We start from the raw sequence: 140,132 nt of genomic DNA on the forward strand, positions 1-140,132 counted from the left end.
TTAAAGCTTTAGTTTGAGTTTACTGTTTGCTGTCGTCTTTGTCAGCTACTGGAACCAGAATATTTGGTCAAATGGGAGGACACTTGAGAGGAACTGAGGAAGGATGATCAAGTTTCAAAAATCACAGCTGAGTTTGATAGGCTCCTGTCAATCAAACACATGAATAAACCTTAATATTCTTAATAATAAACAAACAGGGATTGACATAACTGCTACAGACACACACAGTAGAGGATGTGATAGAATTTATGAGTTTTTCAAGGGATCTCTGTGGAGTCTGAGACTTTTTAGAGCACCTAGTGACAATTGGTGGTACTGCAGCTTAAAGCATTTGGACTTCGGTTTCACTACTCAGCCACAGGGTTTGCCTTTTTTGGGTATAATTTTTTCCCCACACTGTAATGCTGCTCTCATGCCCTGTTGGAGTTACTTTAATTGCAAGTTTCATTCTTATAAATACTGTTCAAGTCAACATCCACATCATAATTACAACTGGGAAACTCAGATCTTCCTGAGAGCACTGAATATGTCTATGTTGGCGCTTAATGATACGGAAGACAAAGTTTGTCAGTCAAGGTAATTAAACCCAGACTTGGATGGATATAGGGCTATATTGTCAATACACAGTATCTTTACTCCTCACACAACCAAATCTGCAATCATACAACTATCCTGAGTTGTCTAATGATGTGAACCTGACTTGGTCTTTACGACTACTGTTTGGTGTATTGATTAAAGAAATAATCCATCAAAAACCTGTGTTGAAAGTATCAAGAATTCACCACTGATGATTTGAAAAGTGGCTATGAAAAATTTGTTACAGGGAGTACAGCAGTTGTCGTCTATGTGTAATGTAACATTAGCATTCAAAATAAACATCGGAAAGTCACATTAGCATAATCCCAACCTCTGTGTGTCCCACTGATCCAATTTTAAAAAACTGTAGGGAAATAATGAATGCTTAAGTCTCAAACTGAGCCAATTTTCAATCCCACTTCATGGTTTCACTTAGCATTCAGCACTCAGTGTAATTTCACAGAAGGCTTCTTTCACTTTTCTCTCAGAAAGCCTGAAACTGAAAATTCATCAATCACAGTTAGCATGAGGCTTTTACTGGGATAATGTATGTAGTTGTATGCTAACTCAAGAACTGACGAGGTGTTTAAATTTGACTTCCCAGTACAGGACTAGATACTCTTAAAAATAGGGATAGAAACACCCAGTATCATGTTTTGGGTTTGTAGAAAGAAAAATAAAAGAAACCTTCAACAAGAAAATACATTATCTAGATGAAGTTAGCTTAAAAAGGTAGCAGAATGTTACCTGGAATGTTAAAAAGAGTGTTTGTAACCAAATGAACTTTTCAAATGTATTTATTTTATCTAAGACCATGTAATTCTGAAAATCACATTTAAATGTATTTTGACAATTGTGAATGTGCTAGTTTAGCAGCATTTACATTATGTGCCACCATTTTGATTCATGGTCATTCCACTGCAGTCAAGTTACCCATGGGTGTCAAACACAGCTTTAATGTGTGACTCCTCCATCACTTTTAATAATTCAACTTCAAATAGGCTAAATGTACATTTATTTACATGGGGTGCCATATAACCTGAATGAAAACTATTGTACTTATGCTTGTTTGAAAAACAAATGTAAATTCCACTACATTAGTTTTATGTGTAATTATATTTATGTTATTTATGGAAAGGAAACTGTATAAGTAACACTCACCTTTCTCTGCAAGATACTTGAAAGGCATAATATGCATATGGGTTTTTCTTTTTAAAGATGTTTTTACTGTATAACTGTGTATAAAATTATCTATACAACAATACAGTATGCTTTTACAGTATGGAGGGATTGTAATATGCAAAATAAAGATTTTAATATCCTTTAAAGCTAAAGCAGATTTAGATGCGGTAGCTTCAGAAAGTATTCAGACCCCTTCACTTTATTGTGTTGTAGATTTAGTTTTAAATTGATAAAATTGCCATTTTGCCCATCAATCTACGCTCAATAACCTATAATGACAAAGTAAAAACATGTTTTCAGAAATCTTTGCAAATGTATTAAAAATCTGAAACTGAAATGTCATTTACAAAAGTATCCAGAGCCTTAATTCAGTGCTTTGTCGAAGACCCTTTTGCAGCAATTACAGCTTCTTCTTGGGTAAGTCTCTACAAGCTTTGCACATCTGGTTTGGGCAGTTCATCCCATTCTTCCTGGCAGATTCCTCTCAAGCTCCATAAGATTGGATAGGAAGTGTCTGTGAACTGCCATCTTCAGGTCTCTCCACAGATGTTCTACAGAGTTTAAGTCTGGACTTTGGCTGGGCCACTCAAGGACAGTCAGAGACCTGTCCCAAAGCCACTCCAGTGTTGTCTTAGCTGTATGCTTTGGGTCACTGTCATGCTTAAAGGTGAGCCATCGCCTTAGTCTCAAGTCGCGTGCACTCTGGAGCAGGTTTACTTCAAGAACCTCTCTGTTCATCCTTCTCTCAATTCAAACCAGTCTACCTGACCCTGCTACTGAGAAGCCCCCCTCATAGCCAGATGCTGCCACCACCATGCTTCACTGTAGGGATGGTATTAGCCAAGTGATGACCAGTGCCTGGTGTTCACCAGTCATAGTGTTTGGAGTTCTGCCCAAATGGTTTGGCTTTTGTCTCATTACACCAGAGAATCTTTTTCCTCATGCTCTCAGAGTTCTTTAAATGCCCTTTAACAAACTCCAAGCAGGCTGTCATATGCCTTTTACTCAAAGTGGCTTCAGTCTTGCGACTCCACCATAAAGGCCTGGTTGATGAGTGCTGCATGCAATATGCATGGTCTCCCTCTCTGCCCCCCAGTCACATTCAGCCAGACTTCTCACAACATTTAACACCTCACATTTTTCAACTATTTTGCTAAATGAACTGTCCGGGTGATTCCTTCATCAAACCAAAAATCCAGAAATTTGAAGTCTTTCACCCTCTCTACTGGGGGTCAGTAATATCCAAGATAATGTAACTTTCTTTTTTTAATTTATCTGCACATTCCTCTACAAGAACAAAAGCCTTTGAACTTGTTTCAGTCTAAACTGAGCATTTCATCCTCTTCTCCAAATGGCGCTGTCACTGTAAGTAATGTCCAAACCCTCTCCAAGCATTTCCAAATGTATCATTTATCACATTCAATAGTACTGGACTAATAATGCTCTCTTGTGGAGTTCCATTTTCTATTTCAACAATTTTTAAGCTTTTCCCACCAACCTTTGCTTGTCTTGTCCTTTTCATTAGAAAATCTTAAATCCAATCGAACATTCTGCCCCTGATTCCTGATTTATACATTTTTAATGATTAGTCCTTCCTTCCACAAAGAATCATAAGCTTTCTCACTATCCAAAAATACACTTACCACTGTTTTGTTATTAAAAAATGCCTTTTTAATATCTTGATCTAAAACTGCAGTTCCAATTCCATTGTTGACCTTCTATTCTGATGATCAGCAAAAAACCCCTTACTTTCTAAAAAAAATAAACAAGCCTGTTGGTAATCATCCGTTCCATGATTTTTCAAAGCACCAATGTTTAAGCTATAGGTTGATATGAACTGGGATTAGATGCAGCTTTACCTGGTTTCAAGATTGGAACTATAACAGCATGTTTCCAGTCTGCTGGCAGACAACGCCCTGCCCAAACTGAGTTGAACAAAGATAGATTTTCTTCCAGTACCAAATAATCCAAAATGTTTAAATAATTCATAAGACAACCCATCTCTCACAGGAGTAATGTCTGGGGGGATGGCAACCCTCAATTCTCTCATAGTGAGAAACACATTAATTGGGTTGTGATTTTCTAAACTCCTGTCCAACTTACACTGACTCATTCACATCAGTTTGCTCCTCTTCATAACTCTCTCAGTTCCCAGGCCCCTAGAACTGTACACTGCCTGAACAACACCCACAAACATGTCAACTTTTTCTTTGTTGGATATTGCTTCCACCACTTCATTCTGTAAAACTAGTATAGAAGTTAATTTAAGATTCCTGACATTCTGTGTATAGCTAACCACAGGTGCTTTACAGAGGTCTCGGGGCCTAGAGTTTCACTAGGTCTCCTCCAACTGTTTCGTTTTGAATCATTAATAACTCTTCTTGCTACTGCCTTTAACCTCTTATACTACACTGCATAACACAGGTTTGGATATTTTCTTATTTTGTTATGCTTATACTTACTATTTTTCTATACTTCTATATGTTCCATTCAGCTACAGTTCATTCAAAAAGTATTCAGACCCTTAAATTTTTTCACATTTTATTGTGTTGCAGCCTTATGCTGAAATAGTTTAAATTAATTTTCTCCCTCATCAATGTACAATCAATATCCCATAATGACAAAGTGAAAACAGAATTTTAAATTTTTTTAAGAATTTATTAAAAAGGAAACACTAAAAATATCATGTTGATATAAATATTCAGACACTTTGGCATGACACTTAAAATTTAGCTTGGGTGCCTCCCATTTCTCTTGATTGTCTTTAAGATGTTTCTACAAATTGACTGGAGTCCACCTGTGGTTAATTCAATTTATTGGACATGATTTTGGAAAGGTGCACACACCTGTTTATGTAAGGTCTCACAGCTGACATCGGCACTGTCAGCTGGATTGTGTCAAGGTACAGATCTGCTGCATTGAAGGTTCCCAAGAGAACAGTGGCCTCCGTAATTCTTCAATGGAAGAAGTTTGGAACAACCAGGACTCATCCTAGAGCTTCCTAGAGCTGATGATACTAAGATTAAGCTGTTTGGCCTCAATCCTAAGTGTCAAGTCTGGTTTCCTGCAGAGACTCTTTTTTCTCTTCTTATCAGAAAAAAATCATGTACGCCAAAACAATGTTGGCAATTTTATTTTAGGTGAATTTTATTTGAGGCTTATGTTTAATGGAATATATGGAGAGATGTCCCATAAGATGAACTAAAAGATGCAAATAAAATAATTGGCATCAATGATTATGATTAATTTTACCAGAAAGTTTGCCAATGAGGTTCTTCCAGATGGCATTGCTATATCTGGCTCATTTAAAGGATAAGGCTGATTTTATTTTAACTCTTTATTACCATTTTTTTTTTTTATTGTTCTTCTCTTTTGTTGTTTAAAACCGTTTAAAAACACACAATAGCCAAAATATATTTATTATTTTCTTTGTTGATTCAAAAATGTATTGATACTTAGAAAATGGCAAAAATTGAGCCACTCCTTGCCATGGAATTTGACTGCAGATACATCCTAATCTTTGCTAATAACCTAACTCAGATTCTCGGAGATACAGGTACAAGTACCACATGAATGTATATGCGGTACAGTTACAGCGCTTACATCCAACCAGTAGGAGGCGGTAATGACGCAGGATAAAGAAATAATGGGGGAAGTATATGGATAAGACATAAGGAAGTAGAAGAAGCAGCAGCGCCATTTCACTTTTCATTCATTAGTGTCAAGGCCTACATCGCTTTATAGGTGAGTTAGAGATGTTAAGATGTTAAGACCGTTAGGTGAAATACATATGAGGAAGTGGATGAAGAAAAACTCTCATCGTAGATATAGATATTCTCTATATGGGCCGAATTAGCCGGTGAACGTGGGTTAGCCAGCTAGCTAATTTAGTAGCTTCCTGAATTCATGCTCCTTCATTACCCAAACATTAGAACGCCATCACCCCGACCTATGGACGCATTGCACACTGAACGCTATTTAGTGAATTTTATAAAGAACGAGTGAGCCGTTCAGACTGTAGCGCACTACTGTAACAAACAAGTATTGCAACAAACAACGAAAATACTAACCGAGTTATTGTCTGCAGGCAAGCTAGCTAGTACGACTTGCTAGCTGACGTTATGCTTACCTAGAGATGACATGTTTACCTCCCTACGATAGCAAACATTAGAGAGTGGCTGATATGAGACTCAAACCAAAACTACGCGATTTTGGTGAGGAAATCGTTAGATTTGTATTATTTGTTGACATGGGAGCTGAAGAGTCAGGCAACAATACATCTAGTTAGATGAAAACAAATAGGCATGTACCTCTGCCATGTCGGCCTCTATGTGTGTGTGTGTGTGTGTGTGTGTGTGTTTTTGTGTTTGTGCGCACGCGCGCTAGCGTGTGATGCATTAATAAAGTTAATTCTATTCCATTTTATGGTTTAAGACTGTGTACACATACTTAAAAACGAGTCCACCATATAAAATTTATGGAACACACCGAACAACGGTAGTTTAAATGTAATGTAATCGTGTGACTAAGTCTCATACACTAAGTTGCCTCTAACGTATACCATCTAATAAAACAGCCTTGCAACAAATTCTTCCCCTTATTAAATTTATAATGTTCAGGTTTTGCTGAAACTCTTTTAAACTCTTTTTAAATTTCACACAGATTAAGTCTAGTCTTCAGATTCAACCCTCTCCTGCCCTCAATGATGTAATAGGGCAAGTATTTTTATTACTTTGTCCAACCCATTTCTCTAACATTTTTCTATTTCTAGGCTAAATAACAAACACCTCTTTAAATAATACAATACAGTTTGACAGCCTCACAAACTACATCGTCCAAAATGATCATACAGTTGAGTCAACATCTCTCCAAAACAGTTTTGACAGAAACTGAATACTGTAACCTTCATGAGGGTGGGAGCTATTGTGGGACTCTTATGTTAGACTGCATAATTTTTACCTAGGTCTACCTAATAAACTGGTAACTGAGTGTATTTATTAATTTCACCACTTCATTGTTCACTGACAGACAGTGAGGATGACTCGCACATCCATTTTAAGTAATCATTAAATATTGGTTGTGGTTATGCTGTAGTTACTGAAGTATTTTCCCTAAATATTTTTTCTAAATAATTTCCTCCAGGATACCCAGAACGTCATCATGGTGAAAATTTTTATTGGCAATCTTGCCTGCAATACCACAGCTGAGGAGCTGCGTGAACTCTTTGAGAAGTATGGAAAAGTCACAGAATGTGACATTGTCAAAAACTATGGTTTTGTACACATGAACAACATGTCTGAAGCAGAGGAGGCCATTCGAAACCTCCACCAATACCAGTTGCATGGCTGGCGCATGAATGTGGAGATGAGCAAAGGGAGGCCCAAGTCCACCACCAAGCTGCATGTCAGCAACCTCGGTGAAGGGGTCACCAGTGATGTTCTGCGAGCCAAATTTGAAGAGTTTGGCACAGTGGTGGAGTGTGACATAGTGAAGGATTATGCCTTTGTCCACATGGAGCGAGTGGAGGATGCCATGGATGCCATCAATAAGCTGGACAACACAGCCTTCAAAGGTGAACTCTTGGGCAGCGGAGCACTAGATGTCTTAATTGTCTGTAGATACGAATTCGGATTCTATCCTGTCGCCGTAGAGCTCCCGTGACAAGTAAAATCCTCTAGCTGATATTTTTCCACATAAAGATAAAGTATGGATAACCTTTGCTTTCATTGACCAGGTGGACTGAGAGTAATCACTTGTAAGTTTGGAAATCTCTTGTAAAACCAATGACAGTGTAACTGGTGAATAAGCACTGGCACGAAATCACCTGCATCTGGCGCTGAAGGTTATTCCGCTTCGCTCACTGATTGTCGGTCAAATGCATTTAACGTGTTTTATAGTCGGTTAGAGCCTTTTCGTGTCAGAACCCCACGGTCTCATGCGTGTCTTCTCTCTCCTTACAAGGCAAGCTGATGAGCGTACAGCTGTCCACCAGTCGGCTTCGCACTGCCCCAGGAATGGGAGATCATACCGGCTGCTATGTCTGCGGGAAACATGGTCACTGGTCGAAAGATTGTCCAGTCGGTCGGAACGGTAGCCACGGTGATGGCATGAGAGGTCGCGGTGGCCGGGGCCCCCCACGCGGTCCCCCAGGTTATGGCAGGGGCAGCTACGGGATGGCCTCACCTCCAGCAGCTGATTACATGGGTGGTTCTGCGTATAGTCAGGGTAGTTATGTAGGTGGGTTGCCGCCTCCGCCTCGTAGGCTTAGTGGTTATGGCTCTGAGAGGTCATCACCTTATGATCGTGACCATCTCTACAACAGTGTTGACTATTATGAGAAGTACAGAGCTCGCCCTTATGGCTCAAGCTATTTCGAGGATCGTCGCATGTCCTATCTCCCCCCTCCCCCACCCCCCCCTTCCTCCCTTTCAAAGCTCTCCTCCAGTGTAGATCCATATGACCGTCGGCCACTGCCTCCACCTTCATCGGCCGCTTCAGCTGCCGCATACTATGCACAAGACGGCAGCCCGATCGGAAGAGTACCAGACTCTTCGGCAGGCTATGCCTGTGAGCGAACACGGCTGTCACCGGTGTCCTCCAGGAGCTATGCTGTTCCACGACCCAAGGATCATTATGCGCCACGATATGCGCCTTACTAAAACCATGGTGCCAAGGTGAGAAACATAGTAAACAAGTATGACAGTTTATTTGATCTCTCGAGAGTGGGACATTTTGGTGACTGAATCCTTTGAAGCTGTGCTGCGGATAATGGGGGATTAAACCCTGTTTCTGAAAAGGGTTGCTTTGCTCTCTTTCTAGGTCTGTTTGTGAACTGCGGGACTTTTCCTTTGCCCATCCTTTCTTCAAGCTACATGATTCCATCAGTCTGCGCGTATTGCGGCAAAGCATATGAGATGCGGATATTCAGTTTGGAAATTGTGTTGGCATCTTCAAGGCACCTGAGATGTCAGTTGCCTGCAGATGAATCGTTCTTTCAGTCACATTCACATATTCTGTTTTCAATAAGGATGATTAGCAAAGTGCACTGTTTAACATTTATGATGTATAAAACAATTTTCTCACTTGCTCTACAGGTTTTCAGCTCAGTTTTTAGCCATGTCTTTTTTGTCCTACCTGCGTTTCTTCCTCACATGAAGCAAATTGTTAAATTCAGCAAATGTTAATTGTTTGGCTTCTGTTTATCATTCAGAAGAAACCTGGATTTATATCTCTGTGAAGATGCTACTCCATACCTACAGGTACTACATGCATAATATCTAAGGTTGCACCATATGCTATATTGTAGCTGATGTTCACCTCCTCAAAAATGTACACATCCGGGCCATGGCGTAGATGGAGAAACTATGTGTGGACAGCAAAAACGTATTGGCTGCTGGTGTTTTCCCCTACATGTTACTGATTCTGGTGGAGTTTGTCGAGTGAAGACAACATTAAGGAAGTTAAAGAAAGACGCTCATTAGTCTCCTCCTTTTCAGGAACAAACATCTAACAAAGCAGTTACTCTCTTAGTTCTGTAAATCACTGAAGCTCACCGATGCTCTGCATCACAAAGTTAAAGAAAGAATGTAAACAAAGTTACTGTGGAGAACATAAAGCATGATATGATCATATGATCATATCATATTCTATGGAGGTTATGTGAATGGATGAAATCTGATTCAACTGTCAATCAAAACCTATGCCATAGGTACTTACGGTGGGACTCTTAACCCCTTGCATAAACTATAAATCCAGCTTAAGTGTTCTTGTTCTATCAATATATAAATATCTACTTTATTTTCATTTGATGCAGGTTAACCCATGCAGTTAGCTGTATCAGTTGCTTGTAGTGCAAAAGAGCCTTATCTTGCTCCTCAGCACACATCTCACATTACCCGAGTCAGTTATATGAATGTAGATAAAGATTTATATTTGACTAAGATATTTTTCAAAAATGATCTTCATCATTGGTGACAAATGGTATGCCGTGGAGATCTGTGATTCTTCAGGCATGTTCTATGATAGCAGTAGTTTTCACTGAGCAATTACTTCCTTTGTGCTTGACAGGGTGAAACACAGTGAGCTGTCTAGTGTTGCAACTGACCTGGCTGAGTCAGGATACAGAATCCCACTTTTGAGTGGCGTGTGAGACAGTTTAACGTAAGACATATTATCTCAAAAACATTCCAGCCTCTTATTTTTTTCTAATTTCAATGTGTTAACAAAATATAAAATTAATGAATTTTGTATTACTTGTTTAGGTTTCTGCTGATCTGAATTCAAAATTCTTGAAATACAAGTGTTGAGTGACACCAAAACAAGAACATTTGCTGACAAGGACTGGCAGCAAAATAACATAACATTTTCTTCCCACTGACAATGTTGCACACATTGCCTACACCTGACAACAAAAACGAACCCTTCATATCTGGGATTGTAGTCTGGGATGGATTTATATTGTATCCATATAACAGCATAAGCAAATACAGAAATGTGAGGCAGGACTCAGGGCTTGGGCTGTATAAGTCATGAGGCACTTGCTTTGTTGACGGTGCCTTTGTTTGTTTTGCATATAGGTGGATTTGAAGTTTGTATTTTTCATATTAGTTGTAAAAGCATCGGTATACATTAAAAATCTAAAATGAATATGATTTTTAATAAAGCCAAAACTACTTTGGTCTTAATATTTTTCAGTTCTTTGTTTGAAACCCTATTTGGTGGCATCTAACTTTGTTTGTAGGTGCATTTTCTATATCTTATTTTGAGCACGAGAATCACGGTTTTACCACTTTGTCATTTTAAGGGCATTAAACTCTGTGTCATCTGTTGTGTTTTTCTCCAAAAGGTCACCATATACAGAAGTGGGCAATGTGGATAAAATCTAACACAGTGTAGATTCACAGTGCATGTAGGTGTTTGTGTTGTTTTAATCACAATATCGATATAGATATATTGCAGTTCAGTCATTTTTTTGAAAATCGATTGAGTGATGAGCTGAAATCTACAGTTGCTGACATTGAGGCAAAGGTCATAAAATAATGCCATTAAACAGTACTGCTTATTGATTTGGCCTGATTTCCAGTAACAGCCATATGGAATATTACTGTCAAAGCATAGACAACTCGAACAGTGTGGGGAAATCTGACAGAAGAATTTCTATTGTTTTATATAATATAAGTCTAGCAGTGTCCTACCACCCAGAGTTGTCTATACATTTTGTGTCTAGATCAGTGGTTACCAGCTGAAAGGGTCAAAGTTACTGGTATGGGAAAGAAGAATGTGAAACATGATTTTTCTTTTAGCTTTGCTTATTTCTGGTGAAAATCTGGGGGGGCAATTACAGTGTAACGTGATGGCAAGTAGATACTGCTTTATTTATAGGAGTCACAAGCACAAAGAGTTTGGAACCACTGGTCTAGATCACCAGTTTTACTGGCATATTTTTCAAATAGTTGCAGAGAAGACAGTGGTGGTGGCCAGTATGTTATGCAACGGGTTCTGCTAATCTACCAACATTATTTCTTGAAAAGAACACTCCTACTTGGGACTGTCCGAACTGTCATTTGGAGCATATTGTTGAGATGCGCTGACATAATGAATGCAAATCTCTCCGCAACAGTTATGGTACATTATAATGGGCTACTTTTCTGAAACAAATGGCTGTTCAAAGACAGCTTATCTTGTCATAACCGTTAGGTTCAAGTATGAGAAAATATTAGTATTATAAAAGTTATTTTTCATAAATTGTCTAACTGTGCAAGCTGACAAAATATAAATATATACGTATATAAACAAGACCACAATTAAGGGAGTTTTTTTTACCATCTACACTATTAAACTTATTTGTGAGATAACATTCGTTACGTACTAACCGTTTATTGCATTTTGAATCTTTTTTTTCCCCTTTGTTTCCTGTATTCCGTCTCTCCTGTCAACACAATGCCTTTAGCATTGCTCCTAAGAAGTGCTAACCGAGTTAGCTGTAGCTATGTCTTTACCATGGTGTTTGGCTGGTCACGAGCTGGTAATGTAACGTCAGTTGGTGAAGCAGCAGTCGCCATTTCATTCTCCGACGGTCGAGACGCAAGACTGCAGCTGCAAAAGGTATGAATTCCATTAATAACCACTAAATGAACATAACCCAAATGGTATATTAGTTACCTAAATTAGCCAATGCACTCCAGCTACTGGCGTTATATGGAACAAATAGAGATCCTATATTATTTATGGATACGCTAAGCTAACTTAAAGACACACTATAGGTGTGCAACGTATTTAAGGCAATTCTCTCAAAGCGTGGGGAAGCATGTTATGTAACTTTGTTATCGACTAAAATAGTGCTGTATACTTGTTGGTTTTTATGCCACAATTTTTTAAGTAAGCTAACTTAGTAAACGGTACTTTCTTAAGCTCGGTGCAGCTAACGAAAGTGAGCTGCAGAGCCACGATGTACTGCTTGTGCCGTGAATGGAGAAAATATGCGAGCGATGGGTGTGCGACATTTGTCTCTCTTTGTAAAAATGATTTGATAGTCGTTGTGACGTAGGCCAATTGATATTAGCCAAAGATAAATAATGCAAATGTGTCTGACGTTCTGCAGACGATACTAGCTACATATAAACAATTAGATATCCGAGCTGTGTTTTGCACAGATTTTCAGATTATTCTATTCACTGCTAGATTACGAGCCCACCACGGCATTATCACCGCCAACTGTCGGTACATTTAATGAAAGTTTAACCCACCTTTGGGATGCTTTGGCCTTGATAGTGCTACTTTAGGTGTGTTTTGGTCTTGGACTCAGTCTTCACACAACCATGACAAATTGGATATTGTTTGAAAGCTCGACGCATCCTGATTCTATCAGTGTAAAACATTCCTGTATACCCACATTACTGCAACAACTGTTTACACAGAAATGGTTCAGACTTGTAGCTATGGCTCCAACGCATTTTCCACACAGAAGGTCCTACTGTAGCCCTTATATTCCCGTTTTATGTCGAAAAAAAATAGACGAGGCAAAAACAACCCTTACATTTCTAGCATGCTTCTGCCTCTGTAACTTTGGTTGTCGTCTACTCATACTAACGTTTTGATTGTAGAATTTAAAGCGTTGCCGCTCAAATGAGACCAGGATTATGACTGTAATCTAAAGAAAAGCAGTAACCTTTTTATTTTGAGTACATTATTTTAGGGCTTGGGCACGAAAATGGGGGTGCCTGGTTACAGTTGCTTTGGTAGCAACAACCTCAAAAACAAGATCTTCCAGTAGCTGCAAATCAGACCTGCACAATGCTAAGGGGGAATTTTGGACCGTTCTTCCTAAAGAACTGTTTCAGATCAGCCATATTCTTAGGATGTCTGGTGTGAACAGCTCTCTGAGCTCATTCCCCAATTCTCTGAGATTTCTCTGTAACCCTTTTCAGCTTTATGCAAATCAGCAGTTTCTTGATGGTAAGTCTTCTGAGATCTGTTGTTTATGAGGCATGATTCACTTCAGCAGATGCTTCCTGTGAATAGCAAACTCAGAATGTTTGAGTGTTTTCTATAAATCAAAGTAGCTCTAACCCACACCTCCAGTCTGGTTTCATTGACTGGACTCCAGGTCTGTAAACTCCTGACTCCAGTTAGCTTTAGTTGATGTCATTACATCACAGATTATGGTTGTAATAAACTCAATGCAATTTGCAGGAAAGCCTTTTAAATAAATGTAAATCAATTCACAAATTTCTAAAATAAGAGTGATAATTATTTGAATGGATTTGGGTTAAATGAACTGGTCAAGGTTTTAATTGTGTTAGTCGAGTTGTGGGATCAATAATTTTAATTTCTTCTCCTCCCTTAGTGACGTGGCAGCTTCACAATGGTGAAAATATTCATTGGGAACTTGTCACCAGACACTACATCAGATGAACTTCGCTCTCTCTTCTCCCAGTATGGCAAGATTGCAGAATGTACTATTGTCAAGAACTTTGGCTTTGTGCACATGGATGACAAAGCGGAGGCAGAAGAAGCCATTCGCAACCTCCACCATTATGAGCTAAATGGCCAGCCCATGAATGTGGAACTGAGCCGTGGCAAGTCAAGAGGATCTACCAAACTACATGTTGGCAACATTGCTTGTACCAACCAGGAGCTGAGGGCTAAGTTTGAAGAGTTTGGCACTGTGTTGGAGTGTGACATAGTAAAAAACTATGCTTTTGTTCACATGGAGCGAATGGAGGATGCCATGGAGGCCATTAATCAGTTAGACAACACAACTTTTAAAGGTGAACTCTCGGGCTGGGCTTAGTGGGGAGTTTACCTTTTATTAAATAAATAGTATCAAGATATTTAATTCTCTTCTTGTGAATTGACAGGTAAGTTGAGGGTGCACCACAGGTGAGTAAAAAAAGAAAGATGAAGGGATAACGGTAAGATGAAGAAAGAAAGGCAGCCCCATTTACTTATTATTTTAAAGCTGCGATCCGTAATGTCATGGTAATATCCATCTGTATGATGGATTGTTGTAAAACACAAATGGGCACCTACTGCAGTTTATGATTTACCCATCAGGTCACACCTGTTCTGTTTGTGTAAGTATAGTCTGTTCAATACTGGATACCATATTGGTATTTTTACAAATCAAACTCAAGTGCATCCGTTAAGGGCTGGATGTACACCAAAATGGATGTGCATGCGGATCTGTTTATACTTAATGTATTTTCTGCACACAGATGTGTTCACACGTTAGTCAGTTCCGTCATAAATTTTGGGCTGCATATGCACGGTCTGCCTGAACTCTCAGCTACATGGACAGATGATGAAATTTATGTCACACGGACACAAACTTTGCTGACAAGTTTAGCACTAGCTAATTCAGATAGGAATCTTACTTACAACCTTCCATGATAACTCAAGACATTTGTGGTGTAGTACAGTGGCAAGAAAAAAAATGTGAAACCTTTGGTTTTCTGCAGTTATTGATCATAAAATGTGATCTTCATCTAAGACTCAAGTATAGACAAACACAATGTGCATAAACATTGGACATCACAAACAGTTTGAATCTTTTGTGTCTTAATTGAACCCATCCATTTAACATTAACAGTGCTGGTGGAAAAAGTAAGTAAACCCTTAGATTTATTAACTGGTTACCTCATTTGGCAGCAACAACAAGATCTTCCAGTAGCTGCAAATCAGACCTGCACAATGTTCAGGGGGAATTTGGAGCATTCTTCCCTAAAGAGCTGCTCAGCTCAGCCATATTCTTACGATGTCTGGTGTGAACTGCTCTCTGAGCTCTTTCCACAGTATCTCTTTTGAGTTCAGGTCTGGGTTCTGACTGGGCCACTCCAAAAGGGGGATTTTCTCTGTTTGAAGTCATTGTGTAGATCCACTTCCATGTTAAGCAGCCCGAAATCATGGTGCTCCCTCCACCGTAGTTCACTGTTGGAATGATTTTTTCATGTTGTTGTGCATTGCCTTTTTTTTACACCATACGTAGAGCTGTGTGTTCTTCACAAATCATTCAGCCTTAGTTTGATCAGTCCACAAAACATTTTCCAAGTTGTGGAGTGTCAGGGTGCTTTTTGGCAAACTTGAGGCACACAGTGATGTTAGAGATGTTAACCAGATCCAATGATTCCTTTAAGCTTGTAGCTGTTACTCTGGGCGTCTTTTTCACCTCATTGAACATTCACTTTGTGCCTTTGGAGTCACAAACACTTCTAGGGAGAGTAGCCAAAGAAAATAAATGACCTCCATTTATAAACAGTCTGTCTACGTGTGGGCTGATGAATATCTAAACTCTTTTGAGATTTTTCTGTAACCCTTTCCAGCTTTATGCTAATCAGCAGTTTGATTGATGGTAAATCTTCTGTAATTTGTTGTTTGTGATGGTTCACCTCAGCAGATGCTTCTTGTGATTAGCAAACTCAAAATATTTGAGTGTTTTCTATAAATCAAAGAACAAAGCAATGATCTGTGTGTTATTAGTTAAACTAGATTGTGTTTGTTCATAATTGTAACTTAGATGAAGATCTGACCATATTTTAAATGCAGATAATTCCAAATGGTTCCCTTACTTTTTCTTGCCACTACATGAACATCATTGAAGTTACCTTTTTTCACCGCAGGGCGTAAAAATGTGTGAAAAGTTACGGATTTCAGCTTTAATAACTGTACTTTTTAATGCTCAAATCAAAGGCTTTGTCCTTTTGCTATTCTTTCGAGTATAAAGCATATTTTTACCAGGCTGGTCGAATAGGAGACCTTTGTATGCCAGGCAGGAAATGTCAAATATATTATTTGGAATAAATGAAGGCATAAGTCCTTATTCAGTCTTTTCTTTTTAAGGCAAACTGATGAGTGTGAAGCTTTCGACTAGCCGCCTGCGTACTGCGCCGGGAATGGGAGACAGATCGGGTTGTTATCGTTGCGGGCAGGAAGGCCACTGGTCCAAAGAATGCCCACTAGACCAAAATGGCTACCACAGAAACGGCTCAGAGCCAAAGTCTGATGGATACGATGCCTCGAGATTTGGCGGGCGTGGTCGCAACGGGGGTTATCATCCGGACTTCAGTGGCGATCCAGATTATGGTGGCGGCTATGCTCCTGTACATGTTTTTTCCCGTGGTTCTGGTCACAGCGGCAGCATGGCAGGGTACAGAAGGGGTGCAGGCTATGAGAGTGCAATGAGATATGGGCCGCACCCAGGTTATGGCATAAGCGCTGTTGCTGAACATAGCATGGCTCGGATGTACGGCAGCGAGGCAGCATACAGGAGCAACGGCTCACTCTATGGCGCGGTACCAGCCTACCCGATGCGCCGGTCGCCTTACGAGGAAAGGGATCCGTACGGGGTCGTGGACTACTACGAGAAGTACAGGGCCAATTCTTACGGAGGCAGTTATTTCGAGGAACACCGCGCCGTCCCCTTGCCTGCTCCATCAACATCCTCCTCCACACCTATAATAAGGGAACGTCTTCCCCCCTCTAGCCTTGACCCATACGAGTGCCCTCCGCTCCCTCCTCCACCAGCCCCAGTCACCTCATACTATGCACGTGACCGGAGTCCGATTCGGAGAGTCCCTGCCGAGGCAGATGGATTTGCATATGAGCGTTCGCGCCTTTCCCCAGTGCCCACCCTCCCAAGAAGTTCTACCTATGACCATCCGCGGGATCCCAGCGCTGAGCAGGCAAATTATACTTACTAATCCTTGTCCCGTACAGCCCGGTGAGAGCTGACTTACATTTAGCGGAGAGGATAGCCTAAGTGCCATCGGAATTACTGAAAATTAAACGTCAAACAGTATACGTCATTGGTAATATTAGGGGCAAAAGCCAGTCTTTTTCTATATGTGAGAGGTGTGGGCAGTAAAGGGTTAAGGTTACAATAAAGCTTGCCAATCATTATAGCCAACGATTAGATTTGAGTGTGAATGGTTGAATACATTCACATTATGTTGTGATCTCATTCCAGCTCATACAAAATTCAGTACAACTAATGTTCAGTTGATCATCTTTCATCGTCCTATTTACATGTTGTGGTATCGGTGTAGTTCTGAGATGGCTTAGTCTAGTGTGGAAGTGCAGATACTGGGTTTATCCACAACCTGGTCGACATCCATTCATGATACTGTAAAAACAAACATTTTGCCCCTCGGAAAGTAGCTCTATGTTCACACACTATTTAGACTCAGTTAATAGAAACATATTTAATTAGTGCATGATGCATGTTTTAAAGGTGAGTCCTAGGGGTTACGTTAATTAAAATTTAATAAATTCTTTTCAGCAGCATCTAATGTATTACTATATGCATTTTAGTGTATTTGTGTTAATGTAAGTTTACATTGTTACTGCATATGTGAAGCACTGGCAAAACAAATCTGAATACTGCTTCAGAACCTACATTGTTCAACCTGTGGACTTCAATGTCACACTTGTACCAAATATAGACATGCAGAATAAAAAATTGTTATACTTTCGTATTTGGGTTATATCAAACTTTTTGTGAAATTGCATAGAAGAAGTTTATTGAGCTGCATTGTGATCTTTTTTTTCAGTAGGCACATTTCTTATATTCAATTTATTTTCATTGCTGTGATAAGTATGAGGCTTCACATCTTGAACATATGTTGTAGTTTCATAAGAAAATGACCTCAATTGCCTGTGCTGTCTGTCTTGATTTCTAACTATTAGGTTAAAATTAAAATCGGTCTAAAATGAGTCTGAAAACTGTGACCTGTGTGTTTGTTGTGCCGAGTCATCTGGTATACTGGCCAGTGTAATGCGTATTAGTTCAATTTTTGATGGTAAAAGATGAAAAATATAAAACTGGAAAATTGAATTCAGCCTTTATAAAATTTTACATTCCTGGTTGAAATTTTTGGCATCCCTGACTTTTAAGTACAGACTTCAGAATATCTTCAGAAATTAACCAGTTTTGTATCATCAGAATATTTATTAAAATCTCCAAAGTTGCTGAACAACAAAAAAAAATATTTTTTTACATATTGAAATAAAAAATACAGACAAAATGTACACTTGACATAATTGTTGGCACCCTTGTGATGAATTTTCATTAGTTCCTCAATCAAAATAAACACTTACGACTCACCTGTGCTTAATTTTCCGTGTTCATATTACCTGAATTAACCGATGAATGATGGTTTTACAACATAAAAAGGGGCTGCCTGTTTCCTTTTTTTTTTTTTTTTAACATAGTGGTGCAGACAAGAGAGCTGTCTGAGAGCATGAGAAATGCTATTATCAAAAAAACATAATTCCAAAGGCTACAAGGCAATTGGCATAGATGTTGAAATCCCTGTCTCAACAGTTCATAATGTTATCAAGAAGTTTCACCGTCATTAAACTGTTAGGATGCTTCCAGGACGTGGTGCTAAGAAACTCAATGAGAGAAGTCTGTGAAGGTTGATGTGGATTGTGGGAAAAAAACACAAGAAATGGAAAGAGCTTCAGAATTACCTGGAGCAATCTGGAGAGGTAGTTTCAGCCCGTACCACACACTATACCAAGTAGGGCTCCATTGGCACAGACCAAAGAGGACACCACTATTGAAAGAAAGGCACAAAAAGGCAAGAATAATGTTTGCAAAAACTTTCATAGATAAGCCACAGTCTTCTGGGATGATGTTCTATGGACAGATGAAACCAAAGTAGAGCTCTTTGGGAATGCAGCGCATCAGCTTGTTTATAGGCACTGAAATGAAGCCCATAAGGAAAAGAACACCCTACTTGCAGTAAAACATGGTGGAGGTTCTATCATGCTATAGGCTGCTTTGCTTCCCCTGGTACTGGAGGCATTGAATGTATCAAAGGACTGAAATGTGTTACCCAGTGTCAGAAAACCAGGTTTGAAGCAAAGGTCAATGTGTCCTGACCTAAATCCCACTGAAATCCTTTGGAGAGAGCTGAAATCTGCCAGTGCAAAAATGACACCTGCACACTTAAAAGAGCTTGAACACATAGCAATGGAGGAGTGGCAGAAACTACCAGGAGACAGGTGCAAGAAGCTTCTAGATAGCTACAAGAAACGTTTAGAGGCTGTCATTGTTGCCAAAGGTTCTGCAACCAAATATTAGTGAAGGACACCAATAATTGTGTCTGGGGAACATTTTGTGTTTATATTATTTCACTATTATGCAAGTTTTTTATTCTGTGGATATTGTATTACAATATTTTGACGATACAGAATTTTTTCATTTGCATTTATTTCTGAAGATATTCTAAATTCTGTACTTAAAATTCAGAAGTGCCAATAATTTCAACCAGGAATGTATTTTTCATTTGTCAGATCAATGCGTAACATTTTGGAAGATCAATGGAATGTTGGATAGAAAATGGAAAATATGAAATTAGAAAATGTGAGTACTTGCCTGAGAGGGCGGGATCTAACAAGCCCAGCTAAACTTGGTCTGATTGGCCAGCAGAGTAATTAAAGTATGAAAAATAAGAACACTCAGAAAAATATTCCTTTACAGTATTTTACTATTAAATATTTAATAATATTATGGATTATTATTTCTGCTGCATTGGCATATACGTTGCATTTAACTGCTGTTGTTGTCAACCCCCTGGTATTCCTCAAACTATTTGTCTTCAACAGTGTTCTGGGGTCAAAATTTCAAAAACAATTAAAAAGCATTGTTTTTCTAATGCATAAAATCCTGCAGATACAGGTCAGGAGTTTCAGTTAATGTTCACATCAAACATCAGAAATGGGAAAAAATGTGATCTCAGTGACTTTGACCATGACTTGATTGTTGTTGCCAGACGGGCTGGTTTGAGTATTTCTGAAACTGCTGATCTCCTGGGATTTTCACACATAACAGTCTCTAGAGTTTACTCAGAGTGGTAACAAAAACATCCAGTGAGCAGCAGTTCTGTGGACAGAAACAACTTGTTGATGAGAGAGGTCAGAGGAGAATGCTCGGACTGGTTGGAGCTGGCAGAATGGCTACGGTAACTCAGATAACCCCTCTTTACAACTGTGGTGAGCAGAAAAGCGTCTCAGAGTGTACTGCATGTCCAACCTTGAAGCGGATGAGCTACAACAGCAGACAACCACACCAGGTTCCACTCCTGTCATCCAAGAACAGAAATCTGAGGCTGCAGTGGTCACAGGCTCACCAAAACTGGACTGTTGAAGACTGGAAAAACGTAGCCTGGTCTGATGAATGCGGATTCTTACTGAGGCACGTACATGGTGCGTAGCTATACTACCCGCAGCAATCCCGAGGTAAGTGGAGGGTATTATGTTATAGCAGTTCAGCCCCTGAAAGGCTGTTCACCGTCTGTGAGAGGGGGCCTCGTTACCATTGTGAAATAGTCAGAGACAACATAAAATCACTAAATGAGGAGGATAACAAAATATTGGAAGAGGATTTAATTATATCAGAAATTGAAATTGCATTGAAACAGATGAAAAATGGAAAATCCAATTAATGGTTTAGCATCAGAATTTTAAAAACTCTTTTAGAATTACATTAAAGAAATGTCACATAAAACTCAAATTGTTTGATGAACTTCAGTCAGGCTTCATTGAATGTAGACATGTACACAAAAATGTGAGACCAATACTGGATATGATAGACTACCAATCGCAGATTTTCATGCTAGATATACAAAGTGGTCAAATGCTTATCAGTGTTAGAAAAAGTGTAATAACTAAACTATCCGCAAATCTCTCAAATGTAAATTTTTTCTTGATTTTGTAAGAGACACAAACATCAGATTAAATGAAAAATAATTTATCAGTCATGGATAAATATTTGAAATATCTAAAATGGCCAATTTCTGCAAATGCCAAAGAATTACAGTAAGAAGAATTGGATTGGAAATTGACTCCAGTTGTTTATGTCTTGAAGAACCTGAAACTATTGAACTTCTCTTCTGTTCATGTCAAGTCATGATACAATTTTGTTTTTGTCTTGAAGAACCTGAAACTATTGAACTTCTCTTCTGTTCATGTCAAGTCATGATACAATTTTTTCAGAACCTGAATAATTGGCTGGGTATTGAAATGGAAACTATCACATTCATTCATGTAAATTGAGAAATCAGAAACCCAAATTAACTTGGTTTAGAAATGAATTACAGAATTATTTTTCTTCTCTATAAATATATGCCGATACAAACCGGCCAATACAAAAAGTTCATCATGCTATGTCACAATTTCTGGTATTTTGATCAAGTATGAATGTTTTTGTTTCGCATTATTTACTCAAGTAATTGTCTCTGCTACCACATGGGTCATCTGTGTGATTTGCTGATAGGGTTTCAAAATATAAATGATTTGTGGTACAATGGTATGTTTAGCTGTGTACAGAAATCTAGCTAAGGACTCTTACATTGACTGCTGGAATGTGAAGATGCCTTGCCTTAATTATATTTATTTTTATTGCATTGTTCTATTATTTTATTGTTATATATCTATTTTTAGTTATTGTCAGTATAACCGTGCTGTTTTTGAACCAGTTTATATTGTTTTGAGGAATGCAAAATCAATATTCCTACTAAAGATTGTAATGTACTGAGTTGTTCTAAGTAAAGTTTTTAAAAAATGAGCCTAGAAACCAGCTCGGCCATGACGCCGCGTCTCTATAATGGGATTGATATTCATTTGATCCAATCAGTTTACAGAATGAGGAAACCGAAATAAAATTGCCCAATAGAACACGGGCTATGGAGAGGTGCCTTGGTCTGGCCAATAGTAATGCTTTATTCTACAGCGGGTCACCTCACGCATCACACGTCCATGGGATCATCCTTTGTGGTTTTCTGTTGGGCGCCATTTTGATTAAAGTACTGTGTGAAGGATTAGCGGACAATAGTTCGTTAGCTATTTTCTCAGTTTAAACCAATTTATATTTGAGACGATTGACGTTTGACAGAGACTACGTCATTTGAGTACACCGAAAATGGCCACGGGAGCAAATGCAACTCCTTTAGGGAAGTTGCACCCCAGTATTGGCGCTAAACGAGGATTTGATGCCGGGCCTGGTGCGGGGAACGGGTTGATGCCAACACCGGGGCCGCCCGCATCCTTTCCTTCGCTACAAGGTTTCCAACCTTCGATGCCAAACGCATCTTTTCCGCAGGCACACCAATTCAATCCAGGGACAAGTTTTTCGACCCAGGCTCAACAACAACCAGCTACGGGGGCAGGACTAGCCAAGCCAGGTACGTTAACCGAACACCCGTTAACGTCACAGGCGCTTGATGCTGCATGAGTTAACACTAGCCAGCTAATGTGGCTAACTAACATGGGTTAAAGGCCCCACATCGAGCTCTGGCCTTGCACGAAATGGAGACAGCCGCGCCAACGTTAATTAGCTAATGAATGTTACTGAGTGACTAACGCTACACTTAGAAATTGAAATTGCACATATTATGTTGAACAGATTATGAACCTCGTAAACGCAATGTTAATTGCGATATTTACTTATAACCCAAAGCATCAACATATACATACATTAACGTTAGCTTGCTGCTTACCATGTAATGTTTTGATATTGACAGAATGTCATAGCGACTTCAAACCATGTCAAGGGCTGAGTTGGCCGTATGGACAGGCTGTCGTTTCTGAATCATGAATAAGTAAACCTAAAGGTTGGATGTAGATGATTGCATACTCTCGACACAACGAATTCTTCTGCGACGAGTTCCCCTTGGTTTCTTACGACAAATTTAAAGGCTCCTGTGAACAACCCAGCTTCTTCTGGCGTAGTAGCGACCAATAGTTAATGGGTCGCTACTACTTCACATTTCCTGTTATCTATACGCATAAGCAAGGTCATGTTGCGTGGCACTTGCATTGAAAGTCATTCTGTAGCGTAACGCATGAAAGCTACAGCAGTATTCATAATATAACCCCTTTCTCTCCGTAGATTTCGGTCAGAAGAAAGCAAGGAAGAAGAGTCGTTGGAGCAGCGAGACGCCGGATCAGAAGACCGTCATACCAGGCATGCCCACTGTCATTCCCCCTGGACTGACCCGGGATCAAGAGAGAGCCTATATAGGTAAATGTGTAATAGTTATCTCTTGTTATCAAAGATTAACATGTTGATTATAAATTAATTTTGTTTTATTATGTGTCATCATGACATCTGTCTGAAGTTCTAGTTTTCTTACATGATGCATACAAGTATTAATGTTACGCTTATGTACTGTTTGCTGAATTCCCAACAGCTAGAGCTCTCTAAAGGCACCCACAAGATGCGTTACTAACTAAAAACTTTGAATCACATTTCTTATCTATTCAACAGTAACATTACTGTGTTACACAAAATGCGAAATGTCTAATTTTGCTCCAACTGTTGAGACAAAGCAATAATTTCTGATGAGCAATGATTATAACTTGTAAAGTGTTAATTAAAGTAATTTCTCTTTAATGGAGGTAAAGTGGTTCTGTTGTGGCAACTGTTTCTGTGGTCTTACGGTTTGCATACCATTGAGCACCCATTAGCAAGAGGAGTTTGACATAGATGATTAAACACCACTGCTTGCTGATATCTGTCTTGAGCTGCAGGTCACTGTTCACTGTCTTGCCTGATCCCCCTACACATCATCAGTAATGTTCCGGTGCATGGAGACGTTACTCATAATGTCCTAACATGCTGAAGTATGCTTCTGTTTATATTGGTCTAAGTGTGAGCAATGCTGCTTCAACGGCAAATCAATCCAACCTATTTAAATTACTCAACAAGTCAGTTTAGTGGGCATTGCAAATTGGGAAACACCTGATCACTGTTACTGTGCTCTTAGTTTGGGCTCTATTTAAAAAAAAAAAAAAAATTAATCATATGAAACACTGTTTTTAACCAATAATGCCTTTCAGCAGCAGTGTAGCACCAACACGCTGCCTTCACAGGCCCTCAAGTGGGTGTTCTGAAGCAGATAAGTCCTTTGTCAATAACTGACATCGTTATTGATGTTCACTCATTGGTAATGGTTGTTCTTCCTTGGTATGTAAACATTCATTTGTGCCCACCTTCCCTTGTCATACTTATCATTTCCTTTGCTCATTTAGTAGATTCCCTAAAACAATCCAAGGGAAGCATTTTAAAATGAAATTGCTGTGAGCCACAATTCACAGGCCCTTTATTCATCTGTATAATTCAGAGTAATCGTTTCAGTGATCAGTGAATTTCTGTGTTTGGGGGGTATTTCATTACAACTTTCATAATGTGCATGAGATGACTGATTGATTTATTTTGACATTGCCTTCTAAATGTAAAAACTGTTTCTTTGTCACTGCAGCCCCCCAGTGTTAGATCTGTGGAGTGACAAGAGTGACTCTCATCACCTGTTCTGTTTTTGAAACTTGCAAAACAAATAGACCAATCAGTGATTTTTAGACCTGCTGTGTCCTTAAAATGCCAAAGCCTTTAAACACAATATGCTACAATATGTGAAACCCTGTCTTCATTGAAGAAAACCTCAGCTTGAGTTTGAAATATTAATGGTATGGCAGGCATTTTTAGGAATCATGGTCTAGTCATTTACTGACATATTGCCATGTTTAATCATTGTCTGAGAAAAGGTTAGTCCTGTTTATGCTAATGTAAATGACCTCCAGAACATATTCATATTGGGTAATGTATGCCTCTGATGTCCTCAGCAATGAGTAAGTGGTTTCATGCTTTAGAGTCTTACTAGATGTTCATTTGATCTCCCTTTGTTTTTTATTTAACAGAATCGCCATTTATTTTTACCTTTAGTAATGAATGAGACAGTGCTCTAATGTGCAGAGCGTTGTCTCTCTGATGTTGTTATGGTAACCACATTTCTCTCCATCCTTGTTTTTCTTTCCTAACCTGAATTCTTCCAGTCCAACTGCAGATTGAAGACCTGACTCGTAAACTGCGTACAGGAGACCTGGGAATCCCTGTTAACCCTGAGGACAGGTCGGAAAAAGATTAAACCCACGAACAGTAACATTTTCTCTACCTTCTTGACTTTTTGGAAGACAAATGTTGATTTTCAGTATATATGTGGTTATTAGCCTAAATCTCAGATTGGATAGTGACAAGCTGTCAGATGTGAGATTTAATTTTAGTTAGCTATCTCGTAATTGAAGGCAGTGTTGATTCAAATATTTGAGTTTTTCACATTGTCAAAGCCTAGTGCTAGAGGAGAATTGATCTGCATTAATATATTTCTAAAGTTCTCAGTGTGCTGTTCATTCCATCACCAGTAAGTGCACGTGGTTGTACATTTTTAGACCATCTCTAGTTTTTTTGTTTTGTTTTGTTTGTTTTTTTAAATTGGATATATGCATATATACTCAGTTATCAGTTTATTAGGAACACCTAGCTAAAACTAATACAGTCTAATCCAACAGTCCTGCAATTAATCCTGTTTCTTGAATCTTAGAATGTTCACTTTTTGTTGAAACTGTGTTAAATAGGTGTTGAATCAACCTAGTGATCATTTTGGAGGCTGAAGTTTGTGCCCAATTCAAATCAATGAGGATAGGCTAAACAACAGACACTCTTTGTGTCTTAATGCAGTACAGTTAAACAGCAGCGCAAACTGCACCTTCCAAAATGATCATACAGTTGAATCAACACCCCTCTAAAACAGTGTCAACAGAAACTGGACATTATAACCCTCATAAATAAGGATTTATTGCAGGACTGTTGTATTAGACTTAGATTACTTTTTAGCTAGGTGTTCCTAATAAACTGACTGAGTGTTTTTACCCAAGACAATGAGACAGTTTGCAATTACATTGAAATGTAAAATTCTATTACACTTTTTTCAGTTTATTAAAATGAAATCAATTTTGTAATTTATTAAATTGACAGACAGAATTAGCACTGGCTATTAATAGCTTTAAAGCATTAGCCAAAGTGAATTCTTATATGAACAAAAATATTTTAATAAATATTTTTTGTTCATATAAGAAAAATATTTTAATAAATAATTGTCAATAAACAGAAATGTATACAGTTGAACATGAAAGTTCCTTCTTGACTGTGGAAATAGTAGCTTGACCAAAAAAAAAAACCTTAACTATATGTCTATTTTCCGGCTTTTTTGAGCTTTCAATAAAATTTTATGGTCTTCCTCAGAGGAGAGAGTTTTCTCAGAGCAGAACAACTACAATCTGTTGAGGAAGATAGTGAGATGTGGTTGAAAGCTCCCAAAAGCTAGTAAGTGGACTTTGAGTTGAGTGTTTTTGTTTTGCTTTTTCTATTTTTATTTTATTTGTTTATTTTTGTCAAACAAATGTTTACAGGTCGATTGCATCTCTGTTTGGAAAACAGTTTCAATCTTGGGTAAAAAAACAAATTTAAAAAAAAAAAAAAAGACAAATAAATTCATTGAAATAGTTTTGTAAGAGATAGTGTCCAAAGTGGAAAGGAGCAGGAGGGTATGAATGCTTGGCCAACCCACTGTACATAGGTCAGTGTAAGGTGAGACAAATTAGCAAGTCACTGCCAGAGTCAAGATGACTCTTTAATATTTGCACCTTTTTATATTGGATTATGTGTTAATGGAATTGTTTCAGATTTAGCCTCTTAGTATTTATTCATCACGGTTTCACCCACTGCTTTTTTATGTCTGATGTAGAGTGCTGTGTGAATCTATGAGTACATATATGATGCTAAATGTATTAAGACTTTCCTCGAAAAAGGTTTGACCCAATACACTTTACTCAATGTAGATGACTTTGTTCACATTGATATTTAAAATCTTGTTAGCTTTAAAGTTGTAATAGTTCAGATAAATTGGCTCTTTTGGAAAAGTTAACTGGTAACCAAAGATTCACACCCATCATTTGATATTGCCTTGCTTGACATACATACTGGATATTATAACAATTTTCGACAGTGATGATTTAGCTCATGGCATGTAGCCCACATCATAAAATACCAGTGATTAATAGCTTTTGTCTTAGACCTAACAAATGATTTTTCGTTGGTGATCTTTGGTTTTCCCGTAATGTGGCTTTAAACATTTCCACCCAGGGGGAAGGGGGGCGTGTGCCAGTTTTCCCTCTGGACTTTTGAGGTCTGGAAGAAAACTGCCAGAATTGTATGTGTTCTGGAAACGCAATGGCCAGCTTATAACATAGTTTCCATAAGGATCTGTTCCTGCAGGAAGTGGCTTGCTCTCAAGAGTGTGTGAAGTTGACCTTTGTTAGCTAGAGTCCCTGTCGTCTGTACACTGTATAGAGTTTCTCATCATAATCAGAAATTTCCACAGCAACCAAAAAGTTGATTGCAGAGCTTCAGCACTTTTATAAATCACTCCCCAATCTAATGTGACAGAACCAACTGGGGATGTTTCAGGTTGTCACCGTTGGAAGTTTGAAGCATAAAAGGAAAAACCTATTTTTTTTTTCCCTCACTCTTCACATCACATGGACACAAATGTGGCTCTCAAATGGGAGAGCATAGGAAAAGGTGGATATCTAATCTTAATTCCTTTTCTCTAACCCAAATTACCCCACGTCAGCCTAACCCTTTTTCAAGCACAGAGCCTTCTTAATGCAGCAACACAGGTTTTCAGCATCCAAGGGGAGGTACGGACCTCTTCCGCCACGTCAACACCAAGCAACTCTCAAAGCCAGCGTTTCTGCTTAGGATTGCGAATTTTGCTTTGGTTTCTTTTTCTTACTTCCAACTTTCCTTTCTTGTAGGCCAACAATCCTGTATGCAGGTTTAGTTATGGCCATTTATCTATTTATTTTTCTGTGTGGTTGATGCCCCTCCACTGTATTGGGTTAATTACCACTATACAGCTTTGGTTGCCCCCTTTTTACCCTGAATTGTATAAATGAATGGACTCTAGCCTTTGAAATGTCAGTGCAGAGTTCCTACATCTTTTTCTTATGGATTTTGCTCTTGCACTGGCCATGAGTCACAGTCAGTTTATCTGAGAATTCTCTCAGATCCAAATTTCCAAAACTATTTTTTAAATTTAACATTTAAAAGACCTGTCAGTACCCATTGATTCAGAATTCCTACTGAAGATTTGAAATTCCTAAAGTCTTAGCTAGCTGTAGGAAGTTTGTGTAATTGTAATGGCAGAGCTCCACTTCTAGAAAGGTATTGATGATGTCTTTCTTGTCTTTTGTCTGCCGTTTTCAGGTCTCCCTCTCCAGAGCCCATCTATAACAGCGAGGGCAAGAGGTTAAACACCCGCGAGTATCGCACACGAAAGAAGATTGAGGAGGAGCGTCACTCCCTCATCACCGAGATGGTTGGACTCAACCCTGAGTTCAAGCCTCCTGCAGACTATAAGTATGATTTATTTATTTGTTTTCTGACATTCTTTTTTTGGTTATACTAACTCTGTGTTTATTTAACTTATAAAATAAAAGGCATGTCATTAGTTGTTTCCTGTGGCTAGAGGCTGATCTATGTGACTGTGCAACAAATTTGTAAATGGTAAATCAACTGCACTTATGTAGCACTTTTGTAGTCGATATCTGCCACTCAAAGTGCTTTACACTACATGTCACATTCATCCATTCGTGTAGACATTTATACATCGCATTCACACGCTCTCACACACTGATGGCACAGCCGTCAGGGCAATTTGGGGTTCAGTATCTTGCCCAAGGACACCTTGACATGCGGACTGGAGGAGCCAGGGTCGAACCAAGGACCTTCCAGTTAGTGGATGAACCGCTCTGCCTCTGGACAACCTGCTATACCTCCATGGACAACTTGTGCCTACAGCCGCAAGTTATCCATGGAGATTGTAAAGTGATGATAGTAGTAGTAGTCTGATATCTGAAATTCTACAATATGAATATTCTACCAGTCGGTTAGAGATGTGATTTAACAAAGAAATTTAGCCACTTCTAGCTCTATAGGTGAGTTTCTGCAACTGAATTTGGGCACTGCTCAGGGGTGACACTAAATTCCATGTACTTTTGGTGGACACTGGCAGTGTTGTTTATTCTTGCTGGTAGAGCAGACGTGTCAAATCACAACAAGAACAACTTCAACAAATGGCACAGCATAACCCATTTTACTACATATGTATGGAGTAGGACAACCAATACTTAAAAAAAAAAAAAAAAAAAAAAAAGCTTAGAGAACACTTGTTGGACAGACAAAGGTCCAGGTCCTTGTTAGTATGTTGGGATAGAAGACATTCAGAGGTAGCTGCATTCAGTGATTAGAAACCACAAAGTGGACCAGACAGTTTTTCGGGATCTGGCAGAAAAACACACGGTCAGACAACGCAGGGAAAAAATTAAAGATGAACAAGGGATTATTTAAGAATTAAGAGTCGCAGTGCACATAGTGAAGCAGACTACAGAGTGGTTCAACAGACGGGCTGGCAGGCCAGGCTCAGAGGTGATTCAACAAAACATTAAAGAAATCAATAACAATATCTGCATTACCTCATTTGTCACCAAAGAGCACAACAAAAGGCAAGTGTGCCCTGCGATAGCCTTTTTATCCCTCCGCACCGGCGACGGCTGTGGCTAGAGGTATTATGTTTTTGGGATGCCCGTCCATCCATCCTATTCCTGTGTACACAATATCTCTGGAACCACCTGAGGGGAATTCTTCACATTTGGCACAAACGTTCAGTTGGACTCAAGGATGAACTGATTATATTTTGGTGGTCAAAGGTCCCTGTGATCTCAAAAAACAAGTTTTTGGCCATAACTCAATAATTCATATGCTTATTATGATAAAATACTCTTAATACCTTTTATGGGGTCTTCACCACATACATTATGAATCTGAACAGACATGGATGTAAACTACAACTTGTCTGGTTGGCGGAAGCATACAACTGCAAGGTGGTAATTCTAGTTAATGATAAATGTCAGAAAAATCAATTTGAAAAATATAGTGGAAACACAAGCAAAGCTTCAAAGTTTTTTGTTTTGTTTTGGGGTTTTTTTCTCCAGTAGCTTTTAGGAAAATCAGAAAATTGTTCATTGCTCGTAGAAAATGCTAATCTTGTATCTATTTCTTACAGACCCCCAGCCACCAGAGTCAACGACAAAGTTATGATTCCCCAAGATGAATACCCTGAAATCAACTTTGTTGGTCTGCTAATTGGGCCACGGTAAATTGGACTTAATGTTACTATCACCTTGCATGTTTTATATACTTTAACCAAGTAAGTTAATTCCCAGTACAGCTGAAAGTGAGTTTAGTTTCTCACTTTTTCCCTTTTTTTTTTTTTACCAGTGGTAATACACTGAAGAACATTGAGAAGGAGTGCTGTGCTAAGATCATGATCCGAGGTAAAGGTTCTGTGAAGGAGGGGAAGGTAGGCCGAAAGGATGGACAGATGCTCCCAGGGGAAGATGAGCCTCTGCATGCCCTGGTCACTGCCAACACAATGGAGAACGTCAAGAAAGCTGTGGAGCAGGTTAGATTACCTCAGTGTCCTGATGATCATACTTCTATTGGATGTTCCATCTTTGCCTAGGACAATTTGCTTAAGCAACCTAATTTGAAGATTTTTGATCGGTTTATGAATGTGTGTTCAACATACCTTTGGGAAAGTACAATATGTATAGTATATTAATGGTGAGAAATTCACAGATTCGCAACATCCTGAAGCAAGGCATTGAGACACCTGAGGATCAGAATGACCTACGAAAGATGCAACTGAGGGAGCTAGCCAGACTTAATGGCACACTGAGGGAAGATGACAACAGGTCAGTGGAACACATCTGACAGTCGTTGAGCATCATGTACAGTTCACTATGTGGAGATTATTGGTGATGAATGTATGGGCACTGGAGAAGAGAAATTTAGGGAAAAGTCCACTATGCTCAATTTAAGCTACACTGCATGAGTGAAGACTGTCTCTCTTTGTCTCTGTAGGATCCTTCGTCCATGGCAGAACTCCGAGCCCCGCAGCATCACCAACACCACCCTCTGTACCAAGTGTGGTGGAGCAGGCCACATCTCCTCTGACTGCAAGTACACCAGGTGATCAACAGTTAAACAAGTCACAGAATTTAAGATGAAACCCTTATTTGGTTATGTAGTGTGTTCTAAATCTTTTTGTAACAATGTTTGGTGTTTTGCTTTGTGTAGCACATTTGCTGCACACAGAGCAACGGGTGGCGAGCCACCTCAGTCGGCCCAGGACAAGGCTCGAATGGACAAGGAGTACCTGTCCCTCATGGCTGAGCTGGGGGAGGCTCCTGTCCCCACATCTGGTGGTGGACACTCCAGCACGCAGGGAGGAGCGCCTCGGGCCTCAGGCCCTACCAATAACCAGCCACCACCGGTTCGTTGGTGAAACACATGATTCCATACTTTTGTGTGACCAGAAAAGTTTCTAAAGTGACTGATTGTTGTTTGTGTACAGCAGAACCGGCCTCCTTGGATGAGCTCTGGCCCAAATGAGAACAGGAACTTCCACGGCATGCATGGAGGGCCTGGTGGCCATGGAGGACCCCACAACTTCCCTCCCCCCATGCCCAACATGGGAGGGCCCCCTCTGCCCCCCAACCCCAACGGCCTGCCTCCCCCCTGGATGCAGCCCCCTCCTCCCCCCATGGGCCAGGGTCCAGGACCTCATGGCCACCCTATGGGTAAGAGCTGACATTTTTGGTGTAGGAAATTTAAACAAATTTTAGAGAGCTGTCAGACACTGCAAAATTATTGTAAAAGTAGGAGGAGGAAATAGAATTTACTCCGAGAAGTTATGTTACTGAGACATCACTGTTCCCCCAAGTCCTGGCAAAGTCTTTAAATGCCACAAAGAAGAAGAACCTTTTAATGAAAACTGACATGACACGTTGCACGAACTCCCTGTAAATCCATTGTACATTTATTTACAAGCTCCTCAATTTGGCATGATAAATGATAATAAAGTTCAAACTGGCAACAAAATAAGCTTGCCCATGTGTTGTGGACCAAGGAAAATAAGATGTCACACCATAACATAACTGTAGAGGAGGATTTTTGATTTAGGGTTTTTTTTCTTGTAGGTCTGCTGCCACCTCCAATGGGTATGATGCCACCTCCACCTCCTCCCCCCAGCAACCAGCCGCCCCCTCCTCCTTCTGGTCCCCTGCCACCATGGCAACAGCAGGCTCCACCCCCCCCTCCAACCAGTAGCATGGCAACCAGTACACCGCTACCCTGGCAACAAAGTAGGAACACACAAAAGCTGTATACAAAACCATTCATTCAGTCATTAACTAATTCACTAATTACTACACACAGTTGTGTCACATGGTGAAATGGGTTATCGACACCATTCAGGTCATTTTTTACTTTGTACATTGCATTTCAGGATCCTGAGTCCATTATATAGGCTACAATAGTTTTCACTAGACATTGTGACAACTTTACAAAAAATGTTATTTCCTAGTGAAAAGTCAACAATTTCAGACATGTTTGTTTTGTGTAAAGTGCTGCTGAATATTATGCACTGAAAGTTTAAGTAACCCTAATACCAAACAGTTTTACAGTCAGAAGACTAATTGGCTATTTTAGTGTTGTTTTTTTTTCTTTTAAATATAATTAACTGCAGCTCGGTCATCACAAAATTTCCTTTCTGGTCAGTGCAGGTCACCTGGATCTCCTATACCTGGCTTTGGTATCTAAAAATCATCGCTTCTTTGGTTTTGCTCACACGAAAATCCCATAGTTATTTGCTCAAATGAGATGAAATTACATACTGATTGGTGATTCTGGGCTCCTCTGATTTCAAATGGTATGATGGCCTATGTTTAGTCATAAAGTCTCTTATGGTCGTGTAGGTAGATGGTCTGACTGAAAGACAAAAAATTACAACAAATCTTATTGACATATACACACAGTGTGAACATTTTACCGTAAAGAGTTAACCTCTATTTATCCCGCACCTCCCGCAGATACCACCACTACGTCCAGCCCTGGCACTGGCACCCTGCCTCCATGGCAGCAGCCCCAGCAGCCTGCAGCCTCCGGAGCCCAGCCCCCACCACCTATGGGTACCCCATCCATGGTGCCACCTCCCCCTGGTGTACAGCCACCTTTGCCTCCCGGCGCCCCTCCTCCTCCCCCTCCACCACCTCCAGGCTCAACCGGCATGATGTATGCCCCCCCACCACCCCCACCACCCATGGACCCCTCCAACTTTGTTACCATGATGGGGATGGGGGTACCAGGCATGCCGCCCTTCGGCATGCCTCCTGCTCCCCCACCTCCTCCACCCCAGAATTAACCCTACCACAGAAGAATCCTTCTCCCACAAGAGTTTCAACGCTGCAGCACATTGTTCACCAGATATCCAATAGACTGATATTATATAGAGCGTCCGTGGGCTCACAGAAAAAAATATAACCAGTGCTTTATTTTTTATTGATCCTTAATATTGTGAAGACATCTCCGAAACATTGAAAGGCTGTGTTAGTTCAATTTGTAAAGTAGTGTAACTTAGTTATTTTTCCTGTTTTTAAAGTTTCGATTAATACAAAGCTCCTTGTGTGCATACAAACACTGTAGCCCTTGGCCACGTGTTCTGTAGTGCTACAATACTTGGTGATGTTACTTGTTTACCAAATAAAATGCTCAAATAACCAGCTGCAAATTTAATTTGTGCTGAACAGTCTAATCGCTTGAAATGTTCAATTCAAACCTCAAAACTGAAATTTCATTGGATTTAATATATTGAACTTCAGCTTGCATGATTCATTTTAAACACCCTCTGTTTAAAATTACAAATTTATACTCCTGTCATGTTCCCGTTTGGCTTTGAGTTGAATTAAGATTAATATTTTTGTAATAACGAGATGTGACGTGTATCTTAGTTCTGTCAGAAAAACCTTTCTGTAGTACTGTCTCAGATTGTTTTCCAGAAATTTCCATGGTATTAAATCTTTTTTGTTTTTGATTTGTTGTCTGTGTCTCAGTTGTAAGACTGAGTTTGAAGAGGGGGATTTGGTGCTGCAGTTTGCTACCGTCTGACCCCCTTGCACGACTTGAATGCTGAGAATCTGATATATTGTTCTTTTACTGCATCTCTCTCCCTGCTCTGATAAGATGCTGTGTGCAGTGTTTGTGTTGCTTCTGCAAGGACAAAAGTATCAGTTTTGACCCTTGAGTTATTGGAGAAGAAAAATGTTAGTTTTACTCTGTTTCTGCAATCAGTCTGTTGTGTTATGGCTCTAGTCTGAATGAATAGCTGTTGAAATTTTGCTTGGTTTAGAATTAAACTGATCCATTTCACCTTTTTGTTGTTTAGTGCAGACTGGTTTCTCCTTTTTATCGATGTAAGATCCTTTTTGTCACAATGCTTGCACAGTGGATTTTTTTTTTTGTTTCTTTGCCCCCCCCCCAGGCAAGACACTTTTGGCTGCCTCATTCAAGTCTGTTACATAACTGGGTTGTTGTCAAGGGTGTCCAGTGCCTCTGAACTCTCCAGGAAGCCTGCGCTTAAAGAAACATATTATTTTTAAAAACTTAATAAAAAACTTTATGTACAATTATGTGGGATTTCTGCTGACACTCAGCAATTTTTTTATGGTCCTTACTTTTATTATTTAATTAGTTATTTTGTAGTTACTCTTGTTATGGCAACAAAAAGCAATTAATGGTATCACTGTGAAACATTTATTTCTGTGTTAGTTTCTCACTCTGCAGCTTTTAATGACTAAATACTTGAATCAAGTCGGCAGCCAAGTGAAGCAACAAGTAAAGTTGGAAATTGATTTTTCGATTGTAACAACCGAAGTGTCATTTCAGCAGCTTGGGGAGAAGTTATGAGATTCAGGATGTGATGAACTGTCACAAGCTGAACTCCAGAGATTCTATTTGGAGATGGGAGAAACTTCCAGAAGGACAACCATCACTGCAGAACTCCACTGATCTGGGCTTTATGGCAGAGTGGCCAGACTGAAGCCTCGCCTCAATGAAAGACACAGGAAAGCCTGCTTGGAGTTTGCAAAAAAACCACCTAAAGGGCTCTCAGACTGTGAGAAACAAGATTCTCTGGTCTGATGATACCAAGATTGAACTATTGGCCTCAATTCCAAACATCAGGTCTGGAGGAAACAAGGCACCCTCATCACCAGTACTAACCCAACAGTGAAGCATGATGGTGGCAACATCATGCTGTGGCGGTGTTTTTCAGTGGCAGGGACAGGGAGACTGGGCAGGGTTGGGGGGAAAGCTGAACGGAACAAATTACAGAGAAATCCTTAATGAAAACCTGGTCCAGAGGTCTCAGGACCTCAGACTGAGCTGAAGGTTCCGCATCCAACAGGACAATCACCCTAAGCACAGAGCCAAGACAACGCTGGGAGGAACTGGCAGAAAATCTCCAAAACCAGGTGTGCAAAACTTGTTGCATCAGACCCAAGAAGACTTGAGGCTGTAATTGCTGCCAAGGGTGCTTCAGCTAAGTACTGAGTACAGTGTCTGAATATTTACGTCAATTCTATATTTCAGTTTTTTCTTTCTAATGACTTTGCAAGAGTTTCTAAACTTCTGTTTTTGCTTTGTAATTTGGGGGTATTGAGTTTAGATTGATAAGGGAAAATGAATATAAACTATTTCAGCATGAGGCTGCAACATAACAAAATATGAAAAAAGTGAAAGAGGTCTGAATACTTTCTGAATGCAGCTCAATTGTCATTACATCACCTACTATGGAACTTCTAACTTGACTAAAAAAAAAATCATACTGCCCAATTATGTTTCCCACAGCTTTCAACCACATCTCATGGTTGTCCTCAACGGATGGAGTTCAGTCAGTTGTCATTAAACCTTTATTATGTTAAAATCTTGTCCCCATTTACTGCCACGTGATGTTACTAAAGTTTTATATTTAGGTCACATGATGACAACTGAGCAAACTCCATATGCTGATGAAGACTTTGAGATAAAGTTGAAAGCTCTGCAAAAATGATTTTTTTTTTTTTTTTTGGCTTCATCAAACCACTGTTACCAAGGTCAAGAACGAACCTACATGTTTAATAGGCTCTTTTTAAATTTGTGCTTTTCTATTTTAACATGTTCAACCTGTCACATTTAATTAAAAGACAAATTACATGCTCAACTAGTATTTTTTTTTTCTTCATTTTGCTTCTTGTAGCTCTAAATACCTCCGAATGTGAAGTTAGCATCAACAGTTGTACGTTTCTGCAGAATGCAGAGCTACAACGAGTTAAACAGATTTACACCAGAAATAAACTGATTTTGACATAAAAATAAAAGCAACGATAATCAATTTCCTCCATACATTTGTTTTGCAATTTGACCAAATAATTTGGAAAAAGAAATGCGATCCTTGTGATTTGAGTATTTTTTTTTTTTTTTTAGCCATAACTAGCTATGGTTTGGACAAGAATATACACTACTCATTTATCTGCTATTTTATGATGCGAAATTAGTTACACGGATACGTGTGACGCACTTAAAAATCGTCTATGGGCTTGTTAGCGGGCGCAAATTTGAATTTTGTTTTGAAACCGTAAACCGGAAAAGGTTATTTTATTCGGTCCATCTTGACACCGAGTACGTTACATATAAATTAGGCTGGTCCGTCTCGTCTCACTGCCCGTCTGTGCTCAGCGGAAAGTCGGAAGAGGGGTGGACAGGCCGTCCGGTAAAATTCAGCTTTAACATTTAGTGAAAAGTGAGGAGAACGCCTCAGGGAGCATGGCTAAGCCGCTGACAGACCAGGACAAGAGGAAGCAGATCTCGGTCCGGGGGCTGGCCGGGGTGGAAAACGTTGCGGACCTGAAGACAAATTTCAACCGACACCTGCACTTCACCCTGGTGAAGGACCGAAATGTGGCCACCAAACGGGACTACTACTTTGCCCTGGCCAACACAGTCCGAGACCACCTGGTGGGCCGCTGGATCCGGACGCAGCAGCATTACTATGAGAAAGACCCCAAAGTAAGCAGCAGTCTGATGCCGCAGTCCTGCACGTAGATACAGCTGACCCGGGAGCAATGGGAGGGGACGCCGGGCTCTGTGCTGCAGTATTAAAACTGATGACCCCTGCGCGCGCGCTCGTGTGTGTGTGTGTGTGTGTATGTGTGTGTGTGTGTGTGTGTGTGGGGGGGGGGGTGTTCGCGTGCTTTGCTGCTTTGCTCTACATACCCATTTATAGAAATGTTCCGGCTGCTTAGTCGCGACACTCTGACAGAGAGTTTGAGCGTGTGAACGGCGAGCGCTGCTCAGCATCTCGTCCTGTTCACACTCTCATCGCCCCTGTGGCTGTTACATAATCCGCCACTGCCTCAGTAACCTTGATGTGGTCTGCTCTGTGCTGTTGAGGACGCTTCAAAATTCGCATCAAACCCTGGTGCTAATCCACCCCTGGCACTGTGTGGGATTGAGAGACTCCAGTGCTTGATAAAATGTGTGTTACGTAATTGCATGTCCTGCCCTCCTTCCATCCCCACCACCACACACTGCGCATCACAAAATGGCCTCACACTGCTATACTGTCATAAAGGCAGATCAAGATGTATTGCAAACATTTTGGCAGGGTTTGACCTCAGTTCAACACGTCTACAAAGAGCCCTGCAGTCAGCCTCCCTGCGTCGAACAGGATGCTGACTGGAGAATTTGAATGGGCCGTCCCCTGTATAATAAATGAATCATAGGCAGTGTGTGAGGCTGCATTTGGCCCTGCACAGTCTGCTGCACTGTGGAAGGGTGATGGAGGTTGGGTGTCTGGCTTAAGCTTCGCAACTCATCACACTGGAAACTTACTGTTTCTAAACAATCAGCAATTCTGCTTTTAACCGCGCCAACTCTGCTGGACCCTCTAGTTTTGAATTCTAGTGGATATCCTAAAGTTTCTAAAGGTTCCAACTGTGGCTATGTTTCAGGGGAAATGGTTAGAAAATGATGCACAAGATATCAGGCATATTTCCATCTGAGGGAATGGTACAGCCATCAAAAAACACTGAGTCTTGGGTTTGCACATTTCACTCAGCAGGAACATGATATAGCTTCAGTGTCAACCTGTGACAGAAAATTAAAGGTAACAAGTATTGTATGTCTATCAAAACCTGATGTATCTTATTTTCTGAGCCACAGAGTTTCATTGTTTCCACAAACTATTAAAACACATCAGTGAACCACACTGATGCATTGGCTGACATGCTCCTTCATTATCATGAACACACACGCTGTATTTTGACTCTGTCCCACATACACCATTCTGCTACTGGAAATATTCACTTGAGCACCAAATGTGGGTTAATCCACCGCTGAAAATAGTCCCTGACAAAGGAACTGTTTCCTGCTGTTTGAGTGACTAGTTGTGAGTAATTTTTACTGATATGAATATTCAGTAGGAACCAAAGGGCCGGGGCTGAGTGCAAAAGGGTAGGGAAGTCAGAAAGTATTGAGGAAGTATTTGTTTATAATAAGAAAAATATAGAATAACCCAAGCATTATCATGTAGGAGGTCAAACATCTCAGCCAGTAGTAGTGGAAGTCACAGTTTCACAGCGATAAGTACATTTGTATACATTTTTTGCTCTTTGTCATTGAATGTAAGCTGTATGACACCCTGTTTTCTTGATCTGTACATACTGTGTTGATAACATAACAAGCTTAATAATTACACTACACAACTAACCTAACATACCTACTGTTAAATCCATAGAGCTTGCTGTTTCATGTGTAACCTTTGGAAAAGGAGCACCGGCCCTGCTCTCCTATTTATACTGACCACCAGATGCCTTTGTCACTTTACTTTTTTTCAGGTCTGCTCCCTGTCAATGACTCCCCACCATCCGTCAGCAGCAGGATCAGAGATATCATATGGCAGAAAGCCAGAGAGGCTCTCTAAATGTCGGCCAGGACACACAAAACACATAGTTTCCCATGTTCTCATACAATTTGTATTACCACCATATGCATTGTATATCCATTTTGAGAGTCTTACTCTTGCAGAGCTGTGAGCAGATGACTGTTGCCTTGTGGTTTGATTCATGTCTCTTTGAAGTGTAAGAGCTATTGCTGTCTCTGACAGCAGCTTTTGTTTTCTACCAGAGGTCATGTTGCAGGGCCATTAGGGAAACCAAATGGAGCATGTATGGTTTATTAATAGTGTCCTCCTGAGTATTTTTTGGTGATTATAGTGCTCTATTTTGATCATTTTAACCTTTTTTCATCCTGTCAAATTGTGGATAATATTTGTCCGCTTTTGCAAACTTTTTTGCATTGAGATGTGATGATATAAAGAATTGAAAGAATATGTAAAGTATTGGCAGCTTTATATCAGGTGGAAGTTGAATCAAACCCAGCATTCACAGATTGTTTTCCTCTGTTTTCCTGTAGCGTGTCTACTACCTCTCCCTGGAGTTTTACATGGGCCGGACTCTGCAGAACACCATGGTTAATCTCGCGTTGGAGAATGCCTGTGATGAAGCCACATACCAGGTGAGGCAAAGGATCATGGGAAAAGGACACAGGAATGATGGACTTTTCCCAAATTAATCCCACAAATTCTTTAGAACACTATTGTCTAAATATCATTGTGAGTTGAGCGCTAAGATCTCCCTTCATTGGAACAAAGGGTGCCAAATCCAGAAAAAAAACCCCAGACCAAAATGGCCACAAGGTGCCATCCCAGAACATCCCAGAAACATTCAACATGTCCTATAAAATTCTTCTAATTTACTGATGCATGGGTATAAGAGAACAAAACTTAGTCAGTGACAAAGTTGGTTCCTTTGCTTTTAATTCACTACACAGTCTGGGATTTTAAACCACTATGGACAGCTTACTGTTAAGAAAATGTAGCTATAGCTTTATTTGCAAACCTTTATTACTGGTAATGGAGAATTACATGTGACTTCTAGTGTAGACTTGTTGCTGGATGGTTTAAATACCCACTTCTTCTCCACATTACCTGATTTTGCAAAGTCCTTATTATGGCGAAATTCCAAGGTGGAGAGGATAGGGTGACGCTGTAGAGGCAGGATTGGGACTGAGCCAAAGTCTTGGTAATCAATGCAGAACTGCATTGAAGGGGTGCTCCAATGAATTAGTGTTCGCACTTTAATTAAATTGGGGGATTTACAAGAGACAGATTACGTATGTCAAGCTCCAAAGACACAACCAAGGTATTTCTTCATCAGCCTTCATGGTAAATGCTTGCAGTGGTGGAGAATTAGAAGTAGTACATGTAATACCACAGTGTAGAAATACTCTGTTACAACAAAAGTCTTTTATTCACAATTTTACTTTGGTAAAAGTGCAGAAGTATTAGTATAAAAAATATACCCGAGGTACCAAAAGTAAAAGTACTCGTTATGCAAAATGGCCCATTTCAGAATAATGTACAGTATATTATATTATATCACTTTAATGTTGCAGCTGGTATAAGTGAGGCTAATAGTAACTACTAATAGAAATACTCAAGTACAGTACCTCAAAATTGTACTTGAGTAACTGTACTTAGCTACTACTTGTCTTTCAAGCTCCATGACTTAGTCTATAATGCAGACTTTCTGTTATAAATTTTTAGCATCCAAGCTCAAGTTGAGATAACCTTGATGACATCATCTGGACATATTTTCTCAGAGTTGAAAAGCTCCTCTGGGACAGAGAGAACATTATACAACTGGCTTAATATCCACTTTAGTTAAAGGACAAGATGTCAAGCTCTAAAAGGTGGTGGCATGATTTTAAAGTGGAAAGGAATGGTGCATGTATTTATAGCTGGGCCCCAGAGGTAACTGCATTTTTCATGCCAGTTTCTTTGTACGAATATTTCAATGTGTTACTCAGCTTGGTCTGGACATGGAGGAGCTGCAGGACATTGAGGAAGATGCCGGTCTAGGCAACGGCGGGCTGGGTCGTCTGGCTGGTGAGCTCCTGCTTTCTCCCGATTAGCTGCTGACAGACAGTGATGTTTAGTGCTGTGGACAGCCTTGTCTCAACCCCCCCCCCCTCCTGTCTCTGTTGTTTCCTCAGCTTGTTTCCTTGACTCCATGGCCTCTCTGGGTCTGGCTGCTTACGGATACGGCATCCGCTACGAGTTTGGCATCTTCAATCAGAAAATTGTCAATGGCTGGCAGGTATGTTTACCTGGTGCTATGTCTTGGAGGCACTCCCTGTGCAGGTATTTTCATCAGGATCACAGCGAAGTACAGAAGAACACTTCTGGACTTCCCTAAAATCTGACTTGACCGTGTCCTTGCAGTGACAGTTAGTTACTGTGTTAACTAATGTAACATGCCTAACCAAATATGATAACTTGTTGCAGGATGCACCCCAGGGTGAGTGAAAATACCTCCTCTTTTTGCCCAAGGATACATTGCTAGAAATGGTTTGGCTTAATTTAAAAGACACATATTGTTGATGATGGCCTCCAAAGCTTCATACAAAGTTAAGAGTTTTGCTAAAAAATTGACTAAGAACCACAAAGTCAATCACTTAAACTGAAGGTCTACAGACCAATCCCAGGGCCTGTTTATATAAACCGTGTAAGAAATGGTCTTAAGAATGGTCCTAAACTTTGATTTATGAGTCAAAATATTCTTCGTAATAAGTTAGACTTAAGAGCTTTGTGTTAAGAAGCTAAAAGTGACGCGCAGTGACTTCTAAGTGTTCTAAAAGTAGGACAACAATCATGTCTACCCACAATGCCCTCAAGCACTGAATCAGCCAATAGCAGGCCTAAAAAATGATGTGTTCGATATGAATGACATCAGCCATCACAGGGTGTGCTCCACTCCATTTCAATTCAGCAAAAATATTTTTATGACATCTCTGACAGCACTGACAGAGAAAAAAACAAATACCAACACACACCTTATCACGATTAATACTACCCATCATACATTTGACATTTGAATGCATCAATATATTGAAGATCAAAACAGTGTCCCATGGCCGGCAGGGAAGGAGTCATGGATAGGTCATTGTCATGGTCTGATCTGTGACAGATCCCTCAGGCCGGGCTCAGCTTCCTGATTAGAGCAACATATGACACCCTTCCTTGTCCATGAAACCTCAACCAATGGTTCGGCGCTGAGGAGACCTGCCCCCTTTGTAACACAACCAATTCTGGCTTTCAGCATGTCTTGTGGGGATGCAAGATAGCTTTGTCCCAAGGGCGCTATAGATGGCGGCATGAGCTAGTGCTGAAGAAGCACTAGGTCAGCTCCTCAACTTCTCGTCTGCTCCATGGAATGGGAATCACAGAAACGGACCATCGAAAAAGCTATCAAAGAGCTGGCTGAGGAGGCGGAAAAAGGCATCTGTTGGCTGTGGCTTAGGAGGAGAAACAGGAATTGGGGGCCCGAGCATTAGAAGGGAGTGGCAGGGAGAGATCGCTGCCGTCGCTTCGCCACCGCTCTGCCACCAGGAGATGTGCTGGGGTTAAAGGAGCGAAAACGTCAATGACTGGTGGTCCATACCTGATGACCCCATTAGGCCCCACAGTGGTGTTTGTACTGTTCGGTCTCTGTCTATTTAAGAAAATCTTTAATGAACTATAGCTTTTTGACATGATGGTCAACTGTGGAGGTCCTATAAAATTTTTGCATGGGAATCAAACAGTTTTTTCAAGAAAAAATGTCTTTTCTATGCTTTCTTATTTGCTGTGTTTTAAACTCCCTAGAATTCCTGTATTTTTACACAGTTCGATTAATATAATGCTTATTGCACATTTTATGAAAGATGTAAATATGGTTAATGTGAACATCAGGAAGAATAACTCTAACGTAATAGTGCAGCATGTTTCATAGAACATCAAATGTTTCCACAGGTGGAAGAAGCTGACGACTGGCTGCGTTATGGTAACCCCTGGGAGAAGGCTCGCCCTGAATACATGCGCCCAGTCCACTTCTATGGAAGAGTGGAACATACAGCTGAAGGAGTGAAGTGGGTCGACACACAGGTTAGATGGAGTGGACACAAATTTGACACCAGTACACGACTATTACCGCTTCAGTCAGTTGTATTCTCATCTATTATGGTGGATATGATGCTGTCTGATTGCATATTTACATATATGAGGAAGTGGGAATCTGTTCATTGGAACTGATTCTGAATTAGATAATTTGGCCAGATTAAACATGAATATAAATGAATATACAGAATAATGTTAATATGATGATTAATGATAATTATTGGTTAATTTTACAAAGTTTCCTGGGTTTAAAATGGAACCTGACTGATACTGGATTTCTGAGCTCAATATCAATGTTTGAAAGTTAAACACCCTGAAAACAGCTTCTAAATATGAGCCATAAGTTCCTACATGAAGACAATATTTTTTTTTTTTACAGTTAGAAAAATGTTGGTTATTTCACATAAACGATTTCTGTGTATTTCTTTTTGACCTTTCTTTCCTTACTGGTTTGAAGTGGGTGGGGCTTATTTGGGAAAAGGTGATGTCACATATTTCCATACACCAATTGGTGCACACAGTCATGATAAAACTTATAAACTGAGTTTTTGAGTGTTAACTCTTAATAAATAATGACTAAAGATATTAATTTTTGTTTTATAGCGTTAGGTCTATGGTAAGCTAGTATCCAACTATCTAACCACAACATCATTATCTCTACTGATGTTAAAAAACTCTTTTCAGTCTAATCTCACAGATGAAACGTTTACTCAGAGAATAATGTAATAATAAGATGTATATTTTATATAAATGTTTTTGTTTTGATGTAGGTGGTCCTTGCTCTTCCCTATGACACACCAGTTCCCGGCTATAGAAACAATATTGTCAACTCCATGAGACTGTGGTCTGCTAAGGCCCCCTGTGACTTCAACCTCAAAGACTGTGAGTGTTGTCATCTGAACTGTTGAATAATCATCACTGATAATATTGCATAATTTTTGGATCGTCAGCTACTAACTACAAATCTAAAAAATCTTATACATTAATAGAAAAAAAATGATGAAGAATCTGAAGTGGAATAGATAATAATGAGTTGCTCAAACTGCTGTTGTCCCACAGTTAATGTCGGTGGCTACATCCAAGCTGTGCTTGATCGAAACCTGGCAGAGAACATCTCTAGAGTTCTCTATCCCAACGACAATGTGAGTGAATTTATTGTTGTATGTAAACATACCAAACAACAACTTGTCTTCTCTCTACATCTGTCTACATTGGGTCTTATTTTTTTATAGTTATGGCCAACATTTCTGTCAGTACTTTCTGTACTCTGTACTCACCATATTAAAGGCAATATGGGACAGGAAACACAAGCAGTCGGACAATCAGATAGGTTGTTAACAAATCAACTGTTTATGCAGATGATCTAAACAACTTTATTTGGAGGTCAAAGTGAAAGTGAGTGTGCCTGAAATGTTGCCAATATAGCCCCATTACACAGGAAAACTGTGTGCACACTATTACAGAAATGGTATGGTGGATCAAAGTTGAAGCACAAAGTCTGTAAACTGTGATGGATATTTACAACACTCAGTTTGGGTAATAATGTTGCACATTGCCTTCATTTCTTTTCCAAATAAATTTGGTTAATCTGGAGTGACTAAACCACAGTTATAATTTAGTTATTTATACAGAAAGATACTAGAAGCTATAACTTCAGATGTTTTATGAATACTGTATGGATGTGAGACGTTTGTAGATTGAAATCTACAGATAAGCACAGGTATTCTAAAAATGGTATGAGGGTTGTAACAGCCTTCTGTATTGTCTTTGTACTTCAGTTCTTTGAAGGGAAGGAGTTGCGACTTAAACAGGAGTACTTTGTTGTAGCTGCAACTCTTCAAGACATCATCCGTCGATTCAAAGCCTCCAAGTTTGGCTCCACAGAGTTTGTGCGGTTGGACCTTTCTACACTGCCAGAAAAGGTAGGAGATCCATCATCCCATCATGTCATATTAAATCATGATATGGTGTATGTTACAAATTACAGTAGATCAACCTCTCACAGATATTTAATTATTTTGGGCTAAGTTCTTTATTATCCTTATTTGATTTAGATGAAGTTTTGTCTGGTTGGTGATGATCAGATAGCCGTTTTAAATGACAACAATTTTTTAAACATAACTATTAAGCTGAGAATGTTTGCTAATATTTGGTAATGTGTGAAACTGATGTTCTGACATCTGGTGTTCAGGTGGCCATCCAGCTGAATGACACTCACCCTGCTTTGGCCATCCCTGAGCTGATGAGGATCCTGGTGGACATTGAGAAACTCACTTGGGAGAAGGTATATGACATTCCAGCAGTGCAATCATACACAGACCTCAGTATGCTTAAAACAAAACACTTGTCAGATCATCTCAGAGTGTCGGAAAGTGACAGTGGTATCAGGGGAGCTGCAGTCAACAATTTTTATAACGCTCTAAAACTGAAAATCTGACAGTCATGCCCACCATACGCAGTGATTGGTCGAGAGTGTGGAGGTGTGAGAGTAGGCAGGGATTGATCTTTCGCCATTCCTGTCTCATTCTTTACACAGCTACATTCGTTAGTGGTTAATGCCTTCGAGGAGCAACTGTCCATAAGTGTGCTCCTATGACAGATTGTTGTGGTGTTGGAATCAAGCCTACCTTACAACAACTTTAACTATTGCATTTAAAGTGGATTGTTCTGTGGTCAGTCGTGTAGCAATTTCCATCTCTCTACATCCTTCAACACTGCAGTAACAATGACACAGCAGCATGTCAACCATAGCAGAATGGCATGTCACTCAAAGTGTAAGTCAGGAACTGTGACAGGAAGTGAGCCGATGAACTTGCTCATATAGGATCATCTTTTTCCAAAATTGTAGAAAATAAAAGTATGGAACACAATTTTTATAAGACAAGATTATAAGTTAGACCACCCTATCATTTTCTCTAATTTTTTTAAAACAAAATTGATTATACTTACTGTATCTATCAAAAAGGTACTACAAATATTCATATTTTAATTTCATTGCCTGACTTTTATAGCTGTTGCCTCTTGTAGTGATACTGAGATATATGTGTGATAATGTCATGTATCTCTAACCCACCTGTCTGGGGCTCTGTCCTGTCTGTCTGCAGGCCTGGGACATTGTGGTTCATACCTGTGCCTACACCAACCACACCGTCCTTCCCGAAGCTCTGGAGCGCTGGCCCATCGACCTCTTCAAAAACCTCCTGCCGCGACACCTGGAGATAATCTACGAGATCAATAGGAGGCACCTGGGGGTAAGAGGGCAGTTTCATAAATTTCTCTACTTAGTTTGATAAGGATTTGAAGCCTTTAGCTGATGACCTTTTCTGTCCAGCCTTAATGGACACACTTAGGATTTTGAGAAGCATGTTTGTTTGTACAGATTCAGACCTGAAAATTTTCATCTCTATGCAGCCAATGTTGGGGTCCTGCAAGGGTGTCACTGTCAATCAGCAATAATCATAAATCTCTGATATAATGAAAGAAATATGACATTTAAGTCTGGCTGTGTATTGCTTCTAGTGGGAAATAACTTTGATAAGACTACCTCATGTGAAACTGCAGGACCTAAACTGAGACTGAATGAAAGACTTGAATGAATTTATAACCTTCACTTTTGCAGTTAAAATTGAGTTTTGGTGGGTTTGTCCTCAGTTACATCTTTGGACATTAGCTTCACCTTTAAACAAAGAGGCTTGTGATCTACGTAGGTGTCTTTTTTCTTCACCCCTCCAGCGCATCTCTAAGCTCTACCCTGATGATGTTGACCGTCTGCGCCGAATGTCGCTGATAGAGGAAGGGGACGTCAAGAAAATCAACATGGCTCACCTGTGCATTGTGGGATCTCATGCTGTCAACGGAGTGGCTCGTATCCACTCTGAAATCATCAAAAACACTGTGTAGGAAAACCTCATCTCTTCTTCAGCATGTGTGCGCTAGTATAACATAACTCTAGCCTGCTGCTGTATTTATAGTTTTTGTTTTAGAGTTGAGTGAGCAGCCGGTTTCTGAAGTGTCAGCTTTTCGAGAACAAAGAAACCCAGCTTAGTTTTAATAAGTCTAAAGGTAAAAGAATGTTGACATGAGAACATCGCTAAATTTTGATGTTGTAAGGTTTTCCAGTGCTAATACTTTGGACATAATCTCCATAATAAGTCTCTGATTGTGGCTCCTCTCCTACACCAGGTTCAAGGATTTCTATGACGTGGACCCTCAGAAGTTTCAGAACAAGACCAACGGCATCACACCCAGGCGCTGGCTGGTCATGTGCAACCCTGGCCTGGCTGAGGTTATTGCTGAGGTGTGTTTGTTCTTGTTCATTCAGAGTCCTGGAAATAAAAGTACTTTTCATTGCCATCATGTTAGGTGACTGGCTGCTGGATCATGTCCAAAGCTTGGATAGGCATGAGACAGTACTGATTGAATCATCAGCATAAAAGATAACTGTATTAAAAATACCTCTTTTGATAAAAACTCAAAGGCAATAAGCCAGTGTACATAAAAATATAAGAAACATCCTATCAGAGAGCTTAAAGATGCACTAATTAATATTTTTATATCAACAATGGCTCAAATGACTATGTGTAAAGTGAAACATGTCAATGTGTTCACTGTGTAAATAGGCATGTGTTTGCTAACATGTTATTCATAGCAACTTTATAAGGTGATAATATGTCAATATTGTGTTTTAGCTTGTTCCTCTGTCCTTGAATGGCCAAAAAAATCCTTGAATGCAGTTTTAAGATATTGTTGTGTGTGCTGCTGAAATTGAGCAGAAGCTAAAGTTTACACTTGCAGTTTATATGTGCCCTTTCTGGTTCTGTATCAGTTTTTTTCATCTAAACATTCTGAATTTGCTACAACTTTAAATTGGTGCTCTGAAAGGCTTTTTATTCACAGCAGCTATGGCTGATTCATGGGTATTGTAGTGTTTACAGCCATCTGCCATACCAAACTCAACAGAGCAAACATAATTTCTCAGGATCAAAGTTAAAATAACTAAAACTGAGGGAAAAACATAAACTTATTTTGTTGTTAAATCATCTTGGGAAATTTACCATGACTAACAAGGCTAGAAAGAAAGAAAACTTGCAAGTTGGAATTTTTTAGTGGGGAAAATACTACAAAATTCAAGTTTTTTGAATTAACTTTAAAGGACACAACCTTTTTCCTAATGAAATCATTTCAAACCACTCCTACCTTCATAAAACTTGTCTGTGCACAAGTTTAGCCTTAGCACTTCGTAATAATGATATGGTATTTAGAACTGGGGATGCAGCTTCACTGACATGTTTTTCTTCCAGAGGATTGGTGAGGACTACATCCGCGACCTGGACCAGCTGAAGCAGCTTCTGGACTTTGTGGATGATGACGCCTTCATTCGGGATGTTGCCAAAGTCAAACAAGTGAGAGTTTAAAATGCAGAAAAGAAAGATGACAATTTATTATGTCTTTTTCAGTTTGTTTCTAATCACATTGCTCTACTTGACCTCAACTTTAAGGAGAACAAGATGAAGTTTGCCGCCCATCTTGAAGAGCACTACAAGGTGAATATCAACCCTAACTCCATGTTTGATGTCCAGGTGAAGAGGATCCACGAGTATAAGAGACAGCTTCTCAACTGCCTCCACATCATCACATTGTACAACCGTGGGTGTTTCTTCTTTTACTGGTAGCTTTTCAGAAAACATATATTGATTCAGGGTTAAGGTAAATTCTTTTTTTTCTTTAAAAGGCATCAAGAAAGATCCCAACAAGTCATGGACGCCCAGGACAATCATGATTGGAGGAAAGGTGAGCAGCATTCATGGTAGTTTAGAAGTATCCCAGAGGTGTATGCTAAAGGAACACTGACATTTTGGAAATTATACTTGGCAACTGTCTTACCCATCCTGGGTGTAGTAGCCTTGCTTAGCACTAAAAGTGGAAAGAGAAAAAAACTGCTAGTGTCATAACTTCATATGACTGGAGGACTTAATCTATAAGATGAATATCCAGGGACTTGACTTTAACTGCATCCGCTCAGTGCTTTATTGAAGACACTCATATTCCGTGTTTCACACACTCATATAGCTCATCCTTTGATGAGCTATATTTAACTTTTGCAGCATGTCTGTTCTCATTGTGCTTGGTAGGATTATCCTGTCTCCTGCGAACATTACACCCTCTCTCACTGCCACTGTGTGTCTCATTGGCCAACATTGTGTCAATTGTGCATCTACTTTTTTCCTGTGTCAACCATGTCTGTGTGTGTCTTGCAACAGCTGCAGTGTTTCATCTTTCTTTGTTTTGCCCTTGAGCTTCCCCTAGAGCCTTTGTACTCAAGTCATCTGTTGGCTCCAAAGCGTAGACAACTTTCTCATCCAAGATGTCATCTACTGTTGTGTGTTGTTCTTGTATCACAGCTTGTGAGAGTGTGCCCACGATCAGTAGATCTTTACCTGGTGTATTGGTGACATTTAAGTCATACTGCTGTAGCTGGAGTAGCATTCTCTGCAGTCTGGAAGGAGCTGTTCCCAGTGGCTTTCTCAGTGCCCTTGAGAGGCCCACTTGCAAGAGACACGCCCCAGGCCATCCTTAGACGCATCAGCCTGTATGATGAGCTGTTTCTTTGGATCGAAGAACCTGAGCACAGGAGCAGTCATAAGGGCATCTTTCAGTTTCTTGACTGCATCTTCATTTTCATGTTGCCATTGCCACACATTGTCCTTTTGTAGTAGCTGTCTCAGTGGTGCTATTGTGGTGGCCTCACCAGGGATATACCGTGCTAGGTAGTTTATCACGCCAAGCATTTGCTGTAGTCCTGTTTTGTCAGTAGTTGATGGCATCTCAGCGATGGCTTTGACTTTTGCCTCATCTACCTTAACACCCTCTGTCGTGACAATGTGGCCCCATCTTGTCATCTTCTTCCTCTGTAGATCTGGCGATGATCATGTCAGCTATAATGTGAACTCTTCAGATGTCTCCGAATGTTCCACAGTTGTGTTGCTGGAAGACTTCACTTGCTGACTTGATTCCAAATGGTAGGCTTTTGATATCGTCCCCAAGGTGTGTTAAACGTGCGCAGCAGCGTTGACTCCTTGTCTAGTTTTACTTGCCAATAGCCATCCTTAGCTGTCCTTTTAATCTAGCACTGTGAATATCTTCTTACCAGCCCATTTGCACAAAACTTTATCTATTGTGGGAAGCGAGTAGTGCTGTCATAATATAACTTTGTTCAAATCACTGGGGTCCAAGCAAACCTGTCATTTCTTCTTCTCTTTCTTTTCCTTAACCTGTGCAATCACATGAGCTGTAACAGGTCATCAAGAGTGGCTTTATGTCTGTCCATTACTGCCAGTGGTATCTGACTTCTGACACCATGTAATAACTTCATATGACTGGCGGACTTGTTGTAGAAAATGAATATCAAGAGACTTGACTTTAACTGCATGTGCTCAACACTTTACTGAAGACACTCATTCCGCGTTACATGCGCTGAGTGCATGTAAACTGGACGAGAATGTGGTGTTACTCTGGCTACATCTCAGTATACAGTAAGTACACGGCACTATATACTACAACTAGCCTAGCTTAGCAAAAGTGAAAAAAAATCCTTTCAACAATTCCATAGCTGTTTCATCGACTTAATACAACAAGTTGTTTTTACCAGATTAGTGCAGAGTGGTATTTTGACGTTTCCTCAAAAGAATTCTTGTAGTATTAAAGGAATAGCAAATAATTTTTGGAACTCTCTCTGTGAGTGAGATGTTAAGTCTCATGTCTTTAGAGGGACAAGTAGAGCACTGGTGTCAGGATGTGGTAAGCCTAGCTTAGCAAAAAGACTGGAAGTGAGAGGAAACAGCTAGCCTGTCTCTGTCCATAGTTTGACCTAGTTAGTTTACTGATTAAGATGTTGTGTCTTGTTTGTTTAATCTGAACACAAAGAGAAATATGAATCTGTTTTGTAGTTTTAGGGGGAGTTATGTGCAAGAACTATCTCTTGGCAAACCAAGAAACAGTTACAGCACTCTTTCTGCTGCAGGGACTGTGTGTAGCTTCACAGAATCTTAATGCTGTCACTGTTGGGTTGGCATGTTCAGTGTCATGCTGCCTGTACAGAGACCAAAACCAAAACCTGTACTCATAAGCTGAATTCAGTAAGCAAAGTTGGTAAGAACTGTGGCCAGAGACAGTGGAAAACAGCAAGGAGGATTGATGAAATGTGGTTTCAGGGGGACTACATCTTCACACTGTAATTCTTTCCATTTTTGCTTGTGTACAGATTAAAATAACAAGATACGTTTAAGTGAACATTAGAAATGTTGGTAGGTGTATTTTTGAACTTCCAACAGACCCAGGCTAGCTTTTTCCCCCGTTTCCAGTCTTTATGCTAAGCTAAACTAATTGCCGCTCAGAAAGAAAGCAACTAAGCACATTTCCCCAAAATGTTGACCTGTTCCCTTAAAAAAAGCTCCCTTTTTGTAATGACCACCAATGTAACAGCTTACTCTATGTGAAATATTTCATTGGCAACAATACACCAACGAATATTGTAAATCCACACAGATTTAACTGTTATTTTTTCTTCCCACATTTGCAAAACATTTTTTTATAAATAGGCTGTACTTGGCATCTCATTTTTTTATTTAGTGTTTCTCAACATGATAGTACTCTGTGTTTCCAGGCGGCTCCAGGTTACCACACTGCCAAAATGATCATCAAGCTGATCACATCAATTGGAGACATAGTCAATAATGACCCACTGGTTGGAGATCGCCTCAAGGTTATCTTCCTGGAGAACTATCGGGTCACTCTGGCTGAGAAGGGTAATGGATACTGTTCATCTTACTTATAAGCTGTTGATATATATTTTTAAGGTTTTTAAACTGCTATTTCTTTCAAACATTTGACCCTCCTATATCGTGTAGAAATTTTGTTTCTCATAGTGAATGATTGTCCAGAGGACTGAACTGAGTACATCGTATTCGGATTCAGTTCAGTGTCTGCATGCTGAAAGCTGGAAGCTGGGCCAGATCACTGATGTGATATACTGAATAAGTATCATTAACTGTCCTTTCTGTGCAGTCATCCCTTCAGCTGACCTGTCAGAGCAGATATCCACTGCAGGCACCGAGGCCTCTGGCACCGGGAACATGAAGTTCATGCTGAACGGTGCCCTCACCATTGGCACCATGGACGGAGCCAACGTGGAGATGGCAGAGGAGGCGGGAGAGGAGAACCTCTTTATCTTTGGCATGAGGGTGCACGATGTTGAGGCTCTGGACAAGAAGGGGTGAGTCTCATAATGGTGTAACAGGATTGATATTAAACACGTCCTGAAATAATGTATGAGTGTAATGGTTAGAATATGTTACTCTATGTATAACACTAGCATAGTGAAAAATGAGTCATGAAGTCAGTGAAGTGACTATGTAATGTCAGTTATACATTAATATCTAGCTTAAATGTATTACCATTCGCTAAAATTAGCCACCATTAGCTACTGATCATACTAGACCAGTAGGGCTATAACAAAAAACTGATTATGAATTTAACTTGTCTTTTGTAAGAGGAAAATTGTGTTGAGAGGACTGATATCGGTTTAATCTATAAACACAATGAAAAAAAGTGGAAAAAAGTGAAAACTGCTAGCCTAGTGCTTTCAAAATATAAAAGTAACCTCCCAATACCCCAGCTGTTTCATATAGATGTTGTATCTTGTTAAGTTCAGAAAACGAAATACAGTGAGACATTGTAGTTTTAAGGGCGCATAAGGGGTAAAAATCTCTTAGTGTGGTTGTCAAGTCACTTTTGTCAACAGAACTCAGCTGACACTTTGATGGATGTTTAGCTTGCTAGTTATCAAGATACACTTTTCACTTTTCACTTTTTTTGCTGGCTAAGCTAGCGGTGTCCACCTCCTTCTAGCCTTTTTGATAAGCTCAGCTAAACCTAGCTAAAGCTAGCTAAACCTAGCTAAAGACCTATCTTTGTATTAGAGGTCTTCTACCTGACCTGAACCACACAATTCTAAAGTATCTGGTTTTGTCAGGTCGCATTCAAGCCATTTTGTTGTGTAAGGCTTTAGGTGTGGGTCGGATTTGGGGTTGGTTATTTTCAAATATAATTAATTAGGTAATTTCTCTCTTTTTCTCTCTGACTGTGCCAATTGACTGCACAATAGGAAGAGTGAAAGAGACTCATGACAGAAGTAGTATACAATTAGTAACATAATATCTAACCCAGTGTTTGGTTTTTTTTTTGTTTGTTTCTTTGTTCCCAGCTACGATGCCATGTCATACTACAACCGTATCCCAGAGCTGAAGCAAGCAATGGACCAGATATCAGAAGGCTTCTTCAGCCCCAGCCAGCCTGACCTCTTCAAAGACCTCGTCAATATGCTGATGCACCATGACAGGTTGGAGCACGCTGATGCTGAGGAATCAGCACTTTGTCTATGCTGACACATAGATCACTTTTATCTCCAAAGTCATGAAGTATCATCAGTGTATCACTGTCATCTGCTGTGAAATGAATGCAAATTAACCTAATCCAAATTAGACTTAAACTTCTTTGATTATGTGACATCATTATCATAATTTCCTGAATTCAGACTAGTGGCTCATATAAAACTGATTTGAAATCATCTTGATCATTTTTTATTGTCTCAAATTATTGTAGTAATGAGTTATATGATATGATATGATATGATATGATATGATATGATATGATATGATATGATATATTATGATATATGATACATTATTTACTCAGAACTTTACATTAATGTACACTGGCCCTAGTATTATAGCATTGCTGAGAATGCACCATTGTTACTTGTGAACACAAGTATTTAGGAGCATACCTTTTAATGTGATGCAGATTCTGTTGTTTTACTGGCAGCAATCTGGCCCTTCTATATTCATCACTACCAAAATGGGCTCAAGGGGATGCATTTATTCAATGACAAAAATATTATTTTGCATCACCTGCAGTTTGTTCTTGAATGTAGTTGTCGAACCACTGTACCAAGCAGAAAAGGCATAATCAAAATGACATTGTATCACTGAAGACATGAGAAGTTTCTTAACAGACAATTCAAGAAGTCTTGATCTGCGAAACAGTAACTTAAGTTTACTACCACTCCTAGATAATGTCTTAGTGACCACAGAAGAGTGACTGGCCTAATATTATTCCTGAATAATATATAAAAATGTTTGAGATACAATTTCCGAGAGCTTGAGAGGCACTCTCTCACACATTCTAATGTAATTCATTACTAATTATTCTGAAACACGCCAACATTATTCCCTGATAAGAGTAATCCAGAATCATCAGCATACAACAAAAGCTTGTCTCTCATAGTAGTTGACATATCATTTACAGTATATATATAAGAAATAAAAGAGGCCCTAAAATAGACCCTTGTGGCACTCCACTTATAATATCCCTAGATTCTGATATAGCCCCATCAGCATCACAGACTTTACTTCTTCCTGTAAGGTAGAAAGTAAACCATTTTTAAGCAGTATGTTCAAACCTCATGCGCTGTAAATTTGACAACAGTATAGAATAATTTCACAGTGTCATAGGCTTTCTGGAAATCAAGCAAGATCATGCCAACATAATTTCCTCCATCAAGGTTTTGTCTAATGAAATCAAACAGATGAATAAGACAGGTGTCATTACAGCGTGCTGCTCTAAAGCCAGACTGACGTTCATACAACAAACTGTGTCTTACTAAATACTCCCCAGTCTCCTCAAAAACCAAAAAAACCTTTGACATAGTTGTTAAAATTGATAAAGGCCTCTAATTTCCACCATCTGATCTACAGTTTTTCTTAAAAAAAGGGGAATAACTCTAGCCCTTTTCATATCCCAAGGGAATGTACCCTGTTGTATAGACAAGTTGACCTTGTGAATAACTACAAAAGAAATTACACTAGCACGTAATGTGGATAAACACTTTTTTACACTTTCCACTGAAACTTAATCATAATATAATCATTATCATAATCAACTTGCAAATATAACTTATTAAACTTTCAAAACTAAAAATCTTGTTGTTGAATAAGATATACAATCTCTCAAGTCAATTTATCAATAGAATGCAGAATCTCATACATCTTAACTGTATGTCTGTGCTGCAGGTTCAAGGTGTTTGCAGACTATGAAGACTACATCAAATGCCAGGAGAAAGTCAATGCCCTCTACAAGGTCAGTATGTCAACTAGAGGAAGTCAGGAGAGTTAAAATCCCAATTAATCTGCCAATACATTATTATAGTATTATACTATACAATATACTATTGTAGTATTGTACTTTTTTTGCCATTCAAAGCATACTTGGTCAAGATTGAGTTAAGGCCGGAATCTTGCTGTTTGGACATAGGGTTCAATATAAAATTACTATGCCATAGAAATACGTAATTTTCAGATAAAATAAATTCCTGGTTGAAATTTTTGGCACCCTGGAATTTAAGTACAGAATTTAGAATATCTTCAGAAATAAATGCAAATTAGCCAATTTTGTATAATCAGAATATTGAATGAAATGTCCAAAGTTACTGAACAACAACAACAAAAAAAATGCTTTCATATAGTGAAATAAAAAATACAGACTAAAATGTATGCTCAACGTAATTATTGGCAACCTTTTGATTAATTTAAATTAGTTCCTCAAACAAAATAAACAACAAATAAGACTTACCTCTGCTTAATATTCAGTCTTCACGTGACCTGAATTAACCAATGAAAAGCCCGTACCAAACATCACACACTATACCAAGTAGGGCTCAATTGGCGCAGGCCAAAGAGGACACCACTATTGAAAGAAAGGCACAAAAAGGCAAGACTAATGTTTGCAAAAACTTCCATAGATAAGCCACAGTCTTTCTGGGATAATGTTCTATGGACAGATGAAACCAAAGTAGAGCTCTTTGGGAATGCAGCACATCAGCTTGTTTATAGGTGATGAAATGAAGCCCATTAGGAAAAGAACACCCTACCTACAGTAAAACATGTTGCACGTTCTATCATGCTAAGGGCTGCTTTGCTTCCTCTGGTACTAGAGGCATTGAATGTATCAAAGGACTGATGAAATCAGAAGATTACTGAGGCATTTTAGAGTGAAATGTGTTATCCAGTGTCGGAAAACCAGATTTGAAGCAAAGGTCAAAGAGTCCTGACCTAAATCCCACTGAAAACCTTTGAAGAGAGCTGAAATCTGCCATTGCAAAAAGGACTCCTGCAAACTTAAAAGAGCTTGAATGCATAGCAATGGGAGAGTGGCAGAAACTACCAGCAGACAGGTGCAAGAAGCTTCTAGATGGCTACAAGAAACGTTTAGAGGCTGTCATTGTTGCCAAAGGTTCTGCAACCAAATATTAGTGAAGGATGCCAATAATTGTGACTGGGGAACTTTTTTGTTTTTGTTTTATTTCACTATTATGCAAGTTTTGTTTTTTTTATTATCTTTTTCATTTTATTCAATATCATCATTATACAAATTTGGTTAATTTTCATATATTTCTAAAAATATTCCAAATTCTGTACTTTAAATTCGGGGGTGCTGATAATTTCAGCCAGGACCGTAAAGAAAAAAGCATAAAATATGCAGGGACTACAAAACAGAGGTTAAATCAAGCCACAGTTACTGCACTTCAGCTAACTAAAGCTAGCTGGTGTGCCTCAGCTAGCCTTATCTAAAGCTAATTCATCCAGCTTCCCAGCCTTTTTCTGTAACTGAAAAAAATCAGATCCTTTTTTCTCGACTTCCCTGGTTCTGTATCTACATCTATACTTCTATATATTGCAACAGTCCAGTTTTCTCTCAGGAATCAACAAAGTTTAATCTTGTTTTCCAATGTGACTCCCCTGTTATAACAGAACCCCAAAGAGTGGACCAAGATGGTGATCCATAACATTGCCGGCTGTGGTAAATTCTCCAGTGACCGCACCATTTCCCAGTATGCAAGGGAGATCTGGGGCATGGAGCCCAGTCTGGAGAAGATCGCTGCTCCTGACGATCCTCGCTAAACCACAACATCTGCCTCCTCCACCTCACTCTAGCCTACCAAGTGTTCCAACCATAAGAGATGAACCCTTTGGCTTTTTCACTGTGTACTGTGGCATTATTTCTTTACATTACTGATCTCCATACAGCCTCTATTACTTCCAGTTGATCTTGCAGTAACATGTATTGTAATGGGCTTATTCAATTATCTGTATTTGTTTTTCCTTTGTGCACCAGCAATTCATATTGTCACTGCTGGGTGAAAACCTTGTATCTCCACGTCAGCCTTTCAGCAGCTAAGAAACAGTCTGGATTTCACCCTGGAATCATGGGATTCTTCAGCTGGAGTGAAACTGTTAAGATATACTTCCGTGTTTTGTCATAGTGCCCCGTTGTCCCCTGATTTTCCAAAATTTCCTCACCCCCGATGTTTGGAAATTCAAGATCAAAACATCAACCAGGAGTGGAGTTAAGAAGTTTTGAGTGCTACATCAGGTACTGTATCTTTAACCAGACTTGGACTTCCATACCTTGGTTTTCACACAACAGTGATAATCTAACCACAGTTCTAACTACATTCCCCTTGTTCTTTCAACCCCTAATGGCCACTAAAACCTGGCAAAAATGCCAATAAACCTCAGAACTGTTTTGGTTCCAAACCAGCCCGTGTCTTCCATGAGAGAGAGGGACCCACAGTGGTTAATGTGCACCACAGCCTCAAAGCAGCACTGTAACTAGATGGTTTCGGAAGGAAGCCATGTCTCCATATTCACAGCAAATTAACGCTCATATTACTGTTTCATATTAAAAGACTCCAACTGCTCTGTCAGTGTTTTTGATGTTTGCTGAATGTATCCATTTGTGTGCGTATTCTCAGTAACGGTCAGATGTATTGACCCATCAGTTTACCTGTGATCTCCTCAGCATGTTTGTGTGTGTCTCATTATGCTGTACTTTGTTCCTTAAAGTGGAGAATAACAAAGCCTACTTTGCCTAAAACCTAAGTGACTGAATTTATCTTTGGAAGGTGTGTGTTTTCTGTAGTGTAGTTGTGTGTGTTTAACATAAGTTGATCAGTTTGATTGATGTATTGTAACAGCATAGTGTCCTGCATCAGCTACTCTATATGACTGTCTTACTGCTGTGGTGCTGAAGAAGGAACTGTGCACTACACTAAACCTAATATTCTCACTGTTAGTCACTGCTTTTCTTTTTTAGTCAATAAATGATTAAAGTACATCAACAGCTCATACGTCTCAGTTCACTTTTGCACCTCTGTAGCAATGCAAACATGGCCCAGAAAAGGGCAGGATCAGAGAAGACATTAACCAGTTTCATCTGCTTTCAAACTAAGCTATATATTCCTTTAGTTTGTACCATTAAAGGGGATCATCATGGAATTGACACATACAGATCAGTTTACTTGTCAAGAGGGGTACTGCTCAGTGTTTGAAACACAAGAAAATAAGCCTGCTACCTCTCGGAGCAGCTGTGTGTAAGTTCAAACTTTGCTTAGTTTGAATACAATGTGGGAGTTGTGCTATAACCTAGTAATATCAGGATGCAGCATACTAGTTAGTTACAGTGTAGAGTTAACAACTTGAGCCCATCCCTGAGCAGGTGGTGCATGTACTTTATATCAGAATAACACCTGGTGATAGAAACTTAAAGCAATCGTGTCCAAAATTGCCCAAGGTTCATTGTATGTGTAAGAGGTAATTCTTTGCTAACTGTTTATTTTAATCCCCTATTTTAACATTGACAAACAGTATATAAACAAAGAATGAATGGTTTGTAATACAACGTTACACACTGTAATGTAGTTGTTAACAGATATATGGAAGCCGTTGAGTGTAGCGATAGGATCTAGAGTATCTTCATGTAGCCATGTCTCTGTGAATCCGATAACACCACGCTCATACTACGCTCACACTCTAATTCCTCACTGGGGCCACTAGCTCATCCATCTTATTGTTCAGCAATCTCACGTTACCCATGATGAGAGAAGGGAGATAGGGCTTAAATCTCCTCTTCTCCATCAGTCATTCATAACACAATGAAAAACAAATAATTCAGTTTATTAAAATAAAAGGTTATATACTTGTCCATTAAGATATGTTTTTCATTTAATTATGACATTATATAAACACATAAAAAGGAAATGCATATAAAAATGTGTAATGTATTTCACGTGTTTGATTTGTTTGTATTCAGGCATTTTAAATCTTCCATAGAATCCTCCCATTGCTCCACCTTCCCAGCCTTGGTACGACTGTCTGTCCTCTTCTCTCTCTCTCTTTTAGAATCTTTAGTCTCTGTTCCTAAGAAAAAGCACCTATGAAAGTTCACCAACACTGACTGTTGTGGCCTCTTTATTAATAAGTTTATTTTCTCATTTAATGGCTAATTCCAGGTATTTACAGTCTCCTAGTAGTTAACATTTTCATCTCACAAATCAAGGAAGGAGATACAGTATACAACAAGACTGAGTACGTCCCAATGTCACTAAAATGTTAAGCAATTATAAATCCTGTTCATTTAATACAGTTTTATTTGTTTTTAGTCAAAGTCCAAGAAGAATTTAGCTAAATCATTTGAAAAACAGAAGTGTTTGACTAATTAAACTATAATGAAAGATCCATATTAAAGAACCAACTGCAACAAATGTCTACACCCAGTACAGTACCCAGTAGCAGTTTTTATCAGTCATTTTTTATCTTTTGTATGTCTCCACACAGATAGGAGCAGAGGTCAAAGTCAAAGTCAGGGGCTCTCTGTGAGGCCACAGTGCTAACCACTGAGCCACTGTGCTGCCCCCTGACTAGCTTCACAGAGCGATTCACTCTTTGTCATCATTGACACAGATGCAGCTGCAGAATATCCTCTTCATCCCGGTACAGAAGCATTAAAAGGAATTCTTCTTCTTCTTCTCCTCCTCCTCCTTGGGGTGCATGTTGTCTGAAAATCCAAACGACATTAAATACTCTAGCTATCCTCTGTAGAATTAACAACAATGTGAAAGACTTTAACAATTCAGACACAAGTGGAGGTGAGTATTTCCTACCAGATGTGCTGTCAGTCAGCTCTTAATGCTCCTGCTGCTTATTATAGTGCTCAGGTATAGAGGGAGGGGGAAATTTAACCTCCCTGCAGTACTCCACTGGACTAATATCGGAAATGTCCTCTAGCCAATCCAAAGGGCTTAAACAGACATACACACAGCAAATATCAGGTTCCTGATGCTCCCTAATCTACTCTTATGATAGCCTAACTCTGCTGCCTATTATCCTCATCCAACCGCAGGCAGCGTTCAGCTGGTGCAGGTTTCATCAAGATAACACCTGGACCTAATGCTGCTGAAAATGATGTGTAAAGTCCGCTCCCACTCGAGCTGTAGAATCAAAACACATGCATTTAATCAAATGTAAGACAGACAGCTGTCTGAAACTACAAAATAATTCTTTATTGTTTTAAAAAAACAAGCAATGATTGACATAAACGGAGGAAATAATCTTATCAAGTTTTATACTCCCACTCCCTTTCTTTTTCCCATGACAAGCTGCAGTCAGTTTGTAAAGGTCCATCCAAGACAGCACCTGGCATCAATGTTAATAATGACCCAAGGCTTTTACTTGTGCTGTTGAATGAAAACAGGTGCAGTTATTTTAAGACACAATTAAACTATGATTAGTTACATTACATGCTTACAATCATGAACCTAAATTGTGTTGTGTGATCATAATAACTCCTTAGAGATCTAGTCTGTTCTTCTGAGATAAAATTAGCTTTGAATCTGATGATATAACAGCTGTAGTCTTTCTTTGTGCCACCAACAGCAGGTAAAGAACCTGATGAAGAAAGAAACCAACCAGTCATCAATCTTGGTCTCCCTCGTGGTCTTATAAGCCTGGATGGTTATTGTTTCAATTTCCTGGCTCGTTCCTTGTTCAGTTGCGTGGCAGGTGCTTGACTACAGAGTTTCACTGCTGCCAAAGGAAAAAGTTACACTGTTGTATTCATGGCTAGAAAACATTAACAACCATAATAATAATATGACCACTCATAATAACAATTGAATATATCTTCACATACAATCTGACTAGTAAGAACAATACCTCACTGGGCACAGCAGGTCTATCAACCTCTGAATTTCCATGTACATGGGGCACTAATAAGAGCAATACTTTGTATAACAAGCATTTGGAGGTTTATTTAGTTTTTTCCACCATTCCAAAATCAAAAAACACAAAAGCGAAAGTGTAAAGAATGGTTTAATTGAGTGTGTCCGCTCTAAAGCAAAGCAGTAATATTAGCATGCCTGGCTAACTAGCTTGTTAACTCCAGTAGTACTGTAGCATGACGCTAGTGTTGCTTCCAAGGTAAAAGAGAAGCAAACCATTAGATAACTAAATTATTTTGCGGAGTTACAGCTTACATTCTATATCAGCGTTTAGCATAACATTAGCAGCTTTTCCCAGGTCTTTACTGAATTTACGGGTGTTTGCCAGAGATGTTTGCAAGAGGCAATTATTATCATAAATGTACCCACACTCATCAGCAAAACATCAGTATCTTCATCCACCTCATAATCCAGTTTGTTTTTCAGTGTGTGCTCACAAAATGGCTAACTATTACTGTAAGTAGTAAATCCTGGTGTGTAACACTGTGTGAGTGTGGTACACTGTATAAGCATTTGGAGGTTGATTTGATTTTTTCTTTCCAAAACAGATTGAACATTGTGTTTGTTTGCTCTTTCGCAAGCTGGTAACACTAGCATTTCTAGCTATCTAGCTTATTACCTACAGTAGCATATCGCTAGTGTTACTTCCAAGGTGAGAGAGAAGCATACCATTGGTTAACTACATTATTTTTTAGAGTGACAGGTTACATTACAAAAAGCCCCATGCTACATTAGAGTTTGACGTAACATTGGTGGCTTGGTCCTGCTCTTTTATGAATTTAAGGAAGTTTGCCCAGGACGTGTGCCAAAACTTGCTGTGACGATTATTCTCGTATATGTACCTGTGCTCGGTAGCCAGAGCTCAGTTTTCATGACTATGTTTGGACTTAAACCTGTGTGTGTGTTCTTTCAAAACAGATTGCCCCTTGGCCTTGGAAGTATTGGTAGCACTACTGTAGATCATCAGCTGATCAGCCAAGCATGCAAACGTGACAGGCTTGTGTTAGTACAACTCGGTTTGACTCATTCTTTACAATTTTGCTCTTGTGTTTTGGATTTTGGTAAGGAACATTACGTGACCTTCCTGTATACTGAATATTGTTCTGATGCCTGTTTTTGTACAATATTTAAAAAGAAAGATTTGCCTAGTCAAAATTACTTTTAGGATATCCATCACCTTCACGCTCCAAGATATGTTAAATGGATCTAAAACTGTATTAACCATAACTATAGCTTCAGATATATGCAATTTATATCTGTAACAAAGTCTTGGTTTTACACATCCAAAAAGATGAAAAAGTGAAATATCTGGCAAACTATATATTTTTAACTGACATTATGACCGGTCATAACTCGGCACAGATATCTTGAATTTGAGTTTCAACTAATCACAATTTATATGGAGATTACTGTCATTCACATGTCAGATAGTCAAAAAATGAGTGGAGGTATCTTTAAGTAAATTCCCCATGCTTTTTAATAGTTAATTCTTACTTAGAGGTTTCTTAAATTTGAATTGATTGGTTAAAATGTAACTAGAAATGTTTTAAATGAATGTTTTGACTATGACTAAATAAACAGCATTTAATGTGAATCTTTTCAGTCTAATAGATGATAAATGTCTTGCCATATGCCTACTGTATATTGTCAGATAATCTGTATACAAAGCAGTAATATAAAGACTCCCATCTCAGCCCACTTGCAAACACAGACGCTTACTTAAAGCCATGGTGGAGGGTGCCCCTTGTGATAAATGGATGGCCAAGGACTTGACTTGGGGTAATCCTCTTACTGGCATCCATCTGAAGCATTGCCTTCAGCAGGTCAATGCACTCCTTCTTTTCATCAGACTTGACCTTATTCAGGTTCGTCAGGGGCAACTAAATCCAACAGTGGTAAAGTAAATGTTAAGATTCATAAAAAGAGAATCAATCACAGTCTCTCTTCAGCAGCTACAGCACAATCCACTTATACACCTACCGTTTCCACATTGTCCAGGTTGCGGAAATAGTAGGCCCTGTAGTCACTGGGAGGTGTGCATATTCCCCAGTACTCCTCAGGTGTCTAAAAGAAGGTTAAATGTATTTCAGACATCTCTTGATCACATTAACTGATTCAGCTCTGCTAAATATTTAAGAGAACGTTAAGGATGAGATGACTTTTGGAGCTGTCATACCTTCAGTCTCCAGTGACCAGAAGCTAATCTAACAAAATAGTTGTGTGAGTACCACCCAGCACGCAGAAGACGATATGGAGGTAGACCCAATAGATCGACTATGCATCGCAACTGGAGACAAAACACAGCATCACATCAAGATATGCAACAAGATGCTTCTTATCTCTTTATGGCTAGAAGCTGTCCCACACAGATAATACTTATAATAAACTTTAGTTGTAGAGCATATTTCAAATGACTTTGCAGCTGCCAAAATTGCTGCCAATTGTCATTGTCATTGGTTATGTCCACACCTACTAGTGCTATGATGAAATCACCAATGAGGATGAATAGTTTTTTTTCCATGTTGTTTTTAAAGGTGCCCTCTGGAGCTTTTGACCACTAGTAGTGAGGGCAGGGTATTAAACCTCGGTACTTTTTTGGTACCAAGTGAAATGTGTTTGTAGCAGAGAGTATCAAAAACTGTCAAGCAATAAAAACTGACATTAGATGTCTGGTCAGATTTGTAGTATTGTTTAGTTCTTCTTTGATGATAGTTCCTTACTGATAATTGTACATTTGGCTCCAACAAAACTTCACAGGATACCTTCTAGATCTAGAGTGCTTTGTTCTTTAGACGAGTGAGACCCCCCCACTTCAGGAAGAGTATATGGATGAAGCAGTACTAGATCTTATTGCGATAGAAAAAAGAAAAGGTAAATGACTTTCTGCATCATATTCACTGTTCCCCGGGAAGAGCGCGTGGCCAAGCACCAGGAATGCCATCACAACACCTAGAGACCACATGTCGATGGCCTCTGAAAACAGAAGTCCCAAAATAATTTCTGGAGCCCTGAATATGAAACAAATGTAAAACACAGAATGGGGAAAGCAGTCATGTTTGAGCAGATGGCAGAAATATCCTACAAATTAGTAGAGTCATGATTCATGTCTCTATGTAGCTCACCTGTAGTGTATTGTTTGTTGAGTGCTGCCCCGCTTCACTTCACTGGTGAGAAAAGCCAATCCAAAGTCGATGAGCTTCACCCTGATGGGCTGCTCTTGACGATCCACCAGCTTGATGTTGTCTAACTTTATATCTGAATGGATCACTTCATTGATCTTCAGGGCTTCTAATGCTGTGGCCATCTGCAAGTCCAAAGATCAGTTATATTCAGAGAAAGAAGCAACACCGGCAGCTCTTTGACTTTAGTGTTGTGTCTGATGCTACTGTAGCTGTTGGACTACACTCCTGACTTCACGTAAATCCAGAGGGGTAAAGCTCCTTTGGTAGAAAATGTAGTCCTTCAGAGTCACATCCAGCACCTCGAAGGTCAGAGCAGTTATGTTGTTCCTCATTGTAAATGAGCCAGTAAAGCTGACAATATTACACTTGTCCAGGTTCTTCAACATTAACATGTTTAGTAGTCAGCTGGCGATCACACAGTGAAAAACTAGTTTGATACTTAGTTCGTGACACGTTATTGACATGTTCACAAACACTTAACTTGTGGAAACCATTTTTGGTAACTAGATCAACGCAATATATAGATGCTAATGAATAAAGGGACCTACTTCATTGACAAAGCTGCAGCTGTATCGAGGGACCTTTACAGTGACAGTCTCTTTGGTGTCCAGTTTGATGCATTTTAACACATCTCCATAGCCTCCCCGTCCCAGAAATTTCACCAACTTATAGTTTCTGGGTAGCAGGTAGCTGTAGGTGCTGACAGATAAACTGGATGATAACTGACTCCATGCCATTGTGAACTGATTTTCTTCAAAAGCACTGAAAAAGGAAATGTGGATGAAAGAGAAGAACAGCTTACACTGATTCCTTAAATGAATTAACAATCAATCTGCTATGACCTCATCTTTGATAGCAGGTTCATAAATGGAAACAACATTTGGATTTGGCATACACATATAGATTCTGTGAAACTTAATTATACATATGGTAAGACAGCAGTAAAACTGAGTATTAATCTCCACTTTGCACTGACACCTCAGCTTTGTTTGTTTGATCACATCCTTATCAGTTTTCTGGAGGAATCCATCATCTCCCTAACTTCCACTATGAGTAACATTTAAAAAAAGCTGAAGTTGGACTATAGGAAAAAGGCAAGAATCAAAAAAAAAAAAAAAATAAAAATTTTAATCCCCCAATTAGCATCTAATCAATTAATAAATGATTCATATCACATTTCAGCACACTATAATGTATTTATAAACTACACCATGAAGACACTATAAACACAATGACATACATTTATAAACAGAGCTGACTCATTGCCATCGGACGTTTTTAGAAAACAAGGGGCTTTGCTGATTTGCCTCCTGCTGACAGTCATATCAGACTGAAAGTTTGTTTTCTGTCTTTTTCAAAAGCATTTAAGAGACTCTTCTGGATTAAGACTGCACCGTTCGAAAGTCTGGGGACTCATGGTAGACAATTCTCTAAAAAGTATCTTTCAGTCTGGCCAATGCTCTGCCTAAATTTAAAAGCTTTTTTTTAAAAATAACTTTGCATTTCCATTTCAAAATAGTAATTTTGATCACTCAGTCAAAGATTGTATTTTTTTTTTCATTTTGAATTTTACTTGTAAAAATGAAATGAATCAAGTTATGCAAGCTTTTTAAATGGATCAAATAATTAACTGATAGTGAATAAACATAGTGGGAGTCAATGATTATTCTGATGGCACACTCAAGGCTCAATACATTAAAGCATAATATCAAGTGAATTGTCAATTATGTTGAAACAAGATTTTACTAATGATTTCTGTGCAGTGTTCTAAGCATTACAAAGAAACCTCAGAGTAACGAATAACACCCCAGCAGTGACGAACACAGTTGTCCATGTAACACTTAGGGCTTGATCATGGTTCCGGGACCCAAAATAAAGGAAGATCAGCGAAAAATGTGGGCCAGAAGGATCTGTTTTCAAATTATTCTAGTGCAGTGGGTGGTTTTTTTTTTAGGATACTGAGTAAACTATATTTTTTGAATATGATTTCCAGGATGGTAATCTCTATATTTTTCAAAACGTCTTACCACTCACCCCACCAGGTATGGCAGTTTAGACATTTCGATTGACAGTCCTAAACCATGAAGCACATGCTGGGTTAGATATCATCATTAGCTGACAGACGAAGTCCAGGGTAAGAAAGCTGAGAGCAGTGGAGTAACAAATACACAAACTGTGCTATTAGAGGGGGTCAAAAATTAAATCTGCACTTCACCTGAGCTTCTTTCCACTGACCGCCACTAGAGGGTGCCAAAGCTCCTAGAGTACGGCTTGGGAAATGTTTCATATTTTATCAGGAATAACACCTAATGATGGAAACTTTAAATAATCTCGATTGTTTACTTTGTAAGTATGTGTAATGACCCCAGGGTGGTCTAGGGGAAAGGGGAGGAACATAAAATCACATGAAGAATTTGAGGAGTCATTTTGTTCAAGTTTTCAACCTTTTTTTGCCAGTTTTTGAAGCACAATCTAACAATTCAACCCCAGCCAAAAGAAAGACACACCCACAAAAGAAAAGGTTACAATGCTAAACCCTCCACCAACACACAAACGCGGGAGAAAAGAGGGGATGAACAAAACTGGCAGCTCTCCCCTACACAGCTTCCTGGCAAGGTTTACAAAGTAAAAGCTAAATCCTACAAACAGTAATTTAAAGTAGAGTTAAAGTAAATAACTGAAATTTAACAAACAAAAAATTACTACATCTGCCATTAACCTGATGCTAGGTTATCACAGAACCATAGATTAAATCCCGGCAGATACACAGGTCTTTACACACATACATGCAAGAGGGGAGAGGGAGAGAGACAGAGACTGAAGTGCCCTTATATATGGACTGACTGGCTGCAGGTCCCTACAGAGCTGAGGCCCACAGTGCCTGAGGAGCAACACAGAACACAGAGAATGTAATAATATGTAAGAGATATTTATTGGATATTCTTCACTAGAACAGGTAATACGTACACCAAAAGTCTCCCTTCATTTTAAGTCAGGCTAGTCACTGTATGGAAACAAGTATGTACTCACCACCCTCACTGTGAACGGCCTGTTAGGTAATAACAAAAATTTCATATTTCATTCTAAACTCATCGTGTGTAAATACCCTCTGAGATATTCCTTTATACATGGATGTATTGTGTGCAAAATCAGTCTCACTTGAGGCCCTGCACTTGGCCTCAAACATGTTCCTCTTGCCCCGCCCACATCCACCTGATTGACAGTTGTCTGTCACAACCTGTCCCCTCCTATCTATTATATTAAACTACCGTTCCCCCTTTGTGGTCTCTGTTTCCTCCACCTGATCCCCCAATCCCTCACACACTGGGATGGACTGCAATACTTACGGTAAGACACTTACTCCTTCGTCTGAGCAGTGTTTCACCTCAGATCTGAAAAAAAAAAAAAAAAAACAGGACTATTGCTAATTGTTTGTAATGTATTTCTTGTTTCAATCTGGTCATTCTTCAATAAATACTGAAACTGACAGAAGGCTTAGTAGATGTTATAGTAAAACTTTACTATTTAGAATTTACAAGCAGTATATAAACCCTACAAAATTGTTTATAACACAATACAATGTCATTTTAAGTGAGTTTCAGACACAATGGAGCTTTAAAACATTTCTGAATTAAGCTTTAACTCATTACAGTATACTATAAGGCTCTTAAACTGTATATGGGAACACTTTATTTTAAATGTCCCTACTTTGCATTTAAAAGCACTTTATAAACATGTAATAACTGGTTTATAACAGACTATAATGTAGTTGTAAACAGATATGTTACATAAGTGTTTGTTAATGTATTTGTCAACAACTATAACTCGGTGCACACCCAAGAGTGGACGCTGCTGTATCAACAGATGATGAATGACAATATGCTAAAACACTATTGTAATGATATAAAATATGTTTTCATGGGAGAAGCTATCATTGCTGACAAACACTGTACATTAATAATTACTTAAAATCTCCTTACAGCTACATACAACTACATTATGTGTATTATAAACCATTCATTCAATGTTTGTATAAAGCTTATAAATGCTAAAGGGGGACTTAGAGTGAAGTGTTACCCTGTATATGTCATAATAATCTTGCGTACAGTGTGCAAAAAGATTTGTACTGTATACAGGTGCTGTGTTAAAAATACAATCAGACTGAACAGGGCTCTATAGATGTATTATGTATCTCATAATAACTCATAAAGGGCATATGTGATCGTAATGACTTTATGCTCAGTTATTCAGTTTCTATACTGACTATTTAGAGATACCAGGGGAATTTTTGCTTTATCAAAAGGCCAGAGATCCTGTATATAACACATAGAACACACAGAATAAATTAAACTAAAAAGGTATCAGTTTTTGTTGTCAATAGCCATGTAAAAAGAGCCCAAAACTGCCTTTGAAAACCATGTTTTCAGGAATAGCTCTGTAAAAAATCATATGTATCCATATTTTCAAACTACATAAAAAGATGCACCTTTAGATGTTTTCTGAGTTACAGGTGACAATAAAAGGCACAGATGATGTATATATACAATACACTGTCTCACAGGATTTGGAGAATGAATAGGAAATATTAAATGGACGCTGATTTTTTGAAGTATATATATAAGTATATCCAAACAACCTTAGATGAGATGGATCCTCAGGACAGGCCAGAAAAAAATATAATTTAGGATGCATTCAAGACTTATATAAAGGGAATTAAGTTAGGGTTTGCAGCAAAAAGGAAAGCAGACTTGGATAATGAAATAAATAAAGTGAGGAAATACGTAAGAATCATAAAAAAAACATTAGATAAAAATCACTGGTAGAACGTGAACTGCATTACAGGAATTGTATTTAAAGCTGGACGTTTTATTACTCAAGAAAGCTAATGACTTTAGACATAACTCTAGCACACTTAATTATATTTCTGCTAATAAATTTGGTAAACAACTAACCTCATTAGTCAAAAGATTCTAATTAGATAAACTATATCTTTAAAAAATAAAACATTCGGTTTAGTTTATAGAAATAATCAGATCCTTAAAAAGAGCCTATATACATCAGAAATGAAAGCACACCAGCCTCACAGGTTACTTAAATCACTTAATTTGAAATGCTTATCCGTGGAGCAAAAAGAAGAACTCAGTAAGGACTTTGCATATACAGAAATGCTATTGCATTGCATTGCTATTAACAGTTTTCCTTTAAAACCAGCTCTCCAACAATGTACCTAGCAGCTATTTCTGTAACACCAGAGCCAGGTAGAGAGTGTGATTGGCCTTCTAATTACAGAACTATTAGTTTAATCAACTGTAAACAATATAAGTAAAAAATAAATGGATTATCATAAATCTAACAAATATTATCCATCACGATCAAACTGGATTTATACAAAACTGATTTAAAAACAAATACTAGAACATGTCTATCCTTATTACAACATATAAAGAAGTATTACAAGAATTTAACACTGGTGGTGTCTTGAATGGTCTTTTCTGTTTAAAGTGCTGGAGGTTTATGACTTTCCAATGAAATTCATAAGAACATTTTAAAGGCTCAAATTTCTAGGGTGAATTCAGCTGTATTGGGACAGTAATTCCATCTTGTGATTGTGTCCTTGTCATCAATTTAAAAAAATAACACAACATATAACACACTTCTGAATTCGTCAATGTATCTACTTTTCCATGTGAAGAAATGAAGTGTGTATGATATTTTTATAAAGTATGGCTCACCATTTTGCTGTTGTTCACCCAAAGCTATTTTTCAGTGACATGTTTGGTAATTGGGGACATAGTTTCATTATTGTAAGCCCTTGCTTTCAACCCTATTACATATTTCAGAATATCAGAATAATTTTTAACTGATTTCTTTTTTTCTTAACATTAAATATATGCCTAAGGTTACTTGATATTATGTATTAGGCTACTATGATGTGTTATGATAGCTTAATGGATTATTGCGTCACTAGATAGGTGTAGGCCTTATAGGCTCAGCTATTGATTTAGGCCTAAAAGTGATTTAAGAGTCCAACATATTTTTAAAAATATTTAATTTATTCAGAATATTTTGTACAATTAAATCTTCTTTTCATCAATTCATCAGTTTATCAACCAAAAGTACATAAATTAATCAACATGTCAATTAACCAATGTCATCAACTGATCATCAGTTTCCTTTTTGAAATCGTGCATTCAACCAGCCTCTTCATTAACCTGGCCATTAGTTCATCAAAATATTTTGAAACACATTCATAACTATTCATCAACTCATTCAATTCGGTAGTGCAAAGACAGAATTTTTGTGGGATTGGCATCAATTTGAAGTCCCCTCATAAATCATTAAAAAGTCTAACTCTGTCTGGCTAAAATTTGGCTGTAAGCTACATTTCTGTGGTTCTGCGTTGACACAGATGTCAGGTCCCTCTTTTTATCAGATTATATAGAGTAAACGAGTGCTACACTTCATTTCAATAGCATTTTCACGGTCCCTCAATTTACCGGAAACATGCTTTCCTAATTTGGGACACCAAGAAAATGTCCAATTTTAAAAATTGTTAATGTAATTTCAAGATCTGTTTATTTTGTTACACTATTACATCATACATGTTTGTTTATCATTTATATCTACAAAATATTAGTCATTCAAATTTTATACCATTATATTCAAATCAAGCTGAAGGAAATGTCCTTTCTCTTACCTCTTGCTTTTTGGGGTCAACTTCCTGGTTGATGCTGACCACAACCACCCACGTGATGTAACAGGAATAATGTCATATGACTGGCCGATTACTTCCACAGCAAGGTCTCACTACCAACTGCTTTGACTTACATTTTTCAGGGCAAAAGCACAATGCTTTATTTATGCTTTCCCAGTTTACCTGGTGTCCCAATACACCTGAATTCACTCTACCAATGGAAGTCTTTCAGAACCTTCTCTCTTAAGTAGAAGCACAGCTCAAAGATGCCCTTTCTCGCCCTCATTGTTTGCATTAGCAATTGAGCCCTTAGCTCAAAAAGTTGGACAGAAAGAAAATATTAGATTCACTAAAAGTGGTAAGAAGCGATACAAACTTTGTTTATTAGCTGATGATTTATTACTCTATTTAAGTAATGCATAGGCTTCCATCCAATATGGAATTGAAATTATGACAGAATTTTAGAAACTATCAGGTTATAAAGTGAATGTAGGAAGGACAGTATAAATAAATGGAAAATCTAAAAAAGTTTAAAGCACAAACAAGGAATATTAAATACCTTGGTTGCTATATTAGTGCAGATAAATTACAACTGCATGAAGGCAATTTTCATTCATTTATTGAAGATCTTAAGCGAAAGGTGGTCTGATTTCAAGATTAATTTAATAGGTAGAATAAACCTATCAAGATGGTGTGGTTACCAAAATGTTTATACATATTTCAGACTATACCTATTACCCCACCAAAATCTTTTTTTAAAAAGGGAACTTGCTTCTTTCTTCCTTGATTTGGTCTAATAATGCTCACAGATTAAGGAGATAATTACTCCATTATCCTCAAGAGGTCTAAACCTATAACACTATAATTAACAATATAAAGGAGGAACCATGGATAGATATTGAAAATCATCAGTTACAGCCTAATAGTTTACTTCTAGCTTTTTTCTCCAAGCAAAACATTAAAACAGTCAATTTTGTAATTAATAGTATATTAAATGCTTGGGAAAAAATGAAAAAAATATCAGGTCAGGAAATAGAAATCCCCAAACATATACACATTTTGAATAACCCATCAATTACTATTCAAAACGTCCAACTATATTGGGAGACATAGTTAAACTGTCTAATTCAGAAATATTCAGATATTATAAACCATAATACAGTTCTTTCATTTCGGGAAGTAAAGAATATTACTTCGCGAAGTAATATATATATATATAAACTAAGAGACATAGACGTACTTCGCAAGAAGATTTATAGTTGTTGAAAAATTGATTAATGAACATTAAAAAAAAATCTTATCTCTGTCAACAATTACATTGGAGTATGTTATACCATGTTTTAAACCATTTAGTAATTGTTTCTATACTGCTTGTCAATACTATATAGGGGGTTCAAAATAAGTGTTAGCTTGTGCAAGTAATGAGATGTTTGTTGTAATGGAAATATATCGTATACAGTATAAGTACAATGCTTAGTTTATTGTGTGAAAATGAAAAGGAAGGTCCCAATATTTTATTTCTGTCCCAGAGCTGGAAACCCTGGACGTCCCTCCTCTTACCCCGACCAGTAAGGAGGTCCTCAGCCAGGCAGTGAAGGCCAGTTTTGCTGGCTTCACCCAGGAGAGAATCAACCATCACTTTCCACAGGGTACAGCTAGAACCACCTGCAGAATATTGTACTCATCAATACAGGAACAAGAACTTCATATTAGAGGAGATGAAGAGGTGTAGAGCTATGCTTTGTACATTCAGAGCTGTAGATTTATGCATCTGTACTGTATATACCCAGATCCTACCTTGTGGTCTGAGTGGGAGGTGAACCACTGGCTGGACTGGTGCCAGGCTGAGTTTGGTCTCCACTGCATGGGCTCAGACCTGAGAGGCCTGCAGGGTATTGAGCTGTGTGGTCTGGACCGAGATGCTTTCCTGGGCCTGATGTCCGACTGCACTGCGGGGGAGATCCTGTGGGAACATCTGGAGACAATGAGGAGAGGTAAAGACATTTTTTCAACCAAAAACTGATTTTTTCAAACTCACATTTCCCCCCTCTTTTTTTTATAAATCATTGTTTATGGAATAATAACAACATGGAGCCCAAAAATGTTGTCATTTGAATTTAATACCATCTTATTGCCAGCTTCAATTCAACAAAGGTATGCAATAACGTGTCTTTTACGACCTTTGCCAATGTAATTATCACAATTACCACCATTACATCTTATTACTAGATTGTTACTTGTAATAATATTACAGTGAATAAGTTAATGATTCCCTTATCTTTGTTCCCTCATAAAACTACTCAGACTATGTTCAGGAGCTTTCGGACAAACAAAGTTACCATATTGAGTATCATCCCACTGAAAGGATAGACCTCCACACTCTTGACCTTGTGACTGTACAACATCAAGACTGCTATCTGATCGAAACAGAAGATCCCAGCAGGAGCAAGGCCTCTCCTGCTCTGCGTCACGAAACAGGAGGAAATGTGGGTAAGAGGACCATAGTCGAAACAGTTTATTTATTTATATATGAAACAAATTAGATCGTAGAGAAGCACAAGCACAATTCTTTATTTTGTTCTGAAACGGTTGTTGCTGGGTCTGAGTCATGTTTTGGGGTTATATTGTTCTAAAAATGTTACTTCAAGTTCTGAGCCGGTTCACCCAAATGACAAAAAAATGCATTTTCTCATTTACCTGATGTGGTATCTGGCCATGCTAGTTTGGGTAGTTTGGGTTTCATTCGATCAGGTTTTGAGATATCTGTCTATGAAATCTCTGGTGAGTGGAATTTAGTTACAATGCTCAAAACAAAATCTCATGTGAAATTAACAACAAAATATCTCAAATATCTCAATTCAAATACCTTGTCATCACCACTTTACATTGATTACCAAATGAAAGGTAGTAGGTAACTTGTACTGATGAACGCAAGATTACAATAAAACCCTAATCTGCAGTTCTCCTCAGCTCTACAGAGCTTTTCTGCCTCTTTTAGCTCATCTTCTGGGTTTTATGGCCTGTAATTCCACTCTCATCAACCTGGTTTCCAGCAGCAGCAACAGCTGTTTTCATCTTAAAAGCTCTGATAAATCCATTGTCCATGACCTGCTCAGCAGCAAACAGCTGACAGACAAAGTCAGAGACCAGCTGGTGAAGACAGTGGAGCATTTAGCAGCTAAAGAGCCAGATATTTGTATTTGTCTCAGGAGCAGGTGGAGACCAAAACCAGAGCTAGAAGAGTGAATGTTGGACATAGGTTCATCAGGTGGACACAAACAGGACTTCAAATTAATGATCATGTTCAACGGTGTCACCAACTTATTTGAACTAGGTTATGTTGCTGTAGATTTCCAGGTAATTATTCAAAATAAAGTCAACAATGAAAAGCTATCTTCTCCTATCAGCGTGAAGGTGTAAGTACCAGGTCTAGTAACTAGACAAAAGATAAAGTTGGCAACCGGCAACCAGCTGCTAAACACTCATATTTTTCTCAGGAGTTGGTGGAGACTTAGACTAAGCTAAAAGAAGAGTGAGTAATAGACTTTAAAAAACCAGGTGGACATCTCTACAAATACATGCTAACGTGTCTGCTGGATTTGTAAATAGGCAACTGTTTGCTAACATGTTCACAATAACAACGTGATCTCGATGTCAGATGTTGTGGACCACCTCTGTCCCGAGGAAAGTCAAGTCAAAAAAAATCTGTTTAACAGCTTTAACAGTTGCTTGATTTGTTTTCACAATTTTGATGTGTTTATAGAATAACAATATTTACTGTACCAGCATCCATTAAGCTATAAAAAATAAATACAAAAACAGATGTTCAAAAGTTTTGCTTCTTGAATTCCCTCAAATTGGATTTAAGACTAAATTGTACCAAGCCAGCATGGTTTGTTATCCAGTATGGCTGCCAAAAGCTGTTCTGCACCATCACCTGAGAGCCCTCTGTTCCCACAGACCTGCTTTATTCATATACTCTTCTGTACTTGTAGAGACAGACTCAGAAGTAGAAATTGCTCACAGTGACGATTCTGACATTGTGGGCTCCCTATCATGGACTGCTCCACTCCAGGATATAGACCCAGTCATGGAAGAGACCATGTCTGAAGATGTCTTTACTTTACCACAGCCACACAGGAGCTTCAAAGAATACGTAGGCAAAAAAAACGATCTGGGCAGAGCTGTGATACCAGCAGCCATCCTCGCTGGTTACACTGGTGAGTAGTAGTTGAGGGAGATAATAGATAAAGTTTTTCTCATACAGATTCATGTCAGTTGTAGCTCTATCCCGCCGGTGCTGATGCTGACTCTTCCCATTATTTTTCAACAGGAAGTGGTCCTATTCAGCTCTGGCAGTTTCTCCTGGAGCTTCTGACAGACCGCAGCTGTCAGTCATGTATAAGCTGGACAGGGGATGGGTGGGAGTTCAAGCTGACGGACCCTGATGAGGTACACAATGCCTGTGGGTTTGAACAATATTGGATGTAAAACACTCCAACACTTGGTGAAATACATTTGCCTTCTGTTATACTCACAGTCTGATGAGAAGATCGATATCAGGTACAGAGAAGTCCAGCATGTATTTAGCCCAGCTTTGCAGAGAGACTGGAAGCAGGGAGAAACCAAGCTCAGTCAAAATTTAAAACAGTAGCTGTGACTTACAGCAACTCCAAAGCTGGGTTTTTTTTACACATTAAACCTATTATTTTGCCCCCCCCGAGGAATCTATTTAGTCACCCCTGGTGCCCCCCTCCCAGACCCAGAAGGTGATATGTCAAGTAGTTGGTTTATTAGTTTCATGGCTGGATTACTGAATGTGAATACCTGGCACAGGCCCAGGGCCTGTTCTGTAGCCAGACAAAACTTCTTGGACATGCATTTGACTTCGCATTTGACTTCTGAAGAGGAGTAAGAGGCCTGTAGCTGTTATGTTATTGTCCTCTGGTGTTAAGATGTAGCTTTGTCTCCAGGTGGCACTGCTGTGGGGTCGGAGGAAGAACAAACCCAAGATGAACTATGAGAAGCTGAGTCGCGGTCTGCGCTACTACTACGACAAAAACATCATACGCAAGACGGCTGGCAAACGCTACGTCTACCGCTTTGTCTGCAACCTGCAAGGTCTGCTGGGATATGAGCCTGGAGAGTTGCATGCTATGCTGGACATCAGTAGCAAGTAGTCGCCAATGACTCAACAAACACTGGGAAGATGAAGCAAAGAGACACTTTTTTATATGGGATCCTTCCGTTTACAACTTTTATCACTTATTATTCATGAGAGTAGTCCCCCTGAAGCAGTTTGGTGATACACAGTCTGTAGGTGTGTGTACATGTGTGGGAGGATTCTGAGTTTGTCTGCTAATATTGGTATTGAGCATACAAAGATGACATGTAGCACTTTATCTTGTTGTCATTGTCAAATAATAAAACTCACAGCAAAGTCATTTATGTCATTTATTTGAATACAAATAGATAAGACAAGCACACTTTCGCACAGTGCTGTTGTCTATTTGAACACAACCTAGGCAATCATGAAGACACAGATGGCTAGTTCAAAGCAAGTACCAAGAGGTTAACAAACTGCAATCTGACCTGTGAAGGTTGCTGGTTTGAATCCCGACTCTAAATGAGCAAATGTAAGTGTGGAGTAATGATCTATTCTCCTTTAGGGACTCTGAAAGGCCAAATCCCCTTTGGTGAACAAGCTGAACAATAAAAAGCTGTCCAGTGTTTGTACTGGGAAGCTCCCAGTGTGAATAAGTGACACACTGACTTTCCACTGACAAAGAGTCCAAATAATTCCTTCCAGTCAGAAACTAAAAACGTAAAAAATGAATCATGGTGTGGGTGGTGAAAATTCATATGTGAACACAGAGATCCTGCCTGAGATAGTCCCTGCCAGGAGGTCTTTTAACCAAGATCAGCTGGTGGTTGGACTAATGGAACCTAATTGATGTATTCACGCTTGCACAGCCAACTCTTCTGCCTTTCACTTCACTTCAGATGTGAAGTAGGTGTGTGAGTGACTGGAATAGCCAGCTCCTGTGGAGAAATCAAGCGGTCTCATTTCACATCTCTGACACCACACAAGGCTTGTTTATTGAATTATTATCTTCTAATTCCTCATCCAGCAGGGGATTCATTTCTGCTCCTGTGGATTTAAGAATGGCTCCTTTCAGTCTGACCTTCTGTTGTCTCTTGGACTTGATTATTATTGTGTAAATACATGCATGTGCTAGAAAATGTTCCATTGAGGTTATACAGAAACTAAAATACTATGTATTGTAATTCCTCTTAGTTTCTAATGATACTGACTGCATAGTTACCACAGGTCCCAGATCCAGGGCTATTCAAAAATCTGGGTCTGCTGATATATGTGACTAATAATAAGTCCTGAATATGTTTACTCAGTAATTATTGTATTGAGTATGTTATTCACGTCTGTCTACATGAGTCTGGACACGGTCAAATAAGATATTTTGGACATTTAATTGATAACAGTTTTACAACTTAAAAGTGAATTTTTAACCACACTAGCAGTGTGTCCCTAATCATGGCATTGACAGTCAGTCCACCATTTTGGTCCACAGTAGGATATCTCTACAAATAGTCAGTTAATTGCTATGAAATTTGGTTCAGACATTCATGCTTCCCTCAGGATAAATGATCCCCTGACTTTTTAGCTAGAGTCACCATCAGGTCAAGATTTTAATTCGTCAGAAAGTTTGGTTTATGACCAAATACCTTCAAAACGAATGACAGTTCCATCAGCCTCAGCTGTACTTTAGTAGTTTAGTACCAATTATCAAATAAGTAAAAGTCCTGCATTTAGTGTCTTACCGAAGTAAAAAAGTACAGAAGTATTATTAACAAAATATATTGAGCGCATCAATGGTAAAATATTCATGATAGAGTAAACCATTACCATGTATTTATATTAGATTGTTCATTCTGATGCATCAGTGTGTCAGTAGCATTTTACTGTTGTAGCTGGTAGAGACAGAGTTAACTAGTTTAGTCAGGTGGTTACCAACCTCAAGATCGGGCCCCTCCAACGAGTCACCAGATGAATCTGGGGATGATGAGATGATTAATGGGAGATGAAAGAAGAGAAAAACAAATTTCTACTAGATAGATCCTTTTTTTCAGTTTTTTTTAATGAAGCCATCTAACATTGAGATGGGGAATCACTCTTTGATGGAGCTGCTCATAGACATCTGAAATGTGACAATGAGTCACAAGCAGACAGTGCTTTACTATAAGGAGTCCCAAACCTTGATGGTTTAGAGCCTCTGGTTAAAAACAATATGTTCCATTTTATTAACTTATGATGTGTTTTTTGGTTTATTTTTTCTTTCTTTTTTTTAAATAAAATATCTTAATATCTTAATCTGAAAAGTCAGTCACAATCAGTCACTACAGTTGTCAGATAAATGTAGTGGAGTTGCAATATTTCCCTTTGAGTTGCAGTGTAGTAGAAGTATAAAGCAGCATAAAATGTAGATACCCAAGTAAAGTACAAACACCACAAAACTGTACTTAAGTACAGCGCTTGAGTAAATGTACTTAATTACTTTGCACCACTAGATTCTAGTGTAGACAAAAGTATTAAAAAATCCATGAAACTTCCTGCAGCATTTCTCAGTGTTCTGATCTTAGTATATTTCTAACTTATTTTTGCCAAAAAATTGATAAATGCATGGCCTCCACGCAGCTCTACTGCCTGTTTTATTTCCAGGGATGGTTTATATTAATTAGATTAGTTTATATTAGATTAGATCTATGTATGGATGATACACACAATCGCTGAGGAAAAATGGTAAAATAAATTATAGATATGATCGATGAAATTTTGCCTGACTTAACTAACAATAGGCCAGGGACTAAAATGTTTTGTGGATTCCAGAGCTACTGATAATACGCTTAGCCTGCATGTTGAATGTGTGGAAACATGGTAGACCCAAGACAATAAAAGTACCGAAATTGAAGCTAAACAGAACAGAGAACCTCAGATATAATATTGTCCATGACTCAGTTTCGTTTTTTCTTTTATTACTCACAGCTCTTGAGGTGACACTACTATGGTCTAAACTATAAGGTTAATGGCATATTCTCCAACCCTGAAAAGAGACAAGCTCTTTCCTGACTAGTGAGTAAACTCATTCCCATCACACACTCACACAAAAGACACACACTATCCCCCATGTTGGCTCTTCCATTAGCAGGACTTGGGAGTGTAAGTGGTGGAAGTAATCCTCACACACTCAGTGCTCTCCCTCTGTTTCTTTCACCTGTTCACTGACAGATAAAATAACATCAGCATTCAGTCATTTCTGATCAAAAACAGGCTCATATTTTCACGTGCACAATGCAAATCTCGGGATGTAAATGACATGTTGAAACCTGATCGTGTTGTACACAAAAAAGCAATTCTTTATGTAGGCTACAACAATTTGGTACAAAGATTGGTACATAAGGAAGTATCCACTCAAAGGTCCCAAGTTTCATCCTAAGTTTACGAAGTTTGATCACTTGCTCCAGATCAAAGAGAGCATCTCTGAAGAGAGACAGGATTTTTGATCTTCCAACCATCTGTCATCAAATGACCAGAGTTCCATATTAGGTTTTCATAGTCCTTAAAAACTGAGCAACCTTCTTTAACTGATGAAGACTGTGAGATGCAGTTGAAAGCTCCTCAAAAAGTTAGCCCAGCCAGTGGACTCTGAGTTAAGATTTTCTTGTCAAAAGACTGCTTACTATCATTACTTGCAACTAAATTCAAACTTTTTTCCTATTCTAATTATGATTCTGTCATAGCTGTGTGATAAAAGACGTATAAAAGTTTACATCTGTTCATGTGACAACATTTTTTAAAGTTTACTGCAATACTATCCAAAAGACTTGGTAAAAAAAAGAGAAGTAATTTAAGCTGATATTAAACTATACATACACACCTCTCCTCTAAATGAAAGTTAAAAATTGGCCTATCTTTAGGACGCTTGGGCAGGTTCTAGGCTCTTGATTGGGTTTTTGTTGTCAGTCAAATCTGGCAACACTACATGTTACAGAAGCACAGGAAACAAGTTTAAAGAAACAGATAAAAGAAAAATGAACTATTTAAAATGAAAGTACATGAAAATACCTAGAATTAAAATAAAATGATTGGAAATGATATTCACGTTATACACATTATACTGTATACATTGGATAAATAGGTTTAAATATGGATGACAACTACAATATTTTAATTTATATCCATACTAAAAAGACAATATCCATCCATCCATTAGCTTATCCTTTGCAGGTGGGGGGGGCTGGAGCCAGTCCCAGCAGACAAAGGCCGAGAGGCGGGTACACCCTGGATAGGTTGGTGGTCTATCACAGAGCTGACACTAAGAGAAAAAAAAACAAAAGAGTTTGTTCACACCTACGGGCAACATAGAGTCACCAGTTAACCTAACCTGCATGTCTTTGTACTGTGGGAAGAAGCTAGAGTACCTGGCAAACTCCACACAGAAAGGCCCCGGCTAGAACAGGGCTCAAACTCAGAAGCTTCTTGCTGTCAGGCGACGGTGCTAACCACTGCACCACCGTGCTGCCTCAACACACAATATGATTTTTTTATATATAAGAATAATATAGAATACATATCGTATATAATAATATAAATACAATATTGATATAATTCATTGTATAAAATAATAACACAATGCGCAAGAATATAATATACATTATATATAAAAATCAAGGGTCAAGGGCTGAAACCAGGATCTTAGAATTACTGAAATCAGACGTTGTCAGGTGATAAGTTGAAATCCTCCAGCCTAAAAATGCTCAATAAATGTATAGATAACCCCGGACAGCTGAGTCTCAATGAGAACACCAACAAGTGGAGGCAGGACTCAGGTGGCTGATTTAAGCCTGTAAAACCAGTAGAGCCCTAAAAAGGGACACAGATTGATCAGGCACAGAGCTGTAATGTGTCGCCCTGAAATCCACACAGGCAGGGGGTCTGCCTGATCTTAACGCCTCATAGCAATCTTTGAGCTTTGTGTGAGGCTTCGCTAACCTTAAACATGCACACACACAATTAACATGTCCACCAGGGAATAAACTGTATGTGATCTACAGTTGTGATTTGTATCATAAATCTATTCATATAATTTCTACTCATTGCACGTTTTGCATGTTGCTCACTTGATTGCAGACCTGTATATCTGTTGGTAGAGACTGCTAAATAGATCTTATAAAAACCCATACAAGGACCTGCAGTTTGCCCCATTGTGATGGAATTACAGGTGTTCAAATTCCCATTTTTTGACCATTTGCTATAACTTGCTATAAAGCTCCATAAAACTGAGGGGAGCAGCAGACTCAGGCAATAATTCCCTGCAGGTTCATCACTAGGAGTGACCCATTTCACATTGTCATTTGATACACTGTTGTTATAAAAATAGTGTTGAGTCACTTTAATGACTTCTTCATGTTGGCTTTAAGAGCTGAGGTTCCAAGTTCATTCTTGACTTTGGAAACAGCCTTTCAGACAACAGTCTAAGCACAATGTCTATAATTTCAAAATGTACATTTTCCCCTGAGGGTGACACTGGTGAGAAGGTGAACAAACCAGTTCATCCCATGCGGGCAGGAACATGATCAGCAAACTTCATAGAAATCTCTGACGATTCATTTTTCAGAAATCTTATCATGGACCAAAGTGTTGGTTAAGGAGAATTTGTTTACCTGTTGGGGGTACTGTAACCAGCACGTTTGGAGATATGTCTTGGATAAAGACAGACCCGCTTCAGGCCCTGCTGCTAGTGGGCCAAAATGACATCTGGTCCAGTCAGGTATGTTACTCTGATGATGGATGCATTTTGGCTTGACTATTTTAAAATTCATTTCATTGTAGCAATAGTAATAACAGCAGTTTTAGTATCATCTATTGTTTGATGGTCTAAATGCGGCTTAAAAGGATTTCAACCATCCTGAGAAGAATTTTTTTAATGTAAAATCTGTGAAATTTAGAGATACTGGATATCAGCACGTTTTAAGGAATAGTTCAACACTTGAGGAAATACATTTATTTGCTTTCTTTCCCAAAGTGATTTGAGAAGAATGATATCAGTCTCTCGTGTGTTAAGAGCTGGTGTCAGCCTGTGGTTAGCCTAGCTTAGCATAAAGACTTGAAACAGCTGGCCTGACTCTGTCCAAAGTTCAAGAATACTTCTACCAACACCTCTAAAGCTCATGATAACTAAGTGATAGATTTGTTTAATCTGTACACTAACAGATATGTAAAAATGACAATTTGTGGTTTTAAGGGGACAACACAACAGTGGTTGTTAATCAAGAAATAACTCTTCTGTGCAGCGTCTCTGACTATAGCACAGAGTACACAGTCATTGCATCCAACTTGTTCCTGAAGAAAGTTGCATTATGTGACTCCTCATAAAACCACAAATTGTTGTTTTTACATGTGGGTTCATGTGAGCTTTAGAGGTCTTGGTAAGAGGTGTTGGACAGACCCAGGCTTCAAAACCTCCTGTGTATTGGTCAAATGCTATGTAGATGCAAACAAGTAATATCTGCTATTTATACTAAAATAGATCACTGACGAGCCAATCCATGTGTCTAAGATGACATTTCAACATTCACAGAAAAAAACCACGACAAAATACAGCATAAGTGTTTTATTGTCAGCAGAACATTCCATTGGATTTCAATGCATTTTACTGATTCACAGGAAATGAAAGACAGTGCTTGTCTGCCTTCTTGATATAAGAGAAGTACAAGGGCTGTTTTATAGTAGAAATTATAAACTGATGTGCGGATGATACATTGTGTGTAACATGGTGTGAATGTGTCACTGGGACTTCTGTTTCTCCCACTGCTCTGGTGTGAGAGTCTTCTGTTCGAAAGCGTGGATCTCTCTCAGCTCCTCAGCTAGGCACGTATTCACCATCCTGACAAAACATAACACACAGATACAGTAGTAATGGTAGGTGTGTTTTTTACATTTAAGGAACAATGTTATTCTCTATTTGCATTACTCATCTGTGACAGATCCATACTTTTGTTACTTTTCAGAAATCAAACATATATCATTGTTGACTTCATCTATCTGTTAACATAAAGATTTTGTCATTCAGCCAGCTGTGTGTGCTATGTAAATGTTCCTTACAACTTTATTCAGATATGACAGGACATTTACAGAAAGAGCCACAATACTTGTCGTGATTTTTGGCAACTGGCGTGCAAAAAATTCTGACTGATGGATAGGCCCAGGTATTTAACTTCTTGTTGGGTCGTTAACACCTAAACAACTCTCAAGGTGTTAGTGACCACACAAGAGGTTAAATAGCCGGGACTCCCCACCAGTCAGTTAGAAGCGATGAAGCCTTTTGGATGAGAGCTGAAATGTCTTCAAGTGCCTCAAGCAAGTCCAGTGGCCTTTGTAGAGCACTTAGAAATTTGTCAATCTAGCTATAAATTTCAGTTTTTATGCTGTCAGTTATATTCATTATGTCACAGTTTTTAGTGCCACCGAAATCCATCTTGTTGTATTACCTAAAAGAAAAACGAGCAACAGGGTATATAGATGTTTAAAACCCTGAGTTAAGGTATCAGGAGAGAAAAATTTGGATTGGTGTTTCCCTAATTGTGAATATGAGTGATGCTTGCCTCTGCTTCTCACAATGAATCCACTGATTTTTCAATCACTTTCATCATTTACTGTATAAAACACATAATTTTTCTTAAGAATCATCCTGTTTTATGAAGTCTGAAAGTGCACAAGCAGAAAATGCCACTTACAACTCGTGCATTTTCAGTGCTTCCTGGTGAAGTAAGTATTTTGAGGGTCCTTTCTGCCTGCACATATTCATATGGTTTCCAAAAATAGAACTGGTGATCCCAGCACATGAGCAAAAAACATACACTCAAAGCCTCAGGCAGTAAACACGAGAGTTGACGGAGCATCTTAACACAGACAAGCATACCGTTTTTAGATGATATGCCATGTTGCTTGTTGATTTGTAATATGCAAACTGCTGTTTGCAAAGTATAAACTCAAGTTTTTGGTCATGTGTTTTAACAAAATGCAGTCACACCAATGACTTCTTTGACATGGTGTAAATTAGTTTGGAGGTGACTCCAAATAAACGTTCAGTAAATTAGCAGTCTCCATTAGGTTGGGCGAGTTCAAAAGTTGTGAACAATAAATGAGTAGATAAAATGTGAAATGGTGGTGTTTTCATTTTTTGTCAGTTTGGGTGGTGGCTAGTCAAACATTTCTTAGGTAGTTGGGGTTCTGCTGGGTGTATTATAAGATCCATGACCATGACATCACAAGTATTTCTAAAACCCTGGCTACAGCTTCACATGTTGGAAATTTTAGTGGTACTCGGTCCCACCTGGGCAGATTGCTGTTTTGGCTGTGACACAGCAGCTTTTTCAGACATGAAACCAACATGCTTTTGATGTCTGAATAAGTACAGTGATCTAAGAAGGCATATCATATTATGATGTTATGTAATGCTGTAATCCAGTGCATATGCTTCACTTGAGGTGAGACATGGCAAAAAATTGTTTTTTTATGCATTGGTCAACTGTGAGGTTTTGCGCTATTTTGCTTCCAAAACATGTTTTCTGTCAGACTACTGGAAGGTAAATGTCCCGCATACACATTTAGGTGTTTATTTTACTAGACTTTGTCTATTTGTGTCAGTGGATTTCTCCTAAATTTACCAAAAGAAAGCATTCTAACACAACATGCAGTACCATGATCGTCTTCTGCACCATGTTATCACATATCGTTGTAAAGTACTCCTGCACAATGTTATTGGATCCAAACATGGTCATTTCCTTTGTATCAGCAACCAACTGTGAAATTACAAAGGGGGATTTACACCATTGCACAAAATCTCATTGGCTGGTGTTGATTTCTGACAATGTGATTCGTTTAGATGCGTGACATACCCGGACACTTTCTGGTTAAGCTTTCAATGGGACCTTTATAATCTCAAAATGTTGAAAGGCCATATATGCTGCATTATTCAGTTATCAGTTTTGATCTGCTTTAGATGTTCTATATTGTTATTGTTGCTATGGATTTGATTAGATGTTGTGTATGTATTGGTTTCCAATAAAAATGTATGGAATTTTACAATATATATCTATAAAGGTCGTTAACTCAAAATACGTTTTTTCTCCTACTCTGAGCCACAAATCTCCACAGTAGCAAGTACATACACCAAACTCTCCAGTTTTATTTCTACCTGGTGGTATATATTCTGAAGGTTTTCACAGAGAAGTTTGTTCATATATCATTCATAGCCTAATTTATATAACATTTTATTCCTAAAAACATGGTGAAATTTGATTTTTTTTTTATGACTGTTGACATTATTTTATGATTTATGGAGTGATAAAAAGAGATATCCAAAATCCCCTTTTGACTCTAATATGTCAAAAAAATTAAATGAGAATTCTGTTATTCCCCAGTTATTAAAAATGTAGATAAAACCTCATAAGCCATGCATGTTCCCTGTTGTAATGTCTTTTGAATTAAACTGACACAAATTTGAGCCACATTGTCAACATGCAAATGCATTTTTGTGATAATTACTAGAGAGTGTAATACCTGTGTCTCTGTAACAATGGTTTCCCCTCAAACTGGGATGACACCACCAGGACTTTGAAACTGGCAGCACATCTGCCAGGTGATGTATCCTCCACATCCTGGAGAAGACAACATAAATGTAAACAGCTGTGGGGGAGTGACTGCTTAGTCTCAAACACTCACTGAGCACTTTATTAGGAACACCTACACACCTGCTTTTTCATGCAATTATCCAATCAGCCAATCATATGGCAGAGCTGCACTGCATAAACTCATGCAGATAAAGGTCAGAAGCTTCAGTTCATGTTCACATCAAACATCAGAATGGGGGTAAAATGTGATCTCAGTGACTTTGAACGTGACTTGTTTGTTGTTGCCACACAGGCTGGTTTGAGTATTTCTGAAACTGCTGATCTCCTGGGATTTTCACACACAACAGTCTCTAGAGTTTACTCAGAGTGGTGCCAAAAACAAAAACATCCAGTGAGCAGCAGTTCTGTGGACAGAAACAACTTGTTGATGAGAGGGGTCAGAGGAGAAAGCTCAGACTGGTTGGAGCTGACGGAAAGACTATGGTAACTCAGATAACCAATCTTTACAACTGTGATGACTAGAAAAGCATCTTAGAGTGCACATCTGCCTCACAACCTTGAGACAGGTGGGCTACAACAGCGGAAGATGAGTTCAGTGAACTTTAGTGGCCTCCCCAGTCACCAGATCTGAATCCTTTGTGATGTGGTAGAACAGGAGATTGATAGCATGAATGTGCAGCTGACAAAGCCGCAGAAATGATGTGATGCAATCATGTCAACATTGACCAGAATCTCTAAGGAAAGTTTCTAACATCTTGTGGAATCCATAATGTGTCTTTGCCAAAAGAGCAGCCAAGAAATGCAACCTTCCAACAATGGAAGTAATGTGCAGCGACCAGACACATGCAGGTAGCTCTCGTTGTTGTTACAGTCATTTTTATGCATAGTCCATCATTTTCAGAGGCTGAAAAGTAAATGGACATACCAACATAATTATAAATATTAGGAATATTTTTAATTCTTAGATGAAAATACTTTGCAGTCAATGACTGCCTGAAGTCTGGAACCCATGGACATCACCAAATGCTGAGTTTCCTTCCTTGAGATGCTTTGACAGGCCTTTACTGCAGCCGCCTTCAGTTGCTGCTTTTTTGTGGGTCTTTCTACCCTCAGTTTTGTCTTCAGGAATCAAAAAGCACGTTCAACTGGGTTAAGGTCAGGTGACTGACTTGGCCGTTGAAGAATATTCCATTTTTTTTGTGTTGAGATGCTCTTGGTTTGCTTTGCAGTATGTTTTGGGTCATTATCTATCTGTACTGTGAAGCACCGTCCTATCAGTTTTGCAGCATTTGGCTGAATCTGAGCAGATAGTATAGACCTGCACACTTCAGAATTCATCCTGCTACTTCTATCAGCAGTCACATCATCAATAAACACCAGTGACCTAGTTCCATTGGCAGCCAAACACGACCATGAATAACACTGCCTCCACCATGTTTGACAGATGATGCGGTGGCTTTGGATCATGAGCCGCTCCTTTCCTTCCCCATACTCTTCTCCTCCCATCATTACAAGTTAATCTTGGTTTCATCTGTCCAAAGAATCTTGTTCCAGAACTGGAAAGGCTTTTTTAGATGTTTTCTGGCAAAGTCTAATCTGACTTTTCTGTTCTTGAGTGTTACCAGTGGTTTGCACCTTGTGGTAAACCCTCTGTATTTACATTCATGGGGGTTTCTGTTGATTGTAGACTTTGACAATGATGCGCCTACCTCCAAGACAGTGTTCTTGACCTAGCTAGATGTTGTGAAGTAGTTTTTCTTCACCAAGAAAAGAATTCTGGGATCCTCATTGTCTACCCTGGTCTTCCAGGCCTTTTGTTGTTGCTGAGCTCCTTCCTTCTTTTTGAGAATGTACCAAATTGTTAATTTGGCCACTCGTAAAGTTCTGCCATCTCTCTGATAGCTTTGTTTTGTTCTTTCAACTTAATGACTGCCTCTTTCCTTTGCATCGACACCCCTTTGAACCACATATTGAGAATTCCCATGAAAGCTAAGAAATGTAAATTCAACACTTGGAATCGGCTCCAGAACTTTTTATCTGCTTAATTTGTTATGAAATAACAAGTGAACAGTTCACACCTAGCCATGAAACTGTCAATCAATTTTCCAATGACTTTTAAGCCTCTGAAAATGATGGACCGTGTATAAAAATGGCTGTAATTCCTAAATGGTTAATGCGATTTTTTTGTTAAAGCTGAATTAAAGCTGAAATTCTACACTTCTAGCACGTGGATGGCTTCGTTTCCAGTTTTAGAGTACCCTCTGCTGGATCTCAAGGCAAACTGATACTGATACTCCCCAGAGTTGCAAGCGTGATCACAATTAGGTGAGTCAGTTCTTTTAGCAAGGCATTCTCCAAAACTGTCTGGCATCTGTCAACCCTGTCTCCTAGAAATTAGGTTTATTTAAAACTAATTTACAACAGTAAATATGATTTGAAGGAAGCATATGCTGACCAGATTACTTTTTATATTAACACAATGAGGAATTATGTTAACTATACATCGCAAGTTGCACATTTATTGAACGAATCAGTAAAATGTTCACTGACAGTATTGCTTTTCTGCCAAAGTACCTGATCTTGCAGTGGGCCTACAATGTCCACCAAAGTGCATAGATGGGAGTCAGGCTGCGAACCGTGGTCTCTGGTGTGACTGTCCTGCACCTTGAATGTCCGCTATCAGCCCCTTAGCCATTCTTGTGCTGTTCATAAATGCAGGCTTCGTTCATTCAAGAAATATGTTGCCTCTGAAGATAAGCCAGCCAACGATTATGATTGTCAGCTTGGCGAACGGTTCATAATATATAAGCCTAATTTTTAGGAGACAGGATGCTGTTGGAACAGCGGCCGCTAACATCACACCTCAACGGAAGATGCCACAACCAGAGGCAGCTGCCAAACAACGGCATCTCACTGACAGGTGACACAAACATCGGTGGCTGCCGTGGCAGCTCAGTGGCAGATATAGGTGCCACCGGTAGTGCCACAATTTGAGCCAGGCCTTGCTGCGGGGGAGGCGATAGCAGGAGGCAAATTGTATGAAGGTGAATTAACTATGTGCCGAATTGCTTTAAGTTTGAAATGTTCGTTATGAATTGTTCAAGTTACGTTCTACCAGGTTTGTACCTCTACAAATAAGCAATGGGAAACTGTTTGAAAGGACTTTGGCCTGTATCTCTGCTCACATACATTAATCTAGAAGAATATGTAATACAAATAATAGTGAGAAACCTACCACGTGCACTGCTGCGAGCTCCTTGATAAGTTTATCCCGGATGTGATCAGCCGTTATGGCCATGTCTGCATGAACAAATGCTGTACAGTTAACGTTGTTACAACGAGACACAAACAGCTAACAAATTCATTGACTCCTAGAGTCTTGTCAGAGAGATACACAGACTGACACTGGTAGTGCTATAGTATTCTTCGAGTTTAAAATGTCTATATTTCTTAAATATACTGCTACAGTACAGCTGTGAACCTAAGTTTTAATTCAGACGCCTTTTATTGCCAAGACTGTATTCTGTACGGTGTTCTCGCTAATTTCAGTCACCGTGCGTGAAGAGTTGGGTGTCACGGACCTGATAACTGACAGACGGAACCTCCAATTCCATTGCGGCAACGACAACCATGGCCAATCAGGTGCGGTATGTTCTTTTTAAACGTAGCAAATCATAATATTAGGGTTCCTTACAAAAAGACAAACTAAATGTTTATAGTTATTCATGTGTAAACAAAAATATATGTTTCGAGTTGACCCAATTTAAGATGTAGCAGTATTAATAAGTTTTTATATGTGATGTGAACTGTTCATTAGCCTCGCAGCAAGACACATTCAGTCATTTTAAAACATATTTATTCAGGCAGCTTCGTGGGCTACTGTGACAGACAGCGTTTACATGCTGGCATTGTCGTACGTTCGTTTGTTGAAAGTCAACTACGGTTGTCTATTTGTGAAAATATTTAACGCTAAACCTTCTGTCTCCGAGGAAATAGTACAAGCAATATAGCGACGAGAATGGCAGTAATATCACAGTTCAATTGGCTGCTATTTCACAATGCTTCTATCTGTCGTCTTCTTTTGTGGCTGTATTAGCTACGCCAACATAGCCATCTCCCACATAGCTATGGATGCTGTGTAGCGGCCGTTTAATAAGAGCTTAATAATAATACTCTGTTTATTTTCTTCTACAATGGTGGTCGAGGTAGAAAGCTTTTTTGGTGTGTACTTGCTTTACTGCACAAATCCTAAATTCAAAGGCCGTATTTACATTGGCTTCACTGTGAACCCTGAGCGGCGGATCGGGCAGCACAACGCTGGCCGGCACAGAGGGGGAGCCAAGAGGACCAGTGGAAGAGGACCATGGTATGAATAGCTGACCTGCTGTACTACACTATACAATGGACACTCTCTGGAATCACAAAATCATTTCTGTTCTGCATATATATCTTTCTTTTGACTAGGGAGATGGTACTGATTATACATGGCTTTCCCTCTGATATTGCTGCCCTGAGGGTAAGTATCTGTGATATGGTTTTTGAAATAACCGAGGGACAGTTTATTGTACCCAAGTAAATTATCATCAGTCATCAGTATTTAGCTGACATATCTGTTTTTGTCATAATATAAGAGCCACTGAAATAGTATTTAGACCATAAATGGACACTGGAACTTTGGAACTCTTGGAGCCTGTTTCCACAACAGGAACTTTTTTAGGACCTCAGGAAGTTAATCTGTGTGTGACTGGAAGGAACCTTAGATTTGTTTTGAAACAGTGTCACTCACTTCACTGTAAATTCCAAATAACAACACAGTGACGCTTTGTTGTTGTGTTTTCATGTGTGAAGTTGTCTCGAACGCTGCCATTTTTTCAGTCTAATTTCCTGGTGCCTCAGATGAGGTGGAAACACACATGTACACACACACACACACACACACTGTGATACATTTTTACAGTAATGATACATTCATAAATAGAGAAAATTAATTGCTCTGTTGATAACACAGACTACCGTTATTGCAATTACACTCCTGCCTCAGCCACTGGAGTCCGTTCCCAGCTTCTACATGGAGCGGGTTCATTGTCACTGATGCAAAAGACCAAGACCAGAGCACCAGATTTTAGCATTTTTCACTCATATTCTATAAATACTGATGAGTTTTCAAGCCAGAATAAGCACCTTTATTTTGAGTTTCAAGTACCTGACTTACATCGTATGTGTTGATCATTATATGAAAAAAATTCTAATTATCATCATGGTATTCCTGTGTCAGTTTGAATGGGCTTGGCAACACCCTCACTCCTCCAAGCGACTCTCCCATGTCTCTCGGCGCTCCAGAAAAGAGTCAAGCCTGCAGTTCCACTGGCGTGTCCTCTCCAACATGTTACGGGTGGCGCCGTGGAACAGACTGCCGCTGACGGCCCGCTGGCTCAAACAGGAGTACAGGATGGACTTTGAGCCCAGTCTGCAGCCGCCCCTGCACATCCCCATTGCTTTCGGCAGTGTGAGAGCCAAGAAGACACAGCTGCTGCAGTCTGCAGGAGAGGAGGAGGTGTTATCCAGGTGTTTTCTCTGTAAAGGCTTGGTCAAGGTAGAGACCCTTTAGATATCAGTGAGGATTTTGTTCAGGTCTGTCTCAAAATTTGATTATATTGGCCTTTTTATTAAAGTAGTTCAACATTTTGGAGAATTCCGTTACCTGTACGTAAACAAAATGTAATGTAAAATCTGCTATTTAAGGGGGAGTTTTGGGAGTGTGCTGGAATATCTTGATTAACAACAGTGTATTCACTTGTCCAGGACTTTTGTGCAGTGTCTCTGGATATAGTGTAGGTTGTCAGATACAGTTGATGAGCACAAATTTTGGTTTTGGTCGCTAAGAGCTAGACTGATAAATTGGCCAGGCTGATAGATCAGTCGGTAGCTGTTAACTTATTGCAGAACTGTCACTGTCAGTGTATATATCGGCACTAACACTTCAAAAAAAAAACACATCGGGTCGAACCATTTGAAAAACCTATTTTTGCACATTATATCCATCAGAAGGCAAATCAATAAAACAGGAGATCTAACTGCTTGGATGCATATTTTCGAGATGTGCCCTCAGGTTGCGAGTGCTGGAACAGTAGGCTAACTGTAGCTTACATAGCCTGCATACAACTTCATCTCGTCTACTGACCAAAATCCGAAGTGTTTCCAAACAGGGCTTCTTAGATTGCTCTGAGTGCAGATCGCTCTCTCTGCGGCCGAGTTGGGTTGTGAACTCTCTGCCTTCATTACCACATGGTTGCTATTGAATTATTCCCTCGTTTCAGCCTGAATTACATTTCATGTTCAGTCAGGGAAAGTTATTTTGTGTGACTCCTGTCCACGATGCGGTGCATTCAGTGCTGTGGCCCAGGCCCGCGAGAGAACTGATGAGGAAGACAGCCGCAGTAGTGCTGCTTTTTTTTCCACAATCAAATGTCTGGGTTTTTATTTATTTATTTATTTTTTTTTTGAACAATCTGATTATATCATTGAATTTAGAATATTAATTGACAGGCCTGCTGCTCAGTATGTATCCTAGTCATAATTCTTTCAAAAAACAAATCTAAGGGATATGTATCAAGAGTCTGTTTATGTCAACTGGCCAATGGTAATTTTTTATGATCAGATCTTATCACATAGTGATATCAGTATCTGCCTCAAAAATCCACCATTGGTTGGGCTCTACTGTATTGTACAATACAATATACTGTAATTTAACATGCAAAATGTTGCATATTAGCATGCTAATGTTTTCCAATTCATAATGTTGTATCAGAAGGTCAGATAAAACAAAATACAATATCAAAGCTCACTTAACTGTGTAACAAAGTTACACATTTAATTTTCCCTTTAGTTCACAGTTGAAAATAATTGCACTCCCCTTATCTTTCACCTGGATCAGCCGCAGCCCCTTGGTCAGCTGTGTCGAGGTGAGAAAGGAGCCATGGATTGAATGTGTCTCTCTCTCTCTCTGTCTTCCAGGAAAGACTGTCTGAAAATATGCACTGTTATCCCCATTGTTAAATGATAACGCGCCCCCCCCCCTTCCCTGTGACGGTTGGCTTTTCACGCCACCTTCCAGTGTGGCCGTTCCGTGCTATGAAACTATTTGATTTCGATGTGGTCTCACAGCACATCCTAAGAACTAGTTCTGAGAGAACTTAAACTGGCTATTAGGTTATGTTCCTTAGTCTTGAAAATGTCTGGAACTAAAATTAGCAAAATACCGGAAAACCTGTATTTCAGTACAATCAAATGCTGGCTGGGTGGTACATCTTTGTCTCTTGTTTTTCTCAGGTGTCAGAAAAGCTGAGCTGTTTCCAGCCGTTCTGTGGAATGAGCAGTCATGTGATCTGCCTTGCCAAACATTTCCTGAGGTCAGAGCCATCCCAGCTCCTGCCTGTGGAGGGAGAATGTCCGGCCTGTCATCACTCAGTGCTGTGGGGGAGTCTCATCCGTCATAAACACGGCTGCTTTGGAGACCTGGAGGAGATCAGACCATCTGCATCCCAAGTAAGTTCCAGGACAATTTGGCTAAGAGTGTGTAGACAGATGATAGACAGATGTATCATTTTACTACTCCATATTACGGATATTTGCAGGTATCATTAAATATCACCTGTCAGTGTCTCTTCTTTTCCAGTCAGGAGGTTTATATTAAATGCTGTAAATTTATATCCACTGTTACCTTCTGTACTAAAACCCCTTGCAACAATAGTTATTTTAAGAATTGATAAGGCCAAAGGCTGTGACAGAAAAACACTTCATATGTATTACAGGTGAATGTTGTTTTTGCTTTTCTAACTTTTCCTCTGATCCTCCACAGAGCCACTGGGCAGATGAACTGCAGACATGAAAAAGTGGAGTCTGCAAAAATGAACTTGAATGAACTGTGGTGCCACATGGTGCTGTCAGAGTATTATGTAGAGTATGTGTAATGGGATAAGCCTTTTCAAACGGAAGAGGACTGTACAGTAACTTTAAAGCAGACAAAGGTCCAGCATTTCGCAGGATCCTAACGCTGGCTATGTTTCATTTATATCAATCTGATCATGGAGCATTTTTTAACTACGTCTTCTTAAGTATGTGTTTAATGTATTCAATATTTGTGGTGGGAAAAAAACACCTCAATGAATTGTGTGACAAATTGTGTGACAGTTTTATGTATGGTGTATGAAGTGTCTGTCATAGGTATAAACTACTCAGTTGAAACAAGGTCAAACTGAATGTCAAGTACTGTTCTGTCATTTGCATTTGTGTGCACTGAATGCAAACAAATTATGTAGTTACAGTAAATACAGGTGTGTTTCTGACTGATGCCAGAATGCCATTGACAAAAAAGTCAATTATTGGATAATGGACTGTGGATGATCTTATGAACTTGTTAGTTTAAGGTAGTAGGTAGAGGGAGACTAACAAGTCTAGTAACATTTACTACCTTAAATGTTACAAGTACAGGATGTATAGTAGCTAAATTGTCTAATGTTCCTGCGTCATTCCGTGATTGGTCCCTGTCAGTAAACTTGAATCCCCTGACTAACCCACTGTTGGACTTTCTAAATACAGTAAAACCACGTGTCACCTTCATTACTCACAGGTGAGACTATTCATCTTCTTATGTGACTTGTAGGAACAGTTGGCCGCACCAATGATAATTCTGATTTGTTATAGTGAGGGAAGCAAAAATTGATGCAATCAGGTAATCTCCTCTCAAATCTCTACTAACTGATGTTTTTTAGATCAATTAGCAGAGATGTGTTTTGCATGAGACCAGGATACAATACAGTATATAAACTGATAAAGGCTGAATGGTGTACAGTGAAGAGGGATAATAACGGGGTCGCTGTAAGGTATATATGTGACAGTCTTGTCATACGGTACAGCAAACTGAAACCACACCTGCTAAAGCCACTGTCTTTCACGGAGAATAGCAACAACTGCAAAACTTCTTTACATTTGTTATCTTTTTATTATCCGTAGTTGTTAGTTGCAGTGACAAAAGAAACAACAGTAAAGCATTATTTAGGTAGTGATCATCATAAAGTAACCAACAGTCTGAACAAAACCAGTTTCAGAAAAGCATTCATGTGCATTATTTGTTATCTTATTTATGTTGTAAGCGTTAAAACTAAATTTATTTGTCGTCTCTACACATCTGTATAATTTACCCTCTGTAATGTTTCTCAGTACATTTAAGTGAGACTGTTCCTTTTAAAAGAAGAAATATCACATTTGTCCTATTCCAAAAGTAAAGTTGAATTCATAAGCCTAAGTTGGTCTGGTATGTGCAGTAGCTTATGGTGGCTAATGTTAGCCAGTGTTAGCAAACTTTAGACAGATGTTTATGTGTAACTGATGTTCCAGACCTGTTCACCCACTTCATGACTTTTCTCTACTTGTGCTACTCTCACATTACATTTTCACATTAACATTACCATGTAATAGCCTCTTTTTTACATTAGAGAATGAGGACATATAAAAATATATCTAATGAAAAAGATGTACAGTTATATGCCAAGTGTGAGGACATTGTAATTTCACTAAAAATACTGAAGTTTTTTCTTAAAGCTGCAATTACCGTTTGGGGGCAGCAGAACAAGCTGTAAAACACAACACTGAAATATTATCACCTTCTAAAATTGTTGGCGTTAGCACAGTTGCTTGTCTAGACATTCAACAGACACAGAACAACATTAGCATTGATGTGGACTCATGTTTTGGTTCTTACCAACCTTAGTCAAATATCTGTCTCTTTAGCTGCCAAATGCTCCACTATGTACCTCCACCTGTTCTCTAACTGTGTCTGTCTGCTGTTTACTGCTGAGCAGGTAGTGGACTGTGGTTTTTATCAGAGCCTTTTAGCTAAAAACAGCTGTGGCTTGAAATAGGTTTGATGAGAGTGACGTTTGCAGCCTTGAAAACCAAAACAAGGAGCTAAAAGAAGCAACAGACCTCTGTAGCACAGAGGGGAACTGCAGAGTTGGAGATAATTCTCTGTGGGTTCAGCACCACAAGCGATACAGCTCACATTACACATAGTCATTTCATTCATTGTCAATATAAAATTACTGATTGGTGCAGCTTTAAGTTAGTAGCATTTGTGCATGACTCTACATCAATCTTCTGCACTTGACCTGTCTCTCTCCTCACTGTTGGCCAGGGGGGGCTTGTACTGTGACCACCGGCTGCAGGGGACAGGAAACAAGGAAAGGACACATTTAAGCCACAGAATGGTTGACTGTTAACAAAATAGTTAAGTTACTGTATAATCTTTACTTTGTGAAGATTTTATTTTTGTGGGGCGTAATGTAATTCTCCTTACACTTCCAGACACTGTTGGGTTGGCCCTGCTTTGAAGATTTAATGGGCCTTTTCAGTCAACCTTCTTTTTCTTGTGTGGATGGTATATTTAGGCATTATTAGGGAAACCTGCTATCTTCATGACAGAGCCTGATGTTCCAGCAATCGTTGGCATCAACTCACCATTTTGGGAGCTGGTGCGCAGCAGTTGATCACCTTGCAGCAATAGGTAGCCAGAGTGGCTGAGATGGCCAGCAGAGCAGCCTGGATGACTACACCCTCAGCGTAAAAGTGGGAGTGGGTATTCTGTAAGGGGGACAAGGTTTCTGAAGATTATGTTTGGACTGAATAAAGAAAAAAAGTGAAACAATGAATGAAAAGTGTGAAGAAATATGAAGTGTGCCAATATAAGGCTGCTAACAAGAGCAGCTGAACATGGAAAAAAGGGACACATTTTTAATTGGAAGCTTTCACTTCAACTGAAATTTTAAGCGCTTTCATCGCTAACACTTTAACTGTCACAGCATCTCCTTTCACCTGTCAATTAAATGTTAACTGACATTTCAACTGCTTTCAGTTATTGTACTTCAAACCGATATTTCAAAAGGTATCAGATTTGAAAGGTAAACTCTAAGAATTCAAAGGATATTTCTGTTTTATTATAATTTCAATCTTATTTTTGTAGATTTGGCCATCATTTCTATCAGTGCAACATTTCAAATTCCAAAAATAAGAGATGTGAAACGTATGACTGTTAGAAGAGAACAATTTAGTTACATTTTAATGGACATAGCACTGCAAAAACCGTAACAGTAAATCACTGTTGCTTGCACTTTATGTGTCAGATTTTTAAAAGGTAATTTTGAATGTATAGTATTCAAAACTGCGATACATTGTGTTATAATCCATCACTACCAACAGTTTCATTACTAATCTTGTCAAACTCCAAAACATGAAAATATTGTTCTTATAAAGAGGACACACATAAATTACCTTAATCATCTGGCAGAGTTTGCCATAATGAAGTGTGTTGTTGTCGTAGTAATAATGCAAGCAGTGCGGGGTCATCGGTTCCATTTTAACCAGAGTAAAGATCATGTTGAAGAGGGAGGCACCACACGCCACAATCTGCATCCCCAAACAGGCTCTAAGCTGAGGCACACAGAAAAAAAACACAGGGACACAACCGTGGACAAAATAAGAGAAGAAGCACTTGATATTTTAAACCCTGAAATAAAAATGACACAGGCAAATCATGTTCAACCAGCATCACTCTCATCTGCTGCTCATTGAGTCAATGCCACCAGTGTACCGCGTATTTAGCGTCTCCTCCATGATCTTTTGAGATGGTTCCCGACAGCCACATCCGAATGTCTCTGTGAAGAGTATTCTAATCAGTCCTGACTTTTCTATGTCCTGAGCACATGTCCTCCTGTCACTCAGTTACTGTGAGTATTCGGCGGCTCTCTACGCCTGGCTGCCAACAGTTAAAGGAGGAACAAAGTTGAATCTGGCCACGTATAGCCAAGTTAACCGATGGGGTCAGTGGACTTCTATAAAAACCAGCTCCATTCTGCCTCACCCAGTGACTCATCTTACAGAGGAAGTGGCAGAGACTGACAGTTGCTCTTTATTTTGAGGCAGGGAGAGTCCATCAGAACTCAGTTCTTAATGTCTCCTAGCAGATGTTTTGATATTTTCTGGTAGTTTCTGTTTGCTTCTCCGAAAGCAGAAGTGGCCTTGGTCTGTATTTGGTATTCATTATAATACTGTTTGATGCTTCTGTTACTTTGTCCGCCTGCTGTATAGACTCCGGTTGGTCACCATGTTGTCTGCCTCCTCTCCAGTCAGTTAACTCACCGTTGGCAGATGGAGGTTCTGTGCTGCTACAGCCACACTCCCAGCTATAATCACCTGTGAAGAGAACAGAATCACACTATCAAGATGGCAGGAAGTCATTAAAGGGAAATTAAAGCAGGTACGAGAACAAGTGATACTTTCTGAGTCAAATAAACTAAAAACAATCTCAACGTGTAACAGTCAGAATTACAAAGTATGAAAATCAGTTATCGTGACACACACAGATGTGTGCCTTTCTAAACTATGTCCATCAATTCAATCTGCCACAGGTGGGCTCCAGTCAAGTTGAACACACATCTCATTGATAATAAAAGCAAACAGGATGCCCCTGGCCCCACAATGTGGAGTGCCCCAGCAAAGGGTCTGAAGACTTATGTAAATGAAAGAAGTACAAAAGTAAATCTCCAGTGTTGATATAAAGCATAATGTTGGAGTTATCCATGAGCTTACCAGCAGAGATGAAATGAAGAAGGGCATGTCCGTCTCCTTATGACTCAGGCCGTTGGCCAGAAACACACTCACACAGGTGATCTGAAATGCACTAAGGCCAATCTGAGTGATCTGGAACCAGCATACAGAGAGAATACTTTAGGTTTAGGTCTCTGAATAAGTTGTAAGCAGACTTTTAAACACACACACACACACACACACACACACACACACACACACACACACACACACACACACTCTGTACCCCCAGAGCTTTGGGCTCAGCCTCCAGGTACTTCTGTTTCCTGTGGACGTTTCTCTGGAAGGTGACTGAGACCAGCGGGCTCTGAGCTGGGCTGAAGCCTTCCTCCACCACTGCTGCTTCATCTGAAACAGCCGAAACCCACTCTTTCATGTATCATATGCTCTAATTTAGCAGAAACAGCACGGTGGGAAAGAGGGGAACGTGTACTGCAGACGGCTCTGCAGCGGAAGTCGGATTCAGTGTTGCTTCAGCGTATCAATCAGAACACAACATCTGGATTTCATCACTGAGAAAAACAACATGGATCTTCGCGCGCACTTTCATCGTTGTTCACTAAAAACTGTGTGTTAACAAAGCGTCTTTTTACCTGCCATGATCACAGTCTCAGCAACAGATGTCTCCCCTTTCGAAAAGTCTTTATCAACTGGTCCCGGGATGCAGATCGGAAGTTTTGCAACAACTTTGTGGATCTGGGTGATTGAGTCCCGCCCCGCGTCTTCTCCTGCAACATGACTCCTCTCAGTCACGCTCTCCACGCTTTGAAACGGGGGTTGTGATTGGCTGAGTGGGGGCTAAATAACTTCTGTTCTGCGTCAACCAAAATCTGCCACCATTTCCCACCGCAACAGCTCGACTATTACAAAGGACCTGTACGACGACACCACGTCGTTTGTTCAACACGAGAACTGCTGAATCCTGCATGATGAGAACCTGGTGTGTCCTCAGGTCAACGAATGCAAAACTCACTTCGAAGGGGGTTCAGAACGTGCAGGGGATGCATCCGTGGGAGAACTGCCCTGCACCAAGCGCACAACACGTCCCTGAGAAAATTCTCCTGAAGCTTTTTTTTGTTTTACAATTTTAAATAGGCATTGTTTTGGTGTATTAATAAAATGCTGGGTAAACACGTAGTTGGAAACCAATAAAAAACATCAATGATAAAAAAAAATACAAACAAAAGCCAAGCAAACAAAAAACATAACCCTGAATTAGCCTGAATCGAGCTTATCCTAAACAACAAATTAGATGTAGAAAATGCACTCAGTAGAGCGCAGCCCTCCGGCCAAGTCAATGGCAAACAACTTACACCAAGCTTCAGAGGAAAAAATTAAAATTCATAGTACATAAGCCCGATCTGCCCCAAAATTTATTGGGCTCTTCCCTGGCCCATGCCCCCATCCCTCCACCGAGTTCAGTGCAAAGCGATTCTGTATTTTTGATTCTGCTGACAAACAAACCAACCAACCAACCAACAAACGGGTGAATACACAACATATTTTATTCAAGCTAGCAATTAGCAGTTGTTCCCAGGCTTGGGGTGGCCACACCTCAAGTCGACCCAAGATCAGTGTGAGGGGTCCCGAGATGATTACAAGAATAACAAAGCTAAAAAAAAATCGGTTCCACAAAACTGTTTCTTTCTGACCATTTTCCCTATTTTTCTTCTAAAATACTGTATTTTACCTCCTCAGGCTATTCTTGTTTCATTCTTCAAATGAAACAATCTGGGTGAATCATGTCCAAACTGAGGCCATAACCTGCTGCAGCCGATAATGATGGGTCACACTGCCCCATTTAAGGGGTCGCAAAACAAGCTGGGAACTACTGAAACAGGATGATGTGGGTCATTGTACAGTTCTATAGAGTGACGACATTAGGTGTCCTTATTCGGTTATTATTATTAGGAGGTATATTGTTTTAGATCTGGCTCTCGGTTACATAAACTCTGATTGTTCCTCTATCACAGATAGATCCGTCTGATGAAAGACCTGTGTGCGCAAGCTGAACTAAAGTCATGTGAGTGCAGATCACCTTCCTAAAATTTTGTGACTTTTATATTAGCATGTAAGATTTGACCCTGACTTTAGACTTAGAGAACACAAAGGTTTCATTTAGTTAAATAAAACTAAATTTGACTTAAAATGGAATTAGGTAAGGAAAACAGACATTACACACTAAGAATTACACATTGAGGACTATAACTGAGATTCGATTAACATGAACGTACAGGAAAGAAGGTACAAAATACATGGAGTGTAAAAAATTAAAATATTCCAAGCCAAATTGTTTTTTTTAATCACTATTTTTATTTGTTTTATGTATAGGGTAATTCTTTGAGAGATGCAGGGGTGGGGAAAGGGATTTTTTTGACGCTGACATTGTGTTTTTCTTTACTTCCTTTGGGAAGTAATTATTGTCTTGAATATCTGTACCTATTAAATAAAGACTATATAGAATAATAACACAATTAACTTCAGTAACTTTAGTAAAAGTATCACAAATAAAAGTGCACATAATGCAGAATGGCCTCATTTCAGTGTTAATAAAAAAAATATCACTGGCACATTCAATGTATAGAAAGCAGCAGATCAAAGACACACACCTAAAGAATATATCAATCTTTATTGACACAGGAAGTTAACAACAGGTAAAAGTGCTCAGACAGTGGGGATAGCTTTACATACAGAAAGGTCCCTCATTTCTGTTCACTTCCGAACGTCACAGTATCACCTGATGGATGGACGAACTCCAACTGCACTACACGACACCTACTGTACTCTTTAAAACTGCTGCAGAAGCTGACAGTACCGGAGGAACGTTTACACCATTAGAGATTGTTAATGATTGATTCCAGTCAGTCACTTCCAGACAGTCTACCCATCATGCCATCATTTATTACATTAACGAAGGCACTATGAGTATTCGTTAAAGGTCGAAAAGTCTAGCCTACCTCTCAGAGACTTTTCAGAGCACTTAAAGAGCCAGTTCACCACAAATAATAAATATTTTCATTTCCCTCCTCTGGTGTCTAACTATGCAGATAGTTTTGTTTTTATTTGTTCAGCTTTTGGGAGATCTGCCTCTGAGTTCTCAGTATCCACAATAAAACAATGGAGGTGAATATTGCTTATGTCACTGAAAAATTACATTTGAAAAACTCTTCACCAGGTTGTTTCTCCTGAAACAATATCCTGGTTACTCAGATAATTTACAGACAGGCCTGACAACAGTTTTCACCAGAACTACTTTCTCATGGATAAAGTAGTCCCTATAAAAACTGTTGACAGCTATGTCTGTGCATTATACTAAGTAATCAAGACATGGTTTCTGGAAATAAAAGCTACTATTCATTTTTTTTGGATGACATTTTTCAATGCTTTGAGGAGCACAAAAAAAATTTCATTCACCTCTGTTGTATTAACGGCAGATGTTTCAGAAGCTGACGTCATAAAATGGAAACCACCTGCATGGTTAGATACCACTAGAGCTAGTTGAGACAATAAGTCTCTCTGTAATTTGGATGAACTGACACTTTGACTCCATATTCATTTTGTTTATTTTTACTTGTGTGCTCAATTTGTGATTCTTTCATTTTCGTCTGGTACATGAATGCTGCATAATATCTAAGGTTCGAAGTTTATTCTTGACCTTGGAAACAGCAGTTGAGAAAATGATCTCACCACAGGGTTTGTTTAGTGGCTGTTGCTGACCTTTCAATCCTACCTCAGTTTGCTCAGTTGTCACTGTAACGTAGATATTCTACTTTGTGATTTCTATGAGAATTTTAAGAGTTTGCCGCCTTTTAGGCTGATGAAGATCAAGCGATATGATTGACAGCCACTAAATGGACATTGTGGTGAGACTGTTAACAAAAATATCTGTTTTGCAATGACCACTCAGTTGGAATTAAGCACAATACAATCAATCTTTTGGTGTCAGTTTTGCATGTTTAAAGGAATAGTTCAACATTTTGGCAAACAGCTAATTTGCTTTCTTGTTGAGAGTTAGATTAGAAGATCGATACCACTCTCATATCTGTCAATGATACGATATATGCAGCTGGAGCTGGGAGACAGTTAGCGTAGCTTAGCATAAAGACTGGAAACAAGGAGAAACAGCTGCAAAGAAAAAGAAAAGAATAAGCATATTTCCCAAAATGTCAAAGTATTCCTTTAGGGCAGTAAAACATATCAGAGTAGACTTGGTGGGGAAGGAGAGATGGACTCTCGAGATGTGATAAATGTAAAACCCTTTAAAAGATCTAATCAGGATCAGACTGACCCACATGGTCAGTTAGTCTGATGCTGTGTTTTTATAGAAATCTACGCATTTCTATAAAAGCACAGTACCGCTGCATATAGTATTAAGAAGTCAAAGGTAATCAGTTGGAACAGCAATCAGTGCAATTAATGTTGATGAAGTAGAAATAATCCCTTAAAAACATCCTTTTAATTTTCCCCTTTGGGTTGATTAATAATGCAAACATACTGTATAATGACCTGTAATGTTAGTGGTTGGATAACTTCCCTTCTTTTAAAAATAAAATCCCTGGATGACAGAATACACAAGATTTGAGTCTTTAAAAAACAGAAGAATAACAAAAACATTTGACACAATGAAGGAAAATTTTAACTGTATTTGTGGGGAAAAGATGTATATTATTTATGTAGAACAGGTGGTGATTTCTGACTTCATTTTATTTTACGTCATGATTCCACTGGTCAGTGAGAGTATAATGTGGGGTTAGACTCATAAAAGGAACCATTATTAGCCTCTTGTCAAAAATTGAATATAAAATTACATCATTATCACAGCACTGACCGCTAATACTCTGGGTGTCTATTGTAAAAAACATGAACCTGAACTGATTATGATGACACATTTTGGTCAGTTTTTACACACGTATGCATAATGTCAGTTTGAATACATGTGTCATTATTAGTATCATCACTTTTAGTGTCCACCCTGATGAGAGTAACATTCTGGGGTTGAATTCTTGTAACTTTGTGTCATCCTCTCGCATAAAAATTCTCATAGAGTATAAAAATTGGCTACTGGCATGTTGAATTTAGAAAATTTTGTTTTTTATTGGCTTTTGAAATCCCATATGTATGGACTCTGCAGTGTGCCATTGGAATAATAATACAAATGCTATCGATGAATTAAATTGGTATTGAAATGATGCATTATTAAACTCAAAGTAAAAAAACATATCTATCTTTAAATTTTACAATTAATAATTCTGTTTCCTTGTTGTGTCTTTAAATAATGAATTACTAACCGAGTTTTAAAATGAAATTACAAATTAATTGTGGTTTTTAAATTTTACTTTTTGCTATTCCATTTACTTACATGTCTGCCTATCATATCAATTAATTAATTTTGTGTTTTAGTGCTTTAATTCAGTCTAAAGCTGTTTAAGCTGTGTGTCAACTGGGAGTAAAATCTAAAGTCCAAGGCCAAAGCTCCGTCTGCTGCTCTGTGGGTTGGACTTTGGATTTAGGTGACACACTGCTTAAAAATCCTTAAATTAAATAGAGAAGCATTGTTTCATCGATCACAACTCTAAATGTTAAAGCAGAAAATTAATGAGGTGTGAAATGGAATTTGAAATACACATAAATAAGTAAATGGGATAAGTGAAATTTAAATGCCTTTTAAAAATGTATTTTTTGATTCCAATTTAAAATTCGATTTCAGCATTAAGAGTCAGAACAGAAGGACTAATCAAGAAATTTAATGATCTCAAAATTTATTTTTTCTTTGAACTCGTCAATACAACTTTTAAGTGCTACTTTTACTAATCAATTTATCGCGTTTTTTTTTTTTTTTTTTTAAATTAATCAGTTTATTTATTGATTACACTGAAGAACTTTAAAAAGTGGCTAGCTCCAGCGTCCATACTACGGAACCTCCAGATAAAACTGTTCATAACAGTAAATAAGGTAAACCAAGACATAAAAGGACAGAAAAGGTTAGGCTTTTTTGGAAGTGATCTTTAGCCCCTGAGAAAGAGCATCACAGCCTCACAGACTTTGGTTTATAATGGGAGTGACCACTACTTGATCTCTTATAACCCACCGACCGGCCCACCTCACAGAGTCTGGTAGCCACCGGTCCTCCTCCTGCGGCTCAGCAGGTAAGCCACCACTACAATAACAATGAGCACCAGCAATGTCACTCCTACTCCAATGGCAACGCGGTAATCAGGCTGGTCAGCAGGACAGTAGTCAGCTGGAAAACACAAAACACAACATATATAAAACAATATATTATTTGTTTAATGTGACCAATTTTGTAGGGACTAATAAGATGTCAAATATCAGTGAATGAATGAAGACAATGATCAATCTAATAGTTCGGTTTGAAATTTAATTTTTATGTTTAAGTTACACATTGTCTGACAATTTGAAAATGATTAATGAATTAACTCAAAAATAAAAAGGCTACCTACCACAGTCCTTTAAAGTAGCTGTAATGAAACCTCGTCTTAAAAAGTCTACTCTTGATCCAGGTGTTTTACCCAAATATAGACCCATGGCTAACATTTCCTTTCTCTCTAAGATCCTTGAGAAAGCTGTAGCCAACCAGCTGTCAGACTAGTCCTATTCTCAGATCAATTTCAGTATGTGCACGCTAACGATAAATCCTCCATATATTTAAAAGTTAGTCACGGAGTTCCACAAGGTTCTGTGCTTGGAACAGTTCTATTCACCCTATATATCCTTCCTTTAGGCAATAGTAATAGGAAACACTCCATAATCTTCCATTGTCATGCAGATTATACCCACTGTCAATGAATTGTACTTGTCAATGAATCAGTTGGCTTAACGTCAAGCATGATTTAGGGGCATAAAGACCTGGATGACCAGCAGCGTTCTGCTGTTAACCTCAGACAAAACTCAAGTTATTATACTTGGTCCCCGACAAATAAGAAATACATTATCTAATGATAAAGTTACTCTAGATGGCATTAACCACTGTTAGGAATCTCAGAGTTCTCTGTGATCAGAGTATGTCCTTTAACTTCATTTGAAGGAATTAAAACAATTTGTTGCACTGTGATATCAGTTCAGAATCTCAAACCCATGCTGCTTTGCAATCAATCAGGCAACTGAATGTATTTTATATGCTGCGTTGTGGTTAGTGTTGTATGCTCTGGTGGTTCTGCTCTAATTAGCTGTTGCTTATCAGTCATGTAATAGGTCTAGTCTTGTACATGATGTTCTCCTCTTGTCTTTTCCGCTATTCTTCTGTTTTTTTTTCTTCAGTGATCAAGAAAAAAAAATTAGAAATCGTTCATGTTGAAAAATGTATTCACGTACTGTACACAAGTACTAATTTGAAGTACTTTACTTGAGCGTTTCTATTTTTTTTTAATTTTAAACTTCTCCACTGCATATTGTATATTGTCCTTTTTTAAAATTACAATTGCAATACAAGTACTTTATGCTACTGTTTAATTTATAAGACATAACATATATATTATGACACGCGTAGCCATTGTGCATAACAAGTACTTTAACTTTTTGTACTTTAAATTCATTTTTCTGATGAAACTTCTGTGCTTTTACTGAATACAGAACCTCTATTAGTACTTACATGTGGTATTGCATAAAATTGTATAAGGAGTACCTCTTTCTTTCATAAATGGATCAAACAATGTATTTAATGGATGGTTATTAATGAGAAGCTCGCATTTAGCCAAAAATGCTCCTTGATAATTTTTCTTCATGAGGACACTTACAAAAGCCAAAGTCGTTCTTTGTTAGATTGAAGGCCTGCATCCTGTCTTTAATGACATCCAGGTACAGTCCATTCCCCATGTACAGTGATTCACTCTTGCATGAGTAGCAGTGTCCAACCCTTGCAGCGAAGAGATGCACGGACTTGTTGTTGGCAGTGTAATTTTCTTTAGCTGCAACAGTCAAACATAGCAATGCTCATTTTCTTATGATGATTGCCATAAAAACAAATGCTGATGATCAGATAGGGAACCAAACTTGTTAGACTGCATTGTACTGAGAGCAGGTTGATTATTACCAGCATCACATGCTTAACAGTAATTCTCCTGATGATGTCTATACATAGTTAAACAGACACAACACAAACAAGGAAGTTGCTTACTCTTTAATGCTTCTTGTCTATGCTAATATTTGCGATTCTTGCACAACACCCACCTGCAGCTGCATATCAGTGCACATGCAGTGACCCAATTACAAGAGTCTAAAATTTATTCAGTAAAATGGCAGTAAATCATATGTAAAGACTGGAATAAAAACTTGAGTATTCTCAACTTACCTCCTTTACTGAAGGAGTAGAAGAGGTCGAAAGACAGAGTATTAACGTAGACAGTATTTTTAGCAGTGTCCTGAGGAAATATAAGACAATAAAACAGGTTTTTACACGCTTGTTGTCCAGTGGTACTGGGTAGTCAGAGTGCTCTATGCAGCTTTTTAAATCCTTACTGTAATTAAATGGGAGGTTTCGATTTTAATTTAGATGAACAGACAAGACCATGATTGAGAATGTTGGCAGACTATTATCTTCTATGCTGCTTGTTACATCGAGTGCCAGCGTGTTGAATGTGATGGGAAATTTGCTGGATTTCTTTACAGCACAAAAAAGACAGACATAGCTGTTTTTTCAGCATGTATTCCTCTGAACTTTGAGGCTACTGAGCAATAGAGACAGAATCTGTCTGGTCGGTTCAACTAAATATCACTGTTTTGTTATTAACCTTATACATTCGCCCTCATTTTACTAGCAATCTGCCTACATTAAAAAAACAAAAACAAATACAGACTGATTGTTGACTGAGCTTTGCAATGAATTTCGTCATACATTTTTCAATGATTTATTACATTTTTGAACTGCTGGATTGTTTTGAAGGTATGTAAACACCACACTTCCAAGGATTCATTTGTATATTCTGCCATGCATTGTACCTGAATTATTTTTATGACATGCCGTTCTTTTTAAAAATAACCACAATGACCAAAAGGACAAAGGTCTAATATGTTGAAACCTAGAATTACATTATGTAACTTTTCAGTAGTAGCAGTTCATGAACCTTCTACATATTGCTAGCTTTCAGCCAACAGGACAGTGAGTGCTAAAAAGTTACTGTTGCTGCCCGATCCGTGCTGGAAGCCTGATTTGTTCTATGCATGTGTGAAAATGTGGCTAAATCCTGTCATTGCTATCATTTTATGGCACTGTTGAAAAATGTGTCTTCTCTTCACCTGATATCATAGATTATTTTGCCTTATACCATCAACTGCAAGAATACGTCTTTAAAAGGAAAACTGCCTCCAACGTTGATCGCACAGACTGAGTAAAACTAAAACGGGCATCTTCACCTGTCATCCTTAAAAGGTAACTACAAGTAGATTTTAAAAAGAAGCAAAGAAAAGTCAAAGTAACACTAGTTACCCGGAAATGCCTGAGTTAGTAAAACAATAATTGTTAAATATTTTATGTGTAAGTCCATAAAATCCTCAAAAAGAACTTAGTTTACAAAGTATTACATATGGAGGTTTAAAAGCACTGGGAATTTCTGGTTATTAACAATTTCGGTCATGTGTTAAATACACAAATGCAATTAGCTGGAAATATAATGCTGTCCAACAGCATTTAAAAGTTAACTGTACTTGAGTAAGAGAATTTTACTTTCTCAGCCTTTTTCTTTTTTTCCCCCTCTTAAAACAGACAAAAGATTCTTCTCCACTGGCCCCAGCAGGCAGAACATGAGGTAGTTGTGCTGTCAGAGGAAGAGAAGAGATCTGTTCTGACAGAGAGCTTCTTTCTGTATATATTCATGGTGCAACCTATATGCTGTATCTTTTCTTGTCGATAGCCCGTGTACATATCCAGATCCTGGTGATTATATTTTCATCTTATTGTATACATAGGGTCTATGTATGTTCTTTCATTCTTGACACATGAACCACATGAAATTTGTTTTATAGTTGTATTTGGCAAAAATGAAGGATTGTTTTTGTGATAGGTTCCAAAAATGATTCATTTATTTTCATTGTACTTGTACAACTCTACATGACACATGTAGAGGTGTCATGAGGTTTTCTTTCATCTTCCTGTCAAGGTCAGTCTCTTCAGTTAACTCCTATGTGTGTGTGTGTGTGTGTGTGTGTGTGTGTGTGTGTGTGTGTGTGTGTGTGTGTGTGTGTGTGTGTGTGTGTGTGTGTGTTTTTCTTAAATTCAGAAAATTGTTAAGGAAAGCTTCAATTGAAGTAACACTTTATATTGATAAATGGAATATATTTCTAGAAATACATACTGATAAAATATGTTTAGTGTGACTTTTACAATACTAGCAATATGTAGTGGTCCACTTAAATTTGATACATTTAAAAAGTATCTTAGGTTCCAATTTATCACAATAAATATAAATTAATATAGGATACATTTTTCATAACTGAATGAATAATTAAGGTTATTTATTTTTTTTAAACAATTACTTTATTCAAGCAATGCAAGCTTTTTACCAGCTTTTTTTGTTAACTCATGACGAAATTAGCTTCATATATTACACATTCTTTACCAAAACAGAAAAAAAGTGTTTATTTAATAAGGAAACATGTAATCTTCTATTTCATTAGTGCCATATATTAGACATAATTTACACAAACAAGAAAAACATGTATTTATTTAATAGAAAAAAATTCATAACTAGTAAAAACAAAGATAACTATAATTATATTATATAAATTTATTTAGCTAGCTAGATAGTATTTGAGGTTTTACTTCTAATGTATCGACACATCTTTTTCAGGTGAACCTCTTTTCTAAACTGGTTCTTAAATATTCTGTCATTTATGGTGCTGAGAAGGTTAAGTTTCTGACTACTGGTTTAAAATTGATAAAATACCTGGAATAAGAATTAAACAAATCTTCAATCTTATATATTTTTTACAATAGCAAAGACCATTTTATTCAGCTATAAATACATTATCTGACACATAAATTGTAGTTCTTTAAATGTCTTAAAATATTTTTGAATATTTATAATTTTTGTACTTTAATACTTTTGAAAGCTAAACGTAAACAGTGTTACGTATTATAAGTTAAATAAAGGAGGCACTCAGTGAAACCAGAACCTCTGGGTTCTGTTACAGATGTATGAAAATCACATTGAAATTTGATATGATCAACATAATGAAATCGATCAACAGTACTGTGCAGCTTTTTTTGGTGTTTTTTTTCCTTTGATGCTAACAAATTAATCCTTGTGTTGTTAAGACAGAAAGGGTTTGAATTTTAATAGCAAGTGCTGTTATAAATACTTATCTTGGGACAGTAGGCCTCTGGAACACTCTAACTTTTTCAGAAACAAAAATGAAAGCAACCCTCAGTGAGAAACTGTATTGAGTTACAAAAGCTAGGGGATCAGTGGCTATGATGTCAGGGCTCTCTGTAGAGCTAAAATTTGAGGTTGCTTATCGCTCTTTCTAGGCTACTAAACCATCACTGATAGCTAGCTTACAAAAAATGTATCATTTTGATAAGTGATTAATCTTTTCTTATTTTTCAAGCAAAAAGGCCAAATATTCATTAGTGTCTGCTTTTCCATTGTGATGATTTTCTGATTTTCTCTGCTTTAAAAAAAAAATCATATTAAACTCAATTTCTTTGGCTTCTGGACTATTGGTCGGACAAATCAAGACGTGAAGAAGAAACTGTGAAGGGTGTTTTTTTCACAATTTCTGACATTTTGTACATTAAATGATTAATCAAGAAAAATAATCAGCAGATTAATGAATCATGACAACTATCATTTTTTGGAGCACTAGAGCAGATTTGAGACTGGATTTACATTGAGTAAAATACTATTCAATCCTAACCTTAGTTCACAAATCTTTCTTTTGTGGACCTTGGTTAATGCACCAGCTGGGGTTACTGGACATTTGCAAATATAATTAGTGTGAGATAAGGTTACCAAGCTGTGTTTGTTTATGCAATTATACCTGGGTTGTGTAGTTAGCTTTACAATGATACATTGACGTTAGGCTTCACCAAGCTCCCTTAACATTCACAACCAATTCATCTGGAGTGTCACTTAGAAAAACACTAAATGAATCACACAAGCTTTGCAGAGTGAGGCCTTGTGATGCAGTATCCTTGTCACATGTCACATGCTCTTAGAACAGGCCTGTCAACTACAGTTCCCTTTTTTAAAAGTTCTCTCTGATTCCAGTTCCTACATGAAGTTACTAGTCAAACAATTTGTTATTCATCAAAAGACTGAATGGGTTTATTCTGTCAGTGCTGCACTATTAAATTGCTTGAGACTTTAATTTAAATGCCAAATCCATTGAGTAGGTCAAAGATAAGGTATTGCAAAAACAAGGACTGACCTCGTTGCCTCCCCCATCAATAGCGTTCAACACTATATTGTCATATTTAGGAAATCAAAGTTACCTTGTTGAACATGAAACTGATGGAGCCCTCTTTGAAGGTAAGGGTAAGGTTGGCCGTGGTTGCATCACAACTTCCACCCACTTTGGTCAACATTGGCTGAACAATGAAGGTTCCATTGCTCTGAAAGATATAAACAGAGAAATCAGGCAGTTGGATGGCCACCTTTTATCAGAATGTCCCAGAGGTTACCATGGCATCTACAGTGTTTCTTTAGAGAAACAGTATTGTCACGTAGGATAAACAATTATGTTGTGACACACAGATGATGCACATTTAACCCTCTGCTGTCATCGAGCCCACCACAATGAGGAAATTAAATCTTGTGTGAAGGGATTTTCTCAATTCCTGAAAATAGGATGCTGACAATTGCATTGTTAAAAGCTGAGTCAGAGACTTGTGCAGAAAGTTCTATTCATGTTATCAAATTCCTAAATGGCTTAATAAAACCTTAAATAAAATTTTAAGATTAGAATATGCTACACAAAATTAGCTAGACCTTTGGCCTATCTTTGCTGGGGCTCTTGTTTTGTCTATTGTGACTAATGAAATGTACCTTTGGTGTTGCCAATTTGATCTGCAGTGCCATCTGAGCCTTCAGGCAAATCACGTTTCCTTCTTTCGTTATGGTATAGTTTCCTACAGTCAAGTTGGTGGAGGGAGTAGGTTCAGGAGGAGGTGGGGTTGTAGGCTTGGGGGTGGTAGTTGTAGGCTTGGGGGTGGTGGTTGTAGGCTTGGGGGTGGTGGTTGTAGGCTTGGGGGTTGTAGGCTTGGGGGTGGTGGTTGTAGGCTTGGGGGTGGTGGTTGTAGGCTTGGGGGTGGTGGTTGTAGGCTTGGGGGTGGTGGTTGTAGGCTTTGGGGTGGTGGTTGTAGGCTTTGGGGTGGTGGTTGTAGGCTTTGGAGTGGTGGCTGATGAGACGTTAAATTCCTCCGCAGGGGACAAGGTTGCAGAAGGTTTGGACCTCTTTTCATCTTCAGCCAATGACAGTGCTTCAGTCAAAAAGACAGGGAAGGAGAAACAAATCCATTTCAATATTCATACCCTCTAACTTAATAATCTTAAATTTAAAACTGTATTAATTGATTATTTTTGGCAACTTGACAGCACTGGAACAGACTCGACATCTGACAGAGTATCGGCTTAAATACAGTTGCTACGGTTAACAGGTTAGCGAGCAATTGCCTATTTACACATCAAACACACTTGGAGCAACATTATCATTAGTTTGGAGTTGTTTCCCCTGGTGAGTGTTAGTCCAGTTTTCTCCTTTTAGCTTTGTTTTGGTCTCCACCAACCAATGAGAAAAACACTTGCTTCTTTAGCTGCTAGATGTTCTTCACCAACAGGTCACGAACCTTGTCTGTCTGCTGTTTGGTGCTGGGCATGTAGTGTACAGTGGTTCCATTAAAGCTTTCTCACAGAAAACAGCTGCCTGCTGCTGCTGGAAATGTATCTGATTATATAATTTCTGGGCTGTTAAACCACACAATGAGCTAAAATAAGCTAAGAAAAACCATAGTGCTAAAGGTAACTGCACAGTTGGGTGATATTTTTCTGGGGGTTTGTAAATACAAGTGAACTATTTTATATTACAGAAAGTAATGTAATCCATTGTTTATGTAAAAGATACTGATAAGTACATATTTAATGTTGAGCTGTGAGTAGCTTAGCCCTTCAAACAAACATAGTGAAAAGATCAGTTTGACATAGTTTAATAGCTTGACTGCTTTTCATGCTGACGTCAGCTGCTATTGCCATATTTATCTCAGTACACAAGTCCGCAACACATTTATGACACTTTGCGATGTGTTTTCAGTACACAGCTTATCTGCAGGTTCAGGCAGTGGTCACTGAAACGTCCCATTTTAGGATTCAGATAGAACAGCTGACTGGTCTTTATACACAGATGGCTGACATTAAAAAGTGTTAGGTTACCACTCTCTTGTTACTGATTATGCTCAGCTTGAGCCAGGCAGATGGATGTGGGATTTTAAGCAGTAATAAATGAGTAAATACAAACCAAGGCCTGCAACCAGTGGTCGGCCTTAAGTAAACAACCACCCAAGTGAAAACAAATTAAGAATATTTCTCGTAAGGCATAATCCTTTAAAGGACAATATGATTTAACATCTATTTTGGAGTAATTTATTTGATTTAATCAAACTTAGATGAAATCAAATGCTTATGTTAACTTGTTTTCAACACTGAGTTTGGGCTTCAACACAAGTCGTAGATTCATTCTATCCTATTTAAAAAAAAACAAAAAACTGCCATGTTCTGCCAGCAGACATGTGACTTAGACCTGCAAACCTACAAAAAGACTGCGGAAATTTCTGTTCCCTAAACTATCCAGGAAGTCACGGTGAGGTCACATGAAAACATCTCATATCTCACTTACACACCGAATCAAAAAAACATACAAAGACTCTCTGTTACCCGCAGGTTGAAAGCGGCAATAAAATTATATTCCTAGTTCTGACATAAGTCACTACGTCAAGCAACAACATTCTGTCGTCTTATAAAACGTATTAATGTACTGGAGCAAAACTGGTTGTGTACAAAAAAATTATCGTACTAAAATGCGGAAAAAAACTCTGAATGTTTTTGGTTTTGTGTCTTACCTGAGACAACACAGCAGGCTACAAAAATAAACACAGCATTCCTTTTCATGGTGACAGGTGCTGACTGACTGACACTACCGGTCCTGCTGAACTCGCGACACTCGCTCAATGTTCAACAACAGCACCAAGTTTCCACTCTTAAACAGCCGCGTCAAGCTGACAAAGGCACCGAGAACGTGACCGGAAGAGTATGATTTCACATAAAAGCATTCCTAATTATCGAAAACTTTTATGTTTGGGACTTGAATTTTTTTATATACAGATTCATTACCCTATTTTAAGGGATTCTTATTCAATATTCAGGTATATAGGTTTTCCTGACATTTGCGGTAAATTAATGGATATATTCATAGCCTGTGATAGGGTTTGTAATGTATTTGCTGCATGGATAAATGGGTTATAAGGGCTAAGACACCTAAAATTGTACAAAATAAAATTACAATCCATTTTTTTTGCAAATTCATTCAAATTGTAAGTAACAAATTCAACTTTCTATATAGTTAAGGGTTTTAATGGGTTTTCTGCGTTGATTAAGGGGAATTAAAGGCATTATCCACCTTAAATTTACTAAACAACATTACAAGTACCCCTCATTTGGTACTTTAATGTTTTAATTAAAGAAGAAAAAGAGGTGGTGAGAGAGGAGGTGGTGAGAGAGGATAACCAAACTATCACCATAATCTGGAATAAGGTGTTATGAGTCATGTACAGTATATTAACGGGCACCGTGGCACGCTCTGGCGATTTTATTTTGAAAGTGCTAACCGGAAGCCTTGATTCTTTGGTGCTAATGATTCTTCTAAACTTTCAAACTGATATCAATACTGAGGAAACGAAACCGATGTGACAGCAGGGAGGGAACACATTGCCAAAAACTGGAGGGCAGGTCGCATGTTTTTTTTCCCCTTAGAGTAAAAACGAAAGCGGGGCCACACTAGCTTCGCTGCACACACACCAGAATTATCTTGTTGATTTGTTCATGTGTATTTTGCTCCTGTAATTGAGTGCTATATTTATCATAAACACACTGCAACTGCCTTTAAAACATATATGTTACTGGAAGTGGCTTTAGGCTTCCTTGTACAAGGCACTGAGAACATAAACTCCAAAGTGTCAGCAAAACAGCAAAAAGGAAATCCAACCTGGACAGGTCATTACATTACTGTCCTTAATCTCAGGCATTGCAGTACAAATAGCACCAGTATTAATAGGCCTGAAGCAGTATTAGCAAGGCTGGACTACCAACTGTGAAAATGGGCTACTGCTCTGGGACCCCAGATGTCCAGGGGTCCCAAAAGCCCCTGGTGTACTCCATATAATTTGCATCCAGATAACTTACAGTAGTGCTTTAAAGTTTGTGAACCCTTTTGAATTTTCTGTATTTCTGGATAAATATGACCTAAAACACAAGACTTTCACAAAATGTCTAAAAGTAGATAAAGAGAACCCAGAAATATTATACTTTATACTCATTTATTTAGGAAAATTATCCAATATTAAATATTTGTGAGTGGTAAAAGTAGTCGGACTTCTAGGAATAGCAGTGAATGTGAAGGCTAAATTAGAGCCAGGTGTTTTCAGTCAATGGGATATTGCTGTCCATCTGCAGTTTGTGCAAAATCGTGTAGACAGGCAAGAGGGCTACTGGAAAAATGTATTGTGGATGGATGAAACCAAAATAGAATTTTTTTTTTTTTGGTTTAAGCGTGAAGTGTTGTGTTTGCAGAATGGAAGACACGACATTCCAGCATAAGAACTTCATCCCATCTGTGAAAAATGGTGGTGGTAGAATCATGGTTTGGGCCTGTTTTGCTGCGTCTGGGCCAGGATGGCTTTCCATCATTGATGGAACAATAAATTCTGAATTATACCAGCCAATTCTAAAGGAAAATGTCAGGACATCTGTCCATGAACTTAATCTCAAGAGAACGTGGGTCATGCAGCAAGACTATGACCCTAAACATACAAATTGTTCTACCAAAGAATGGTTTAAGAAGAATATAGTTAATGTTTTGAAATGGCCAAGTCAAAGTCCCAACCTTAATCCTATCAAAATGCTGTGCAAGGACCTGCAGCAAACAGTTAATGTGAAGAAACCCACCAACATCCCAGAGCTGAAGTTGTTCTGTACAGAGGAATGGGCAAAAATTCCTCCAAGGCAAAGTGCAGGACTGATCAACAGTTACCGGAAACGTTTAAACGAAATATTGGGTAATTTTCCTCAATAAATGACCAAGTATAATATTTCTGTCTCATTTCTTTAATTGGGTTCTCTTTATCTACTTTTAGGACTTGTGTGAAATCTGATTATGTTTTAGGTCATATTTCTGCAGAAATAAAGAAAATTCTAAAAGGTTCACAAGCTTTAGAGCAACACTGTAATTAACTGCAAATTACCTAGAAATGTGCACCAGTGGTGTTGGCAGTAAACTGCTATACATGTAATAATGGTAATATGATTAGTTTTAATGTTGCTGTTACTGTTATCAGTAGACAGAACACTGAGGAGATTTCCTGACTTGATGTGATACAGAAAGAAGAAATTAGTCATTACCCAAACTCTCTATCTCTCAAACACACACACACACACACACTTGTATTTCTATCCTTGTGAGGACACTCATTGAAATAATGCATTCCCTAGCTCCTTACCCTAATATCAACCATCACAACTAAAGGCGGACGTTTCCCAAAATGTCCTCACTCCATTAGGGCTATAACTCAGACTTGTACACACGCAAGAGGGGGGTTCCCAGTGACATTATGAACTTGTCTAACATAAGCAGCCTAAAGAACGAACCTGTGCACTGTCATAGGAGTCCTTTTTTCTCACCTCCATCCAAATAGGTGCCCTATCACGTTCCTGGTTGCTTTTTTTATCGTATTATTTAGTTGCATTTACAACCACTTTGCAAAAAAATGAAGTTACAACTACTCTCACAAAAACAGCCTGAAATTACTGAGGACAAAGTGGAACCAGGAAAACTATTATTATTATTGTTGTTATTGAATTTTAATAATTATCAGAACTACGTCACAAAACTCATCTCAGCAGGCGATCTGAGTATGAATGAACTGTGCATCTAATACAAATTTTAAAGAGGCACTTCTACATATTTACATGTCAACGTCAGTTTACTAGTCTTTTACTACAATTTTCTACAGTCTGAGAAAAATAAATAGCCCCTGGTGTTATGTTAAATTTGGCTTATCAAACATGGCATGGAGTATCTAACGAAAGGCAATATGTACTTGCATTGTGAGAAGGCTTTTTGGAGCTTGACCCAGCCTTTGCTGCTTTGATTTTTACCATAAAAAATTGCTAGAATACTCCCCAAGACATATATGAAATAAAATATGAAGACATATGGAGAATTTACTGGTCTTATATTTTTACTTTAAGGCCAAATTCTTTTTCAAAATGTAGACAAAATGGCAGCAAAACAACAAAAAAATTCAAAGATTCCTTCAGAGAGGATTGGATCCTTCAGCTGCTCCTAACGGTAACTCTAAGTAATTATGTTTGGATGTTAAAGGCCGTGGACATTAACAGTGTATGTAAAAATTACAGAAAAACAGGTTTATATTTTGAATTCTGACTGGCCACAAAACACAAAGATGCTGATTGAAATCAGTACGTACACTCTTCATGATATATGTGAATGAATGTCACATTCATATGGTCAAAATATTACTAATTGGGTCTTTAATTTTGCTGCTGCTCTGCTCTGATATGATATGAAACAAGAGCATCAAAACAAAAGGTCAAATTTGGTCTCCTTCTGAACTACGGCAGCACCGTGTTTTCAGTTTCCCCATTGGTTTAATTTCCCGGGAAAATGTTATGATAATTGGGTCACTCTCTACCAATCCCAATGCTGCAAATCCACCTGGCCCCGCCTTCGATGACGACAGATGATAGGAAACTGTACAATACCATAAAAGGAAAATACTCCCGCATGCGCAGTGGTTTGAGTTTTGTTTGAAGTGAACTGCTGCCTGGAACTGCCCTACAAGCTGCAAAGTCGCCAAGCATTTGATTTTAACTGTATATTTTTCACATTTCCTCCATATTCTTTTAGTGCCTCTATGCATCGTAGAGACGATGTTAGGCCATCACTATCCAAATGCCGAAAAGTCGCAACAACTGGTCAACTATGTGGAGGATTATCTGGAATGTGTGGAGTCCCTACCTTTGGACATACAAAGAAATGTTTCCCTGCTTCGCGAAATTGATGCAAAGTATCAAGGTATTGTGTGTAAACGTTTTTATCAATGATTACAAATGCGTGTATAAAACTGGCAAACATTAACGGCAGTGTAAGAGGATGGGCTGCAATGGTGGAGCAGACGCGAGGCTTGTGTTCCCATTTTGCAAAAACCGAGCGCCCCTTGTTCGTATCTACTTCGATAAACAGTTATGTGTCCGGGTAAAATGTGAGAAATTATACTGATGAGCCAACTGTTAAATAAACAAGTCAGCCAATCGACAGCTAGCATAGCCCGGGTACGTCCTGTTTTGTGTGTGACACCAAACTCATTGAGAAAATTCTGCAATTTGATATTTCCTTCTCTCAGCAAACGTACATATACATTGTGACCGAATACAGATCTGTTATGAATACTCGGTGTCCACTGGCAAATTCGGCGTTGATATAATCCAAAAACTCGCAATATGTAATATTAAAATCTCAACTTTTTCAATAGGTTCACACTACACATTGCCGCCCACCACGGTGTTTCCGCGGAGGATAATTGTGCCAAATACCAGGGAAAACAATGAATAAACCTGGTCGTTTATTTGAAATAAACACTGCTTGGTGTATTTAACGTACGTCGAAGCCCACAACGTAGATAAAAGATGTATAGAAGACGGTAAATTGTGTTCATTGACGTATGAACGTTTGCCCAATGACCATGGTTAACACAACACTGCCGTTTTTCAATGTGAGCTGGTGTTACATTCGGCATACGAAAGAGCGCTGCTTAACAGTTCATTTTCGCCTTGTTGTGGGTGAGTTAGGTGCAATAATTAGCGGATGACAATTATTAGTGACTCTGGAGCCAAAGGTTTAGGTAGTTAGCATTGCAGACGATTGTTAACAAAAGCCTACAGTACAGGAAAACAATTCTCATTGTTGCTTTTTGTTGACGCAGGGTGAACAGCGGCGTAAAATAGCCTCCGTTCCCAAGAAGTTCCACGACACCAGCTAATAGATAATGACATACATCGCTTGAGTTAACACGACTTAATTTAAAATTATTTTTAAGCGAGATTACACGTCTTCGCAGACCAGTGCGATGTCTTCCCCACCACTCTGCTCCGTCGAGCGTGAACCGCAGAGCCGGATAGCTCCTAGTCTAGGCAACCCCCTTCAACATCGGACTGGCGTCATTTCCTGTAGGCAGGAATTCACTGCGGCTTAGTCTCCCCCTCCAGGCTCTGCTTCCAACATGTCCAACTTCAGTTTCACTTCAAAAAAAGTTTAAAATGTCTGCTCAAAACTTGAAGCCAGATACAGCATGGAGGAAATTCCAACTGGTCTCTAAAAAATGTATAAAAAAAATGTCAAGCATGGAGCCAATCTTGTGTAGTTTTCGTTCTCTTTATTCTCGCTATTCCTAGTCAGACACTCAGACATTATAACAAACATACTTCACTCACGTTTAATTTTTTTCAGATAACATTGTACATATTAATTGTGGGATTTTAATCAGTGTTGCATTTTAAAAAAAAAATTGAAAATGTTTTTTTTCATTTTGAAATGATGCTGTTAAAAAGTAACTAATTCTCATTCTCAATACAGTATGCATTTAGATTTTTAGCTTTTTTTTTTTTTTTTTACAAATAGCAAAAATCTAGGCAGCTTACACTGATAACAAAATGATCACACTTTATGCTCAGTTTGATTAATTTGTCTTTGTATTCTGTACTTTGCAGAGGTGCTGAAGGAAGTGGATGAAGTGTTTGAGAAGTACAAAGGTGAGCAGGATGCAGCTCAGAGAAAGCGCCTGCAGATCCAGCTGCAGCGGGCGCTCATTATCAGCCAGGAGCTGGGTGACGAGAAGATCCACGTAGTGACCCAGATGACAGAGCTGGTGGAGAATCGCTCCCGCCAGATGGACTCCCACTCCCTGTGCCTCCAGGAGCCCAGTGAGTCCGAGCGGCTCACCACAGAGAGGCGTTCCAGTATCCAAGACCCCCCAGCACCTGAGCGCACCTCGACCCGGCGCCCGCGGCGCCAGCGCAACAGCGAGAGCCGTGACTCCAGCCACGCGTCGGCCAACGGGTCTTTGGTGGACGACCCCTCGGAGGAGCTGTCCATCCCTCCTCCCCGGGAAAAGAAGTCCAAGTCTGCAAAGAAGAAGAAGCGCAAGTCCAAACAGGAACGGGATGCCTCGCCGGTCGAATTCGCCATCGACCCTAACGAGCCCACCTACTGTCTCTGTGAGCAGGTGTCTTATGGTGAGATGATTGGCTGCGACAATGACCAGTGCCCCATCGAGTGGTTCCACTTCTCCTGTGTGGGACTGACCTACAAGCCCAAGGGCAAGTGGTACTGCCCCAAATGCAGGGGGGACAACGAAAAGACCATGGACAAAAGCCTAGACAAGAACAGAAAAGACCGCCGGTCCAGGTAGTGCCCTTCATCTTGAAGATATCTTCTGCCTGAGGGTTAGGACTGTCGGTCGTAGTTGATAACAGTACTCGTGATGTTGTAAGAGCACAATCGAACACCATTTGTAGCAGCGCTTATTATTAATCAAGGACAAGTTGTGATTGAACTTGTGCTGTTACATAACTGATTGTTCCCACCGGCTATAACTGCACTGTAGTCTGTGTGGAGTCCAGCTGCTGAGAGAATCATCAGCTTAGAGCTGCCATAGTCCTCAAATGTTTTGCTTTTTGTGGGACTTTTATTTTTTATTTTGACTCATGAGGAAAAAAAATGAAAGCATTGTTTGGTTTACTATCCCTTTTCATTCTGGTCAAGGTCCTAATAAAAAATAAGTTATTCCTGCTAATGATCATTATTTTCTTCAGTTTTGTCCGGACAAACTCTTTCTCTTAATTTTTACTTTCTTAATTATACTCAATTATTTGAAATCTGCATCTGTCTTTATACAATAATGGCTTTTAGAGAATAACCTTCACATGTAATATGTTTACAAGAGATTGATATTTAATTGAGGAGATGATTGTTGATGGGACACTGGAATAGAACGTCATGTTTGTGGACTTTACGTTTTCACTGGTTCACTATCACTATTGTGTAAATTTCTTTTTATATTCATTAAAACAAACTATTGTCATTCAGTTATCAATTTTGTTTTCTTTGGTGTGAAGTCGGCAACAAGCTTTATCTACAGGCTGAAACCACCCAGTAAAGTCTGCTGTACCAATAGCCAACATTAATTTTCACAAAATATTAATTTTTTAATTTTTTAAGCAAAATTGGCAGCATTCCTCTGAGCTGGCAATGTTAGTCGCCAGTTGTTGGTCCAACACTGTAGCCAAAAGTGAAATATCTCCAACTATTCAATAAAATTGCTATGAAAGTATGAAGAGACATACACAAGCCTGATGATGACTCTTAATGACTGTGGTGATTCCCCTTTTCTTAACTCAAATTACCAATACAACTAAATGAATACATTCTCCAATGGTTTAACCAAGCTAAGTTTATTATATCCTGGGTGTGTTCACCCAGACTGTAGTGGTCTAGTTGAGTGCTTCATTAAAGTTAGCTTTTATATATAGGCTGGAGAAGTGATTGTACAAAAATAATTCGACATGTAATTCATGAATATTGCAGCTTTAATATGCTTTAATAACTTGCTAACAGCATACTGTCCAAAAGCCTTAGCTTCGGCGTTGTCTTTAGTTTAATAGTTATTCCCTATAGCCTCATTTAGTTAGAGAAAAAAGAAATAAAACATCATTCCTCTTATCAAAGAAAAGTTGAATTCATAAGCAATAGTTCACCCGTGTTCAATTCAGTACACACTCAGGGGTTTTGCTGCTACAGTCTTACTTGGTCTGCTATGACTAGTAGCTAATCGTGGCTAATGTTAGCAAACTTCAGAAAAATACTCCTGTTTACACTGTAAATGTTAGTTTACAGAGTAAACTCTGTTAGCTTGCTGCCTTCATGAGTCTTGTCTACTTGTGTTACTCTACAGTATAGTATTCATGTTTTAGTATTTACCATTATCCTGTACAGTGGTGGAAAGTAACCATGTATTTTTCTTTAAGAAGTGTACTTAATGTACCTTTACTTTATTTGAGTATTTCCATTTTATGCTACTTCAGAGTACTACTCCACTACATTTCTGTATATTGTACTTTTTAGTCCACTATGTTTGTATGACCGCTATAGTTACTAGTTACAGATTCTGTTAATAACACAAAAGATAATCAACTAATAAATGATGGTGCATCATTATAGAGCTAGCTACACAGCAGTATACTATCAATTAGTTATAATTAGCCCCAACTTTACGAGCTGCAACATTAAAGTGATACTTATCCACTGATGCATCAATTATTATTACCCAATAATATCATATAGAGTATAATACCTTTGCATAGTGAGTGCTTTTACTTTTGGTACTTCAAGCATATATTTGTACTACTACTTCTGAACCTTTACAAAAGTAAATTTTTGTATGAAGGACTTTTACTTGTAACAGAGTATTTCTATACTTTGGTATTACATGTACTACTTTTACTTAAGTAAAAAACTGGAGTACTTCTCCAACACTGTTGTGTAATTGTCACTTGTGGCCACAGTGGTCGCTGTTCATCAAAAGTTACATAGGCTAGCTTTAATATACACTCAATTGCCAGACTATTAGGTACACCTAGCTAAAACTAATGCAGTCTAATACAACAGTCCTGCAATAAATCCTACCTTCATGAAAGTTATAATTATTAAAACTCTTATGGTGGTGCTGAGGTGATGGTCTTAAAACTGGTACTAATTATACTCAATACTGCAAAATGATTGGGACAATATTAAGGTTTTAGTTTATGTTCTATAATGTTGAATATTCCACATTCTCTGATGTCTGTCCATCATGTGACCAGGAGGCTAATACAGGCTGCAGAGTGCGTCCAATCATTCCTCTTCTTCTTCACTGCTGCTGGACTCTCCAAACAGGTCTCTGTCTTTAGAGACTTGATTTGCTGAGCTGTCAATCCTGGGTGTTGACCTGATGCTGATGAGGGTGGGGCTGTGGCTGAAGTCGAGCAGGACAGAAACCTCAGGTCAGATCCCACAGGCTCAACTGTCCTGGATGATTTTAGCAACATGAGAAGTTACTGGACTGTGAGGTGATTTCGGTGTAGTGGCATATCCTATATTCAATCATTACAAGAGCTGTAAAAACAATGTATATGTTTTTCCTGAGCGTCACACAGACTCTGATATTACTCTTTGAATAGTAACAATTTAAGCCTTTGGTCCAATAACAAAGAGATGAGCCATTCATGTGTGTGTAAAGTAAGCTGTGTGAAATACTGCAGCCATCTTCGCAGCCCTATGCTGCCCCCTGTGTGGTTTTAATGCAGGGCTATATATATATATATATATATTTTTTTTTTTTGGGGGGTCTATTGGCCCTAAAAATGTGGAAGACATAGGAAGCCTGAAAAACATTTTTTATATCGACATTGCAATTTGATTTATGATTATCAAATTGCAAGAGCCACAATTTAAATAACCATAATTAACTGTGTCTCAATAAATGGTAGGAGTTTGGAAGGCCCTACACTCCACATTTACATTTAGTCATATGGCAGACGCTTTTCTCATTTGGTAGAAGCTTCAGTACAGTAGGAGACCTTGGAGTAAGCACTAAATACTAAATCTTTTCAAAAGACAATGTGTGCAAGGACAGCAGGTAAAGAAGTGCACGGAAAGTGCACAGTAAGTGCTAGCTAGGCATGTTAGGGTGTAAGAGGTGTTAGGTGAGGAGATGCTTTCAGAAGGGATGAGTCTGCAAGAGATTCTTGAAGATAGAAAAGATGCCCCCGCTCTGACAACATTTGGTAGCTCCTTCCACCATTAGGGAACCACCAATGAGAACAGTCTGGACTGTGATTGCCTTGTGTGCAGGGATGGCAGTGTCTGACGATGTTCCTTGGTGGAACGCAGTAGTTGAGAAACAGCATAAGCCTGTATGATTGAGTTCAAGTAGATGGGTGAGGACCCAGAAGTCACTCGTAGGCAAACATTAGTGACTTGATTTTAATTGAAAATAATTACAATTTAAATTGCAATATTGGTAAAAAAATTGCAAATGATCACAATTTGATTCCTTTGAAGGAGAGGTGAACTGTACCAGGAACAAAGCAGATTACTGTAAAGAAATTTCAGAATGAATATACATCGAATTGTGTGTGATGACATGATCAGATCAGAAATGTAGATGAATGTTTCTTTTTAAAGTCTTCTTAATGCTGCCTGCCTGACTGCCTGTTTGTTTGTAGTTTTTTAGCATTAAAGGTTCAGCTCACCCAAATTAAGATAAACTCAGATGTCACTTAAACTCTTCATGTGTTGGGTGAATCAACCCTTTAATGTGTTCAAAAGCAAATACAATAGATCCATATAATAGACACAAAATGGGCTGTTGGCACCTTCATTTAAATAGCTGTATCAGTATCAGCCCCCTTTAACCAACCCCTTATGCACCTAGGACTGTGTTTAGTGTATTTATATTTGTTTTAAGTGTGAAAACATGCTCTAATATGCCAGCTTAATGTGAAAGAGCCTTGAGGAAACAGTTGTTTTTTAGTACCAGAGTGTGAAGACAAACAAACACCTCGATCATATGACTGAGACCCTAATCAGTCTTTCCATGCCTTCACAGGAGCTTTTCCTAACTTTCAGTTCTGTTTCCTACCTGACAGCAGAATGACTTTGGTTCCTCCCGCTGTTGCGTAAACCTTACAGGACTCTTCTATTCTCAGGTTCACATCGCCACAGGTATAGTTTCTCTTGAAGGGCTCCCACACTTTCAGTCTGTCAGAGCAAACACAGAGAACGTTAATTGTAAAAAATGTAAAAAGCATTTTCACATCCAAACATTAAAACTAAAGTACAGAATTCACTATTGGGTTTGTCTTGTTAACAAAATGCTAGTGGAACCCACTTTTTGTAACTTGGGGCGGGACCAAAGACAACGTATAAGACTGCCAGTATTTATGTTGAATATAAAGCACAATGGGGGATGCAGTGGGCTTAAATATGGAGATTAGGTGATACATGCACTCTGTAAAGATTGTAATTTTTTCTGTATTGTTCCAGATATCCTCCCACATATCTTCTGTAATCTCTACACCCAGTTCCTTCTCCCAAGTCTGTCTTGAATCCTGAGGACCAACGGCAGAACAACTCCTCAGAATATTATATAAAACACTGACTGATGTATCTCCTACGGTATAGTTTTTCTTAATATAATCTCTTATCTGAAACAAATCAAAGAGGTAATTTCTAGATACATCATATTCATCATTCTGTACTTTCTGATTAAAGGTCGTGAAGACTCTGTCCTCATACAGGTCCCCGAAAGTAGGGATACCCTTCGAATCCCAATGTTTGAATCCTTAATCTAAAACACCTTGCAGAGAGTCAGGGTTAGAGTGAATCTTAACCCGGATTGTCCTTCAATACACTGTACTGCTCTGCAAGCCTTAACTGTATTAATAGTATTGGATGTTTGCAACAAGCTTTGACTGATTTCAGAATTCCAACAAAGAGTAAGTTTGGGAGAAGAGACTTAGACAGCGAAGCTTCAATATCCAGCCAAGTTGAGGAAGAATTATTATGAACCCAGTCCATCACATATTGTAAAAGGACACTTAATTGATATTGCTAATTGATATTTTTTACTAATGCTTCAGGTCCTGCTTGATTCTATAAAATAGGAGAACTAGGCACCTGAAGCTGACTATCTACAGGCAAAACCTCAGATTTGGAAGAATTCATTTATACCCAGAGAAAGCACTAAATTGGGTGATATTTCGTATGTGGAGGTGAACTGATGCAGCATGATTAGACAAAAATAATAAAATATCATCCGCATATGGAGCATTTTTTGAGATTTCTGGCCAACAAACAAATTTAACTGTTTTAGGGCAAAACTTAATTTTAAACTTAAAGTTATTATAAGTAAAATAAGTGATTTTGTATTTTCCAACAAAGTTATATAAATTGATGTGTAGAAAAAGCTTCAAAGCAACATTTAGATCATCAGGAAGAAGAACTTTTACAGAAACTAAAATTTATCAGATAAATGAATAAACCAGGCCTGCAAGCAGGTATAGTGGGATACAACTCAGAGCTAAATGGGTTTCAGCAGGTGGTTTAATATGCATTTGTTTGTACACTTGGGGATCCTTGGACACCCTCCTGCAGTTCACACTGCTAGGATCTGCTCCAATTTACACAAAATATGATTAAATAAATTGTGAAATTCTGTGTGTGTGTGTGTGTGTGTGTGGGGGGGGCTGATAAATACTTTGGACTCATGACCCCAGTATTTCTAAAATACTGGCTAGGGTTGGGGTTAGTTAGTCTGACACTGACATGGATGGGTTCAAAGCACACATAGACTGCATTATTTTCATCAGGATTGCCTCACTCCTCTTTCCTGATTGCCATCAGAAAAGTTTGAAAGAATGTAAAACATAAAATCCTCTACAAAGTGACTTGAATGAGTCAGTCAAGGATACAATTTGGATTCACAGGTTAGATTATAATTAGCATTAACTTACTGTAAAGGTTAAAGGGGTATTGAACCAGTTGGAGGAGTCAGACAGCTGTTAGGAGAAGGAGGATCGAGCAGCACAGGTGTTATTCATCTGTGTGGTGTTGTGTTAGGCTGCAGGTCTTGGACAAAGCTGTTGTGCAGGAGAAACTCTCTGTGGGTTGGTGTGATCTCATGTTTGATGGTAGCCAGAGTCCAGATCCCATAGGAGCGGCTGATCTCTGCAACAACATCCACCAGGCACAAATTTAAGCATGCTTCTCCTGATATGAGTTTTTGGAGGCCGATATGATAAATATACATTCAGGATAACTTTATTAACATATGTGATATAATTTTCAATTAAATATGTGTGAGGAATAGATGTATGTTGGCTGTCTGGATCATAGGAAGCCTCAAATTAAACAACTGCATGTCATACATGGAACCCATTGATGAATTTGGAGATCAGAAACTTTTTTTTTCCCCCTTCATTTTCTTAATTTTCAAGACATTTTTGCTCACATTGTTTGATGTATCCCTATAATAGCAGACCTTCAAGATGAACTCTCACCCGGTCTCTGACAGGCCCAGAAGAGTCTGTCCATCCTCCAGAAGTCGGTACTCATGCTGAGGACAGGAAATGACTGTTATCCCAGTCTGTGTCCTAACATAATCTAACATAAACTTAATCAAATCATACACCAGAAGAGTCTGGGAGGTCAGACACAGTACTCAGATGTTACCATGACAGGGGCTATGGTCAGGTCGGTGATTCAAACTTAGCTAAAAGAAATGAACTTAAAGGAGTTTTATTGATTTTTTGGACACATAGCTACCTGGGGGCAGCTATCACATTTAGCATCTATAAATTTAATTCTGGACACTGTTGAGACTGAATATGTACAAAGGATAAAGTGTAGACCAAAAAGTGTCAAACCTCCTGAGCACATGTACTCAAAACATCAATATATTCTGACCTGAAATCGATATGAAGGGGCCTCCATGCTGCTATTTAAGCTCCTGCCGGTAAAGATGTAAGGTTTGAAGTTGTTGGCGAGCATCACATCAGTGCTGCTGTGGAGGCCCTGCTCCACTCTGACTGGTTTGCAAAGGAAACGCTGTCTGGCCAAGTTCACCACATACACTGTCCCAGCTCTGATGGAGCGACACACATCGTACCTGCCAGCAGAGGGAGCCAGACTCCATCATACTAGAATACAAACATGGAGCGTATGGTACCTCACTGTGTCTGTTTTAATGGATAGTGCTATACTGATACCATTCCTTCACAGTTTCTGGCCAAAAATATCCCTGAAAATAACAAGTACTCAGTGATTCCATCATATTTTAATCTTGTCAGGGTGGAAAAGTGCCAAATTCAGATACAAATTCCCCACTGACACCAGGCACATAAAGTAAGTCTGCTTTTAGATTTACAGCAGAAATAGTGACATTTTTTTTAGTATGATAGGGCCCTGAGATAATATCAAGATAATATTTCCTGCATTTCTCTTTGGAATTACAACAGCAGTCACTTATACATAATGATTTATATATATATATATATATATATATATATATATATATATATATATATATATATATATATAGTGAAGTTGTATATTATTAATGCATTATCGTATTAAAATTAAATTTTTTATTCCTGCTAAATTTTAGTGACTATTTGGAAAATATTATAGTACACACTGTAACCTGTAAATATCAATCTAGGCATTTAATACAGCCTGTATCACAGAGCAATTTTAACTTAGTCTGGCTTTCTCTTAGGTACCTAGCTTCAACCCAACCTAACACTAGTGATCCTGAATGACTGGATCATGAAGTTAACCCTGGGTTTTCCAGTCCACCTCTGAGCATATTAACATTAATGAGGCAGACTTCTTAAGTACAAATCAAACACATGCAACATCATCTGATTCACGAGTGGAGTACTGAAATGCTAATACCAAGAAGAAGAAAACTAATTTATTAAGGTATTAAGGCAAAATGTGATATCGGCGAGGTGGAATACATACAATATAACACACATACAACATATGTTACATACTAATATATAGTGATATTTTGGTGCTATTTTGGCTCATGATGAAGAAACTGTTAACATACAGTATGAATAAGTGACACACTTCTATATAGTTAAGAGCTGCTGTCAAAGTAGAGAGGAAAAGTACAAATAGCCAAAAGAAAATAGCCTAAGAAAAAACCTTAATACCTGATCCGGTCTTCCTCTGCATTTATCATTTACTGAGTTAATTAACAGTGTGCAAAACAGAGTGCACAATATGCAGCTATATTCAATGTTCACCAGTCTGTTAGTGCAGTATTTATATTTATTAAAAGTCCTGTTTTGAACCCTGAGTGAACACATGGTTGTGCAAAAACCATTTCTTCCAACTCTGACATCATTTCCAAAAAAGGCAAAGCCTACCGATGGTTCTTTGACATTGGTCACTTTATTGTAAGTCAGAACTTTTGTCCATGCCAATTTGATCTCACTCCATTGTCCCAGTGATCTGATTGATCAGTGGTCGGGCTGTGGCTAATGTTGGGTGTGTGCCATGTTTAAGGTTAGGGTCAGTAAGTCCCAGCAAAGGAGGTTGTATTTCTATGCAACCTAAAGCTGTGGTCATATTAGCCTTCAATACAACAAAAATACAAGAATCCAACAATCAATACAACACTGAGCACCGAATAAGGATGCTATGTCACAGGTCTGACAAGGATAATTAATTAATACTGCCAATGGTCTATGAGTATAATGCTGCTGTTTTTAGTCTGGTGTAATATTCTACAAAACAAAATGGTGATGGCACATAGCTAGAATAGTTGGTTGGTTGATTGGTTGCTTGTGCCAAAGATGACGTTTCACAGAGAGTCTGCCAGACACGGCTGGAGATCACATCGAAACAGGGAACACATTCCTGAACTCATCCGTGACTCATGCCAGAAACATCATGAGATGAAAAACACGAAGCGACTACTGTCAGTTTCACATCTCAGTACGTACCCTGGAATTTTTCCCATAGGGATGACCTCCTCTGTGCCATAACTCCTGAGCTTATGGATGTTATTGGTAAGAGTCTGGTCACTGATCCTGGAGGTCAGATTCCACAGGCAAAGGTACTTATCTCCACTGCAGATCCCCAGGCAGAAGCCCAGGTCACTCACACACATTTAGGTGATGTAAGTGAACAACTGACCCTTCACGATCACACCCCACAACCTAGCATACATATGTAGTCTACAATAATGGTGGCAGAATGACTATTCTAAATCACTGGTAATTTTTTTTTATAATAGGTCCTTGACTTCAGGTAGAAGTAGATAAACACAGCTTCTCATCGTTAGATGGCAACTGTTGATCTTGCTGCTTAAGTAACTGTTGCTAGCAGGCTTAATCAGCTGAAGCTAGCTAGCTAATTATCATTAACTTCACAAACTGGTTGAAAACATTATCTCCTGTTGAGTTTTTAATGTTTCCATCTGCAAAAGGGTCTTAAATATGAATTTGGTGGCTAGATGCATAGTCTCACTCTAAATCAACGCTGTCTAAAGATGTAAGAAAGACAGAAGCTGAAGCCAACAGAAAGTAAGTAGGAATAACACATGGACAAGCAACACAAATGTTAGATTTATGCACAATTATAAGTATTTAAGTAAATATGTTTACGGGAGAAAAGGCATTGAGGAAAAGGAAGTGTTCCCAAATCCAATAAAAAGCTGGAAAAAGCCACTAACTTTATGCTCTGATATACCCTCAGACATCAGTGTTCCACCACCATGACCTCTACGATTGCCCACAAACCAGAGGTATGCCACTTTTCTTGGAAGTTTGCAATGATTGATTTACACTTTTACTTTGCCATTTTTGTTTTTTTAAGGACACGACCCTTTAAGTCTTTGTATACCAAATAATATTCGGACAACAGTCCCATGCACACCAATTGAAATCCAAAGCTTGACAGACCTGCCATGCCGAGTTATGTTTGCTACTGTTTTCAATTACTTTTTGGGGGAGGGGTTTAGTGAACTGTCAATTCATCATTCTGCTGAGGACCCATGAAAAACACTCAAATCTCTCTGGATATTTGCAGGCCACAAAGTTGAGCACCCCTGTAAAAACAAACTTCTGGTCAGTACTGTGGGGAAGCGAGTAATGTGTTTGTGGTCCTTTGTCTCCATGTTCCAGGTGACCAGCTCAGTACTGCCAGTACGAGGGGAGAGCCAAAAAGCCACAACATGAGTGCCCAGCTTGTTGACAGTGACCTGCTTAATGCAGTCCTGGCTGCAGCCCAGTATAGACCACAGGTACAAGAAGGAGATGGCACTGAAGAGCTCGATTTGGATGGTTTCACCACCCCTCTTGTATGATTATCTGACATAGATTAAGAACAGTGAGTGATAAGAGAAGTATATTTTAGTACGGGTGATTTTCAAGATGAAGTCGAGGGACCTCAAGACATATCTCAAGCGAGGTATCACATTCCTGTAAGATTTACATTTTTATTTAATACTCTTCATTATTACTTAATTCATCTTTCCTTTACATACAGGAAAACAATATTGGCAAGTATATTTTCCTTCTTAACATTTTGTTAGAACTGCAACCCATTCAAAGCCTTGCACCTCATCTGCTCCTTTATTGCAGAACTTTCAACTTATTTTACGGTATATATATTTATACATATTTTTACAAATATTATTCATTTATATACAAGACATAGTTTAGACACAAACAAATTCACAGAGAGCTGTTGGATGCTATAAGAAATACAAAGAGTGTAGCTTTAAACCTGCATGTATTTACTCTGCAGTATGTCCCTGCAGAAGAGCAGCGGGTAGTCTTCAGTAATCTTCCCAGCTTGTATAGAGGCGGCACCATGCTGAGCAGACAGGACACACAGCACAGTGATCCCTCTGGAACTGAATACTGCTGCCTCCCCACCAGACCTCAAAAAAAAGAGGAAAAAGTATCAAACTAGAAACCATATTGAATTGGGATCACACTTGCCGCGACTCTCGTCACTATTTTGACGTTCCAACCCAATGATTACTCAATAGTTATTACTACATTAAAACATGAGTACTCAGTACTCATGTTGGATCACACCCATCTTCGACCTCAACTTTCATTTTGATCTTTGTTACACACCTGTGTGTTTGTTGCACAGTTGTGACACTATCGTGGGGACAAAATCTGTCCACAGACGGACAGACAACAGACAAAGTACTCAAACCCAAAATCGCCTCTGTGGTAGTTCTTCCTACAGTAGGTGTCTCCAGGACCACATTTTGCCATGATGACACAACACACACACACACACACACACACACACACACACACACACACACACACACACACACACACACACACACACACACACACACACACACACACCTTCAACCCCAGTTCAAAGAGTCTTACTGTTTGCCCAAGTTAGACAGCATTGTGAACTACAGAAAAGTTGTTTTCTTATTTTATGCATTTACATTTAGTCATGTTAGCAATAGGGTTCTAGGAATGGCAATGTCGGTCAGTGGGTCAGTCACTGCACCACTTTGGTCCAGACAGAAATATCTCAACTACTATCTGATGAATTACCGTGATATTTTGCCTTACACTCTTAGATTTGTTAATATACAAAAATTAAAGGTCAAAAGCTGTGTGCCAATCCTATATTAAATACTACACAGCTTACAATATGGACTATTGTTGCTACTGCAATATTCTGCCAGATAATTTCTGGCAAGTTATACGTTATCATGATTGTAATGGATGATTCAGGGGTTAAGAATAACCCGATGCACAGCAGAGGGTGGTTTGCCACCACTGAATGGCTATTTAGTGGTTACTCAAATAACCCTAGCTTTAGCGAAGCCTGAATGTTTACATCTGTACCTGCAGTGTAATAGCACCTCATTGATTTAGAAGTGGAATTAAACATCATAGGTGTCCGGTTATACTGTCTAGTTACTAAAAGTTAATCAACACCTTCCAGCCAGTCGGAATCCAGAATTCTCAGTGGCTTTAGTATAAAAGATATTAATGGACCTTACTGTTTTGATCTAACAGGAAATTAAACTGTGCTCCAATGAATGTCAAACACAGTCGCTGAAATGTTAACTATTGCCAAATTCAGACTATATGAAAACCTAATAGATAGTAGAGTATTTCCCCATTTATTGTGATGTTGTATTCTAAGATGATCTTGCAATTTATATAAGTTGTAAGTAGCCACATTTTTAATGTATATTCCATATAGTCTAAAAATCTAAAATTTTAGTTCACATGCTGGCTTCTTAAAGGCTGAGTCTGTAATTTTTGAAAACATAAATTTGAGTTGCTTCATAAGAACTATCCTCCAGTTCCTGAGTGATAGCTCCAATCTTGTGCTTCTCGGTTGTGATAGTTGATCCATTTGTTGGCATTTGGATCAGGAGTTTTGCTTTTAGGCATATTTCATTTTCTTGTTTTTCTACTGTAAATGCAGAATAGTCTCAAAATATGACTAGAATATGACTAGAATTAATGAGACAAGTTTCCCCTGAAATAGGTGCAGCAAGCTACAGTTGCGAGTCAGAGAAAAGCGTTTTAAATTATTAACATAAAACAGAAGTTTATTTAGAAATTGTTAGAGGCATGCACTACGTACCCCAATATGCACTGATTTAGTGGATTCTTTGTTTCCTGAATCTCAATATCGTAGCATCAGTCAGAATCACCCATAGTCAGAATGACCACAAATATGAAAATAAGATCCAGGTTGAAAATACCAGAATTCTCCTTTCAATCACCTCAGGGAAGAGATTTCTGTAAAAAAAACAAAACAAAACAACAAATACCTCCTTCATTTTCCTGTACTTCTGAAGACAAAGGCTTTATCACTATCATGAGAACTTTAAGTTAACACTGACACAATGAAGTGAGCCAACTGTAAATGAGCTGATGCTCTGCAGTGCTCCATAGTATTACTAGCAAACACCAATGCCCTAGTTTTTTGTTTATCTGATATCTCCTTCTGTCAGGTGAGAAGGTGTGACTTCTGTGCTAATTACTTTTGAAAGCATCAACGCCCTTGTTTTTAGCTCAGTTTTAATTGGTTAGTAACGGACTGAAGAAAAAAAACTTCTGGAAACTTTTAGGGTTTTGCTGTTATCCCATGTCCATTCAATATAATTTATTTATGTAACAGGAGCTAAGGCATGAAGGCATCACTTCTGTGCCACATTACACTGGTGAGGCACATGAGTAGTGCCTGTTCTTAATAATTCACAACTGTTTTCAAACTCAGTGGTGAAATTTGTGGGGATACTTAAAGAACTACTGAAAGAACCTCACTGCATTATCGCAAAGTTAAACTGCTGAAATGCTTGGGGAAAACACAGACTGTTTAAATTCTGAGCAAGACAACTGTCAAAATTCTAAGTGCTGAGTATCACCACAAGACATCTTCAGTATATTTAATATATCCTAAAAGCTTTGGTGACAGCCTGGTCCTGATCTGGGTCTAAACTGATGCTGTCGGACCTGTACGCGAAGAGAATGTAGTCTCTGATGGAGTTGTTGGACAGCAGAATGGAGCGATATTGTGGATGGGCTCATGCTCCATGGAAATTTTAACACAATGTAGCAGGGAGCAGAAGGAGGCCAGATGAAAAAATAAAACAAACAAATCAAAGAAACTTTCTTTCTTTTTCACATTAATTCCTGACATGACCTATTTAAACCTTTTATGAACTTTTACAAGATTTATTAACCTTGACTAGATGACTTCTGCCATAGACCACCATGAGCTCTCCTTCACAAGTCCCGGTGACAATGGGAACGTCAATCAAATCACTCTCTGAATATACAACTTGTCCATATTCCAGCTCTCTCACCTGAAAAATAATCAGAGATCATATATAACCATCTTTTATATGACTTTGAATGAATGAATGTATGAGTGAATGAATGGATGGGTCTTACAGTAATGTTAGACTGCTCTTCGTGTTTTGTTGTTGTTATGCACTTCTCGACTATAAATTGACAGTTCCCCAAAAAACAAACTTATTTTTTCATTTACCAGAGTGCTTTATATCTCATTTTTAAGAACTTGGTCGTCATTCCTACAGTTTACAACCATGAAGTCCGACCTGTAGACTTTGATCCATGCGGACTATGAGCATCTCATCACCTAGACCCAGGGTGAGGGAATCTGTCAAAACTCCACCTACTGCATTTAGGCTATCGATGATCCACCTCTGCCTCAGATCCCAAAACCTCTGACTTCCATCTAATTCACTGGTTACACCCAAGGGTCCTCTAAGGCTTCCTCTCAGGGCAACCACATTGGTCAAGTGACCTGTGTAAACGCACCATCATTCAGTTTGATAATTTAGCAACCATATGTACGCTTTAGTTCAAAAGCAGTATACTGTATATGTGGTGTTACCTGCCAGCAGGGTGTTTTGGAGGCCCCCTGGGGGCAGCAGGCAGGCGGAGGAGGGGCAGCAACACAGACAGGGAGGACTTGGAACACTAAGCCAGAAGAGCACGGAGGCATCTAAACTTCAACGAGTCACCTGTGTCAGACACAGTTTGGAGTTACTGAAGGCTGATTAAAAAATCTTTGATAAAAAGTAGCTGCGGTGGTTGTGGTTGACTGCATTTATTTTGACTATTTTCATGTCCCCCAAAATACAAATAATACAAGAACTGAGTGCTTCCCAAAACTCCCAAAACTTCTAATTGTCCAAAGGATCACCAGGATAAAAGGCCCTGTGTGAACTTATAATCTTGTTAAGAATCGAGCTAACTAGCTAACCACTAGCATAACTGCTCTTTGAGTTAGTTAGTTATCAGTTATCAAGCTTGCGAGCTAGTCAGCGGTTGTGCAAGTGGTGGTTATTAATCAGATTTCTTGTTTAAAATATGATTTAAGATATGATGTTTACATGAAAATATGATGACTTAAGAGTTGCTATTCCTGTAAGTCGACAACAACCTTTACAGCTCTGTCCATCTCATCCATATGAAAGCATTTATGTAGCCATTTTTCTGACATTTTTCATGGATGTAGCTAGTTAGTTACATAGGAGGAGTATGTCTCTCTTGGAGGTCTTGTTTCTAAAATGTTCATATTTAACAATTTTCTAATTTATTACTCTGTTATATTTTTCACATAATTTCACAACATTTTTTCATACAGTTCATATCCTTTGTTTGACTGCTATCATAGCATGAACTCTGCATGTCTTAAATCCATGCCATTACTTTAAAAAAATACATTTCAGTTTTTCTCACATCACATGTATGTGTCTTTGTTTTTTCCCATTTCTGCTGCTACAGTGAAAATTAAAATGTCATCTTATTCAGTTTAGTTGTACTGACCTGCAGAGTGTGAGTGCAGGGGGAGTTAGCTGTTGCAGAAAGATGAAGTGGACGTTTGGAGGTAGAGGGATTGAGAACCAGGAGAGGACGACTAGTCCGTCAAGCTGTCAGAGCTAGCATAGCACCCACACTGTCACTAAGTGCACTCCCTGAAGAAATATTATCCAATTTTCAGAAAAATGAAAAAGCAAGAGAGAAGCAGACAGAATATTAACTACGGCATGTGTTTGAGGGTTATATCCAGGATGTCAAGCTGACTCAGCAGCAAATACGTGTTAAAAAGATAAAGATAGAAGTTAAAGCCTGCAGATCACAATGTCAAAGTGAACCACATCACCTGGCAATCAAGACAGAGGACTTTGAAATGAAGGAACAACACTGTTCCTGTAAAGCAGGGTAGGTCTATATGCACTGTTAAAAATGTGCTGTACTCTACTAATGTTAGCTCCACAGGTTGTTGCGTCCATCTGATCGGATTTACTTTGATCGGTATCACTGTTACACGTGCCCCAGGCACAACGTTTGAACCATGACTAGCTGGAAATCCACCAAAACCAGCCTGAAAATTACGAAAATCTGTAACGATTGCATGATTGCATCTATGGAGCTCAGCCGTATAGTTGTTGGACCCTGATCAGAGCTGGCCGATGCTACGCTAAGATGGGCCAGTCTGCGTTCGACAGTTGGGACTTAGCAAAGTGTCAGTTATGGTTTGAATGCTGCACCCTATCGTATTATACCCTATAGTATTGTTGCTGACTATGTGCATCCCTTTATAGCCACATTTTACTGTCTTCTAATGGCTATTTCCGCCATGATAATGCTCTGTCACAAAGCAAAAGTTGTCTCAAACTGGCTTCATGAACATGACAATGAGTTCAGTGAACTTCAGTGGCCTTCCCAGTTACCAGATCTGAATCCTTTGTGGTGTTGTAGAACAGGAGATTGGCAGCATGAATGTGCAGCCGACAAAGCGGCAGAAATAATGTGATGCAATCCTGTCAACATGTTTCCAACATCTTGTGGAATCCAGGCCACGAAGAACTGAGGCCGTTTTGAGTGCAAAGGGAGGCCCTACCCAGTATTAACATGGTGTTCCTAGTGTAGTTTGCCAGTTACAGTAGTTCACTAACTAGTAAAAAGTCACCATGTCATCAAGCTTCTAGCACCACCTATTTCGGGAAAATGTACAGATTAACTTAACTGTGCCACTTTCTGTTATGACCAGACCTAAATACTGTTCTTTTTAAAGAGAGTTTAAATAAAATGCTTTTTAGAGTCCCTATGTGCAGGATTTGAAAATTTCTGTCTTTGGCAGCCATATCAAAGAAAGACCTTCTCCGCTAATCCAGCCTGGGGACACTGAGTTGAATGAGCTGAAGTGATGAAGTGTGGAGACAAGAGAATTTGTATCTCATCCCCCAAAACTGAGGCTTTACAAACTAAGCACACCAGAGTGAGTTGTACATTACCTCTGGCTCCACCTGTGAGTAGGTCATTTGGTATTAGGTAATAAATGCAATGACCTACTCACAGGTGGAGTCCATGGTTAAAGTGACGCTGTATCTCCTCCCATATCTGTGTTCTGACAACTTCTCTCCTCACCATATCAAATGGGCCTTAGGTTTTGGTGACCTTCATTACTCTGGAAAAGTGAAAGTACATAAAGTAGCTATTGTTATCTGATGAAACACTTTAATTTTACCTAGTTTATGAAAAGTTTCAAAATGTGTGTGTGTACTTGTTGATGGAGTTGATAACAGTCCGTTGAAAGTGGGAGGAGATACTCTCTGTGTTAACCTATGTGACCAATTGTGTTAGGGGTTGAGGCCTTTGCGTCCCCAGCCAATGTTACGTTCATAGATGTTGGTGTGGCGCAGCTTGATAGTGTAGATGCAGAAAAGAATAAAAAGTACATAAGAGGCATAACTGAAAGACAAGAGAACTAAATCTCATCTTGTGTTGCACTTTGGTTTGCTTAACAAGCTATTAAACAAACATCCACAAGGGGAAAAGTGCACTGCTACCAATAAGGGACAGTTATCAGGGAAAAATATGTTTTTCATAGTCTCTTTGTGCTCCTGCTGGCTCAGCTGTCATTCAAAAATGTACACTGGCCTGCCCACTCAGAGGCTTAGAGAGTAAAAAAGCATTTCTGATTTATTCCTAGTTACCTTTTTTTCTTCCTTTCAATAGCAAATAAAATATTAACTATAAATTTAAAAAAACTTTTGACAGAATTTTTGACTACAAAAAATTGATTACTAAAGGTGATTTCAGCTGGACTCAAAAGCCACAGCAGCTATAGGTTTGCTCTTCCTGACATAGAAAATACTTTTTTATGGACCTGGTCCATGAAACACTTGTTTGCTGTGCTGAGTACTGGATCGAGCTGAGCTTGTCCTTTCAGGATGCTGGCATACTGAGCAGTGTGTTGGTTCTTCTGGTTGTAGTGAAGATCTGAGAGGAGTCTCTTACAGCAATGTCAGGGCTCCTCTGGTGAAGCCTTATCTACAGCCTGCAGACCTGTCTCCACCTCCCAGTCAAGCAGTAGGCAGAAAAAACAAAACAATGATAATGGTAGCAGCTGCTGTTTGTGCCACTAGTAATTTTTTTGATCTACTGTAGCCGCAGTGCAACAATACTGGAATTTCTCTGAGGGTGACAGAGATGAGCTTTCCTCTAGTGCCACCGCTACAGCAGATTATCAACTTGGTTTACAGGATTATTTATTGCTGGATTATTTTGAAATTTGCTCTTACTATTTATGGTTCCCAGAAGATGAATGATTTCATGGCCTTTTCTATTTCCTTACACCAATATTTTGAATTATACTCAATATAATGAATAATGTAATAGGCATGACATCTGCTTAGCACCTTCTTGATTCCCAGAGAGGAACTTGTTGAATTTGTTGATTCCATGACTTGTGCTATAGTGCCACTAAGGAACAAGCAAACATTTCTGTGCTTGCAGAAAATCAAAGTTAGAACTGAAGTGAATAGGTAACTGTTTTGATAATCGATCAATCTCTTAACTCATTTTTTCAAACAAAAAATGCGATTTGGGGATTTTCTGCTTTTCTCTGTTTTATATCATTATAAAGACATCACATTGGGCTTTAGGAAATTGTGACAGGCATTTTCCAAAATTTTCAGACATTTTAGAGAACAAGCGATTAATCGATTAATCAAAAAAATCTGAAGATTGATTGATAATGAAAATAATTGTTAGTTGTCAACCTAATAAAATTTGCTAGTATGTTATTGGTTCAAAACTTTTATTATAGAGTTAAGTGAACATTGCAGCTGGACAGCTAGCTGGGCTTTAGCATTTTAATATGTTTTTTAGCATTCCAGTTTGAAACTTTTGAAAAGTTAAGCATGCATTAACAGTAATCACAAGGTCCAGGTCCATTTCATTGTAATCCGTCTAATAGTTGTCAAGACATTATCGTCTGAAAAAAAATCAAGATGCTGGTAGCACTAAATCAAAAGTCAGAGAATCAACAAAGTCTTAGGGAATGATCCTCTGGACACCATGAATATGATCAAGTATCAAACAGTTGCAGGGGTATTTCACTCAAAACCAAAATGTGAACCTCATAAGGAGAGCAGAGAAAAGTGTCCTCTAGGGAAGAAAGAATGTCTGTACAAATTTTCATGGCAAAAAAGATCAAATAGTTGTTGAGATATTTCAGTCTGGACCAAAGATTGAAAGACTGACAATTCTCTTGGTTTGTCTTAAAATGAAAACCAAAAAATTCTAAAATTATGAGGGAGAGTATATCATGCTATGACCTGACGCCGGACCATAAACTGTGACCAGCAAGTTTGTTTCTACCTGATTGGAAGTAAGCAGTAGACAGGAGGAAGGCAATTCTCATCCTGCTTGTACCACATCTGGAGTAAAGTCAGGTCTTTGTTCAAATCCCCCTGGCTCGTGGCGCCAACAGGGCTGAGTATGATCTGCTCTCCATCTAAAAATGAGTTGTGAGAGCTCTGGCTCAGGAGTTCTGAATTTGTAGCTTGTTCTCCGAAATTCAGATAATTCCCATAAATTAATTCCTTGACAAAACTGCCAGAGTTGCTGTCTGTCCTGACGCTGGAAGCTGAGACAGAAAAGTCCTCCAGTGGTTTGTTCTTGGACATCTGCTATTGGTCCCTCTCCCGTACTCTCACTATTGCCTCAGAGGCCTCTCTGGTTATGGTAGAGGGAAGGCTCTGGACCTCATACTTCTGTCCTACACACAACTGACCAACACACCAGATAATCACGTATGAATTCATTATCTGAGACAAAAAGATGCTGTTTGCTGTGAATCTGAACTTTTGTATTGTCTAAATATTCTCCATGAGCGCACATACAGCATACCAAATAAATGTAAATTCAATATTCAGT

At 38.7% G+C, this 140,132-nt stretch overlaps 11 protein-coding genes across 21 annotated transcripts in view; 8 read left to right on the plus strand and 3 right to left on the minus strand.

The window, feature by feature from the left end:
• map4k2 (mitogen-activated protein kinase kinase kinase kinase 2) overlaps nt 1–2,013 on the plus strand; it is a 42,906-nt gene extending 40,893 nt beyond the window's left edge. For all 4 annotated transcript variants that reach the window (XM_040140466.1, XM_040140468.1, XM_040140467.1 and 1 more), the window contains one exon: nt 1–2,013. This exon is cut by the window's left edge and continues 556 nt beyond it. The gene's annotated coding sequence lies outside the window, so the exon portion shown is untranslated.
• Nucleotides 2,014–5,417: 3,404 nt separating this feature from the next.
• Nucleotides 5,418–11,057, plus strand: LOC120797629 (RNA-binding protein 4.1-like). Of its 3 annotated transcripts, none has more exons than XR_005708555.1 (5): nt 5,418–5,502; nt 6,901–7,330; nt 7,720–8,432; nt 8,578–9,918; nt 10,020–11,057. XR_005708555.1 is itself a non-coding variant. In XM_040141448.1 (4 exons), the coding sequence occupies exons 2-3, from the start codon at nt 6,919–6,921 to the stop codon at nt 8,415–8,417; spliced, it is 1,110 nt and encodes a 369-aa protein (XP_039997382.1). In that variant the 5' UTR covers nt 5,418–5,502; nt 6,901–6,918; the 3' UTR covers nt 8,418–8,432; nt 8,578–11,057. The 3 variants fall into 3 exon arrangements, 1 of the variants encoding a protein (XP_039997382.1); XR_005708556.1 differs by having other exon boundaries at nt 8,578–9,017; nt 9,826–11,055; XM_040141448.1 differs by having other exon boundaries at nt 8,578–11,057.
• Nucleotides 11,058–11,699: 642 nt separating this feature from the next.
• Nucleotides 11,700–17,967, plus strand: rbm4.1 (RNA binding motif protein 4.1). The gene is made up of 3 exons (XM_040141311.1): nt 11,700–11,862; nt 13,604–14,027; nt 16,096–17,967. The coding sequence occupies exons 2-3, from the start codon at nt 13,622–13,624 to the stop codon at nt 16,953–16,955; spliced, it is 1,266 nt and encodes a 421-aa protein (XP_039997245.1). The 5' UTR covers nt 11,700–11,862; nt 13,604–13,621; the 3' UTR covers nt 16,956–17,967.
• Nucleotides 17,968–22,000: 4,033 nt separating this feature from the next.
• On the plus strand, nt 22,001–34,683 carry sf1 (splicing factor 1). Of its 3 annotated transcripts, none has more exons than XM_040140894.1 (12): nt 22,001–22,442; nt 23,150–23,281; nt 25,093–25,168; nt 28,364–28,516; nt 30,222–30,311; nt 30,437–30,620; nt 30,797–30,912; nt 31,082–31,189; nt 31,298–31,493; nt 31,578–31,800; nt 32,200–32,364; nt 33,091–34,683. In XM_040140894.1, the coding sequence occupies exons 1-12, from the start codon at nt 22,181–22,183 to the stop codon at nt 33,420–33,422; spliced, it is 2,037 nt and encodes a 678-aa protein (XP_039996828.1). In that variant the 5' UTR covers nt 22,001–22,180; the 3' UTR covers nt 33,423–34,683. The 3 variants fall into 3 exon arrangements, with proteins under 3 accessions (XP_039996828.1, XP_039996827.1, XP_039996829.1); XM_040140893.1 differs by having other exon boundaries at nt 22,002–22,442; nt 31,575–31,800; XM_040140895.1 differs by lacking the exons at nt 22,001–22,442; nt 25,093–25,168 and having other exon boundaries at nt 23,179–23,281; nt 31,575–31,800.
• Nucleotides 34,684–36,741: 2,058 nt separating this feature from the next.
• LOC120797346 (glycogen phosphorylase, muscle form) lies at nt 36,742–58,331 on the plus strand. The gene is made up of 20 exons (XM_040140916.1): nt 36,742–37,102; nt 39,509–39,610; nt 40,964–41,042; nt 41,150–41,253; nt 42,948–43,079; nt 43,862–43,973; nt 44,151–44,233; nt 44,870–45,013; nt 45,283–45,375; nt 46,196–46,342; nt 46,824–46,987; nt 47,274–47,388; nt 48,392–48,493; nt 48,590–48,737; nt 48,823–48,881; nt 51,754–51,895; nt 52,155–52,362; nt 53,353–53,487; nt 55,220–55,286; nt 56,957–58,331. The coding sequence occupies exons 1-20, from the start codon at nt 36,860–36,862 to the stop codon at nt 57,104–57,106; spliced, it is 2,529 nt and encodes an 842-aa protein (XP_039996850.1). The 5' UTR covers nt 36,742–36,859; the 3' UTR covers nt 57,107–58,331.
• A 9,427-nt stretch (nt 58,332–67,758) lies between these two features.
• LOC120797675 (protein c-ets-1-B-like) lies at nt 67,759–76,319 on the plus strand. Its single transcript, XM_040141528.1, has 7 exons — nt 67,759–67,793; nt 72,669–72,788; nt 72,930–73,133; nt 73,444–73,629; nt 75,135–75,359; nt 75,473–75,591; nt 76,113–76,319. The coding sequence occupies exons 1-7, from the start codon at nt 67,775–67,777 to the stop codon at nt 76,317–76,319; spliced, it is 1,080 nt and encodes a 359-aa protein (XP_039997462.1). The 5' UTR covers nt 67,759–67,774.
• Nucleotides 76,320–82,814: 6,495 nt separating this feature from the next.
• zgc:112271 (uncharacterized protein LOC553698 homolog) lies at nt 82,815–89,485 on the minus strand. Of its 2 annotated transcripts, none has more exons than XM_040140931.1 (4): nt 89,433–89,485; nt 89,087–89,151; nt 85,781–85,878; nt 82,815–83,102 (listed from the first exon to the last, which is right to left on the minus strand). In XM_040140931.1, exons 2-4 carry the CDS (start codon nt 89,147–89,149, stop codon nt 83,003–83,005), a joined length of 261 nt encoding a protein of 86 aa, XP_039996865.1. In that variant the 5' UTR covers nt 89,150–89,151; nt 89,433–89,485; the 3' UTR covers nt 82,815–83,002. The 2 variants fall into 2 exon arrangements, with proteins under 2 accessions (XP_039996865.1, XP_039996864.1); XM_040140930.1 differs by having other exon boundaries at nt 89,405–89,454.
• slx1b (SLX1 homolog B, structure-specific endonuclease subunit) lies at nt 88,495–94,847 on the plus strand. Of its 3 annotated transcripts, none has more exons than XM_040140925.1 (7): nt 88,495–88,771; nt 89,401–89,493; nt 90,061–90,217; nt 90,316–90,367; nt 91,127–91,444; nt 93,181–93,396; nt 93,710–94,847. In XM_040140925.1, exons 1-7 carry the CDS (start codon nt 88,681–88,683, stop codon nt 93,737–93,739), a joined length of 957 nt encoding a protein of 318 aa, XP_039996859.1. In that variant the 5' UTR covers nt 88,495–88,680; the 3' UTR covers nt 93,740–94,847. The 3 variants fall into 3 exon arrangements, with proteins under 3 accessions (XP_039996859.1, XP_039996860.1, XP_039996861.1); XM_040140926.1 differs by having other exon boundaries at nt 88,683–88,969; XM_040140927.1 differs by lacking the exons at nt 88,495–88,771; nt 89,401–89,493 and having other exon boundaries at nt 89,531–90,217.
• On the minus strand, nt 94,833–99,412 carry LOC120797356. The gene is made up of 7 exons (XM_040140928.1): nt 99,105–99,412; nt 98,738–98,859; nt 98,494–98,604; nt 98,044–98,097; nt 97,177–97,335; nt 96,367–96,489; nt 94,833–96,068 (listed from the first exon to the last, which is right to left on the minus strand). Exons 1-7 carry the CDS (start codon nt 99,109–99,111, stop codon nt 96,030–96,032), a joined length of 615 nt encoding a protein of 204 aa, XP_039996862.1. The 5' UTR covers nt 99,112–99,412; the 3' UTR covers nt 94,833–96,029.
• A 1,709-nt stretch (nt 99,413–101,121) lies between these two features.
• Nucleotides 101,122–113,689, minus strand: si:ch211-212k18.7 (macrosialin). Its single transcript, XM_040140535.1, has 6 exons — nt 113,579–113,689; nt 111,513–111,946; nt 110,960–111,079; nt 106,820–106,889; nt 106,266–106,436; nt 101,122–104,752 (listed from the first exon to the last, which is right to left on the minus strand). The coding sequence occupies exons 1-6, from the start codon at nt 113,625–113,627 to the stop codon at nt 104,613–104,615; spliced, it is 984 nt and encodes a 327-aa protein (XP_039996469.1). The 5' UTR covers nt 113,628–113,689; the 3' UTR covers nt 101,122–104,612.
• A 3,847-nt stretch (nt 113,690–117,536) lies between these two features.
• ing2 (inhibitor of growth family, member 2) lies at nt 117,537–120,900 on the plus strand. Its single transcript, XM_040140536.1, has 2 exons — nt 117,537–117,828; nt 119,520–120,900. The coding sequence occupies exons 1-2, from the start codon at nt 117,684–117,686 to the stop codon at nt 120,218–120,220; spliced, it is 846 nt and encodes a 281-aa protein (XP_039996470.1). The 5' UTR covers nt 117,537–117,683; the 3' UTR covers nt 120,221–120,900.
• The last annotated feature ends 19,232 nt before the right edge of the window (nt 120,901–140,132 follow it).

Source organism: Xiphias gladius, chromosome 12 (assembly GCF_016859285.1).
Source record: "Xiphias gladius isolate SHS-SW01 ecotype Sanya breed wild chromosome 12, ASM1685928v1, whole genome shotgun sequence".
In the NCBI taxonomy this organism is placed as follows: domain Eukaryota; kingdom Metazoa; phylum Chordata; class Actinopteri; order Istiophoriformes; family Xiphiidae; genus Xiphias; species Xiphias gladius.

What these genes read in the sequence shown, in the direction of transcription:
- rbm4.1 (XM_040141311.1), top strand. Translation starts at nt 13,622, where the DNA reads ATGGTGAAAATATTCATTGGGAACTTGTCACCAGACACTACATCAGAT. An exon ending in AGACAACACAACTTTTAAAG is followed by an intron (nt 14,028 to 16,095) that starts GTGAACTCTCGG and finishes TTTCTTTTTAAG; the next exon opens with GCAAACTGATGAGTGTGAAG.
- sf1 (XM_040140893.1), top strand. Translation starts at nt 22,181, where the DNA reads ATGGCCACGGGAGCAAATGCAACTCCTTTAGGGAAGTTGCACCCCAGT. An exon ending in GGTCTGCTAATTGGGCCACG is followed by an intron (nt 30,312 to 30,436) that starts GTAAATTGGACT and finishes TTTTTTTACCAG; the next exon opens with TGGTAATACACTGAAGAACA. An exon ending in TCAAGAAAGCTGTGGAGCAG is followed by an intron (nt 30,621 to 30,796) that starts GTTAGATTACCT and finishes AGAAATTCACAG; the next exon opens with ATTCGCAACATCCTGAAGCA.
- si:ch211-212k18.7 (XM_040140535.1), bottom strand. Translation starts at nt 113,627, where the DNA reads ATGAAAAGGAATGCTGTGTTTATTTTTGTAGCCTGCTGTGTTGTCTCA. An exon ending in TCAAATTGGCAACACCAAAG is followed by an intron (nt 111,080 to 111,512) that starts GTACATTTCATT and finishes TATATCTTTCAG; the next exon opens with AGCAATGGAACCTTCATTGT. An exon ending in AAAGAACGACTTTGGCTTTT is followed by an intron (nt 104,753 to 106,265) that starts GTAAGTGTCCTC and finishes TGTGTTTTCCAG; the next exon opens with CTGACTACTGTCCTGCTGAC.
- LOC120797356 (XM_040140928.1), bottom strand. An exon ending in AGAACCTCCATCTGCCAACG is followed by an intron (nt 97,336 to 98,043) that starts GTGAGTTAACTG and finishes TGTGTGCCTCAG; the next exon opens with CTTAGAGCCTGTTTGGGGAT. An exon ending in AACTCTGCCAGATGATTAAG is followed by an intron (nt 96,490 to 97,176) that starts GTAATTTATGTG and finishes TCCCCCTTACAG; the next exon opens with AATACCCACTCCCACTTTTA.
- slx1b (XM_040140925.1), top strand. Translation starts at nt 88,681, where the DNA reads ATGCTGTTGGAACAGCGGCCGCTAACATCACACCTCAACGGAAGATGC. An exon ending in CAACGGCATCTCACTGACAG is followed by an intron (nt 88,772 to 89,400) that starts GTGACACAAACA and finishes CGCTAATTTCAG; the next exon opens with TCACCGTGCGTGAAGAGTTG. An exon ending in CGACAACCATGGCCAATCAG is followed by an intron (nt 89,494 to 90,060) that starts GTGCGGTATGTT and finishes TGGTCGAGGTAG; the next exon opens with AAAGCTTTTTTGGTGTGTAC.
- LOC120797629 (XM_040141448.1), top strand. Translation starts at nt 6,919, where the DNA reads ATGGTGAAAATTTTTATTGGCAATCTTGCCTGCAATACCACAGCTGAG. An exon ending in GGACAACACAGCCTTCAAAG is followed by an intron (nt 7,331 to 7,719) that starts GTGAACTCTTGG and finishes TCTCCTTACAAG; the next exon opens with GCAAGCTGATGAGCGTACAG.
- zgc:112271 (XM_040140931.1), bottom strand. Translation starts at nt 89,149, where the DNA reads ATGGCCATAACGGCTGATCACATCCGGGATAAACTTATCAAGGAGCTC. An exon ending in AGCTCGCAGCAGTGCACGTG is followed by an intron (nt 85,879 to 89,086) that starts GTAGGTTTCTCA and finishes TGTCTTCTCCAG; the next exon opens with GATGTGGAGGATACATCACC. An exon ending in CCATTGTTACAGAGACACAG is followed by an intron (nt 83,103 to 85,780) that starts GTATTACACTCT and finishes ATGTTTTGTCAG; the next exon opens with GATGGTGAATACGTGCCTAG.
- ing2 (XM_040140536.1), top strand. Translation starts at nt 117,684, where the DNA reads ATGTTAGGCCATCACTATCCAAATGCCGAAAAGTCGCAACAACTGGTC. An exon ending in AATTGATGCAAAGTATCAAG is followed by an intron (nt 117,829 to 119,519) that starts GTATTGTGTGTA and finishes TGTACTTTGCAG; the next exon opens with AGGTGCTGAAGGAAGTGGAT.
- LOC120797346 (XM_040140916.1), top strand. Translation starts at nt 36,860, where the DNA reads ATGGCTAAGCCGCTGACAGACCAGGACAAGAGGAAGCAGATCTCGGTC. An exon ending in TCAATAGGAGGCACCTGGGG is followed by an intron (nt 46,343 to 46,823) that starts GTAAGAGGGCAG and finishes TCACCCCTCCAG; the next exon opens with CGCATCTCTAAGCTCTACCC. An exon ending in CAATCATGATTGGAGGAAAG is followed by an intron (nt 48,882 to 51,753) that starts GTGAGCAGCATT and finishes CTGTGTTTCCAG; the next exon opens with GCGGCTCCAGGTTACCACAC.
- LOC120797675 (XM_040141528.1), top strand. An exon ending in CAACCATCACTTTCCACAGG is followed by an intron (nt 72,789 to 72,929) that starts GTACAGCTAGAA and finishes GTATATACCCAG; the next exon opens with ATCCTACCTTGTGGTCTGAG. An exon ending in CATCCTCGCTGGTTACACTG is followed by an intron (nt 75,360 to 75,472) that starts GTGAGTAGTAGT and finishes ATTTTTCAACAG; the next exon opens with GAAGTGGTCCTATTCAGCTC.